The sequence below is a fragment of the Hyperoodon ampullatus genome (genome assembly GCF_949752795.1).
Source record: "Hyperoodon ampullatus genome assembly, chromosome: 13".
Taxonomy (NCBI): Eukaryota; Metazoa; Chordata; class Mammalia; order Artiodactyla; family Ziphiidae; genus Hyperoodon; species Hyperoodon ampullatus.
In genome coordinates, this window is record NC_136926.1 from 47,784,105 (window position 1) to 47,928,283 (window position 144,179).

Here is a 144,179-nt window from a genome sequence, read left to right on the forward strand (position 1 = left end):
CCAGATGATGAGATGGAAACTGTGTGAAAGTAGGTCAGTGGGAAGTGATGCCCAAGGATAAGGGTTGTCAAAGGACTTATACCTAGATGTCTGGTTTTCAGTTTTCACTTGCTATAGGGCTGGCTTCAAGATAACAACCCTCCAATGCCACAAACCTTCGAGCTTCTGTTACACATAGAGTTTGGGTTATTGGTCATTCAGAGAGTGAAACAACTGAGCATTGTGTGAGGAAATGGGACATGTTTTGCCCATGAGTGATGTAAAGTACTTCTTGAGAATCTCCGTGAGAACATGCCCCTCCCTCGTCAACAAGGGGAATTGATCCAAAAACATCGGTTAGAGGCAAAAAAACTAGATTATTATGAATCTAGTTAATGTGAAAACTACAGCAATTAACAGCAACAACTGGTAAATATTGATACTACGCTTTCCTTCAGGAGATAATTCTAAATTCTATCATTACACTCATACCAATGACAAATTCCTGAGGAAACCTAAAAAGTTAACTTTTTTGTTGTTAAATATGTAAATTCATGATTCCCTACTCACAGCTGCTTAATTAAAAGTTGGAAATTAACTTTTAAGTTATTTGTTTTTAGTTATTTCAATTTTTTTTTTTTTTTTTTTTGCGGTACGCGAGCCTCTCACTGTTGTGGCCTCTCCCGTTGCGGAGCACAGGCTCAGGACGCGCAGGCTCAGCGGCCATGGCTCACGGGCCCAGCCGCTCCGCGGCATGTGGGATCTTCCCGGACCGGGGCACGAACCCGTGTCCCCTGCATCGTCAGGCAGACTCTCAACCACTGCACCACCAGGGAAGCCCAGTTATTTCAATTTTTAAAATAAAGATATTTGCCTAGTTTGAAATATAAATGGCGACACAGAATATGGAGGGGAAAGCAAGTTTCCCTCCCACTCCTGTCCCACTATTATCAACCTTCCAGTCTAGAGGCAACCACCATGACTTGGTTCTTCTGTAACCTTCCATAAATATAATCTAAACATCACGCAGTTTTCAAAATCTGTATTTAAACAGTAGCCACAACCAACGCCTGTGGGCTTAGAAGTCATAAACCATTCAAATTTTAGAAAGCATATTGTAACCTAGTTTTTTTTAATAGGTAGTAACACTCATGATGCTTCAGGAAACCATATTTTTTCTTGACAAAATAAAATTGTTGGATTTTTTACTTGTTTTAAGGTAAAATACTATATTTCAATGCAAGAAACCACGAAATAAGAAAGCAGCATCAAACTGAGGCTAAGAGTAAATGCATGATGGCAGAATTAAGTCACATGCTCCTTGGTATATTACAACAAGGTTTAAACCTCTAATGAAAACAAAATGATTTTCTTTATAAGCAAAAACATACAAAGAGAGTCCTCAAATATCAAGAGATGACAGGATTTATACAGCATAACTATTACAGTACAAACAGTAGGTACCCATCATATTAACAAAAAAATTTTTAAGTGATGACTATTAGAGAAATGTTAATTAAAACCACGAAGAAATGCTAATTAAAACCACTAACCCTGGTGGTCCAGTGGTTAAGACTCTGCGCTTCCACTGCAGGGGGCACGGGTTTGATCCTTGGTCGGGGAACTAAAATCCCCACGAGCACACGACACAGCCAAAAAAAAAAAAAGCTAAGAATTACCATACCTATTAGAATGGCTAAAATTTAAAAATAAATAAATAAACTGACAATATTAATTGCTGGCAAGAATGCAGAGCATCAAGAACTCTCATTCATTGCTGGTGAGAATGCCAACTGGTAGAGCCACTTTAGAAAACAGTTTGGGAGTTTCTTAACAAGTTAAACATACACTACCTGCACAGTATGTGACACAGTACTCCCACTCCTAGGAATTCACTAAAAAAAAAAAAAAAAATCAAAACTATGTTCACATAAAACCATGAATGTGACTGTTAATAGCAAGCTTATCTGTGACCTCCAAAAACTGGTATTAATTCAACAATGTGTATGAATCTCAAATGCACTATACTAAGTGAAAGAAGCCAGAGACAAGAGTCTATACTGTATAATGCTACTTATATGACTTTCTGAAAAAGGAACAATTATGTACCTGAAAACAGGTCAGTGGCTGCCAGGGATGACGGTCGGGGTAGCGGTTGGCTACTGTTATGAGTTGAATTGTGTCCCCCCCTACCCCAGTTCATATGAAGTCGTAACTCCCCAGTACCTCAAAATGTGACTTATTTGGAAATGGGGTCACTGCAGATGTAATTAGCTAAGATGAAGTCGTACTGGAGTAGGGTGGGCCCTTCATTTGAAATGACTGGTGTCCTTATAAAAACGAGAAATTGGGCCATGGACATACACGCAGAGAGAACCCATGCGAAGATGAAGGCAGAGATAGGATGATGATTCTACACAGCAAAGAATACCAAATATTGCCAGCAAACTATCCCAAGGGAGGGGAGAGGCAAGGAACAGATTCTCACAGCTCTCAGAAGGAACCAACTCTGCCAAAACCTTGATCTTGGATTTCTGGCCTCCAAAACAATATGAAAATTAATTTCTATTGTGTGATTCAGCCAATTTGTGGTTCTTTATTACAGCAGCCCTAGGAAACTAAACTAAAGGGGTGGCACAAGGGAATTTTGGGGGTGATGAACTGTTCTGTCTCTGAATCATGATGGTAGTCACATGATTACCTGTGTTTGTCAAAACTCAGAAGTGTATACCGAAAGGAATGAATTTACAGTAAATAACGTGAACAAAAAATTTAAAGGTAGTAGCTTGAAAAATGTAATCAAAAGATTTCATTGCTTGGTCTAGTAAATTCACATAGCAAAACACTTTCCTGTAACTATCAAATATGAAATTCTGATTCTTCAAAAATGTACTATTCATATAGTTGTTGTCTGAAGGGTGCCACACTTAAGTTAAAAATTAATACTTTTTTTTTTTTTTGGGTCCCGCCATGCAGCATGCAGGATCTTAGTTCCCCGACCAGGGTTTGAAACCGTGCTCCCTGCAGTGGAAGCATGGAACCCTAACCACTGGACTCCAGGGAATTCCTCCCCACCTCAAATTCATATCTTTAAATTAACATTAGCTATTACTGCAGCCAATGCCCAGGATCATCTTTCTAGCATCTAGAACAGTGCCAAGGCAAAACCCTATCAATAACTGTTGAATGAATGACCCATTAGAACTTCTATACTTGAAATCACTTTTAGTGAAAATGTTAGCAAAAAGGCACAATACAGAAGCAAACCCAATGTTTCCACTTCCCTAAAACCCTTAAACTTTTTGTCATGAATAAAAGACTCAGTTATTCTTGCTGTTTTCTTCCATTCTTTTAACAGGAAAATGAATTCATATGAATGCAAGTATGTAAATTCAGTTTTAAAAGCTCATTTTTATCAAACTAAATGCCAGGATTATGAATATTTCTCATTTATAAAGCATTACACATATGTTATATTAAAGTCATTTAAGTCATTGGCATTGGCACTGCGAATCACAAGATTCATTGCACTTGTAATAGACAAAAGGTAATTTAATCAATTCTTATATTCAACTCAACAAGAATTTCTGGCATGTGTCCCGCACCGTTCTAAGTATTAAGGGATGATATGAAGGGAGCAGATCTCATAGTTGATGTGCATGAGGCCTAAGCCTGCAATCAAAATAAAGCCTATAATCTTGAACAAAATTGGAAACTTAAAATAGTGTGGTGGTTGCTATAGATAGAATTATGGGTTTATGGTTCATACAGCCATTTGAAATGGCATCTATTAGAGGAGCTTACAAAGAGCATTCTTAAATGGGATTTAAGTAAATCATGTTTAAAAATAACAGATTATTGAGTGTTCACTACCAGTCAGTCACTGAACTAAGAAATTCATGGAATTTAGTCATCTGATCACCACAATGACCTAGTCATATGGGAACTATTGTTGTCACACTATATGGATGAGAAAACTAAGGTAGTTAAGTTACCTTTACTTTCCCAAGGTCTCGCATTTGGTAAGGAGCAAAGCTGTGGATTCAAATCCATGTAGGCTTAGGAGCCATTGGTACTAGATCTTCCAAGGCAGTCTTGTCTGCAGAGATTATGGTCCATTATCCACAAGTAAATTCATATGCCCCGAACCATAGCCCCTTACTTTTTTGCTCAGAAAATATTACAACCTCCCTTTAAATATCTAAAATGCTTAAGTATTACACTTGATGTCTCTATCTTGGTATTGATTTTGAAATCAATGTTTTAGTTTATAATATTGTAACTTCTGTTACAAAATTTGAAAGATTATGCAAGCCAACTTCTTCTTAACAGCCCCAGATTGTGACTTTTGGGTAACTGTGGGATACTTTAAAAAACTGCCCAAATGACTGAATTAAGCTGGTAAGTTTTCCTGTTCTCCACAATGCGTGGGCGTTCTTCTGGTTTGAGTCATCTTGCCCTATAACGTCATATCCTGCTGGGAGGAATTCTCCAGGTACATTGGCAGCTCACCAACACATGATTTAGCCAGCATGCACTGGACACCAACCACGTTCTAGGAACTTTAAAACCCCTTATCTCACCATATACCGTACAAGAATCCTGTGATATAAGGAAAGAAAAAGGTTAAGAGGTGTGTCCATAGCCACCAAGCAGGGATGGAAGAATTCTTACCCACATATTTTATCAGAATTTTCATTGATTTAACAATGTTCCATTTTAACCTCCATTTTACATTGCACTATGACAAATTAAATGACTTTCTGATCAATAAAACTTCACAATGTCTGAAAAGATTAAGTTTCAGGAAAATCCATCTATCTTGATTCTCTGGATGAAGACTACTGAAAAGTCAGCAACAGTTTTGTTTTTTATTAAATAAATTTATTTATTTATGTACTTTTGGCTGCACTGGATCTTCGTTGCTGCATGCAGGCTTTTCTCTAGTTGTGGCGAGCGGGGGCTACTCTTTGTTGTGGTGCGCGGGCTTATTGCTGTGGCTTTTTTTTTTCAATAAATTTATTTATTTTATTTATTTATTTTTGGCTGTGTTGGGTCTTCGTTGCTGGGCGCGGGCTTTTTCCAGTTGCGGCGAACAGGGGCTACTCTCCGTTGCGATGTACGGGCTTCTCATTGCGGTGGCTTCTCTTGTTGCGGAGCACGGGCTCTAGGCACGTGGGCTTCAGTAGTTGTGGCTCACGGGCTTAGTTGCCCCGTGGCATGTGGGATCTTCCCGGACTAGGGCTCGAACCCGTGTCCCCTGCATTAGCAGGCGGATTCTTAAACACTGCGCCACCAAGGAAGCCCTGTGGCTTCTTTTGTTGCAGAGCATGGGCTCTAGGCGCACGGGCTTCAGTAGTTGTGGCACGCAGGCTTAGTTACTCCGCGGCATGTGGGATCTTCCTGGACCACGTCTCGAACCTGTTTCCTGAATTGGCAGGTGGATTCTTTTTTTTTTTTCTTTGACATCTTTATTGGAGTATAATTGTTTTACAATGGCGTGTTAGTTTCTGCTGTATAACAAAGTGAATCAGCTATACGTATACATATATTGCCATATCTCCTCCCTCTTGCGTCTCCCTCCCACCCTCCCTATCCCATCCCTCTAGGTGGTCACGCAGCACCAAGCTGATCTCCCTGTGCCATGCAGCTGCTTCCCACTAGCTAGCTATTTTACATTTGGTAGGGTATATATGTCCATGCCACTCTCTCACTTCGTCCCAGCTTACCCTTCCCCCTCCCCGTGTCCTCAAGTCCATTCTCTACATCTGGCAGGCAGATTCTTAACCACTGCGCCTCCAGGGAAGCCCAGCAGCAACAGTTCTAATTATGAGGTATTTCTTCAGTTAATATCGTAACTTTAGGTTGGTAGATTACCATTAACTTGCCTGATTCTAATTCTCTGTAGCAGAAGAAAAAAATGTTTAATGTGAAACCCAACCCCACTAAGTGTTACCTCATAAAATGCTAATTGCAATATTTTACAGGTAAATAGTAAGGATGGCACTGATGCAAAAATTGCTCTTCTGGTGCCCTCTAGTGGATACAGTTGGCTTCAAGACTCACTTGCTAGGTTTTAACAAGAAACCTGCCTTAGAAAGGAATGAGGCATCTCTTCTCCCTACAATCGGTCCTCTCTCCTTTCTCCTCTATTGTCTAGTCTTATCCAGGTTTCCAAGATATGCTGACAATGTCATTCAGTGCTAAAGCTAATATAACTTTATTTACAGAAATAGGTGTTTACAAAAATAGCCACACCCACATATTGTGTTTGGCGGCTTTTGTGCTACAGCTGGAAGAGTTAAGTAGCTTCAACAGAGACTGTATGACCCGTAAGGCCTAAACTACTATCTGCCACTTTGCAGAAGAAGTTTACCAAGCATGTCACCAGTGATGAAAGCATGTCACCAGTTATGAAAAATGCTTTGTCTGGGAAGAGCTGGCTGGTCCCTATCAATATGTTTGGGAAACCCCCCATGAATGCACATGAGCAATAAAGAAACCTCTTTAATTTCATTTAATTCCATATTTCCCTAATTTGTTTAGTCAGGGAACTTCTTTTTCACCTAATACCTATTAACATCCTATTCAGTGAAATAGGGAAATACTATTTTATAATATTGTGCTTAAATTTAAGATTCAAGTCATTATTACTACACTTCTTCTTGATATAAGAGGAAATTCTGTCTTGGAACATTGTGCCTTAGGAATCAAATGTTATACTGAGTATAATTTACTTTAAAATATTTCACCAAAAACAGTGTGATATATATGTAAGTTAAGTTAGTTTTAACCACCTAGGAGTAGTTAAAAAACATTTCCAGTACCTAACCCAAGAGTGGTTATTTAGCCTTTGAAAAACTCTGGTCAGTCCATAATCCAGAAGTGGCTACAAAAAGCCTTTCAAATATGATCTCAGCAAATATCAGCAATAACAAGTTTGCAAATCAACATAAAGGACATATAAGTGGTGTTCAAGATACGTGTACTGGCTAAAACTATTGTACAAGCTCCTTCACACTTGAATGAAAAGGGTTTAGGAATCTAGTTAGGCCAGTAGCCTATACTCATTGCAGTGGCATTCTTAGCCCAGGGCTAAAATTCAGTCCTGGTTCCATGCACTAGGTAACCAGAGGATTCTGCCACCAGATTCTAATCTGAAGGTCAGCTGAATCTTGCCACTCATCATCACATCTGAATTGAGTGAACATTTCTGCCAAAAAAACAGGGAATTAGGACTCCCCCAAGCATCTAAGGATAAGCCATACGACTTTCGTGAATATGCAGTATTTGTATGTGTAGCAGAATTCATTGTAACATACCAGTGAGCAGAGAGCCTGAGAGGAGAGCTGAGGCCAGTATGAACTCACACTCCAGCGTGTCTGGAACACACCGTAATTGTTAAAGTGCCCCCTTTCACTGTCAAAATGCCTCATTTTGGGTGAAAACTTCAGCAATTATCCTAACTACAGCTCTCATCTACCTGTACCTAGTAGAGACTACAAATATCTGTCCAAAAGAGCCTAACCATTGTGAATGGCAAAACGGACAACACCAAAAGCTAGTAAGTGGTAGCAGTTATGATCAATGGCCAAGAACTAAAACTGACAGGTAAGCTGGGATTGAGTGTCAATCCCAGCCTTTAGTGTGTTTAACTAATTGAGCAAATGAGTTATTGTAAACCCAATTTTTATTTCAACTGTCCTTAAGCAGAAAATTAATCTTTGAGCAATTTGCCATGTCTTAGGGGCATATATTCAAAACACTGGCCCAGCCAGCCACCCAGAACTTTTAAAGACTAGTAACATTTCCATGATATGCCTGAAAACTTGACAGAAATAAACTTTATAAAAGTCTGCTGCTGGGGCTTCCCTGGTGGCGCAGTGGTGGAGAGTCCGCCTGCCGATGCAGGGGACACGGGTTCGTGCCCCGGTCCGGGAAGATCCCACATGCCACGGAGCGGCTGGGCCCGTGAGCTATGGCCGCTGAGCCTGCGCGTCCGGAGCCTGTGCTCCGCAACGGGAGAGGCCACAACAGTGAAAGGCCCGTGTACCGCAAAAAAAAAAAAAAAAAAAAAGTCTGCTGCTGGACACAGTGCTTCTCAGGCTCCCCGGGGCAACGTTTCCCAAAGTGTGGTGTCCAGGTCTCCTCTTCAGAGTCAGGGCTTGTTAAAAACCCCACGATTTAAAAACAACAAATGAAACAAAACCCAACAACAAAAATAAGATTCCACACTCAAACCAGACCAACAAAACTAATCAAGGCAGGTAGACCAAATTGCTGGGGAGGTAGCCTCTGGAATTGCATTTCTGGTAGCTACCCCAATGATCATGCCCATACGTTTCGAGAACCACTGCTTTATGGGGTCCTAATGGCTGGAAGATTCAGCAAGAAACCTTACCTCTCGGCTAAGAGCAATGTGGATGTCAGGACACTAACTTTTTCATGGTCTATGCTCATACACTGAGGTGTGCTGATAAATGTTTATCAAATCCTCTCCAGGAAAAAAAAATTTTTTTAACTGATATAAAGTCTTTGTAGCACACAATTTACAAACAAAAATAAAATATGCAATACTCTTTACTGCAAATTCCATACAGCCTACTGATTCTCACAAAGGACTTTTGTTGAGTTTTGCCGAGCTCTTGGATAACCAACCTGGTTCCGATTCACAAATGAAAATAATTCCAGCATGATGCTGGTTGATATTTTTGTTTATGCTAAGGAGGAAGAGGAAAGTGAGAAGGCACATCTGCTCCTGTTCACCAATGACATGAGCAACTTTGTTGACCTGGGTAACAGTTTTTGGACACCAGAGGAATAGCTTCTCAATTATTTGTGCTATTCATAATGTGACAGCTACAGGCAGGCAACACTTTAAAGTTTAACCTGCATTAACGTTTTCTGCATGACTTTCTTAGTTTGAGAGTAAACGGCAAAAATCAATACAGCAAGCCCGGATGTTCAGCATTTGACTTTCCAGAGGCCAAAGTTCCCACTCTGGCCAATTTCAAGCTCCCAGAGCCAGATAACATGGAGTTGGGAAGAGATGAGATTGAATGCAGAGTTGGGAGGAGATGCACAGGGGCTCCCCATTAGGTATTCACCCCTGCACCCCTCCACACACACAATAGACACAAACAACAGTATAAGTAACAGCAAAATATTTAGCAAGTGAGGAATTTTCAGTTTTACCTTCATTTTGAATACACCATATTTAGCTGTAAATTTATATAATCTGATTTTTCAGTAGTGTCTGTGTTGAACAGTCGGTTCACAGAAGTCTTGAACATTAATTACTGGCCCTCCTGCGTGTTGTGAACATGCTTCTGAGACAAGAGGGAAGGGGGCAGGGCACAATACACAGCCCTTGAGAAAAACTGGATAGACAAAAACCGGTTAGAACTGATTAGGCCCAAGATGGTGGAAGAGTCAACCTCCACTGTACCTTGAGCCTCATTATGCGCTCACTGTAATACATTAGCATATGCTAAATGACACACCCACAGGCGCCAGGGCAGTTCCCAGGCTGACCATAAAAGGCCAAAAAGTGGGCAGTGGCCCTATTCCTGGAAATCCCCTTCCCCTCCCCAAAATAGTTGGAATAATCCTCCCGCTTGTTAGCCTATGAAATTACCCAGCCCATAAAAACTATCCACCCCATATTCTGGGGTCGCTCTTGCCTTCTGAGAGGGGCCGCATCCTGCCTGTGGAATGTGTATCTCTCAATAAGTTTACTTCTTACATATTACTCTACTGCTTGCTGAATTCCTTCTGAGCTGAGACATAAAGAACCTGAGCTTCATTAAGTCCTCAGACAAGTTGTGTGGATTCAGTTGGAAGATGGTGGGTTCCAGTCCCATCTGAGGTGTACGGTGTCACCTCAGCAGTGACTACACCTCCCTCGCACTCTCAAATTTGCTCTTTGCTGAACATTTTTTGCAAACCTTGGTCCTAAACTTCCAGGGAAGAAATACGTGCCCCCAAATGTGACCTTCCTCTCCACCTTGCCCTACACGCAGGGAAACGCAGGGCGGAAGGCGTGGAGCAGCAGAAGAGATGCCCACGTGAGACGTGGCAGGCGCAGACCAGCAACCCCTGCTCTCAACAAGAGTTGCTCTGCGCCCAGGCTTTGAATCGTCTTTTTGAACCTGGAAAATGGAGTTTATTGATCTCGCCTCACTTTCGTGCAGTTCCCCTGGAGGGCTGCTGGGATGCAGACTGGAACAGGCCTTGCAGTGGCACAGGGGTCGGGCTCCTGCAGCTACCCTCTCGCCCAGAGCCCTTCTCCTTCAAGGACAGGAGCCTCCCTTCCAAGCACTCTCCTCCCCTTCCTCTGCGCTTTGCATTAAAATTCCTTATCGTTCCCTCTTGCGGCCAAATGCCTCTTCTCTAGTGCAAAAAGTTATTTTTAGAGCAGACTTTCTAAGCAACAGATTACTAATAGTCTTCAAAAGATTTCACGTTTTTTTTTTTTTTTTTTATGCGGGCCTCTCACCGTTGTGGCCTCTCCCGTTGCGGAGCATAGGCTCCGGACGCGCAGGCTCAGCGGCCATGGCTCACTGGCCCAGCCGCTCCACGGCATGTGGGATCTTCCTGGACCGGGGCACGAACCCGTCTCCCCTGCATCGGCAGGCGGACTCTCAACCACTGCGCCACCAGGGAGGCCCTTCACGTTGTTTTATATACTACATCCTGGTGGAATGTTAACTCAACTAAGACATAGCATTCGTTCACATGTGAAAAAGAACACTCGTTTTTGCCTTTTCACAAACACCCCGTTACCAGACGCATCCTTTCCTGCCACCAAGTACAGCATAACTACTCAAGTAGGTGAGAAACTGAAAACTGTTCCAAATTTTAGGAAAGCTGACATCTATCACAGCTTAAAAATCAAAACAAAAACACAGGGAGTGGGACTTCCCTGGTGGCGCAGCAGTTAAGAAGCTGCTGCCTACGCAGGGGACACGGGTTTGAGCCCTGGTCCGGGAAGATCCCACATGCTGCGGAGCAACTAAGCCCGTGAGCCACAACTACTGAGCCTGTGCTCTAGAGCCCGTGCTCCCCAACAAGAGAAGCCACCGCAATGAGAAGCCCGTGCACCACAACAAAGAGTAGGCCCCGCTTGCCGCAACTAGAGAAAGCCCGCGCACAGCAACAAAGACCCAACGCAGCCGAAAATAAATTAGAAAAAAAAAACACATGGTGTGGGGACAGATGACACATGACATGCAAACTTTTCTCCCGAGGTGAAAAACTACAGCCCAATAATCCTGAGGAACAATGGAATACTACCAAATAGGGTTGACCCTAAGCAAGATTATGAAACGGGCCAAGTTTTCCTTCAGCATCCTATCCCTTCCTCCTTCCCCTCTCCCCATCTCCTGCTCCTCCCACCAGCTCCCCTCCCCTCCCTTCTAGACACTGTTGTGTGTCCCATTCCAAGTCTTGCCTCACTCTTATACGCTGCCTGACAAATCTTAACATTTTAAAGGTCAGTGAGGGTGAGTTATTAGGGTACCTACAGGCAGTTGCATTTTAATGCGAGTCTTCTGGAACTCAGGCCTAAGGGTATGAAGCTTTAATGGAACAATTTCACTTGATTCGGGGTGCACAAGCCTCAAAATACTCAACACTCTAAGTAGCCGACTTATAAGGTAATTCCTATTAGGAAGCATTTCCTTAGCTGTGTGATAAATGGACCCTGTTCCTTTCTGCTCCTACAAGACCCCACTGCAAAGCCTTAAGTGCCTTGCCTGTCACCAGGGCTCTGATCTACCAGATGTCTTGTACTTTTACAGTCAGGATGACTTTGTTTAGAGTGATTTCAACTCACCCTTAAGCCCTGTTCTATTTCCTTTCCATAGGGTCTTTCCGGATTCCAGTCTTCCCCACCTGCATCCACTCTGTACAAAGGCTTGACATAGATGCTTGAGACAGCCAGCTGGAATTTAAGGCTAAATTTTCCATGTGCAGATAATTTGAAGTTAATATTTTGCCTAGTTATGCTAAACACCCGAGCTAGGTGTGGTTTCACTTGCTCTTGTTGATTTGTATACTTATTTGGAGAATGAGTGGAAAGATTTAGATTTAGGCAGATTATCCTAGAGTCACCTGAAGTAAACTCTCTGGTTTTGTCTGAAAATGTCTTTGTTTCACTTTCATTCTGAAAGGTATCCTTGCCATTTAGAATTTGGGCTTAGCAGTTAGTAGGTATCTTCAAAGGGTTGAAAGAAACTATCTTCTGGCTTCCATTATTTTTGTTGAGAAGTCTGCCATCAGTTGAATTACTGCTACCACTCAAGTAAGTTTTGCCTTCTGTACTCAAGACTGTTTCTCCCTTTGTCTTTGATTTCTAGCAGTTCCGCTATGATGAATCTGTATATAGGTTCCTTTACATTTATTTTGTTTGGAATTTACTGAACTACTTGAATCTGTAACTTGTTGTCCATCTTGGAAAATTCTCAGATTCTATACTGCTTCTGCCCTATCCTCTCCCCTTTCTAGGACTCCAAATAAATACGTAAGACTTTCGCACTGAATCCAGGTTTCTTACCTTTTTTTGGCCTATTTTCCATCCTTTTCTTCTCTTTGCTTCAGTTTCAATTATTTCTCCTAACCTGCACTTCTTGTCTCAAAATAAGTCAAACATATGCTCTGCCTCTCAGCTGCTTCTTCCTAAGTGGGCAAAACTCCCAAGGCAAAGTAGGCCCAAGTATCCTCTCTCTATAGACTTTCTTCTACTGGATTTTGGTCCTCTAATAACGGACTATATTGATAACACTTTGTTTTTAGTAAAACATTTTCTTCTATTTTGTTCTTTTTACTTTTCTCCAGCAGGAGGGCTAAATTACCTAGTCTGTCATAACCAGCATAAGAATCTGCAATGTGGTTATTTACAGTAGGGTCAATAAGCATAGATCTTCCTTTCTTCCAGGATATAAAAAGGTTATCCAAAATTGTAACTGGGTATCAGACATGAAACATTTAAAGACAAAATTCATTTGTTCATGTACACGGCCACCAAGGACTACAGGAACAAAGACTGTCCTTCACTTTTAGACACAAAGATAATGCTTTCTCAGGAAATTGATCTGGCACCTGCTATAATAATATGGTTGGCATTCTTTCTTTTCTTTAAATATCCATCTACCCATCTATTTATTCGACTGCACTGGGTCCTAGTTGTGACGTGTGGGATCCTTAGCTGCAGTGTGTGGGATCCCCAGCTGCGGCATGCGGGACCTTCTAGTTGCGGCATGCGGGAACTTTAGTTGCGGCAGGTGAACTCCTAGTCGTCGCACGTGAGATTCAGCTTCCTGACCTGGGATCGAACCCAGGCCCCCTGCGCTGGGAGCACGGAGGCCCAGCCACTGGACCACCAGGGAAGTCTCGGCTGACATTCATTTTCAATAATATGTTAAGTTCTCAGAATTTTTTTAAAAGGGATCTAATAAATCTATACAGTGAATAGCATGTCTTTATTCTATTTACAGTACATTTGTTATAAATATAATACATTTTTGAAAAGCTTATTTTTAATTAACTTGAGTAATTTATATTTTAAACAGATCATCTCAATTGTTAAAGTTACATAATAAAGAATATGATAATTTAAATGACAAAAATCTCATATTGTGAAATAGTGCACTGTATGCTGAGATGAATGGGGGGGGAAAAGTCAAACTCTTTCCAAAACTATAATCAAAGCATCAGAAAAAAAAGTTTTTCTTTTTACAAACTTATGTATAAGCCATAGGAACAACCAGATACTGAAGTATGAAGACCCTATAACCAACGTTCAAAACTGATTTTAGAGAACTGTGTGAAGCAAGACAGGAAAATCTGTATTTAACACTCTATAGAACTTCACAGTAAAGCTGGAATTTATAGACTAATGGCTTAACAGGAATATTGCCAACAAGGCCTTTTCTTCCTCAAAATCATCTCCTAATGTTCATATACCATTGATAAGTTGTAACAGCAGACTTAGACACTGGTTTTAAGTGGGGCTTAATAAGGTGCATGGATATGCTGAAATTCTGTATTATGAGCATGTAAATTATTACCAGGGATTAAAGAAATACAAAAAAAGAATTTAAGTACTCTCAGTCCAACGTGCTTTGCATCATCAACAAATTGACAAATCAAAAGTATTTTACAGTGATCTAACACCAACCTCCCGAACAAGTTAGGTATTTCAAATACTGCTGTAAAAACCACTCAGTAAAATAAAACTGATTCCTGTGGATTTCAGTACAAATTTGTAAGTTGTCACACATTATTGATGATGATCAGGGCAGGCATGGAGCTCTGCTGACTTGTTTCAAACACTGTAACTTGGTCCGATAACTTGGCAAATACCCTAGGAGTTCCAAGGTTATAAACACCTGTATGGACAAAGCATGCTTTCAGCTGCAAACTGTGAAGCTCCTGGCTTTTAAGATGAAGTTTATATTGTGTTTGTCCAAGCCATGTAAATGATCCATGGATTTCCAATGCTTCTGGGCTAAGGGAGGAGGCAAGAAGTAAGTTGGAGAATTTTTTTCTTCACAAATTTTTTCCCAAAGTCCCAATAACACATCCCTTTCATCTAGCAATTCTATTTCTAGAAATTATTTTATGACACCAACTGTATTAATAACAATAACGGCAATAGCTAATATTACAATTTCTATAATAGCTAAAATTTATTAACACTTACTATGTTCCAGGCACAATGCTAAGAATGAATTATCTCACTTAACACTCGCAACAGCAGCTAGTAAATAATGGAACCTGATTTCAAACCTGAGCTTTTAACCACTTGGTTATCCATACATAAAAATAAACGTGCATATAAGAATGCTTATAATATTGAAATTGTTTATAATACTGAAAAATGGAAAGCAACCAAGGGTCTACCAATAAGGCATTAGCAAATTAATTTATGATACACATAATCATACACAAAATGTTTGGATTTCACAGAGCTAACCCAGATCCTGTTTGGAGTGTTATACAATAATAATCAGTATACGCTTCACACTGCTTTTCTAAAAACCCCCAAATTTCTGAATTCTGAAAAGCATCTAGCTCTTGGAGTGCCAGTATGGACCAGCATTTTTGTTGTTGTTGCTGTTAAGCATTATTTTATAAATCAGAAAACAAGACAAATTTCTATCCTGAACTTACTGATTTTCAATTTTAGAGTTCTTTATCACCAACAAACTTTTATAAAAATTGTTGTCTCTGGTCAAAATAATTTGCTGCTTTTGGAAATTGCTTTCCATTTGCCACTATTGAAATTCTAAGACAATCTTCATTAAGTCTTCTCTAACACTTCTTAATACCAAACAAAAAAATAAAGGCATGCCTGAGTAAACTTTCTCTATCTATGTTAGGTAATTATTTGCATAATTTCAAAATATTAAATTGCTTTCAAATCAATCTTTAACTGCAAAATAAACTTGCCCTTTATAAATCTTTACCTTGTTGTTTTATGCCTAAGATCAACTATTACATCGACGTCGGCCTTTGAACAATTGGAAAGTAAAAGGGTCACTGGTACTAAACAAAGGCTGTGGAAAAAAGATAAATAAAAAAGGTTAGCGGAATATTAAAAAACAACAACAACAACAAAAACACACTTTCTTGAAAATAAAACTTAAGAGTACCTAATAGCATAAGCTCCTCAAAAACAATTAGATTCAAGTAAGGAAAAAAACTGAATTCTAAAATCACTCAAGCCAAATTATTTGCATAAACAAGAAGTAAAACATATTAATACAATGCCTGAATACTAAATACCAGAATATATACATCCACAAGACCATTTTATTTATATTTATTAAAGCTAATCTTAAAAAATAACCAAAATGTATCTAGGTGGTTATTTCCCAAAATGCAAAACAGAAAAATCGCAACTAAGAAAGATCAATGGAGAAAAAAAAATCATGAAAATGCCAACAACTAATCCTTTTCTCTATGCTTCGTGAAAATTACTTAATTTTGAGAACTGACATTTGCTCTTCTATCAAATTTGCATAAAAGCCATCACGTTCGGGAGAATATGAGAATTATTTCTGTACAGCAAGCTATGAGGAGAGCCCTTTCAAGTAGACACATTTGCTCAGTTAACCTAATTTCTGATCTCACTTTATAATTAGTAAATCACTAAAGCATAGGAGAAAGGACATGCAGTGATAGAAGAGGACCTAATGAACAGACTGGTGCAGATTTAAAATCAAGAACATAATAAATTAACATATCTATGCACAAATGGTTACATACGATTATTGAAAATAGTTTACTCTATTAACACAAAGAACAAAGGGACAGTAAAAAAGAAAAAAGTAATCCTATAAGCTCCCACAAAATTAACTTTAAAATTCTGCTCAGATAATATATTTTATGCTTTCAGAAATTTTATATCCTCTTACTAAGAAATACTTTCTGAACCATACTGCAAATAACAGATTTCCCTAAACAAAAACTAAGATAATTTCAAAGACTTATTCTTAGATTGTACCGGTGCTATGCCCTTACCTCCTCCACAAACTTCTAACAAGGAAAAGAGGACAGCAAAGACTACCGAATAGGTTTCCAGTCTAGAGCACCTCATTAAGTTAAATTCCAATCGCATAATTTGTAACCCAAAGCAAAACCTCAGAAACTTTGCTACTCTGTTACCATTTGGGCCTCAAATTCTCCATGCTTTATCTAAATGCTTCTAGTAAAAGAAGAAATCAGAACATCTGGATGTTTCTTAGCCCCCAAATCATTACCTTCATTCCTCTTCTTCCTCCATTCACTGCTTCAGTGAATAGCACCCCCATCTCCCCAGCAAACCTTAGGCATCATAGTAAGTGTTAGTAAGTGGGAATGGGGGCTACTGCCTCACTAGCCCCCATTCCCAATTTTCTACTATTCTTCACAAATTCCTGTCAATTTATTTGATTCATATCTTTGTTATCTCTGGTCACCTGCTGTTTCTCATATTCTCATTCCTCTGCTGCCCTGTGTTCCACTGCCATGATCAAACCTCTTCCGTGTCCCATCCCTCCCACATTTCTATATCACATTAACAACACTCCTCTAGAGCCTCAATCTCCTCTCTTTATATGTCTATGTCTTACTTTAACTGAAATTTGGCTGAGTACACGGCTTGCTCTGCAGGCCTCTCAATAACACATGCTGTTCTTCTTCCAACATCTTCCATATCTCTAGCCAGAATGTCTCATTAACATAGTTAATACCATTTCTTGAGTTCTTCCTCCTACCTCTCCTATAAAAACACCTCATTTTTTTGGTCATAAACTACTCCAAGGTTTTTATTCTTTTTTTCTGTCCCTTTACTGACAAACTAAAACCAGTCAGTAACTCAGTACACCAGAGATTCTTTGGGGGAGGGGAACGGGATGAGTCTTTTGAAATATCTGCTTCACTCCCTTCCCCCCAGCCCAAATTCATCTACTACATCTGTCAAGCAGAGGCCTACCATCTAGACAGGAAACATTGCTCAAGATTTTTCTTCCATATCATCTTATTGGCTTCATTTATTAAAAGCTTCTGGATGAGTTTGCTTTCTTCTTTTCAATCCTGAATTTTGTCGTCTTTTTGGAGAACTTCACTGTCAAGGTAGACAACTCATTCAACTCCTTCTCAAACCCTTGATCTGTCACCTCCATAACCACCAATACTATTCAAAACTCAGCGATCTAACTTCCATGACCATACTGTGAATCTGTTTTAGTCACCTAAAATAACTGCCTCTGAAATACTACTGAGATTCTCCACTCTCTGACCACTATCTCCAGCTCTCTCACTCAATTACACTTCTGATCTTTAGTTTCACAAGGATGCCCAATCACTTGACCCTCTACTTCACTGATTCTCAATCCTGGTTACTGTGATAATGGTAATTATTGTTTAGCAGTTATTCATTCCCCTCACCTCCCACTGTGCAACGGTGGATCATCCTTGTTGATTGTGAAGGAGAGGCTATTTGGCAATGGAATATTAATGACTCTGAAGCAAACAGAAGCCTTAAACGTGCTACTGCAATGTGGCTCACTTTTGTACTCCAGAGATATGCCATGAGAAGAATATAACCCAGCTAGCAGCTGCCCATTTGGATTGACCCCAAATGTATGTGGCACAAACATGAACCCAACCAACCCACAGTCTGAAGCAGAGTTTCAGCCAAATTGTCATTGGCCTGCAGACCCATGAGCGTGGGAATAAATGTCTTGTAAACTACTGAATTCTGGAGTGGGTTCTTACGAGGCATTATTTAGCAACAGTAACTGATACAGATCCACTCTGGTATCATCTGAGGATTTATTTTAAATATATAGACACATAGGTCCTACTCCCAGGGATTGTGATTGAACTGGCCTAAGTATCAGAATTTTCAAAAATTCTTCAGGTGATTCTAATGTGCAGCCAAAGTTGGAAGAAACTGCCATATCTTATCCTTCTCAAATCTGCCTTGTTTTCACATACTTCCATGCACAGTTTTAATTCTATGATGCTTTATTTTAGCCCACTGCTCTCCTTTTAGTTTGATCAAACCTGTCCTGTTTCACATACTTCCCTGAACTGCCTAGAGTCTATGATGCTTTTTACCTTAATAGAAGCACATGGAGAAGTCCTACATATCCCAGCCTCTAAGGCATAGCCAGGGTTTCAACCACTAAGCAGCACCATGGCATCTAAGATATTCAGGAAGTACGTGAAGCAGGACAGGTTTGATAAACAGGGACAAAGTAGAACAGTGGGTTAAAATGAAGCATTATGGAATCAAAACTGTCTATGGAAGAGTGGGAAGACAGGTTCACTAGGGATAAAACAAGAAATTTTTTCTCAGCTTTGGCTGTACATTAGAATCACCTGGAGAACTTTAGGTAATCTAGATGTCCAGCCCCCAACCTTCAGCCAATCGAATCAGAATCTCTGGGAGGAGGACCAAAGTATGTGTATTTCTTAAACTTCCCCAGGTGACCCCAGTGTGCCTCTGTCAGTCAAAGGCATACAGAATGAGTACTGAGCAATTAAGAACTAGACAAAGATTTAAGACCAAAAGTATTTTAAAATAACTTAAACGGCTAAAATCTTTAAAAGTGTGACAACAGAAAGTGTTGGTGAAGGTTATGAGCAGAGGGAACTCCCACACACTACTAATGCGATATACGAATTAGTAAAACTACTTTGAAAAAATTCCTAGATAAATGTGGGAAAAAAAGAGGGGAGCAAACACACATGCACCAGGAGATATATACAAGAATATTCTAGAGCAGAAAGTTGAAATATGAAAATAATCCAAAAGTCCATCAACAATAGAGTAGATAAACTAATTCTAATATGTTCAAACATATTCATTTGGCAATGAAAATTCCACAGCTTCGTCAATGGCTGACGAATAACAATATTAAGTGAAAGAAACTGGACGTAACAAGAATATACTCTGTATAATTCCATTCATAAATAAAGTTCAAAAAACCCCACAGGACTTCCCTGGTGGTGCAGTTGTTGAGAATCCGCCTCCTAATGCAGGGGACACGGGTTCGAGCCCTGGTCCAGGAAGATCCCACATGCCACGGAGCAACTAAGCCCATGCGCCACAACTACCAAGCCTGCACTCTAGAGCCCGTGACCCACAACTACTGAAGCCCACGGGCCTAGAGCCCGTGCTCCACAACAAGAGAAGCCACCACAATGAGAAGCCCGCGCACCGCAACAGAGAGTAGCCCTCGCTCGTTGCAACTAGAGAAAGCCTGCGCAGAGCAACGAAGACCCAACGCAGCCAATAAATAAATAAATAAATAATATATATTTTAAAAAACCATGACAATCAAAATACAGATATGTAACACTCGGTCGGAAAATTATAAAGAGGAGCAAAGAAATGACTGCTAATACTGGGGATGGACGGGGGAGTGACTGGAAGGGAGTACACAGGGGGCCTCTGAGATTGCTAGCAATATTCTAATTTCTTCCCTAGACGTGATTATTTGGGTATTAGTTTTGTGAAAAATAATCACTATGGCCACACGTTTTCATTTTTGAGCACTTTTCTTTGTGTTATATCTCACAATAAAAGGGTTTTAAAATGGTTAGCACCATTTAAGCTACTTTTTAAATATTTCCGATGCTAAGTCAACATCTTAATTTTGCCCAGCACTCCTTCTGTGTGCCCTTGGCCAGCTCCTCATTCCTCTCAGTAGCTGTCCTCAAATTTCACTTTTAAAAATTCTCTACCCTTTATTCTCTTATTTCCTAGATTACTTTGAATACTTAACTGTGCTTCTATAAACTCCCGAAAAATGGAGGCATTCCAATAATGTGTAAACTTGTTAAAATTTCTCCCTACTTTCATCTTTCCCTGTTTCCATAGTAAGGAGGTCCGTTCTTCAGTCCAAAGCTAATCCTGCCACTCTTTGGTGTATCTTTCCATCTATTAAGGATTCTGTTGCCCTTCCTGTATCCCATCATTTCCTTCAAGACCATAAATACATCCATATCTTACCTAGTAAAACAATAATATTGCATGGCTATTCCTGATCCCCGTTCATAGCCCAGCTTCTTGAAAGGGTGGTCTACATGAGTATCTTTACTTACTTCCCTCCCATTTCTCCTCAACCTACTGTATCATGCTTCCACCCCCACTATATAATAACATTCTTCTCAAAAGCATGAGTAATTTCTTTACTGTCAGAGTCAATGAACGACTTTTCTGCAGCATTTAAAACTGTTAACCACTCTCCCTCCTTGAACTGTTCTCACTACACCGTTGTGATGCCACTTTCTCCTAACTGGTCTTTTCTTCCTAATTCTTTGATTGCTACTTTCCAACCAGTCTTCTTCGTGGACTTTTCCCTTAGCTCATCTCTCAAACACCACTGTTTTATAGGTCACCATTCTCTTTTGTTCTATCCCACCCCATCCCTACCTCTATCCAAGGTGACTTCACCAAAATTTATACCTTCAGTTATAATTCACAGACTGGCACTAACACACTTCTCTCCATCTTCTTTTATATCTGTAAACCAGCCACTTTTTGAAGTGTCATCTGACTTAGGACTTTTTATTTTAGAACCTTAAGTTTATATAATCAGGCTATTTACCAAAGTTATAAATACATCAGTCCCCCAAAAGTTTAATACTTAATAAATCTTAGGTAAATGATGCTGTCTAAATTTAAACTGTTTGATGAGTCTATACTATAGTCATGTCTTAGGTTTAATTTCTGTACTTAAAACAAAATGACGGTATTTTTTCCTTCTTTTTGACTTAATGATAAACCTGCTCATCAAAAGAAAACTTTTGACAACTAACTGGCTGAAGAAATATCCATCTTTTAATTACAGCAGCAACATATAGTAATCATAGTAAAGGGTAAATTACTTAAGGGCAATTTCTACAGACTCAATAGTATTCTAAATTGTTTCTTCAACATCTGGGTTAATGCTATTAATAAATGTGTGTATGTCTGTGTGTGCATGCACGCACAGGTGTGTATATTGTAGGAAAATGTTAACAAAAATACATCTCAAACCTTTTTTGATGAAAAGGATGACTAAATGATTCTGGATAGTGAAGACTCGTTTTAATGAGATTGGAAAGCTGCTCTACCGATGGTCTTGAGGAAACTGTAGTGTTTTCTGGCCTGAAAAATTTTAATAGTTCCATTTCTGGTGGCTCCTGAGAAAAGAAAAAATATATGACAATAAAAAGACTGCCTTGTTAAAATAAAGTATAGCACATACAAACTAAAGAAGTTCAAACCAGTAGAGATAAAGTAAAGCATGAACAATACTTTTTCTGCTGTAAAAACTAACAAACAGTTGAAATCATATGCAATACATACAACCTAGGATAAAAAAATTAGGTTCTGTAATCATTTATTCATTCTCTATTTATTATGTGCTGGGGTTAGACTTGAAATCCAGCAACCTATTAGCTCTGTGATCCTGGATAAGTTATTTAATACTTTAAGACAATTTCCTCATATGTAAAAAAGGGGTTCACAATAATAATAATTTCAAAAGTTGCTGTGGTTCTCATCTAATAAAATTGCTTAGTACTTAGGCTATAGATATTCAATTGTATAGCATCTGTTTTAATAGTTGAAAAACTAAAATTGCCTTAAAAAGTCATTTTTGAAAATAGCTTCCTGAGTTTTTACAGATTATAGTGCCTCAACTATATTAACTGAAGGTTAACATACATGTAAAAGTCTCAATATAGCTAGTGAGGCACACTGTAAAGATTTCAATAAATATTATTATCGTCTAAATGAAAATAGAGAATCATGTCCCACTTCTAGCATTATTATTTCTTTCTTGGTAATTTTTTTCTCCATTTTCCTTCACCGTCCAGAAAATTTTGATTTTTTAATTTCCTGCTAGTCTAGCTGGATTCTGATCTACAGCAAGGACTGGCAAACTACAGCCCATGGGCCAAATTCAACCTGCTTCCTCTTTATGTAAAGAAAGTTTTATGGAAACAGAGCCACATCTACTTGTTTATACACTGGCTATGGTTGCTTTTGGACTCCTAACAACACAGATGAGTAATTCTGACAAAGACTGAGCCAGCGAAGTCTAAAATATTTACCATCTGGCTTTTCTCAGAAAAAGTTTGCTGACCCTTGATTTATACAGCTGCAAAAACAAGAATTAAAACTGCTTTTGACTTATGAGTGAGAGAAAAGTGACTAGAGGTTTACTCTGGAGGAGGGAAGACTTGTGCCTGGAAGCGAGCAGGAGCAGAACTTCCGGGTGCGGGTCATGTTCTCTTTCTTGATCTGGGTCCTCCTTATATTGAAGTGTTCTTCAATTTGTGAAGAGTCAGTGACCTAGTCACTATTCTGTATTTATGTTACACTTTAATAAAAAGTTCAAAAAATGTACTATTGTTTATTATAATCTAATCATCTAAGAAAAACAAGCTGTTGAGACTTCTGAATTATATTAAATGAAATCTCTACATACCACTTACCAGGAGGAACACACATGAACAATGGCCAGAAAAGGATACCAAAAACCTGAAGCTAATTTACTGAGGGAATATTTAGAAGAGCTTCCCTCTCTTCTAGCTTAAAAGCAACAACAAGTATTTTCGCAATGAGTGCTGGACAATTTGTACAGTAGTTTTATAATAAGGGTTTGATTCAACCTGATGACAGTCCCATCACAAGAGAGGCAAGGTATAAAGGTACTATTACCCCTGTTTTACATGTAAGCTAAAAGTTTATCAAGTTATGCGAGTAACTTGCACTAGGTCATCAATCTGAAAGTCTCTGGGCTCCAAATATATTATTCTTAGTATGATGAACATGCTGCATCTCCCAACTCAGTTAATCATATAAAGAGAATATAAAGTATTTCAAAGGTGAAATACAGAGGAAAAAAAGGATATGCCCTACACAGTATTTTAGTAAAATGGGACTATAACTTGAGTGAATTTTATAGAATTTGTTTCATTTTCTAAGTGAAAAATCTTGCCTTGAGATGTTCAAAATTATCAAAATATGACAATTTGCAATTAAAACTTTGGACTTTTTTAACTAATCAAATCAGTTTGAGAAAAACAATTTTCTTAAAATAAGAAACAGATTTGGGTTTAAATAGTTACACATACTATGAAAACTTTTGGTAAGATTAAACGGTATTTTAGGAAAAGTAAGAAAATAAACAGTATTACCAGCTTCTGCACAACTCCAGAGGCCATCCTTTACACTGTATGATAGGCCCCATAGAGTTCTGCAATGGTATGGGCCTGTTCAACAACAAACAAGATAATATAGAGAATATGGTTCCCTTCCTCTCAAGCTAACTGTGAGTTCTAGATTCAATAAAGAATATATCTTAGGAAACCCCAAGATCACAAATGCATCTCAATACTCTTATGAAGTGCTAGTGAATTTTAAAATCAATTTATGTTCATTTCTAATTTTAATCAGCTTTCTGCCACCAAGCCACAACTCAAATTCCAATATAAAAGCTTACACAAACCAGACACCTTCAAAAACACAAAAAACAACCAAACAAAAAACCCCACAAGTTCACAGGAAGGCCCCAAAGCAAACTCTGTCATTACCTGTTTCTGAGGATAAGAAAAAGCTTCTTTTCCTATAGTGCGAAGAACAACATGGTGCTGACCTTCCAAAATAAGCTGCTTACTGTCTTCCACTACGTATGCCTAAGAAGTACAAAGCACAAAAATGTTAGCCTGCTTGGCAGTAACCTCAAAAGTAACCAATGCAGTATCTGATGGAAAGCAGAGGTATTATGGCTAATATCTATCAATTACCAACACTCATGACTGTGTCAGCATTTCTACTTTTGTTCATTCATTCAATCAATTAAGTATCTGTCAAAATCTGCTCTGCCTCAATATAAAACAGTTGGCCTGGATACGTGAGAGACACTTCTTGAAATCTTTTCCAATTTTCTCTAGAGCGCTTAAGAAACTAGTCCAAAAGAACAGTGCCATACCATAACACAAGTTTTTTTCTTTACTGGACTGCCAATATACAGGCAAAAGGCTTTTTCTTTTTTTTTTTTTAATTTATTTATTTATTTTTGGCTACGTTGGGTCTTCGTTGCTACGTGCAGGCTTTCTCTAGTTGTGGCGAGTGGGGCCTACTCTTCATTGTGGTGCATGGGCTTCTCATCGCAGTGGCTTCTCTTGTTGCGGAGCACAGGCTCTAGGCGCGTGGGCTTCAGTAGTTGTGGCTCACAGGCTTCAGTAGTTGTGGCTCGTGGGCTCTAGAGCGCAAACTCAGTAGTTGTGGTGCACGGGCTTAGTTGCTCCGCTGCATGTGGGATCTTCCTGGACCATGGCTCGAACCCATGTCCCCTACATTGGCAGGTGGATTCTCAACCACTGAGCCACCAGGGAAGTCCCAAGGCTTTTTCTTACAGTCTTGCTTCTGAAATGCACCAGGGTTTATCATATAGTGGAGCAAAATCAGTGAGTACAATCATAAATCCTAGAAGTGGAAATGCCATGTCCTTGGAGATCTTAAATTTAAGTATTGATACATATGCTTAAAAGAAAAAAAAAAGGCTTTTTTTCTTCATATACAATGAACTGATCTCATCTAAATTAAGACACTTACTCCAGCATGTAACTTTTCTTCTTGAACTTCTTCTGTGTTGGAGAAAATAAAATCTGTAAATGTCTCTGATATACTGGTACTGTCACATTATGCAAATACAGATGGTTTTTTTTTTTGATAAGCCCGATTTCTTTTAATATTAGATTCAACAGATTCAAAATTACTCAGTCAGAATGCTATAAACATTCCTAAATGTTTATTTTCAATTTCTATACTTATCATGAGTGACAATTTGCCATCCATGGATCACACTTGGAGAACTGCTGCACTAAGGCAGAGGCAGGCCCAGGACCTGCTCAGCACCCATCCACGCACAACCCAGAAATGCAGGAGGAGTTAAATACTTGATGGGGTGACCTTTAATCAAGAGAGGATGACAACTGATAGATAACAATCTGAGACAGGTCACACATCTTTTCCAATGGTCTCAGGGACCAAACAAAAGTCACCCATAGCCATGCATAACCCTATAATGCATTCTCTTTCTGGCACAAAGTCTTAGTTTTTCAAAACAAACCTTTATTTTTGGTTAAGATTGGTTATAAATTATACTATACCCCCTTACCAACTAATTTTTTTTACAAAAATGTTGTCCAAGGTCTTAGTTTTCTCCTGAATCGTATTTTTTTAGAGTACTATGTTCCCTATGCATCAACTCCACAACTTAAATGACTTGTCAAGTTTTCTTTCATCCAAGGGGGTCCTTTGTGCACTATCTAGAGCCTTCACTAAAGAAAATCTACTAGTCACTTCCTCAAACGAGTTGAATAATAAACTTATCATAGTAACTAGCCCCTACCAAACTTAATATCCCATCCTGTAATCTATTCAAACTTCCATTTTCTAACTAAGGAGTATTATAATCTTGGGCAGTTTTCTTCTTCTTCGTCAATGAAGATCAGCAATACTAGAAACTGGTTTTTATTCAGGGTGATTTTTTGAAAGATAACCCCTGGCCGCCCCGCCCCCACCAAGGTTACTGTGGGCTCAACGATGAGTACAGAATACAGCATACATAACTCAAAATCTTGTCTCACGAATATTACAAATTGTTACATGGCAGGAATCTGTGGAGTGACAGCTACAAATGTTAAAGGTCTACTATACATTTAATGGATGGTTGGTTTACAGTAAGGGGCAATGTTACTGAGCCTGAAAACAGGATTCTTTTGATTCTAAGCTTCAAGAACACTTGATTTCAAACTAATAACGTGTAACTTATCTTTTTAACATTAAACACCTTCACCTTCTATAGTCAACAGAAGTATCAATTTGCTTAAGCAGTTTTATTGGAATTCATGTAAAGCCAGCTTGGTTTCAAGAAAGTTTACTTAAAAGTGTGCAGTTTAGTAAAAAGAACACTTTAGAACATCTGAATCAATTTAAAATAACATGTTCTAATCATCTACTATGAGCATGTCTCCATGTTAGGCCTTATATCAGACAATACAAAATCAAACCTCCTCATATAGTTCAGGTGAATATCCCTGGGCAAGATCCTAAATTTCACTGTAGAATCATTTCTACAGTGGAAAAAAAAGATACATACTTAAGATACAAAAGGGTGTACTGTAAAAAATAAACCTCTTCTGCATTATGGTTAACTTTAGGGAAGACCAATGCCTAAACAACCTCATTCTGGTCTGCCATGTGTATGTGCAAATCTTAGTTGAATCTGACTTTTTTTTAAATTAAAATATTTTCAAATAATCTGAAAAATTTCAACACAGACCAACAATTAGATAATTGTAAAGAATTACTGTTAATTTGGGTGAGATAGTAATATGGTGGGGTTATATTAAACGAGAAAGTCCTCATCTGCTAGAAGTACACATAAAAGCAGATGAAATATGTCATTAAAAAACATATACTACAGCTAAAAAATAAAGGAAGGTAAAAAGAAAAGAAAACAAAGTAAGGAATAGGTGAAAATGAACAGCAGCAAATTAGTGGCTGTTGGAGCCTAAGTAATGGGTACTTAGAGGCTCATAGTGCTATTTTTCCTTTATCAGAGTTTGAAAATGCTCACAATAAAGAGTTTAATAACAGCATTTTTGCTTTCATGGAGCTTATCATGTCTACAATATTCTCAGTACCCCTTACAAGTAATAAGTAACACAGAATAAAGTCATCTAATTTGAATGAATTCTTCCCTTTAGGCAAAAAAAAAAAGTTATTTTGGAACTGTTGAAAAACTTATAAAACTACTTCAATATTCAAATTGGAAATTTTAAGCAGAGAAAATATAAAGAGCAGCTTACATTTACTCTTCACCTTAAGAGTCAAGTATAAGTGAGGCTTGCTGAAATAATTTAACAACACATACCTTCCACAATACAACAATATTCAAATCCACCTCATTGCACTTCTGAATTAATCTCATAGTGTCCTCTACTGACTGTTTTTCTGTATGCAGAGAAGACTGGGCTTGTGGCTTCTTCAATTCAGAGGATAAACTTCGATAAAAGAAGTCTGCACATGGGCTTGCTGAACTTATTATCTGTTAAAAGAAAATCGTTTGTCTGTATGTGTTTTCAATTAGATATACCCTGCCAAAATTTATATTTCTACAACTTACATATACCCAAAAGGCTTATTCGGTAATTTCTTATCAATTTGGTTGAATACAAGGAGGCCACCCTAAGCTTGAATACCTAAAATATTTGGCACAAATTACCCTGAATCTTAAAGTTCGAAGCTCAAATTCATAAATCTACACTTCCATGACATTGGCTTTAACCTTCTAAGTATCCAGGGAGGGCAAATGGGTATCTCTAAGAAAATGAATAAAAAGTGAATTGTTGAGAATCTGGCAAACAACATATATATGTATAACTGAATCATTTTACTGTACACTTGAAACCAATACAACATCGTAAATTAACTATACTTCAATTTTTTAAAAAGTAAATTGTTAAAAGCAAATTATGATTTTTTTAACTATTAAAAATAACAAATATTTCCCATTCAAATACTTGGAAGACTAAGTGATATCCAATGAAACACAACGAATGAAGCCACTGGCATTAACCTGGCTTTTATACTTGAAGGGAGAGAACAAGAGAAAAGATTTTTAAACAGACTCAGAACTACAGAATTTCCCTTAATTAATGACTACTGTATTTCATAGTAAAATCTCTACATTTAACAATTTCCTGCATTATAAACTATATTATATAGCTGTTAAGCTTCAAGTTAATTATTAAATATTAATAAATACATATATTTTCCCCCTTAGACATGAACTTCTTCTGGTAAACCATTGTCCACATAGTTATCTCATCAATGTGTAGTGCCTAGTAAGTTCTATTTACTCAGATTCATCAAAAGGGAAAATGTCTTTGTTTATGCCATCCACAGTGCTCCTATACAAAATTATTAACAATAAATACAATAAAAATTACAACCTTAATATAATTTAAGGGTCCTGATGATGTTTCTAGGGAATGTTTTTAAAAAGACACGAACAAAACAAACAACTGAAGTCCTAAAAGCTAAAATTCAACTATTCAGGAAGCAAGGAAGCACAGTGTCCAAAAGTCATACTCATTCTGGAATTACTGGACTTTTGGTGCTCTGGGATATTTCTAAATAGCTGCTTCCTCAAATGGCCAAAAGATAGTACAAAGAGTGGGTCAGATGGAGGCAAATGATAAGCACGATACAAAAGTCTAAGTATGTTTGGAATTATCAAGGAGAAGAACACAAAGAAATAATACTAGTAACAGCACAAAATGACAGGGAATTTGGTCCGTATTTTTCAAAGCAGGTCCCCAAATCACCTCTTCAGAGTATCTGCAGAGCTGGATGAAAATGTGTATTCCCAAACTCTACCCAAAGTATGAGCTGGAGCTTTAGAGGTGGGACGGCAAAGCTTCCATTTTTATAAAAATTCTCTAGATAAAAAATAGAGTGTGCAGGGCTTCCCTGGTGGGTCAGTGGTTAAGAATCCGCCTGCCAATGTAGGGGATATGGGTTGGAGCCCTGGTCCAGGAAGATCCCACCTGCTGCGGAGCAACTAAGCCTACGCGCCACAACTACTGAGCCTGCGCTCTAGAGCCCACGCACCTAGAGCCCATGCTCCGCAACAAGAGAAGCCACTGCAATGAGAAGCCCCACACACCACAACAAAGAGTAGCCCCCACTCGCCGCGACTAGAGAAAGCCCATGCACAGCAACAAAGACCCAACGCAGCCAAAAATAAAATTAATTAATTAAAAAAAATAGAGGGTGCAGACTGATAACCTCAAGATCACCTCAGAGCTTTAGCAATTCAGAACCCTAGGTCTCATCCAGTCCCACTGAGAATCTGCATTTTAACAAGATCCCCAGGTGACTCACATGACATTATTTCAAAGTTTGAAAACCACTCTCAAGGTGGTTCTAACATATAATTATTGGGAGTATCAGTGCCCTAGTCAATAATACATTTAAAATTACAAAACAGCTTATTATTTGGGTAACAGAACCATATGATATTCCCAAATCCAGAGGGTTATCATCTGTATGTTCCACTATGACCACGTTCCCAAATAAACAGGCTCCTTCATATAATCCTGTTTTTTTCTTTAATCCCAAGGACTAAACTTATTTCATGAGTATCTTACACTCTAAAAGAAAGTTAAATTTAAATAACTAATTAAAATGCTATATTCCATATAGCATTTTTGTTTGCTTTGGGGCATGAAGACAAGTTGCAAAACCCAACAAAGCTGACATGTTCATCCACCAAAGAATTTGGGGATTACTAAAGCAATAGTTTTACCAAAACAGTCAAGATACTCCAGACTGCGACTTTTAATATCAAACGTTATTGTGCTTATTCGCATACCTGTTCATTTCCAAAGATGATATCTGCAAAGGTATATTTTTCTGAGGACTGTGTAGCAACTAAAAAACAGGGGAGAACAAACTAATCATATCATTGGCATGAAATATAAAATAACCATTTAAGAAAGTGCGACAGTAAAATGAATTTACCTTCTTCCTCCTTACATCGTATTGCCTTGAAGCAAAACTTTCCCTTCTCCCTATTCGCAAGTCTGGCATCTAGGAAGAGAAAAGAGAAAATTTCAAATATCTTTCTCAGTTTATAACATGGTAAAACCTAATCCATTATTCAGACTTCTTGAGTCAAACTGGAAAATATTTCATAATTATAAATAGTGTTTAATGAAAAGCATCTTTGCTTTCCTCTCAATAAAGGAAATCTCATTCAGCTCTTTAAAAAGGTAAGATTAAATTTTCTTGAAATGCATGTTCATATGCACATATATATTCAGATATGTGTGACATTATAGATAAACAGAAAATTTGAAAAATTAGAACTTGGGAGCCAGGGAGTCCACAATTCCACCGCTCTATCATTTCTGCATTTCCTATCAATATTTTTTTCATATGGATGATTTATACCAATATTACTATATGCATATACTTTGCTATGATGCATTTTCCCACTATTGTGACACATTTTAAAAGCTTATATATTTTAATGACCACAAAATAATCTGAGTTGTAGCTTAATTCACATTAAAGCTCCATTTGATTTTTCCCTATTAAACATAATCTTACAATAAACTGCTCTGAATATATGGATCTTCTTATATTTTGAATTAATTCCTCTGTATAAATTCCAAAAATAAGAATTACTATGAGGCTAGGTAAGGGTTTAAACATTTTTTTTAATCTTTTAAAATACATTGTACAATTCTTTCCAGAAACAGTAAATATTTTGCCAACTTCAATCTACTCCTACAAGCACTAAGCACTTTCAAACTAGCAGGATGATAAAATGATGGAAATATTTTGGAAAACAATTTGACAGTATGTATCGCAGGTGTGCATATTCTTTTGTTTAAAGTTATATGGGTACGCAAATACACAGAAAAGCCAGTCAACACACAAGTTTGGTTACACACAGAAAAACCAGTTTTCCAATAGTAAAGGAAACAAAGAGAAACTTTCAATTCTAGTCTGTATATTTCTGTACTGTTTGAAATTTTGACAGCGACCATGTATTCAGGCACTGATTTTACAATTGAATTTTTAAAAAAAGAAAAAAAATATACAAATAGAAAAGATGTGGAATAAAAAGATGGGAAAGAATCGATTAACACAGTAATTTCACTTACCGTCATGTAAAGTAATGAAAGCACAATTTAATGCTTACAAAAGTTAATTATAAGAAAGTCATCAACCACCTAAACGAGCTCCGAAGATGGGCGCAAGCCGTGGCTATCAGTGCAGACCCCTGAGAGGGGCATGAAATGCTAAGGCTGCTACTGCAGCCACCAAGAAGCCTGTGTGCAAGCACAGGTCACTATCCACACCACCCCTGCTAGAAGCCTGTGCAGCTCGCCACTGCCAGGGTCCCATGATCCAGGGACAACTTCCCTGGGAGAACACATGGTGTGCCTCAGGCTGTTGCACGTCATGCCATCCTCTGCCGCTGCAGGCTCGCCCCACATTCCATACCCCTCTCTCCCCCCGGCCTGAGTGAGCCAGAGCCCCCTAATCAGCTGCTACTTTAACCCCATCCTGTCTGGCAAACAGACGCCCTCAGACGACGTACACACACAGGTGGAGCCAAATCCAAAGCTGAACCCCAGGACATGTGCGAACAAAGAAGAGAAAGGGAAATCTCTCCCAGCAGCCTCAGGAGCAGATTAAATCTCCACAATAACTTGATGTACCTGCATCTGTGGAATGTCTGAATAGACAACGAATTATCCCAAAATTGTGGCGATGGACTTTGGGAGCAACTGTGTTTGCTTTCTGTGTCTAATTTGTTTCTGGTTTTATGTTTATCGTAGTTTATTTTTTAGAGCTTATTATCATTGGTAGATTTATTTATTGATTTGGTTGCTCTCTTCCTTTTTTTATTATATATATATATATATATATATATATATATAATGGGTTTTTTTTTCCTTTTTCTCTTTTTGTGTGTGTTATGTGTATGCTTCTTTGTGTGATTTTGTCTGTATAGCTTTGCTTTTGCCATTTGTCCCAGGGTTCTGATTGTCCTTTTTTTTTGGGGGTATACTTTTTAGCACTTCTTATCAATGGGGGATTTGCATTTTTGTTTGGATGCTCTCTTCTTTCTTTCTCTCTCTCTCTTTTTAATTACTTTCTTGCTTTTTATTTTTAATAATTTTTTTCTATGTTAATAACTATTTTATTTATTCATTTTTTCTCTTTCTTTCTTTCTTTCTCTCCCTTTTCTTCTGAGCCGTGTGGATGAAAGGCTCTTGGTGCTCCAGCCAGGCGTCAGGACTGTGTCTCTGAGGTGGGAGAGCCAAGTTCAGGAAACTGGTCCACCAGAGACCTCCTGGCCCCACATAATATCAAACAGCGAAAGCTCTCGCATAGATCTCCATCTCAACGCTAAGACCCAGCTCCACTCAACGACCAGCAAGCTACAGTGTTGGACACTGTATGCCAAACAACTAGCAAGACAGGAACACAAATCCACCCATCAGCAGAGAGGCTGCCTAAAATCATAATAAGTTCACCGACACCCCAAAACACACCACCAGACATGATCCTGCCCACCAGAAAGACAACATCCAGCCTCATCCACAAGAACACAGGTACCAGTCCCCTCTACCAGGAAGCCTACACAACCCACTGAACGAACCTTACCCACTGGGAGCAGACACCAAAAACAACGGGAACTACAAACCTGCAGCCTGCAAAACGTATACCCCAAACACAGTAAGTTAAGCAAAATGAGAAGACAGAGAAGTACACAGAAGATGAAGAAGCAAGGTAACAACCCACAGACCAAACAAATGAAGAGGAAATAGGCAGTCTACCTGAAAAAGAATTCAGAGTATTCAAAGTAAAGATGATTCAAAATCTTGGAAATAGAATGGGGAAAATACAAGAAATGTTTAACAAGGACCTAGAAGAACTAAAGAGCAAACAGTGATGAGCAACACAATACATGAAATAAAAAATTCTCTAGAAAGAATCAACAGCAGAATAACATAGGCAGAAGAACAGAGAAGTGACCTGGAAAATAAAACAGTGGAAATAACAACCGCAGACCAGAATACAGAAAAAAAGAATGAAAAGAATTAAGGACAATCTCAGAGACCTCTGGGACAACATTAAACGCACCAACATTCAAATTATAGGGGTCCCAGAAGAAGAGGAGAATAAAAAAGGGACTGAGAAAATATTTGATGAGATTACAGTTGAAAACTTCCCTAATATGGGGAAGAAAACAGTCAATCAAGTCCAGGAAGCGCAGAGAGTCCCACACAGGATAAATCCAAGGAGAAACATGCCGAGACACATATTAATCAAACTATCAGAAGTTAAATACAAAGAAAAAATATTCAAAGCAGCAAGGGAAAAGCAACAATTAACATACAAGGGAATCCCCATAAGGTTAACAGCTGATCTTCCAGCAGAAACTCTACAAGCCAGAAGGAGTAGCAGGACATATTTAAAGTGATGAAAGGGAAAAACTTACAACAAAGATTACTCTACCCAGGAAGGATCTCATTCAGATTTGATGGAGAAATTAAAACCTTTACAGATAAGCAAAAGCTAAGAGAATTCAGCACCACCAAACCAGCTTTACAACAGATGCTAAAGGAACTTCTCTAGGCAGGAAACACAGAGAAGGAAAAGACAAACAAACGCAAAACACTTAAGAAAATGGTAAAAGGAACATACATATCGATAACTACCCTATATGTAGATGGATTAAATGCTCCAACCAAAAGACAAAGACTGGCTGAATGGATAAAAAACAAGACCCATATATATGCTGTCTACAAGAGACCCACTTCAGACCTAGAGACACATACAGACTGAAAGTAAGGGGATGGAAAAAGATATTCCATGCAAATGGAAACCAAAAGAAAGCTGGAGTAGCAATTCTCATATCAGACAAAACAGACTTTAAAATAAAGACTACTAGAAGAGACAAAGAAGGACACTACATAATGATCAAGGGATCAATCCAAGAAGAAGATATAACAATTGTAAATATTTATGCACCCAACATAGGAGCACCTCAATACATAAGGCAAATGCTAACAGCCATAAAAGGGGAATTTGACAGTAAAACAATCATAGTAGGGGACTTTAAAACCCCACTTTCACCAATGGACAGATCATCCAAAATGAAAATAAATAAGGAGGCAAAAGCTTTAAATGATACATTAAACAAGATGGACTTAATTGACATTTATAGGACATTCCATCCAAAAACAGCAGATTACACATTCCTCTCAAGTGCTCATGGAATATTCTCCAGGATAGATCATACCTTGGGTCACAAATCAAGCCTTGGTAAATTTAAGAAAACTGAAATTGTATCCAGTATCTTTTCCAACCACAACACTATGAGACCAGATATCAATTACAGGAAAAAAATCTGGAAAAAATACAAACACATAGAGGGTAAACAATACACTATTAAACAACCAAGGGAACACTGAAGAAATCAAAGAGGAAATCAAAAAATACCTAGAAACAAATGACAATGAAAACATGATGACCCAAAACCTATGGGATGCAGCAAAAGCAGTTCTAACAGGGAAGTTTATAGCAATACAATCCTACCTCCAGAAACACCTCAAATAAATAACTTAACCTTATACCTAAAGCAATTACAGAAAGAAGAACAAAAAAACCCCAAACTTAGCAGAAGGAAGGAAATCATTAAGCTCAGATCAGAAATAAATGAAAAAGAAATGAAGGAAACAATAGCAAAGATCAATAAAACTAAAAGCTGGTTCTTTGAGAAGATAAACAAAATTGATAAACCATTAGCCAGACTCATCAAGAAAAAAGAATTAGAAATGAAAAAGGAGAAGTAATAACTGACACTGCAGAAATACAAAGGATCATGAGAGATTACTACAAGCAACTCTATGCCAAAAATATGGACAACCTGGAAGAAATGGACAACTTCTTAGAAAAGCACAACCTTCCGAGACTGAACCAGGAAGAAATAAAAAATATAAACAGGCCAATCACAAGCACTGAAATTGAAACTGTGATTTAAAATCTTCCAACAAACAAAAGCCCAGGACCAGATGGCTTCACAGGTAAATTCTATCAAACATTTAGAGAAGAGCTAAAACCTATCCTTCTCAAACTCTCCAAAACTATAGCAGAGGGAGGAACACTCCCAAACTCATTCTACAAGTCCACCATCACTCTGATACCAAAACCAGGCAAAGATGTCACAAAAAAAGAATACTAGAGGCCAATATCACTGATGAACATAGATGCAAAAGTCCTCAACAAAATACTAGCAAACAGAATCCAACAGCACATTAAAAACATCATACACCATGATCAAGTGGGGTTTATCTCAGGAATGCAAGGATTCTTCAATATACACTAATCAATCAATGTGATAAACCATATTAACAGACTGAAGGAAGGAAAACATATGATCATTTCAACAGGTGCAAAACAAGCTTCTGACAAAATTCAACATCCATTTATGATAAAAACCCTCCAGAAAGTAAGCATAGAGAGAACTTACTTCAACATAATAAAGGCCATATATGACAAACCCACAGCCAAGATCGTTCTCAATGCTGAAAAAGTGAAACCATTTCCACTAAGATCAGGAACAAGACAAGGTTGCCCACTCTCACCACTCTTATTCAACTTAGTTTTGGAAGTTTTAGCCATAGCAATCAGAGAAGAAAAAGAAATAAAAGGAATCCAAATTGGAAAAGAAGTAAAACTGTCACTGTTTGCAGATGACACAATACTATACATACAGGATCCTAAAGATACTACCAGAAAACTACTAGAGCTAATCAATGAACTTGGTAAAGTAGCAGGATACAAAATTAATGCACAGAAATCTCTGGCATTCCTATACACTAATGATGAAAAATCTGAAAGAGAAATTAGGAAACACTCCCATTTACCATTGCAACAAAAAGAATAAAATACCTTGGAATAAATCTACCTAAGGAGACAAAAGACCTGTATGCAGAAAACTGTAAGACACTGATGAAAGAAATGAAAGATGATACAAACAGATGGAGAGATATACCATGTTCTTGGATTGGAAGAATCAACATTGTGAAAATGACTCTACTACCCAAAGCAATCTACAGATTCAATGCAATCCCTATCAAACTACCAATGGCATTTTTTACAGAACTAGAACAAAAAGTTTCGCAATTTGTATGGAAACACAAAAGACCCCCAATAGTCAAAGCAATCTTGAGAAAGAAAAACGGAGCTGGAGGAATCAGGCTCCTGGACTTCAGACTATACTACAAAGCTACAGTAATCAAGACAGTATGGTACTGGCACAAAAACAGAAATATAGATCAATGGAACAGGATAGAAAGCCCAGAGATAAACCCACGCACATATGGTCACATTGTCTTTGATAAAGGAGGCAAGAATATACAATGGAGAAAAGACAGCCTCTTCAATAAATGGTGCTGGGAAAACTGCACAGCTACATTTAAAAGAATGAAATTAGAGCACTCCCCAACACCATACACAAAAATAAACTGAAAATAGATTAAAGACCTATATGTAAGGCCAGACACTATAAAAGTCTTAGAAGAAAACAAAGGCAGAACACTCCATGAGATAAATCACAGCAAGATCCTTTTTGACCCACCTCCTAGAGAAATGGAAATAAAAACAAAAATAAACAAATGGGATCTAATGAAACTTAAAAGCTTTTGCACAGCAAAGGAAACCATAAACAAGATGAAAAGACAACCTTCAGAATGGGAGAAAATATTTGCAAACGAAGCCAACTGACAAAGGATTAGTCTCCAAAATATACATGCAGCTCATGTAGCTCAATATCAAAAAAAGAAACCACCCAATCCAAAAATGGCCAGAAGACCTAAATAGACATTTCTCCAAAGAAGATATACAGATTGCCAACAAACACATGAAAGGATGCTCAACATCACTAATCATTAGAGAAATGCAAATCAAAACTACAGTGAGGTATCACCTCACACCAGTCAGCATGGCCATCATCAAAATATCTAAAACACTAAATGCTGGAGAGGGCGTGGAGAAAAGGGAACCCTCTTGCACTGTTGGTGGGAATGTAAATTGATACAGCCACTATGGAGAACAGTATGGAGCTTCCTTAAAAAACTAAAAATAGAACTACCATATGATCCAGCAATCCCACTACTGGGCATATACCCTGAGAAAACCACAATTCAAAAAGAGCCATGTACCACAATGTTCACTGCAGCTCTATTTACAACAGCCAGGACATGGAATCAACCTAAGTGTCCATTGACAGATGAATGGATAAGGAAGGTGTGGCAATATATACAATGGAATATTACTCAGCCATAAAAAGAAACGAAATTGAGTTATTTGTAGTGAGGTAGATTGACCTAGAGACTGTCATACAGAGCGAAGTAAATCAGAAAAAGAAAAACAAATATCATATGTTAATACATATATATGGAATCTAAAAAATAAAATAAAATAAATGGTTGTGAAGAACCTAGGGGCAGGACAGAATTAAAGATGCAGACATAGAGAATGGACTTGAGGACACGGGGATGGGGAAGGGTAAGCTGGGATGAAGTTAGAGTGGCATGGACATATATACACTACCAAATGTAAAACAGATAGCTAGTGGGAAGCAGCCGCATAGCACAGGGAGATCAGCTCGGTGCTTTGTGACCACCTAGAGGGGTGGGATAAGGAGGGTGGCAGGGAGACGCAAGAGGGAGGTGATATGGCGATATATGTATACATATAGCTGATTCACTTTGTTATACAGCAGAAACTAACACACCGTTGTAAAGCAATTATACTCCAATAAAGATGTTAAAAAAGGACTTTGATATGATGTAATATATGATATAATTATAGCAAAGTATATACAGATATTTAAATGAGTAAAAAGAAAGGCACCAATAATCTTATGACATTCTGGTACTGTTCTGAAAAAAATAAAATCAACCAAGGAAGATAGCAGAATTTATTATGAAGAGGGAAAAAGGCACAAACCTTTGTTTTCAGAGAGATTTACAGATTTCTGTAACTTCCAGTGTTTGCTACTACTTGATACTTGTACTATATGGAATTCCTTAACACCTGCTTCACTCTAACAAAAAGAAATAAAAGAGTCATTCAGGATTTAGGAGCACTAACGTAGAATATTCTAATGAGAATGACACTGCTACCAAAGTCAGTATCAATTAACATAAGACGAAATTTTTATTTTGAAATAAATTAACAGTACATTTCAGAAATGTAAATTATTTAAATCCCTCTATAAACATTCTTAAAACACATAAGTCATCATCTTATTCACGAAATAGATTTAATTATAATATACTCCCAGTGGCAAATTTTTAAATATTGAAAGGCATTCAGTTATTAGAATCTATTATAATGAGTTATTTAATATATCAAAAATTATTTGCTGCCAATTTTTAATCAAAACCATAGCACTTTTATTTCTTCTGATCTTTCTCTCACATTCCTGTTAAGGCCAGAAGCAACAAAGAACAGAATCCCAATATACAGTCAATGTACATAAAATTATTTAAATTGCATATATTTTTTATTCTCCTGAATAGGAGCTAATTTGAAATTATTCAAAGGTTCTTACTCTTACAAATATTGATTTTTGGGGAAGATCACCGAAGTATCAGCACATTGACCTTAAATGTCCTAAAATGAAGTGACCATACAAATTTATGAAGCTAAAAGAAAAAAGACATTACAGAAATAATAAGTAACATTTCAAACAGGTATCTAAACTGAATCAATATGAAGCTACGATTCTACTTTAATAAGATCACACTTCCTTCTTCAAGAATATTCATTTTGATATTTAGAGTACATAAACAGGAATGATAAAATGTTTGAAATGCTTTATATAAAGGAAATGGTACTGCTGGAAATGTATAAGTAAGGGGTTATCAAGTTAATACTGAATGTGAAGTCCTAACAGAACTTTGTAAATTTAAGCACATCAAAACACACCCTCATCATTTTCCTACATTGGGCTGGTAGGCTTCTGTTATCATACAGGTGACTTCCCTTCATCCCATGTTTTTAATACTTTTACACCTGGAGATCTTCACCTTTCTCTAAGCTCTTCTACCTAGATTCTTAAGCCTGGACTTTCCCTACCATCTATCTAGCTCTTTGGTTTTCTCCCTCTCCTTCAATTCAACAACATGAGTGTGGACCCAGCTTGTCCCCAAAGCCTGCGTGGCCCCGAAGCATCCAATTCTAGGGAATCTTCACCAATGCCTGAGATTTATGGGCCTGAAGAAAATTATGTGTCCTTGCAAATGTCATCTGCTGAGACCCACGACATGGAGACTGTCTCTCCTCTTCCTTGCTTCTCCATGGATCTGCTTATTCAGGACAGTCCTGATTCTTCCACAAGCCCCAGAGTAAAACTACTGGCCACGGCTGCAGACAAGAGCACAGAGAAGAAGGAAGAGAAGGTCCTGGTCAAGAAGCAGAAGACCAGAACCGTGTTCTCTCAGACGCAGCTGTGTGTGCTCAATGACAGATTTCAGAGGCAGAAATACCTCAGCCTCCAGCAAATGCAAGGACTTCCCAACATCCTGAACCTTAGCTACAAACAGGTTAAGACCTGGTTCCAGAACCAGAGAATGAAATGTAAGAGCTGGCAGAAAAACAACTGGCTGAGGAATAGCAACATTGTGACTCAGGGCCCAGCAACTACAGAATACCTGAGCTTCTATTCCTACCATCAAGGATGCCTGGTGAACTCTTCCGGAAACCTGCCCATGTGGGGTAACCAGACCTGGAATAACCCAACTTGGAGCAACCAGAGCTGGAATAGTCAGTCCTGGAGCAACCAGAGCTGGAACAGTCAGACCTGGTGCCCCCAAGTCTGGAATAACCAGACCTGGAACAACCAATTCAACAACTATGTTGAGGAATTCATATAGCCCCAGATCCAGTTCCAGCAAAACTCTCCTGTTAGTGATTTGGAGGCCACCTTGGGAACTGCCGGGGAAAGCTATAACATAATACAGCAAACTGCTAAGTATTTCAATTCCCAACAGCAAATCATGGATTTATTCCCAAATTACTCTCTGAACATACAGCCTGAAGATCTGTAACAATGGCTGTATTATTCAATCTCAATTTGAGCCATGACTGTATTACTTCCCTAGAATTTTTCTTTTACAATTACGTATCTCTCTGCCTTGATAAGCTGCTTTTCACTGTGCCTTTTGTGTCAATTTGGGGGTGTATGATTGGTGTCTAATCAAAGAGGTTTCAGAAGCATTGGCTTCTACGGACAACATGATAAAAGATGACTGGCGGCTATAGATAACTAGGTTATAATACTATTTTTTGGATATCTTTAGGATCTAGAACCTAACCTCAAGAATAGGGAGCAAAAGTACAAAGATGTGTAATGAAGGATTATTCACATTTTCTGGGATGGGGAGGCTTTACTTGTTAAGAACCTCAGTTGTTAAGGTGAAGGGTTAAGCTACAATGTGCTTCACTGATTTCCTCTACCCCTTTTCGCTATTTTACTACAACCCGTAATTTTTTCCACCAGTCTAGTATTTGTAGAAAGATGTTTTGATTTGTCCACATCATAATACTACCAGTTGGCTGGTTCGTTTATAAGTACCAATAAATAAAAAAATTACCCATTAAAAAAAAAAAACAACACATCCTCAATGGTGAGACTAGAAAGCACTTTATGAGATCTTTTTTGGGTTGAATTACTGGTATATGGCCATACACCATATGATTATGTACCATATTAATACCACTAATACTACTAGATACCCCCCCCTTTTTTTTGCGTTACGCGGGCCTCTCACTGTTGTGGCCTCTCCCGTTGCGGAGGACAGGCTCTGGACACACAGGCTCAGTGGCCATGGCTCACGGGCCCAGGCGCACATGTGGGATCCTCCCAGACCGGGGCACAAACCCATCTCCCCTGCATCGGCAGGCGGACTCTCAACCACTGCGCCGCCAGGGAAGCCCAATACCACTAGATCCTTTTATTTGAAGTACTGAGGGATAAAATTACAAAGCAAGTTGAGAATTAACATGTTTTTACATTCTATTCTATATGAACATTCCTAAATTCCTAGTTTATGCTGTCTTGTGAAGGAAAAAAAAATCATTACGAAAAACAAAGGATACACTTAAAATATAATTAAAGACAAAATTTAGTTTTAAACCAGCTTACGGTATTGGTATTTTCCACATCCACAAAGACTAGCATACTGCCTCCTCTGCCCTCCTCATCTTCAAGAGAATTACTTCTGCAGACAGTGGCTCGCACATTCAAAGATCGACTGGTACAAATGACTGCCATGTGTCTTAATATTCTGTGACTAAAGAAGTAAAAATTACAAATTTAATCTAAGACCCTCTCCCAGTGTTATGATTCTCTAATTCCAAATAAAGCTTTTTAAAACCTATTCACCCTCAGGACAATTTATACTCTAAAAAAACCAAGACAGATAATACAATAAGGTAAAATTATCTAGTTAGCCTAACATTAGTTCAATTCTTTACTCTCAGTTTGGAAGAAAACTATTAGTCTCCCTTTTTCCCTGCTCATCAAACTCAGCTACAGTATAGTACATGAAAATAATCATCATATAGTCATGTCTTGATTATACCTCTTCTGATAGTAGTTCCAAAGTTAATGACTGAATGCCTACCAAGTAAATGCCGAACTTTCACCTGGCATTTAAGGTTCTCCACAATAGAGCTTTACAATTCAACCTTTATTCCCCCTTTATACATTTTATACTGTAGCCAAACTAACTATATGCAGTTCATATTTCCCAACTTGGAAATTTTCATTCATATATACAGTTACTTCCTGGAATACCGACTACTCTCTTGCCTATCCCCTTTGATCCAAATTCTGAAATCTTTACTTTCTTTGGAAGCTCATTTTACCACTACTACATTCTACAAAGCCTTAATGGATTGTTTTGGCCAGAGAACTCTCTATCATCTTCTTAAGGGGAATTAACATCTACCGAGGACCTAAAATGTACCTGTCCTTACAAATATTATATCTTTTTGTTCTCACAGTAAGCCTTACAAGATATTTTATTAAATTTTAAAATGTAGCACAATTATTCCCGGTTAATTTTGTAAAAATGACAATGGCATTATCATAAAATACTCTATTGCGCTACAGGCTACAGATCCTTGTATAAGTCAGTTAGGTTTGATATCTTCAGCGATGCCCATAACACCACCTAAATCATGTGCTCTACAAATACATACATTTTGGGAGACAGGGGAGGGCACTAGGGAAAAGGAAAAGTAAAACAGAATAATTTTCTTTAAAAAGGATGACTGTAGGCAAGTTGTCTTCATATACAAATGACACCCTGTTTTAATACATGATACCTGTGAATTTCATTATTATGTGAGAACTTTGGCCATAGTACTTAGCTGTATCAAAGAATCATGAAGTTTATAAAAAAGAAGCATGAAAAAGATTAATGTAGCTTATTTTTTTCCACTTTTGGCTGCTTAGAACTTACAGTTAGATTAGGGACAACCTCAGATATAAACTTCATGCATAATTTGGAAGGGAGTAATTTCTTAGTAAACTATGACATATGTTAACAAATATCAAAATGTTTATTTGAATGGGTGTATATATATCTATATATATTAGATGCAGCGGTTAAACCTAAAAAGTTTTATAATACTCACCGTATTTTAGGCTGCTTTTTAACACTTTCATAGTAAAACAAAAAGTTAATTTCATGGACACCTTCTTCATCTGGCCCACGTAACCACATTGGTAGCTGAACTGAAGCTCCAGGTAGAAGAACAGTGTCAGGAAGGGGAACAGGAATCACCTCTGGCTGACTTCCTATGCCAATGCCAAAGTCTACAGAAGAAGCTGATGATATGAGTGCTGTACACACAGAGGTAGAATCTGTCACAACAGTCTTGTAAGCACTACAGTTCTCAGAAGCTGAGGGACTTAGTGGTGTTAGAACAGCTGTGTTACCACCAAAAGTAAAGAACTCTGGACGTTTAGAAACAACCTTCAATCCAGTAAGAGGACATTTGCTGACATTGACAAATTCTACATATGCTTTTCGGATTTCTCCACAGAGAAGCCCTGTAGGAAAATGTATAAAGAACACCTGCATTGGAGGGAAAAAATATTATTATATTGTCTGTTAAAAATTCTGAACTTCTAATTAATAACACTTTAAGATGCTGTATTTCTTTACTACAGGTTTACAAGTATTTTATTAATTCTCTTTGATATCTCCCTGGGTATGTGGTATTAAGAACTCCATTTTAAAAAAGAGGATGAGACAGAGACCAGTGTTACTCAGTAGCAGATTTCAGAGTTATGAATTAAAGGTACAGTGTCAATAACTAGAGGGCCACCGGCAAAACTTTCACAACTGTGTAGATTATGGACAAGAGAAGCTGTAAGTAATTTAGCATGGTTACATGAACAATTATCAGCTGAAAAACCCTTAACATTGTCAACTTAAAAAGTAGCTCAACTATCTATTTATACATCATTAAAATGAAAAGATGCACAACAGGTCTTAAAAGGGAAAAGCATACAGATGCATGATTCCATATGTATAATTTAAAAAGCCGTTATCTTCGAACATCCTCAGGCTTTCAGTAACCTGTGTGGAAGCAAAACCTGATCTGACAAATGGAGGCTCTTTATAGCCTTTTCCATTTAGTGTGATATTCATGTGGTTCACTCAAGCCACGTTAATGTGCTTGATTACCAGGTGCTGCCACAAACCCAACAGGGGTCACATAACACTTTAGATAAAAACACACATGTACATGCACAATTTCTAAAAATTAAAAAAAAAATTTGACTTCCAACACATGCCTGGCCTCAGGATTTCAGATAAGAGATGGAAATACGGGCTAACAAAATCATCCAGTAAGTCATCTGCATTTAAAAGATCCAGAAGAATAAATGTCAGAAGTACTCTGACAGCATCTAAGAAAGGAAGAATATAAAGGTAACAGTATGAGGAATAAAGTTACAACTGGCTGTCCCAAAGGAGTTATGAGAGGCCAGTGGAGGCTTCCCTGGTGGCGCAGTGGTTGAGAGTCCGCCTGCCGATGCAGGGGACATGGGTTCGTGCCCCGGTCCGGGAAGATCCCACATGCCGCGGAGTAGCTAGGCCCATGAGCCATGGCTGCTGAGCCCGTGCGTCCGGAGCCTGTGCTCCGCGATGGAAGAGGCCACAACAGTGAGAGGCCTGCGTACCGCAAAAAAAAAGAAAGTCCAGTGGAAATATCTGTGTCTTTTAATCTAAGTTTGAATAGGACTTCATTATGGCCATATTCTTAAGGAATCAGATAAAATTTGGGGAAATCAGAAACTTTAAAAATTGACATGAGAAAATAAGGGATTAAGGCAGAAATCCAAAACACAGATTAAGAAGATGGGAAAAAATAAACCAAGTATAGCATTATACTGAAGACACTGATGATGTACTAATTAGCTAGTATCAAATAAGCTAAAATTTGTGAGGGAATATCAACTTTGAGGTGTTATATCAAAAACAACTGCATGAGTAAGTAACAAGTGAAATACAGTACTGTAAAGACACACTAAAACACACACCGATACCCAGATACCATCAATAAGGCTACAGCACTGGTAGAATGGGAAGGGTGATAGAATAAGACCAGTGATACACCACTTGTAGGATACTGTGTAATATACCTTTAGAATAAAGGTTTTACTAAATACACTATGTTGACTCTAAGGAGAACCAGTGTATCTAGCCTTTACTTCAAATGCACTGTTGCTGAAAGTCCTTTATTTATTTTTTGGGCGGGGGCAGCTACATTGGGTCTTAATTGTGGCACACAGGATCTTTTCATTGCAGCATGTGGGCTCTTGGCTGCAGCGCACAGGCTCAGTAGTTGGGGTGCGTGGGCTTAGCTGCCCCATGGCGTGTGGGATCTTAGTTCCCCAACCAGGGATTGAACCTGCGTCCCCTGCACTGGAAGGTGGATTCTTAACCACTGCACCACCAGGGAAGTCCTTAAAAGTCCTTTTAAACAGGTGGTGTTTTGGACAGCTTCAAATTTTAATGGAAAATAAGACCAAGAACCAGGAATGTGACTTCTACTAATTTATCCTAAAGATATATGTGTGATATGCATATACATAATATATAAACTGATATGCATAAGGTTATTCATTGTGGTTTTATCTGTAACAGCAAGTGATTGGACACAAGTGACAGACAAGTCTGGTTGAATAAACTACATATACACAACTTATTGCCTATGCAGTGAGAACCTGAAGGGGCCTGCTCTTCTTTCTGCTATTCTATGTTAAAATTTATCCTAACAAAATGTTAAAAATTAGTAAGTGAAGAAAAAGTTTTGGAATGACACCATTTTTTCTCCAACAGAACTTAAATACAAAATATTTCTAAGTAGATACAGCTCATAGCTCACTGTTTGCTTTCAGTATGCTATACACATTAGAGTTAACACATGACACTTTATCTTTTCTCAATGAGTTCCCCTAATTTTCATCCTCAATCTTGTTTTGATAAATATATACTGTTAGAGACTATTTCATCAGATGTTGTAGATTGATTACGTCTTTCACTACTTCCTTAAACACTTCAAACTCTATAAAGTATTTCTGACATAAGATATTAGGAATGGGAATATTCTATGATTTTTTTTTACTAATATTAATGTATACTACTGTTCATCCAAGTATAATATAAGGTCTCTTAACTAACCTCCATCATACCATGTCTGTTGGATTAACCAAGTTCTCTAGCATTTCAGTAGAAAATACTAAGTGATGTTTATGGAACTGAACATTAGTAGCTTTTGGCTTTCTACTAAACCGACCCTCTTTTATACCTTAAAGTACAACTTTTATCTGTAGATAAAATCTAGACATATACTGTACTTAGATTACTTGACAATTTCCTTTAGCTTCTCACTCTGAAGAAACCAAAACTGGAAACTTAAAATGTCAACTTATGGATGTGGAAGAATGCATGAAAGATGAAATGAAACTCATATTAGGAAACCCATACCAACACAAAGAACTCATAGAAAAGGCCTCTAACCTAAACCCACACCCCCAAAATAGTAAATAAATGGATATTCGTATGTTTTCAATTAAGGTAAAATGTTTAGGGTATGGATCTATTATGGTTTTTTTGATTATTCACTTTACAAGCTTTTTTGTTTAATCAACCAAACACCAGTTGCTGTATTATGTAGAACAAGAGGTCCTCTGCTCTAGAACACCCTCTTCAGGGAGAACTGCATCTATAACAATAAAATTAAAAAAACAAAACAGGGCTTCCCTGGTGGTGCAGTGGTTGAGAGTCCGCCTGCCGATGCAGGGGACACGGGTTCGTGCCCCGGTCTGGGAAGATCCCACATGCCGCGGAGCGGCTGGGTCCGTGAGCCATGGCCGCTGAGCCTGCGTGTCCGGAGCCTGTGCTCCGCAACGGGAGAGGCCACAACAGTGAGAGGCCCGCGTACCACAAAAACAAAACAAAACAAACAAAACACTATGGTATGCAAGAGGCCAAGTTAAGTACAGAACCAGCAATATCGAAAACAAGATGAATGTAAATTTAAAGACTGTTGAGTTAAACAGAACTTAAAGTCAAACATCAACTAGTTCAACTTCCCTCATTTTATAAGTGAAGAAACTTTCCAAGATCATAAAGAGATGGGCTTAGACAGAAGCTGAAAAGCTAAGCTCTATCCTTAACAATGTGTGCCTGAGAAGCATTGTACTTAAAAACCACTGGCACATTTAACAGTCTTAATAACTGAAGAACATTTAACTGATATGGTATAATAAAAACCATAAGCTAGGAGAATCTATAAAAACTGAGTATTTTGGTATTCTCTACTGATTTATCTCAAAACTTTAACCAGAGAGGTCAGAATCTCCCCTTTTGCAAGTAATATCTAGCAAATTCTTACATATACAATCTTAAGCAAAATGTTTGTTAGTGACTTCTAAACTACAGTGGTATTGAATAGCCCTAAAATAACATTTGGATCCCAACTCATTTCATCTTCAGTCTCAAAACTCCTAGCTATAGCAATGCAATTGTAATAAAAATGCCAATTTTCATTATTGTATTATTGTGGGAACTTGACAAACTTGGACAAAAGTGGCACAAGTGTAAGAAAAAAATTATTATGAGCAGGCCTCGGCTTGCCAAATTAAAAAAAGATGATAAAGCAAGAGTACGGAACTGACACAAAAACAGAAGAAGAAATGTCACGGAGAATAGGTATCATCTGCATAATATACTTTCAGGATATTAGTATATTAGAAAGATGCCATAATAAGTTGCCAATATTCAATTAATGGTAATTGGGACTAAAAACAAAGTTTGATCCCTACCCCCTGACATTCACAGAGTATATTCCCTTGGATTTCAAAGCAAAGATACTAAACAATAAAACTATAAAAGTTTTGACTAGGGAAGTCTCTGTAAGTAAATATAAAACTTAGAAGCAACCAAGTAAAGGACTATCAGTTAAGAATGATTTAATATAAGTTAAAAATCTTTAAGTGGTGAAAGACACCAAATCAAAGTTAAAGTATGTGCAAATATTTATCAACCAGAAACTGGCACTGCCATCAGTCTTTAATGAGTCTTTTATTTGCCCTACACAACTCTTTAAATGCAACATAATTAAGCAAGTGTAAAATCTGGGCAGAATACATGCAGCTCAACAATACCTTTCCTTTAACACACACACACATCACCATTTTCATGAGCATGTTACCTACCCCACCACTATAGGATTAGTACCCATAAAATCATCCAATGAGAAAAAGGAAGTAACCCAATTAAAGGGTATCATATGGACTTACAGAAGAAAAAAATCATACGGACGAAAAAAATGAAGATTGACTAACCTATCAGTTATCAAAGAAATGCCATTTTGATTTGCAGAAGTTAAAAAAAAAAAACCTGATAGTATCCATTATGGCACAGATATGAAGCAATGGGCACTCTCATTCTGAAGGAAAAGTGTCAATTCCTACAGCCTTGCTGAAAGTAATTTTATAGTATATTGCATGATTGACCCAACAATTCCATTTCTAAAAGCCTAGTCTAAACTAGAACATGAACAAAATATGTAAATAATGTTTACTGCAGAACTGTCAGTAATGATGAAAAACTAGAACCACACCCATCAATACGTAAATGATTAAAATACATTATAATGTATCTGAATAAAGGAACACCTTATCTAGCTGTTAAAAAAGAATTTTACTGATTGAAAACAAAAACCAAGTTTTGTTGTTAAAGACAAAAAGCAAGTCACAGGATAAAATGTGCAGTATGATTATTAAAAATATATATAAGTGTACAATGAAAGGTCTGTAAAGAGAAACATCAGTTTGGAATCACTGGCGCTTTCTGAAGGTGAATGACTAAGCTTCCAACTCCCCTACTAGGGAAACATGAGGATGCAGGAGGAAGACCCTCCTTCCAGTGTTCACACTTATACTTCATGGCTGTGCCACTGGCCTGCCTCTCAGGTAAACACCTGATTCAAGGTGGGCCATAGTTCTTTCCTAGATTTGTAATGAAGTGGCACAAACACCAGAAGTTGTAAGACTGAAGTCATATCAAAAGTAATGCTTTCTAAAGGCTTTACGAATTCCCTGGAGCTGTTGAGTCCTTATTCTTCCTTGAGACCTACTGTTCTGTGATACTTTAGTTTCCATGAGATATTCCAAAATCCTTCAAACTAAATAATATTGGTGGGGGGAGGCGGGTTATGCTACCCAGCATCAGTTTCTATCTTTTGCAACTAAAAGATGGCATGAAAGTATGACAGGGTGGGATACAAAGAAAGTGAAGGGAATATTGGTTTTATTCATATAAAAATTATCTATATTGCTTAAATTTTTTACAAGAATTAACTCCTGTTATTTTTATATCCTACCCAGAAAGAGCCATTGATTTTAATAACAGCCAAAGTGTTCTTTCAGAAGGTTTTTCTCAACTTCCATTAGTATTTTGAGGATTATATCTCACAACCCGACTGTGACTTAATGCTAATTTGCATGATTATCTTATCTTTGTGAATTACATCTGTTCAGCATCAGCTTTTTTTTTTGGCCGCACCACACAGCACATGGGATCCCAGCTCCCCGACCAAGGACCGAACCCGCATCCCCCACAACCCCACAGTGGAAGTGCGGAGTCTCAACCACTGGACCACCAGGGAAGTCCCCAAGAATTTAAAAGTGCATTTCAATCTATCAATAATACCAAAGTCTAAAATTAATCTACCCAAAATATCATCCTTACAGATAAATTATTAAGTGCATGAAATTTTAAAAAGTGAAATACCTCCAACAGTGGCATTTCCTCAGTGATTATGGGATCTAGACGTCGATCAGGACCATATTTAATAGATGTTTTCTCTTCTTTTGTGTTGTTAAGTCGAGGACCTTGAATTTCTAAATCCTGTCTCCCTCGGACTGACATACTCAAGGAATGCTTTCCTGAAATAAAAAACAATCAATGCCCTAAAATAATTTGGTATGTTAACTGACATCAATTTAGCTTGAATATATGAATACTGTATGTTTCAGATTATTTCTAGAAAAATTCTAGACAATTACTATTTAGCATTGTTAATCAAAGAATTAAGCATATTTTATTTCCATGCTTAACAACACATATTGTATGCTGCTTAATTTCTCATTTTGTTAGGATTTACTTACTTTGCAGAAGGACTACTAAATAGGAAGCTTTTGAAACCTATATTTAACCATAATGGCTATTAACCAAAAAGATCTATCTGAGAGAACAGCTACTCATATTCAATATATATACTAATTTGAATTATTTCTGGATTTTTAAATAACTACATCTTCTTAATAGACTGCACAAAGAAAATTAAAGATAGTATAGGTAGCTTTCTCAAAATTAAACTCACTTAATAATCATGTGAGATTTTCCTCAAAAGCTTCCACACATTGCATGTAGGTGTGAAAAAAGCCAGGGTGTACAACTGTATTTCCTACAGGAATACTTAGAGCCTTTAATGTGCTGAAGATCACCGTGATACTCCCAGACCAGACACACAATGTAGCATTTCCCATACCTCATCTGACCCAGATCCCTATTAGCATTTTACATAGTAAATAGAACTACACTAAAACTTCATAAAAATTCTGCTATAAGATGCAATTTAATAGTTAATTCAGGTTCTCCTCCCACTAATGTCATAAAATATTTATTAATGCATATATTTGGTACCTTAAATGAAGCAATTAGCTGTAATTTATTGACAACCGTAACTTTGTGGTACTCGATTAAAATCCTAGGTAGGTACAGTGGGAAAGGAAAGAAGCTTCAAAAAGTTTTTAACGCTCAGTTTACTCACTTAAAATATTCAAAAATTAGCAAGATTATTTATAAAAGAATCTTGTCTGGTGCTTTTCAACCAAGAATTACACATATAGTACTAAAATGCATAAACACCATTCTCAACTTTAGTGTCAATTACACATATAGTACTAAAATGCAGAAACACCATACTCAATTTTAGTAACAATTTTTTGTTTATAATTTTTGAATTCTTATGGATTCATTCCACTTCTGTATACTTTTTAAAAAATGTTTTATTGAATTATCCTAGATGTGCAGGAAAGTAGAAATACCCAACTGAAGGTTAAAAGGACCAACAAATTTTCCAAGTGTTCCCAAAAGATTTCCCAATATAATCAGCTTTTGTAAATGCTAAATTCAAGTCTGCCAATGACCACAATTTGTTAAAAAAAAAAAAATAATAAGACTTAGCTACTAAAATTAAGAGATAGAAGTGATGGATTTTATAGTAAACTCTCTCTCTAGCATCTTGTCAACTTAAACTCAAATAACAATTACAAGGTAATATTAGAAGGGTTCCCTGAAATTAAAGGGCAAAAAAAAGGCAAACCATGTTAAACATGTATCTGGTAGTTTTACTCTTCAAAACTTTGTAAAACTTATCATCTGGGGCACCAAGAATATCAGCTTAACTCTAAATCCTACTCTTTTTACAAAACAGATGACAGAATTTAAGGTGTTTCACATCCAATGATATGAAAACACTGGTCTTTAGTTTTCATATTCAAAAAATAGAATATATTAAGACAATTTTTGTACTGGCAGCAGACATCTCAACCAATGGTTAGAATATATTTAGTTAGAATTTACTAAATTTGGATCAATAACAAAAAAGAAAAATACATAGGGTAGAACCAAAGAATCATCAAAAATACATCAGAAGGGAATAAAGTTGTTTTATTTTTGAAGCAATGGCAAAGTTAAAAATAATCCAAATTATTCATTCTTTCATTTGATTAAATGCCTTACTAAATGTACATTAAACTTATTTTTAAAATACCTCATTTTTCATTTTATTCTATGGAGATTTAATTATTAGTTTCTATAGCTTTACCTGTGTGACATCCAGGAAGAGCACCAATGCCATCTACTGCCATGGAGCCCTGAATAGTGCCAAGATTATAAACAACTCCCAGAATATGCAGCTCCCCTATGTGATGGGGAAAGAGCTTTAGCCTTGCCTGTGGAGATATTTAAGTCACTCTTATTATCTGTTTTCATAGTCTCTTAAATAGTGCAATACCTAAATTCTGTAATACTGTAGAATTTATATTTAATATCAATATAATTTAATATCAATAATTTAATATCAATATAAACTCACGACCTAAACCTAACTATCAATTGATTTCTCTTACTAGAAAGCATTTTCTTCAAAAGAAATTTTCTAAATTCAAAAGTTATAGGCTTGGATCCTCATCAATACTTTTAATAAAAACCAAAATATTCTGGTCAACCAAATATCATATGAAATTACAACACTCATCCCAAGAAGAAAGCAAAAACTTTTTTCACCAGGCTTCTTAGGAAATTAACAAACTAAAGACCACTGCAAACCTACTTTCCCAATCAATCTCCCCCCGTGCAATTCCACTTTCCTAATATTCCAAATTTTAGCTTTTTTTAAGAAAACTGGAATATAAAACAAACTGAATAAATGGATTTTTAAATTTTGTTTTCATCTTACTTTTAAAGACTTGACAGAAAAATAATGAAACAATTACCACTTTAGATTCTTCACTATTAATTAAGAATTCTGAAACAACTTCAGTTCCAATCATTTCAGGTTCACCTTTTACCTGAAAAGTAAATTATGTAAAATATACATTCTAATGAATAAAGTATCAGATTATTAACATTTCTATGTATCAATATTTAAGAACAATAACAATAGTTATAGTTAGCATTTATTAGCTTTTCACCATGTGCTAAGCAATATGCAAAGTGCTTTGATTTCACACCGGCAGTAAAGTCATGCAGTAGTAGGTACTTGGATTTATTTTATTTTCATTTCATTCAGTCCAATTCAACTGCAGAAGATAAGTGATCTACTCAAAGTCACAGCCACCAAGAAGATAAAACCTCAAGAGATACAAGTTCAGTTGCTCATCGTAAAAAAATGGCCAAAATGGCCATTTAATTTAATCTTGCAATAAGAGCAAATTTTTTCTTCTTTTACTCCGACCAGCCTCTTTTTCCAAATTGGCTAATTACACATGGAAAAAGTAATAACAGCTTAAGTAGGATACATAAGATTGGTGGACAATAACGGCAGTGCGGGAGAGCAAAAAAGTCCTGTCTCTTCCAAAAGCAGAGCTAAAGTTGGCTCACACTGGGGTAAACTTAATCCTCATAAACCCTGTTTAACTTTTACCATGAATTAGTTAACTGACACAAGAAATAAAAATTTCATTTCCCTAAATTCCAGTTCAGCATCTTAGTCCATCACCAGTAGAAGCTCATGAAGAAACCCAAAGAGTGTGAAATTTGCAGAAAAAAGTGCAACTTCATTATACACAATGACAATTTTCACTTAACTTTAATAAACCTCCTTTAAAACCTAACATCTTGAACAGACTAACATACATCAAAAATTAATAGAACTTTGAAAAAACTTTTCCAAGAGTGAACAATTTATACTCTTCTAATTTGTATTCCAGGCATCCAAAAAACATTAGAAAAATTACTGAGGTTGCTAAAATTCAAGTCAGAATAGAGCCTGGGAAACCTCAATCTTTCAAAACTATTTAAGTATAAATAATCACAAAATGTCTTCAATGAATTTAAGCAGCAAGACTTAAGACTTAATAAGGCAATCTTTAAAAAAATGAAAATGCTTCAAGAGAAATAGTTTAAATAGTTTAAAGTTAGTATAACAGACATCTTCTTTCAAGTTCTCCCTTCATAAATCAGCACCAAAATATTGGGATATTCCCCAATTTAAAAATAAATTTTACCACTTTATTAAAGCATATAGCAAGGTAGTATAAAGAAGTATAAGTAACATAATAGATATTGGTGAATAAACTAATAAATAACTAAGTAAAAAAATGTATTTGCCCAAGGTATTTCTATTACAATCAGCTGTGTAACAAAATTTCCTGCCTCAAAAATAACTATCTTAAATATGTAAAGAAATTATTACAGACATACATAAGAAAAAAGATAAATATAAGTGAAAGTTATGACAACTCACAAAAGAAGAAATATAAAAACAAGAACTTCAACTTCACTAGAAATCAATGAAATGGAAAATAAAATAGTAAGACAGCATTTTTCTTAACCTATAAAATCGAGACTTTTTTAAATAAATAAGAATACTTAATCTTGCAAAGATGAGATACCCAACCCCATATACTGCTGGTGCAAAGCTTGTTGGTATGACCTTTTGGGAAACCAAGAGTATTAAAATATTTATTCCCTAAAATATTCTAACTTCATGGCTAGGAATTTTTCCTACAGAAGTAATCAGGATATGAAACTATGTACCCAAATTTTCACCAATGAATTATTATAATAGTAAACAAATGAAAACTTCCAAAACTAGTAGAACAGTTTACAGACCATTCATGTTATGGAATATTATACAAAAATGAAATATTAATATTAATACCAAAATATGCATATAAATACAGAATGAAAAAAGCAACATACATAATGAGAATCCCACATATGAGGAAAAAACATACAAATGCAAATGATTAGAAAGGCATACAGAAGTGTTGAAGTAGTTATTTCTAAATACTGAGAAGACCGTGAAATCTAAGAAGCAAAACAAATGAACAAACATAACAAAACAGAAACAGTCATAGATACAGAGAACAGGTAATTGCCAGGGGGCAGGGTGGGAGGAAATAGGTGAGGGAGATTAAGAGGTACAAACTTCCAGTTGCAAAGTCAATGAGTCACAAGAAATGTACAATGTGGGGAATATGGGCAATAACCCTGTAACATCTTTGTATGGTGACAGATGACAACTAGACTTATTATGGTGATCATTTTAAAACGTACAGAAATAGCAAATCACTATGTTGTGTATCAGGAACTAACATAGCATTGTAGGTCAATTATACCTCAAAAACAAAATAAACAAATGAACAAACTCATAGAAAAAGAGATCTGATTTGTGGTTATCAGAGGCAGGGAGTGGGGAGACGGGGAACTGGATGAAAGAAGTCAAAAGATACAAAATTCCAGTTGTAAGATAAGATCCCAGAAACATAATGTACAGCATAATAAGTACAATTAACACTGTTGTACGTTATATAAGAAAGTTAAGAGAAAATGCTAAGCATTCTCATCACAAGGAAAAATATTTTCTTCTATTTCTTTAATTTTGTATCTATATAAGATGATGGATGCTAGTAAACTTACTATGATAACCATTTCTTGAGGTATGTTAAGTCAAATCATTATGCTGTACACCTTAAACTTATACAACGCTGTATGTCAGTTATATCTCAATAAAACTGGAAGAAATAAATGCTGAGAAGACAAAACAGTTTTACTTCTATCCTCATCTTCTTCTGTACTCTCAATTTTCAATAAGCATATCTCATACTTTTTGTAACTAGAGAAAATAAGCATAAAAAAAGAGTAACTTCAGCTCACTGAACAGAAGAAGTTGAAATGCTATTACAGCATCTGTTAGACTGTTACTGAAACATGCTTATTACAAATACCTTTTAACAACTTACTAGTTCTTTAACTTCTTCATTTTCCTTTCCACTGACATCTTTAGGTTGAAACTTCCAGAGCAATGACAAATCAGTCAACAAAAGTGGAACTTTCAAAGGGTTTCTAAAAGCCACTTCCACTGTTACTGGCTCTATAAAAGAAAGGCCTAAATTAATAACTTGAATAAACCCCATACATCACCCTATGCTTCAATTCTCTGAACACACCTTGCTTTCACAGCTCTGCATTTCTGCCTATCACCTTGTAAACATCCATTTATTCAGGATCCAGTTTAAATTACCTTCTCAAGATTTCCCCAATTTCTCTGTACCAAAGAATGTCATTCTGTCTTCTATATTTCAAAAGCACATTGCATATTCCTGTATTAAAGCCCCCACTGCATGGTTTTATAAATGCAGCTCACTATATTATGAGTACTCAATTTACTTTTGCATCCCCAACTTCTAGTCATATTTGGCATGCAGAACATTATCTTGAGGGCTTCCCTGGTGGTGCAGTGGTTAAGAATCTGCCTGCCAATGCAGGTGACACGGGTTCGAGCCCTGGTCCGGGAAGATCCCACATGCCACGGAGCAACTAAGCCCGAGCGCCACAACTACTGAGCCTGCACTCTAGAGCCCGCGACCCACAACTACTGAGCCCACGTGCCACAGCTACTGAAGCCCATGTGCCTAGAGCCCGTGCTCCGCAACAAGAGAAGCCACCGCAATGAGAAGCCCGCACACCGCAATGAGAAGCTTGCGCACGGCAATGAAGAGTAGCTCCTGCTCGCCACAATTAGAGAAAGCCCACGCGCGGCAACGAAGACCCGACGCAGCCCAAATAAATGAATTAATTAATTAAATTAAAAGAAAAAACAAAAAACCCCACATTATCCTGAATACACTGTAAACAAAACAAATAAAAGCTGATTCACGTTGTTGTACAGCAGAGACTAACACAACATTGTAAAGCATTTATACTCCAATAAAGATGTGGGAAAAAACAAAAAACAAAAAAAACCATGAATAGAAATTCAAGGGACTTCCCTCGCTGTCCAGTGGGTAAGACTCCACGCTCCCAATGCAGGGGGTCTAGGTTGGATCCCTGGTCGGGGAACTAGATCCCGCATGCGTGCCACAACTAAGAAGTCCGCATGCTACAACTAAGAAGATCCCACATGCTGCAACTAAAGATCCTGTGTGCCACAACTAGGACCCAGCACAGCCAAAATAAATAAATATAAATAAATAATTAAATAAATAAATCTTTTTTTGAAAAGAAATTCAAGTATATCACCTTCTACAACTGCAAGCGGAAATCTTGAGTTATCTGAGTAACTGTTCAAACAGTACTCTGTGGGATGGAAGTTGGATGGAAGTACTCCTCTGTTGACCACAGCCACAACGTGTTCCTCAAGTTCTCGCCACTGCTGAGAGGATTCAGAATCATATTCTTGATCAAGACTTACATGAGTAGCTGCCTGCTTTTCACCTTAAAAAAAAAAGAAAAATGTCACTATTAAATACACATATTTATTAACACCTGCCCTCAAATGAAATATATTTAAAATAAAGGTCTAAGGTATCCAAATAAACACATATACCATTCTTGCCTATTTCCAATTATCTGAGAGAAAAATATCCTCTTACTAATTCTAGCCTGATTGGAACTTAACTTATACTATTGATGCTTTTTTCCTTCTGACTCTGAAAGAATACATCTTCCTAGTCGTCTACAATTTTATATGAAATATTTCAAACATACGCACAAAGCATGGAGAATAATATAGCAAATACTTGTATATCAAAATTTAACAAATGTCAACTTTGTTATATGATCCCAAATTTTATTTAAAAATAAAATAAATGTTACAGATAGAGTTGATGTCCTCTATGTCACCCTCCCCAATCCTGTCACTCTCCTTCATCTCCTCCACTGGTACCACTTCTTCCCAGAGCTACTCTGAAGCTGAAGTATAGCATTCACACTCATATTTTTTATTTGTTTTACCTTACCAAATGAGTGTATACATAAACAGTTCATAGAGTTGGTTTATACTTTTGAAATTTATATACATGGAATTACATTTCAGCCATCATTCTGCAACTTTTCCACTCAGCTTTATGTTGTGGCTATTGTCCATGAAACCATTATGTGAATGTACCAAAATTTATCAATTCATTCCCTGCTGTTTTACTTTTCTTGCTACTAAAAACAATGCTGCTATAAGCATCCTGATAAATATTTTTAAATAAATTACTAAATTAGCTCTTAAAAAGAAACATATTAAGCTCCAATTAAGAAGGCTTAAAATTACAAAGTTTACTTCAACATGCATGAAGACCCTTGATGTGTTTATACTTTTGGCCCAGGACTGCCATTCTATGGCTCAATGCTAAGGAAATAATCCTATGGTTTTTTTTGTTTTTTTGCAGTACGCGGGCCTCTCACTGTTATGGCCTCTCCCGTTGCGGAGCACAGGCTCCGGACGTGCAGGCCCAGCAGCCATGGCTCACGGGCCCAGCCGCTCCGCGGCATGTGGGATCTTCCAGGACTGGGGCACGAACCCGCGTCCCCTGCATCAGCAGGCGGACTCTCAACCACTGTGCCACCAGGGAAGCCCAATCCTATGTTTTAAAGAAGTCTTACAACAAGAACAGCATAATATTGGCAACTGTTCACTGCATCTGTATACATTTGAAATTTTCCATAATAAAATGTTAAGGCAAGTTTTATCCACAAAAATGTCTATTATAACTTAGATTTTATATAAGCAAAAAGATGGAATATAACAAGCAAATGTTACAATACTTTATATGCACTGAATGGAATATTTTACAGCCATTAAAAATGTTTATCAAGATTATGTAAAAACATGAGAATTCTTTATATTATATAAGAAAAGTCATTATGAGTACGGCTATTTTGTTGTTATTGTTTTTAGTTTTTAAAGCTGGAAGGAAAACCCCGAAGTAGTAGCTCAGGTAGCAGGATAATAGATGATATGGTATTGCTGTTTATTTTCAAATATTCTTTAACAACTACACATTATTTTTTAAATGGAAAAAGATGAAAAAACTTAAAAAAAAAAAAAGTCAAGAGGTAACAAAGCCAAATTAAACTTTACTAACCATCTGCTGGTCGTCTGTCGTGGCCAAAGAAAACCCGTGTTGCTGAACTGTTAATATATGGTAAAGGAAGCTGCGGTAAAGGACCATCTGGTGATAGCTGACTTACATTCTAGGAAAAATACCAAAGAAAAGAACAATTTTTGAGAAAACTTAGTTATCTTCAAAATGTACTTCCTCATTTTTTAATACACAAGATATTAAAAACATGTTAAACAAGAATATTAATTACTAGTTTTACTTAATATTTGAGTCATAAAATTTTATAACTGGGAAGAACTCTAGATATCATTGATTGTGGTCCAGGAGAATCTCCCTAAGGTTACTCCGCTAGTTAGTTCCCTCTAGATGTTATACCTCCAAATATTATTATTATTATTATTATTATTTTTAATCACACCACCACCCCGCCGCTTTCCCCCCTTGATGTCCATACATTTGTTCTCTACATCTGTGTCTCTATTTCTGCCCTGCAAACTGGTTCATCTGTACCATTTTTCTAGGTTCCACATATATGCATTAATATACAGTATTTTTCTCTTTCTGACTTAACTTCACTCTGTATGACAGTCTCTAGATCCACCCACGTCTCTACAAATGCCCCAATTTCATTCCTTTTTATGGATGAGTAATATTCCATTGTATATATGTACCACATCTTTATTTTTGTATGTGTTTTACCTGGACTCATTACGGCATCCTATCTGCCAAAATTCTTACCCATACGATTTCAAATTAATAAAGTATAAAAGGGTAATTATATTTTGCAGGACAGATAAAATATTTACTATTCATGGACCCTGAGGAAAAAATTACAACTTTCCATTCCTCCACAAAACAATGCTTTAAAGTTACTATCCTCCTGTCTCAGTGAAATATTTTTTCTTCCTATTAATTCTTCTGCATTACATCAAATTAATCTATCTACCTCCCACAGATCCGTATCTCCTTATCTTTCATAGGAAAAAGAGAGGAATGTACTTTCCAAATGGGGAGATAACCCAATATACTGTAAAACCAGTTATAATTCAAAAATACGTAATGAAGAAACAGTCCAGAAAGCTCATGGAATCTTTTCTTTTTTTAAGATTCCAAGTACAGATACAAATGTTTACTGGAATATTAAAATTCTCTTTTATGAGAACTGTGGAAAGGCAGCACAACTCAGATCTATGACCAAAAAGCCTAGCCTGCCATATTAAGACAGATAATTGCATATATTCTAATAAAAACACTTATAAGACTCCTACTAGCTAGTACTGAATGTGCTTTTTGCTGAAAATAATGACAAATATAATTTTAATATCCACTCCTGAAAATAAGTGTTCACCTTGTAAACATAAAGATATTCTCTGAGGAAAGCCCCTTGTTGAGCAGCAGATTGTTTACTTTCATTGATTAAAATATGCCTAAAAGCAGACACAGCATTGTCCAGTTGCCTAAGAGTACAGGACTGACGTCCAATGGTGAAGTTAATGTGATCCTCTGCAAGAGACCAGCCTTTGCCTTTGTAAACTTGCATGGCTTGACAATAGCAGCGTAAAGCATGTTTCTTCTGTAAGAAAATATACAAAGTATTACAATCCAAATTTCTCTTGGACTGGAAAAAATACACACACACACACACACACACACACACACACACACACACACACACACGAAATCAAGTAACTGGTAATTAGTTCTTCCTCTAACAGACACTGGGATGATGAGGAAAATGAAACTAACATTTATGAAAACCCCTTTGCAAATACTGCTAAAAACCAAGAGGTCCTGAAGCAAACAAGTAGCTGCTCTGTCCAAGGGCAAGAAGTCTAAGAAGTCAGGGCTAATAATGACTTCATGAAAAACCATCTGGGAGTTTCCAGAGCAGTAGCACATGGAGTCATGGATCAGTTAGAGACTTGCCATTAGCTTGTAGCTGAGAGCTATCTTGTAAAGTCTAAATTTTGTTATGGTTAGCTCTCTATACCACCACACTGGGCTGAACAGTAATGTGCACGCTAATACTGCATATATGAGTATATGGTGTAAGTATGTACATATATTTATTGGTCTTGTTTGTTTGGCAGTGTAGTGATAAAGTTTGGCATCCGTTTCTTCTGCCCACCGCTGCATCCTGCCACACCCATGAGCAGATATTTGGCTTTAATTACATATCACTGCCACCCTCTGAACTCGGACAACTTCCATTCTAAAAATGGGATTTGGTACCAAGAAAAAGGCTTCTCTTCATCTAACCTTTTGCTTCAGACTAAATTCTTGTAACCACTCCCCTCTCCAGGGCAGATTTACAAATTCTGTACCATGTTTAACCAGAATTGTTCATTTTTTTAGGAAATGTTTTCTTGAAAAGAGATAAAGAAAGCAAATCAAAATCATCTGCCACTTGAGAGCATGTAATAAGAACAGTCTCTCTTTTGTGATATTCTTACAAAGATACCCGATTTGAATCTCAGGATGAGGAAACATCAGATAAGCCTAAACTGAGGGACATTCTATAAAATAATTGGCCTATAATCGTCAAAAGTGTCAATATCATAAAAGTCAAAGTATCCTTCTGAACAGGATCCTTCACTATAAAGGACATTTAGGGGGCAACTATCAACACCTGAATGGCGTCTAAGGATTAATACTAAGTTCTTGATTTTCACTGTTGTTTTATGGTAATACAGGAGAAAAAATTTTGTTTCTAAGAAACAAGAAATATGTCCTAAAGTACTGGGGGTACTGGGGCACCAGGTACACAACTCTCAAATGGCTCAAGTAAACAAAAGCTTCTGAACTGTGCCTGCAACTTTTTTATAAGTTTGAGATTATTTCAAAATAATTTTTAAGTGATGTTTCTTTAAAAAACAAAAAACCCAATCTTCGTACTTCATTTAGTAAAGGAACACAGTTACTGAATCTTAAAAACTGAGAGATACAGAGAAACAAACGTGTCTAGAAGTGTCGCGTTCAAGTGCATTTTTTAGGATCTCTTGAAAAAGCGTCTAAAGAGATTTAAGAGGTAACAAGGATTTAAAGTCCGCCTTTTGAAATAAAAAATAGAAAGACTGTCCAGGGTATTCTGGGCACAAACACCTTCTCCAGCACTTTCTTAATTTTTTTTTTAACTGTAAAAGTCTCTTATAATGTCGGTTCTCTAACTTTAAATACCTTATATGTGTTCATATTCTTAATGAAAAAATTGAATTATAAAAAATTTCTGGGGACAAGTAATTCAACATGAACTCACAGAGAGGACTGAGAAATGACATTACTATATATATAATCTCCTCTATGCTCCTCACTCATCCCTCCCAATACACACACCTGTTTTTAATGGAAATGTTATAAAAAGTTGGTGCTTCTCAGAAACAACCTGGCCTCAGTCAGAATTACGTGCCCTATGCGTGCCCTATCTTCCAAGGAAGATACTGTTCTTGACAAACTTCAATGGGACATATATTTGCTTTTCCAATAGGTCTTCATTACCAGTTATATTTTCAAGTTTCTACTACTTGAGAAAGCGATTCCCTGGGTTCAAGGTATACAGAGTGGTCACAAAACAGCAACCTACCTTGGAATCATTAACTCCATGAGATAACTACAGTTAAAGATAATTATTAGGCCAGATAGCAAATGTATGTCAACCTACCACAATGTAGCCATTTTTAACTTGCTATGCATTTCCTAGAAACAATATGCCCTGTACTTTTAGAAGGTAAATACAAGATCTAATGACATCATAACCACAAATGAAACCATTCACAAAAGTGGACAAAGATGTGGAAAAAGGATAACTTATTTTTAATAAGAGACACAATCATTCCTAATGGGGCATATAATTATTCTTCCAAGGAAAGGAAACCACATGCTTAACACATTTTGTAGATTTCTGAATAACACTTTTTAAGCAAAGATAAACAATGGAATAGTATGTTTCAGATGCATTTTATACTTACTATGGAAAAAGAGCTGTGAAAAATCAGAGCCTTTTTATTTTTTTCCCCCACTTCAGAGCCTGAGAAATTCTAATACATAAAGTACATCAAATTATTATAAAGACTTTTAATTTTATAAATATTTTTACAGTTTTGTATTTAATATAAAGCAAGGTCACATATTTTCTAACTTGCCAGTTTCCAAAAATAGAGGGAAGAACCCAAATCTTGAAAAGTTGGTTTTTAAAAATCATGGCATTCTTACATGAAATTGAGAATAATTTTAGAACACCTTTATTTCTTTGTATCTTTGAAATAACATATAATTTACAACACTGGCATGTTCTGGTTATCGCAGACTTTGAAAAATGTATGTTCATAAAAATTCTTATTAACCAAATTCAAAAAAATCCTCACACTCCCTGACTAGATTAAAAAATTCCTTAAGAGACAAGACATGTTAGTTTTACGGGTGTAAGCTCAGCTCCTAGGCAAAGTCCCTGGAATATAGAGATGATTACTCAACCCACACTTCTATCTATATTTACAGTAAACCACCATATCTCAACTGCTGTTACCACTCTAGAAAGTGGTAACTGCCTCTAGAAAGGTCCCTCCAGCTAACGCTTAAAAGGACAACTGGGGCCAGAGAATCTCTCTAAATTAATAAAGATCTTTTCCAACCCAACTGCTCCCAGGGACAAGAGACAGAAGATTTCTACCCATTAAATATTTAGTAAATACTATTAAGAGACATTCTGAGAGATAACAGAAGACCAGAGTTGAAGTAGGGAGGGTTTAATCGCCTTTAAGAAGAATTAAAATTACTTCAGTGCAGTATATCTGGCCTTCACATATATGATTTAGTTTAACCTCACAAAAATTGGGGCAAAATTCCGAATTTTATAAATAAAAAAAAAAACAGAGGCTCAAAGACATAACTTTAAATAGTCAAGTTGTGAGTAGATCAAGATTTAAACTCAGATTTGTCTAAATCCAAATCTCATGTCCTTACCAATATAACACATTACCTCAGAACAAAATTTAATTCCATCTTTAGAACTTTAAATCAAAAATTGACAAATAACATACATCTATAAACTAAACAAATTATAACAAATAAAAATTAAAATAAATAAATTATTTTCTTTTTAAAGCAAATGCACTCACTTGCCCTGCTTTACTAAACCGGTGGCCTGCCAGTATCATATGAAACGCATATTTTCTAACCATGGGACTCTTCATGTTTATAAAGCAATGTGCCGCCTGCTCCAAAAGAAGTGCACTTCGAAGATCAGAATCCTATTGAATGTTAAAGAAAAAGAAGGTTAACTTCACAAAATTAAAAGTAAAGAGGTAATTAGTGAAAAATACATTTACCTTCTTAAAATCATATATAGCATACACAATATTTAACTTAGGAGTATCTGAGGGCAGAGATCAAGAGACAATCCAGTCTTGATGATTCTTTCTTCCAATAAGCCAAATTTTAAAAAAGTTCAAAAAAGTCTCTATCATGAAATATTTTCTTTTGCTTTTCATAGAGCCAAATGTCTGGTTATGATATGCCCCATGTAATAAATCTGTGAAGAAATGCAATCCCTTTTCAAATGGCAAAAAAAGAATATAAACTGGGAATTTAATACAGGTATACTGATTTAAAGATAAACCAGAAAATGGAGTACAGAAAAAAATATATTCACACCAATCTAATTTCTTCTGGAAACTGATCTGTGACATACAATAGCATACTTCCATCCATCCAAGAAAAAAGGAAAGACAGAATGTGTGTAGATCATGATATAATCTAATCTACTACTCTGTCCTCTATCAAGTTTTACTGTACTTAAAAGGAATTATCAGTTTTTGCTCTAGTTCAAGAGGGTCAAAATGACTGATTTGCATTAAAAAGTTCAGAAGGCTTCCCCTTCAAAGATTATCACCTCCTGTTAGCATATTAGTTAGTAAATGGTATAACTCAAATTAGTTTCCACTTCAACTGACTTACAACAGAGTCTACAAAAACCACATACTACATTTATAGCCTCACCCGTAAGGACAACCTTTCAAATGACAGAGCCACCATCACTTTACAAATAACTGAGAAAGTACTGAAGGTTGCTGATGAAGCATCAACAACATTTTCACCAAACTTTCTCTAGTTTTTCAGCTATTCTCAAGCTGAACTTACCATGCCCTTCCATGTGTTCTGCTGCCATTATTTTCCCCAGGGAAAGTTGAAAACAGAAAACATTGACTTTAAACGCAATAATTTCAACAAATTATAGTTACATCAAAAAGTGTTCACAGACCGTTGATTACTGTAACTATCTCTGTAGCAATCATAAAATTATATTAGAGCGGAAAAAGATCTGAGGAGACACTCCAGAAAGCATTCAGTAAATGGTAGATATTGTTAATCTATTTCAACCCCCTCATAACAAAAACTAAATGATCAGATGATTTTCTCAGTTAACTAAATCCAAAAGCTAATGAGTGGGAAAAATAGGAATATACAATTAACAAGCAGTTCTAAACCAAGGGTTTACATCGGAATTACCTGGGGAAGCTAGGGAGCTTACTTCTTTATTTTTTTAGGAAAATGTTTTCTTCTTAAAAAATTATTAAATACAGCCTCTTTTTTTCCTTAAAGAATAAATGTTTGAAGAAAAAAAGTGAGTATCTTTCTTTCCCACCTCATTCCTCATCCAATTTGCCAGAGGTAACTACTATTACCAACATGGTGCTGGTTTGTGTCATTTCTCTCTCTCCCTCCCTGTACTTACTTATATGTTAAATACAACAGTTTTTTTAATACTCATACTTCCTTATACATAAATGGTATTATACAGAGTATTATTATCTTGCGTTTTAACTTAATATCATGGACTTCTTTCCAAAACATCTACATCTCTCATTTCTTTTAAAGCCACATTGTATTCCATTATATAAATGTACCACAATTTATTAATAGTCTCCAATTGATTGATTGAATACTGCCACATTAATTACTACAAAAAATGCTTCAATAAACATCTTTACAAAAAGATTTTTGAGTAACTATACAAATATTTTTATTAAACAAGTTTTTGGACGTAGAAGTGCTGAGTTAATGAAAGCTATGCATATACTTTAAAAAAAAAGCCATACCAGTAAAAATTCCCATAAGAGAATAAGAGTTCATTTTCCACTCAGCCAAAAATCATTTTTTAAAATTTTATCACTTTCATAAAAGAAAAATAACACTTTGTTCCTCAACATACATTTCTTTAATAGTAAGGCTGTTCATCTTCCATATGTTTAAGTGTCTTTGTACTTTTTCTGTGAATTGCCTGTTTATGCCCATTTGTGAATGGGTTTTTGTGATTATCTGGTTTGTAAGAGCCCTTTGTACACTTAATTAATATTAGGCCTCTCATACATTTGCAAATAGTATTTCGCAGTTTTGACATGAAAGAGACTATTCTTTAGTAGTCAAACATACTATATCTTTGCTTCTATGGCTTCAAAATACTGTATCAAACTAAGAAAGAATGTTATCTAAAATGTTAGATTTTAAAAAATGTTCTCCCATATATTCTTCCAGGTTGTTCATTTTTTCATATTATAACTTAATCAAGCTATAATTATATTATCATGTAATGAATAAGATAAGAATCAGCTAGTTTGATGTCACAATACCATTCAGTGAATAACCTAACATTTCCCACTGATATGACAAAATGACAGCTAATTATATGTAGTATTTAAATTCTCATTCTATTCCATTACTCTGTCTATTCTTATCATTGTAAACAGTTTTAACTTCTAAAGCCTTATAATACATTTTAATATCTAGAACAGGTAGATTCCCTCTAATTACTTCTTCTATTTTGGAATTTTATTTAGGTTTCTCAATAGTCAGTTTAAGTCCTACAAATTTCTTAAGTTTATTCTTAGCATGCACATGCACCCACGCACACACACATACATGCACACACACAGCACAAAAACATTTTTTTAATTGCCTACAAAGCTTCATTAACCTGCAAAACCCGGATGGGCTGCAATCCTGGACATCCTGAATAAAATAAGGAATATACCCTAGATATCTTTGACGGTGTGTAAATGATTCTAATGTACAATTCAATTGAGAACCAGCACAGTAAACCCTCAGCATTCTGAACTTTAATTTGACTGACCAATTCAAGAGAGACCTGGAAGTCCACAGCATATATTAATTTAGCTGAAGCAAAATTTGCCTCGTGCATCCAGTAAAACTGTTTGCTGAGAAAGAATAGATTTGCAGAGCTAAACACCCTGCACTCATATCTCACTGCAGTCTTTGTTCTTCGTTTAGGTCCTGTGTTACAGTGACACCTAAAGTAGAAAAAAAACACTGCTTTGAAACCAAAAAATGGCCCTGAAAAGAATGGCAACTGCCATCTGTGTTGATGGAAGAAAAATGGAAGAATTTCACAAAGTGATCGTTTTATCCAGAAAGCAGAGGCTTTTTTTGAATGAGCTGAAGAATAAAATTTTATTTTAGTGTTAGTTCACATCCACGCTATGACAAGTCTATCATATACAGTCTATAAAGAACTAAGGAAAAAACCCCATGATACCACTTCAACAAGAACTCCAGCCTGTGAACTTTGCCCACAGCCAAGATATAATTTTAACAAAAGCTGAAAAGGCAACACTAACTTAAAATATGAAGATAAATATAAGGGAAAAAATCATTTGAGGTAGAGGTTTCCATAAACACTTCCATTACAAAAAGGCACCCGCTGCACAAACTTAACTGAATCAAATCTCAAGGATGGCATGGCACTAAGATTTTTTTTCTTTACATAATTGTGAATTTAACAGGAAAGGTGCTAGCAGCTGAACAACTTACCACAGGAACAGTTCCTCCCAAACTGGAGAAACTTATAAAAAACTGGTGCTATACTATATCCTTGATAAGGTGATTTATTGTATTTAAATGGAGTAACAGACAAAAAGGGTTATATGACCAGAATAAATGTTCAACACAGAAACACAGACACAAGGAGGGGGAAAGCACCATGTTTTAAGCACCAAATTTAGACACAATACCTATGTGCTACTAAATGTGACATGTTTCATCATTAAACTGGGTTTGCTCTGCCATACTGAAAATCCCAGGGCATAACACAAGAATAAGACCCACTTGCCCATCAACTTACAGTGCAAAAAATAAAGTCAAAGCACAACTCTTTTCATCACAGCTATCTTTTGCTATAATGGTATTAACAAAAATCTAGGAAAAACAATTCATGAATGTCAAGACTATGTAACTCAGTTCCCTACCCTCAGAATGAGTACATTTTTCATTTTATACAGCCTTTCTAGTTAACAAAATTACAATAAATACAAATTATTAGTTAAAATTTAATAATCTTAGACATATTATGCCTAGCAGTCTTTACTTTCAAGTTATCTCAAAGAAATATCTGACAAGTATAGTAGAAAAGGCCATTGAAAATCACAATTTCTGGGGAAATATATCGCATTCACCCCCCTCTGTCACCCCAAAGCAGTAAATGACAATGATAAATTTCCTAGAATTTCATGACAAAATTAATCATCCAGGTTTGAAAAAGAAAGGTAAAAACAAAGAGTTGGAAAGAAAAAGAATAATGAAAGAAAATAATAACGTTACAATGCAGACGGAAGAATTTGCTCTAAAGAAATTTTACTCCAAGCTCCTAAACCATAAATTCCTTTTACATTCACTGATAACCCCTAGGCTGAAAAACTCAGCAACATTTTCAAACCCAAGTTAAGATTATTTATTATAATACAGAACATCAACACACTCAAGAACCTATATTCAGCTCTAACAAATAGTTTCTGACAACTGTTCATACTGGTCAGTGTCCATGCAGTATCAATTATTAAATATTTTTAAAATTCATCCCTTAGCCTACTTAGTTATAACTGACAGAAACCTTTTTAGAATTAATGGTTCAGTTCAACAAACACCTGTAAATCATATACCATGTGTCAAGCCCAGTGTTAGGCACTAGGGATAAAAATGTAGAAAGCAACCCAGTTCCCTATCCTCAAGAAGTTAACAGCTTAAATATAATTCCCAATATAATATGACAAGTCAGGTCTCACAGCATATATGAGAGGACAGGACAGAGACACTAAGAACAACCTGGGTACTACATACAAATATCTGAAGGATATGACTGATATCAGGACTACTAAATTAAGGTGAAGAAAGAGGAAAAGGGCCGAAGTCCAAGAGAAGGACATTAAGGACATGAACCAGGACAGTAATAGGAGGGATTTTAAAAAGAGAAAGAGAGATAAGTAAAATATGTGAAGATATAAAAACATGTTTAAGAAGTTTTTAAAAAAAAAATCCCCTGGGACTTCCCTGGTGGTCCAGTGGTTAAGAATCTGCCTTCCAATGCAGGGGACATGGGTTCGATCCCTGGTCAGGGAACTAAGATCTCACATGCCGTGGGGCAACTAAGCCCACGTGCCCCAACTACTGAGCCTGTGCACTCTAGAGCCCGTACACCACAACGAGAGAAGCTTGCACACCGCAACAAAAGATCCACATGCCACAACAAAGATCCTGCATGCCACAAATAAGACCCGATGCAGCCTAATTAATTAACTGATTAAAAATCCCCTAATTGTGTCACTGACAATATAGAAGAATATAGGAACATCTCAAGTAGTTTCTGCCTTGAGCAAATAAGGAGCTGGCTGGTTATAATTTAAGATCAAGATCTATAAGGTAAGAAAGTAGAAGTTTAGTTATTGCTATGTTGACTCAAAGGTGCACTGGGAACACTCAAATAGGTTAAGTCTAAAAGGCAGTTGGCCATTCAAATCTAAAGCTCAAGGAGACGTCAGGGCTGGAGACAGATTTGAGAGTGAAAATCATAAATGTAAATAGATTACCTAAAACATGTATGAAGTAAAAAAGTACAATGGTCCAAGGATTAAAACCCTAGGGAACATTAATATAAACACAAAGGTGTTTGATTTTGTTTTTTCTGTTCTTGAGCATTCATCTAAAAAACATGTCTTCAACCATACTTACAAAGAATTACTCCATTCTTTACAAGCCTATAGTCAATGCAACTTAATGTCTGTTGGAAACCTTCAACAGCAACTATTTAAGTGAATTTCTTTTTCTCCCTTTTGAAATATTCATAATATAGATTTAAAAAATGCATAAGATGATTTTTTAACAAGTTCATATGAATGAAAACAAAATTAAAAATTCCTGAGTAATTACTTTTTAAAGTATCAATTTTATATTAGGAAACATGTATATGCATGTTGCCTTAAATATTGTTATCCATAAGTCAAAACCTAATTCATAGAAGAAATACAGTGCATGTTTGTGGTTAATAATCATGCAGGCTTAAAATGTGTAAATAAAATAAATTCAGTTTACAAAATACTGCACTTAAAATTAATTCAACAAATTACTAAAGTAGCCAGGTTATAAATTCCCAAAGAGAGATACCCCTCTAATTTTGTTTTGCATACCCTCTCAAGAAAAAAGAAACACTTTAAAAAAAATATGAAACAATACTAATTAGAACAAATACTACACAGTTTTAGTACCTCACTGGTCAACCGTATTAGGAGAGCTGCAGCCTCTGAATATTTGCTTTGGCTTTTTAAGATTTCAGCACTAAGCAATACACATCTTTCAGCCAATACCATATTCCTAGAGAAAAAAAGACAAGAAAAATATAATTAGCACTACAATAATATTTTAGTACATCATAGTAACCATGTGTTCAACAAAAGTTTCCAATCCTAGTTTTTAAGTAAAAAGAAATCCATGTCCTTGTTCTCTACTTACCAAAAAAGGTTAAAAAAAAAACTTCAAAGAATTCTCATAACTCATCAAAACTTTTTAGCATTGTATAATTTTGTAGTAAGACTACAATACAAAGTCACATTTCCTGTATGAAAAAAGCTAGAACCCAACTTGTATCTCTGAATCAGCAGTTAGTTAACAAAACTTGCTTTCAGACATAAAGGAATAAAAACATTTCACTCAGATTTCTTTTTCCTTCCTTACTGCAAACTCTGGTTATGTGTGTTTCATTTTACTGACTACTTTTAGGAATAGTTAGGCATTTTCTCTCTGGTTAGTACTATTGAAATGTTTCACTTGGAGATAGCATGGAGCCAGTGTTGCCTGTTACTGAGCAAAATCTTCTTTGTAAAAACACAAAATCAGTTGATTTTTCTTGTGGACAACTACCATCAAAAATCTAGAGTTAGATTATTTATTCTTGAAAATAATAAAAATAAATGAAAATACTTTTTACTGTGAAATTACAAGATGGAATCCTTCTGTTGAGAAATACAGTTGACCACTGAACAGTGCAGTCAAAAATATGGAGCTGGCCCTTAGTATCCACAGTTCCACATCCATGGATTCAACCAACCGTGGATTGTGTAGTACTGTAGTATATATTTCTTGAAAAAAATTCATGTATTAAGTGGACCCACAGGACTTCCCTGGCGGTCCGTCCAGTGGTTACGACTCCACGTTTCCACTGCAGGGGGAACAGGTTCAATTCCTGGTTGGGGAACTAAGATCCCACATGCCGCACATCATGGCCAAAAAAAAAAATGGACCCACACAGTTCAAACCTATCCTGTTCAAGGGTCAACTGTAGCAGCAAAGTTTTTCTCATTTTACTTTCTAATTCTTATACAAAAATATACCACTTGACCTTAAAATTACAACCAAAGACTACTAACTTGAAGGTCATTCTGAACAGTGATATTTTAAAAATACAATTCACTACTTTCAAAATTACTGTAGTGATCTGCCATAAACTTTCTACAAATCATGATATTTTTAGAGAGTTGGTATTTATGAATATCTGAGAATGTTTTAATGAACACAAAAGACTAACTCCTCCTTGCCAGTACCTACTCACGTACTACAATATGCTCAGTTCTTAAATCTTCTTCTTAAGTAAACTTTACAAATCTTTTTTTTTTTTTTTTTTTTTTTCAGTACGCGGGCCTCTCACTGCTGTGTCCTCTCCCGTTGCAGAGCACAGGCTCCATACGTGCAGGCTCGGCAGCCATGGCTCACGGGCCCAGCCGCTCCGCGGCATGTGGGATCTTCCTGGACCGGGGCATGAACCCGCGTCCCCTGCATCGGCAGGCGGACTCTCAACCACTGCGCCACCAGGGAAGCCCAACTTTACAAATCTTAACACAACTGTTTTATTTTTATCCTCAGCTATTTCCCCTTGTGATCAGCTATGAAGTCACAAGGCTACCAAGTTCAGGACTTTATATTAATTTGTTTATTAAAGCAAGATTTTAAAAAGTCATTTGTGTCAGGCAGTGGAATTACTAAAGATTCAAGTGTTTCTATGACACAATCCCTATCTAAAAGCAGAAACTGACATAAAACAGATAATGAACAGGGTACCATTGATTTTTATTATGATTTGGGGAGATAAAGGAGGGAAGTGAAAGCTTGAAAAAAGAAATGTATAAAGCTAAATAGGATTGCATCAGTTAAAAAGTGGAGCCTGGCAGGGGGCTTCCCTGGTGGCACAGTGATTGAGAGTCCGCCTGCCAATGCAGGGGACACGGCTTAATGCCCCAGTCCGGGAAGATCCCACATGCCGCAGAGCGGCTGGGCCCGTGAGCCATGGCCATTGAGCCTGCGCGTCCGGAGCCTGTGCTCCGCAACGGGAGAGGCCACAACAGTGAGAGGCCCGCGTACAGCAAAAAAAAAAAAAAAAAAAAAAAAGTGGAGCCTGGCATTATAAGGGCATTGCAAAAGTAATATTGTATTTCCTGTACTTAAGAAAATTTACTTACATTTTAATATTTCTGAGACCAGGGAGCTTCTTAAAATTGATATGTATAACTAATGTAGTGTTTTCTAATTTATCCCAAAATATCTATTAAATTATTGATAAACCTTACCAATTATGGTAACTTAGAAAAAAGATTATAAGGTAAACGCATGTCAGTTAAGTATGTATTTAGAAAAAGCATATAGTCTGCTATGAACAGGAGGACAAAACTGGATTGCCATGGCTTATTTGGCTATCTGGGTCAATTGGTATTTTCACTTTTCTTTCGCACCACTCCACGTGCATCTCTCCAAAGGCTCTGTGCTTCATGAAGACAAGGAAAATCTTTTCAGAGAAAGGACTTTACTGCTCTGGCTTCCTTAATGCCTCATTCTCATAGTTCTTCTACCTTTTGAATCTCACTTTTTCGGAATCCTTCAAAGGTTCCTCTTTCACAGAAAGCTGTTTCTCCTGCCAGAAGCTCCAAATATATTCTCAAACAGATTATACAAAGTATTCTATACAAAGGGCAGGATTTGATACTGGCTCCACCATTTATTAACTGCATACCCTTGGGCAAGTTAAACTCTTTAAGTTTCAATCTCCTTGTCTATCAAATGGAAGAATAATAGTATCCACCATTTCATAGGCTTGTTGTAAAGATTAAATGAGCATGTAAATTACCTTGGCATAGTGGTAAATGCTGAGCACTAGATAAATGTTAATCATTATTACTAGTGTTGTGTTATAAACACATTGCTATGACTACTACTTCTACTTCAACATTATAGGACACAAAACTGCCTTTGTGTCTCTGACTCTAACCCATCCATTCTACATAGAAAAGTCATATTAATCTTTCTGAAAAATAACTTTTATTATATCAAGGCTCTACTCAAATATTCAGTAACTCCCCCATTTACTACTACATAAATCTTAACTACAGCTTAAAAATAATAATAAATGAGAGTTAATGCTTCCCCACGCTGATTTCTCTCTAAACACCTTTCCATATATACAAACCCTCTAACCTAGCCAGGGCTCTATTCCTTTTCAGCAGTTATGCTGTAACCAAAACATTGCTCCTGGCAATCACAATTACTAAAATGTCTTTATGGCTATCAACTACCAACCAACCTTTCTTTCAAGGTCTACTCCTCAAACATACCATGACACCTTCTCTGGACCAGCATAGTCTCCTTTACAGGTGATGAGTTCTAACTCCCATAGAGTTTCAACAGAACTCACTATGTGTACAAAACATTTCTCATTTTCTTCCCTGGACCATTATTTAACTCTGTGTTTGCCTATTTAACAAGGAAAGTTCAAACTAGCTAACTCCTGGCTTAACAGTAGCTAAAGTTAGAGATGTCCCCAAAATATAAATCACCCTCAATAGAACAAATAACCTCAACATTACATATAACAAATTCCTAACCACATATCCAAACAAAATTGGAAAGGAAAGGAAAATGTAGTAAAACCCTAGTTTTAAAAGATCATCTCATCTATGACTATATTAACTTGATTTGGGAGCTTATTTAAGTTTAAAGCATAAAAAACAAAGAACCATTTATATCTAATAACCATATAAATGTCAAATTTACCTCTAAATGGATAGAACATAAATATTCTAGTCACCTACTTGCAGATATCCCTGTATGTCTGGATTGCAGTATCCATATAATGTGCAGGGTATGGCCTGGGTGCTCCTGGCTGAAGGAACGCTGACACTGCTGCCATTTCCTAGAGAAAAAGACATTATTTATAGTATTTCAAAAGGAGAATATTCTTGTAGTTTAGCATTCAGGCAGTCTAAAAATTGGAATGAAGTTTGCTGAGTTTTTTTATGTATCCACATACATAAATCTGAGAGCCTAATGCAGACTTGGAAAATATATTTATATGCTTTTAGTTTCAAAATTCTCTAGTCAAATTCCAAAGTCTGTCATTCAGTATTTAAATGAGTTTTTTCAAGAAGACCTAGTAAACAATTTCAGTCATGGTATATATATAACTACACTTTCAGTCATGGTATATATAACTACCAAGTGAGCCTAGCTTAAGATTTCTGCTACCACCTCCTCCTCGTTATTCCCTCTTCCTTAATGACTAAAGAACAGACCAATGACAGAACCATATAGAGAGAAACAAAATAAACTGCGTCTCTTTCCAATGCACTGGCTTCAAAATTTGAAAACAGAGCTCACAACAGCTTGCAGTATGTATCTTTTCAGCTACTTACACACTCTATAGTTTATATCCTATATCATACAGAAGGCACAGACACCATTTCTGAGACCTATACTACTGTCAATTTTCCAGGACTTCTTATTTCATTTTAAAAACCCATTCCATTGTTAATAATTCAAATAATATACAATAGTGCTGAAGAATTTTGAAATGAAGATGAGAATGAAGGTTTTGGCTTCTTAGTAAAATATTCTATTATGTCCATACTCGTGGTCTCATATAGACCAAGTTTTAATAAAAATTTAATTAGAAATAAATGAAACTTTCATACACTGGGGAAAAACTTGTTAATGCCAATCCACTTTTAGGATGAATAAACATTTTTCTGCAACAGTTTTTAAAATAGAAAAAAAATACAGAAATAATTTAATTATCTAAAAAAAAGGAATTATCTAAAAAATGAGATATGATTAAAGCTTTTAACCTGACAGACTATGTAAGTTTCATGACATTATGAAACATGTTTCAGAATACCTCTGTATCTTCAGCACCCAGCAGCGTCTGCTCAAAAATTTACTGAAGAAACTGAATGAAAATACATGATTTTCACGTGAAAAAATTTTCTACAGCTCTGAAACATCATGTTTTCTTAACTAGTTTAAATTTTAACTAATATACATAATGATAGGGGGCGGGCTTCCCTGGTGGCGCAGTGGTTGAGAGTTCGCCTGCCGATGCAGGAGACACAGGTTTGTGCCCCGGTTTGGGAAGGTCCCACATGCCGCGGAGCGGCTGGGCCCGTGAGCCATGGCCGCTGAGCCTGCGCGTCCGGAGCCTGTGCTCTGCAATGGGAGAGGCCGCAACAGTGAGAGGCCCGTGTACCGCAAAAAAAAAAAAGAAAAAAGAAAAAAAATATATACATAATGATACACATAGGGGTCTATATTATACAAAAAAATCTAATATATATTATATATGGTATATTATATTAAAATACATTATATTTGCCATATATGAACTATATATACTGCATATATATACATCAATAAAAGTGTACTAAGAAAAAATCCTGTAAGAAAAATAGGCCCCAATTCTAAGTTATTTTCTAATTTCATTCTACAAGAAATTACAAATCAATATACACACAAACTGACAATTTCTAAGGATACAGTGAGAACATTCAGAATGATCACCCCAAGTTACTGCACAATCTTCAATAATCAACCATTAAATCATTTCTTGTAGTCTACAGTAATGGATTAATACATTTCACGAAGACTTTCATCAAGAACTGGAGTGATCTACTTAACCTTCAGCTAGTTATGACTAATTTAACTACAGAAAAACCATATTTCTCCAAGAATTCCTATTATTGGTTTCACTGTGATATATCTTTTAACTTTATAGTTAAAATAACTAAGTATCTTCTTAACTATCATCGAAAAAGCCGGGCAATATAGTCTGTTATCAATTAGCTACTATGTGACTGGTAAATAGGAAAGAGATATCAGTTCAAATGAAATTTTTATTCATTCAAAAATAGTTTTTCTTAGGCAACGGGATCAAATATAGCAAATACAGAATTATAACCTTCAGCAGGAAAGGAAAAAGCTCTGAGCTTAGCTGTTGCTCAAGCAGGAGCTTTTTAAATCTGTATTTTAAGAAAATATAAAATGAATGCCTACACTTCGTATCTGTGTGTGGCTGCGGGGCTGGAGGGGGCCTCTCTAGAGACTTATGCTCCCAGCCTTGCACAGTTCTTGTTTTAAGGCAGGCTGCGCTTCCTTCCATGCTCACCTTCATGGCAATTACACTGATTACAAGTTCCTCTTCCCCACCCCGATGTTCACGTATTGTTTTTGCGTACTTTTTTATTCCTTGAGATAACCTCCTGCCATGCTAACCTGCCTCACACAAACACTTTATGCTCTGGTTACAAACATACATAGGTTTTATGAGACTCTCCCAGCCCTATTTTTCTCTAAGGCCTATTATTTTTAGAGCAGCTATTCTAGACTACAAAGATTTTTAGGTATGCATATATTATGCTACAGCAGCTATGCCTTTATTTTCCAGTGTTAAACTACTTTCTCTCATATAGCTGCTACTAATATGCCTCCATCTAAATGATTTAAATACAGTATTTATCAGACTGCAGATAGAAATGAAAAAGCTTAAGTACCATAAAATCATAGAAAGTTTTTGTCATACTTTTCCAAGATTTTACCAAACTTTCAATTTGCAGATGCATTGTGTACAATTTTGAAATTATAAACGTATAAATGGTGAAATAACATTTAAGTGTTTGTGATTTTATATTAGCTCATATTAGATGACTACAAGACCAGAGACTGTCTAGCCAAGGACAATTCACATAATTTTTCAAACACTCTTATTCATAAAGGTAACATATTTTCAGTTCCTGAAGGTTTTTTAAAAGTTAGCTGACTTTTTAAAATTAAAAATACTAAAAAATAAAAAAGAATAGTAATTTTGCTATTTTAGTTTTACATTTTAAAATCACCTATTTTATTTTTATAGACATAGTATTAAAATAAATGCAAAAGAGATAGCAGTTATTAAACAAGTATCTACACGATAATTATCAATGAAGTAGAGTTCTTATGAATTTTTATTCTTTCCACTTTTGTTTATAGCTTGTGTGTCTTTAAAAAGATTACGTAGGGGGGCTTCCCTGGTGGCGCAGTGGTTGAGAGTCCGCCTACCAATGCAGGAGACACGGGTTCGTGCCCTGGTCCGGGAGGATCCCACATGCCGCGGAGTGGCTAGGCCTGTGAGCCATGGCCGCTGAGCCTGCATGTCCGGAGCCTGTGCTCCGCAATGGGAGAGGCCACAACAGTGAGAGGCCCGCGTACCGCAAAAAAAAAAAAAATTACGTAGGCACGCAGGGTGTGGGGGAGGAAGCTCATGAGGGGCGCAGGCCCTCTCCCTCCTCCAGGGCTGCCGCTCCTCCTTCTGCGCTGCTTGTGTGCCCGTAAGGGGCAGACCTCGTTTGTGAAAAGTCAGCTGAGGAGACTCTAGCGCCCGCCATGGCCAACGAAAGCGGAAGGAAGGAGTCAAGACTAAGAACAACGATCATATAAATTTGAGGGTGGTGGGGCAGGATGGTTCTAAGGTGCAGTTTAAGAGGCATACACCACTTAGTAAACTAATGAAAGCCTATTATGAACAACAGGGGTTGTCAATGAGGCAGATCAGATTCTGATTTGATGGGCAGCCAATCAATGAAACAGACACACCTGAACAGTTGGAAATGGAGGCTGAAGATACAATTGATGTGTTTCAGCAGCAGACAGGAGGTATCTACTAAAAAGGGAACCTGCTACTTTACTTCAGAATTCTGTTCCTCCAGACGAAGAAGACTTTCTCAATTAGAAAACTGCAACTTGGTTCCACCACATCCTGACTACTACAATACAGTTTCTCTACTCTTTCATTTTCCCCTTCCCCATTCCTTTACTGTACATAAAGTAACTGGTGTATGTGCAAAAGCATATTGCATTTTTTTAACTAAATGGCCAATGGTATGTTTTGATCGACATCAGATGGATATGGGATAGTATACTCAGCAAGTTATTTTGCTCTCACTGTTGAACAACAACAAAAAAAACTTAAAAATCCTTGCATACCTTGTTGCAAGGAGAATTTTAATGTTTTTCATTTATCATTGTAAAACCAAGGACAATTTTATACCTTTTTTGTACATAGCTATTATATGTAGGGGAATCTGTCTTTAAATAGGGATAAATTACTCTAAAAGAAATGAATCCTATAGTTTTTCCTTCAACTTAAGCGTCTTGTTTAAGTAAACTTCTTGTTTAAATAAATTTAGAGTATGTAGAAAGTAACAGTGCTAGTTTACTCTTTTCTAAGCACAGAAAGCAGATTATAAATATATTTATGACAACTTTTCAATTACATTAAAAGGTTATAAGGCAACAAACATAGAAAATTCTTTCTGAAACACCCAGGTTTTATACTGATTACAAAAACTAACATAGCCAATGCTTACTGACAGCTTATTATATATATAAGATAGTGTGCTAGGCACCTTACAAACCTTATACCTTATCTAACCCTATGCCATTAGGATTCCCATTATACAGATGAGAAAACTAAGGCTTAGAGATGTTCAATAACTTGCCTAAGATGAATTTTATTTGTACTGATATCTCTTTCCTATTTACCAGTCACATAGTAGCTAACTGATAACAGACTATATTGCCTGGGTTTTTCGATGATAGTTAAGAAGATACTTAGTTATTTTAACTATAAAGTTAAAAGATATATCACAGTGAAACCAATAATAGGAATTCTTGGAGAAATATGGTTTTTCTGTAGTTAAATTAGTCATAACTAGCTGAAGGTTAAGTAGATCACTCCAGTTCTTGATGAAAGTCTTCGTGAAATGTATTAATCCATTACTGTAGACTATAAGAAATGATTTAATGGTTGATTATTGAAGATTGTGCAGTAACTTGGGGTGATCATTCTGAATGTTCTCACTGTATCCTTAGAAATTGTCAGTTTGTGTGTATATTGATTTGTAATTTCTTGTAGAATGAAATTAGAAAATAACTTAGAATTGGGGCCTATTTTTCTTACAGGATTTTTTCTTAGTACACTTTTACTGATGTATATATATGCAGTATATATAGTTCATATATAGCAAATATAATGTATTTTTATATAATATATCATATATAATATATATTAGATTTTTTTGTATAATATAGACCCCTATGTATATCATTATGTATATTAGTTAAAATATAAACTAGTTAAGAAAACATGACGTTTCAGAGCTGTAGAAATTATTTTCACATGAAAATCACATATTTTCATTCAGTTTCTTCAATAAATTTTTGAGCAGACACTGCTGGATGCTGAGGATACAGAGGTATTCTGAAACAGATATGGTTCATACTGTCATGGAACTTTATATATATAGTCTGTCAGGTTAAAGGCTTTAATCTTATCTCAGTTTTTAGATAATTAATTCTTTTTTTTTTAGATAATTAAATTATTTCTGTATTTTATTTTCTATTTTAAAAACTGTTGCAGAAAAATGTTTAGTCATCCTAAAAGTGGATTTAACAAGTTTTCCCCCAATGTATGAAAGTCTATCTCACACCAAAGTACATGTTCTTAACCAATATATAGTCTTAGATCAGAAAAATACATTTCAAACAATTTTAAATCATTTTAAGAGATCAAAAAGCATCTTCTAAAAAAAAAGTTTTTATACTGTGAATACAGTGAAAACTGTAATTCAAATTAAATAGGAAGTACTAATCAAATCTAAGAAACCAACCCTCACATATGACCATGTTTCAATGCACTAGTTTAAGAAAAATTCATCAAGATATCATAAATGAATTCAAAACCTATAAAGCATTGTATGCTATTTGAGTACAACTTATCCCTAGGTATTTTGCTTGCCATTTCATAAATAAAATTTCTAAGTCATTTATGGTAGCAGAAGCAAGAAATTACAATACTACAGAATACCAACCAAGGCACCAGCTGCATAAAGCATTGCTTGATCATTAAGAAAATCTTTCTTTGCAGTATGATAGCAACTGTAAGCCAAATCATAATGCTGCACCAAAAAACATAAGTCAGCCATTTTCCTGATTTGAAGCTCTGGAGCTTCTGGTGGATACCTGTAAATACAAATTAAGTTAAGAAAGGAATTTATAATTTAAACCATTAAATATTATAAAATGTCTAAAAAGATGCCCAACTGTCCAAAACATAAGAAAAACTGATCCTGTTTGAAAAGAATTCTACCTCCAAGGAGAGAGTGTCGTTTCTCAAAGATATTCAGAAACAGAATGTTACATCCTTATTTATATAATTTATATCCCTATACTGAGAACTTCTCAACAGGAGGCAAGCATTTTCTCTATCGTCAAATTATGAAGTAAATAAATGATCAGTTCCATGTGACTCACCTTTATGTACAGCAGAAAAAAAAAGAAAATCTAAAAACAGATTTTATATTAAACAAAATTTCTAAATATATGCCATGTCTTAGAATTATTAGACGTCAATACTTTAATATAGTTATTAATGAATACTTAATCTAACTCCATCTTTTTACAAATAGGGAAACCGACCTAAAATAAAGTGACCCTCCTTATTGTTTATTTTTAGATATCCAATTATAGTTTTTTAATTTAATATAATTTACTTATGGTCACTATTCTTATCTACCCCAGCTTTGACCAATATGAAACTAAGAAACTAAAGAGACAGTCAATTTTTTGCAGAACATCATACAGTCAAACACTAATCAGAGTCAAATACAGGAAAACTAAAAACAATAATATTTTACTCACAGCAATCCAGATGTATTTTTTAGCTCATTAATGCTCTTTTCTGGAACTTTACTGCCACTAAACCATTTTTTAGTTGCAGAAAATAGAGATCGACTCAAACCTTTTCTTGATATTAGCTAAGAAAAAAGATTAAACATATTGACAAATATAAGAATTTAATATTTTTCTCTTACATACAAAAGAAAAAATTCTAAATAACTAAAGTTTTAAGAGTGAGCAAATGTGCATTTTAACAACATTGATTTAAAGAAAACTGTCCAAAATGCTGACAAAATCCCTAGTGAAAATAAATAAGCCTCTTCTAGGATTTAACAGAATTTCATCACTGATAGTAATGTTAATAAACCTTAATATTGGTCTATTTTTAAAACAAAAACTTAAATTCTTTAAATAACTTATACTACTATATTCTCAAGTTTACTATTTACTGAAATTTTTTAAAATACTAGTGCAAATAATTAAATCTTACCTGATCATTTAATTGCCGAATTGTTTTCTCTATATGTGGCAAGAGGCCCCGAAATGTGAACTCTTGTATAAACTGTCGAATTCTATCATGATCAGTAAGGGTTAAACATGCACCATGAATAATTCCAGCATTTGCTTTCTTTGTTTCATGTAATGATGAAGCAGATTTTACATGATCTGGGCCATCAATGCTGTTAGAAGAGTCACCAGATGGGTCCAATTGAAGCGGGTGAGTTCTAAAGTTGTTTGGTAAGCCATCTACTGAAAAACAAATCTTTCTTTTACTCTCAGAAAACAACAGAAAATTGTGATATTACTACCATAATACTAAAGAAAAGAAAGAATGTTGGAACCGTTTATCTTTCTGTATGTCCTAAGAAATCTAAAACAATAACATTAAAGTTTTCCCCCTAAAATTTTAGGACTTGGGTTAATACCTATTACATGTAATATAAATTTTTTAATTCATGTAAGGAAATGAAGAAATATAATGTTAAAATATAAAGAATTACTTTTAAATAGCACAACTAACCAATAAGAAAAATTATAACGAAAAATTTTTAAAGCTATCACTGTCTAAACTGTAATTTAAAATACAAAAATAAAGCTCTCAAGATCATGTGAATTGGGGGCATAATTAATGCTACACATAATATCTTCCCTTGCTTTCTACCAAAAAAAATTTTCATGAAGCCTGATATATTACTCTTAAAAAACAAATTTTTAAATGTCAAAAAACATCAAACTCAAATAACTCAATAAAATCTTCAGAGGAAAAGCTAACCTGTCCATTATCTTTTTTCATCATGAAAATTCCCCCATCTTTTACGTATAAAGATTTAACAACAGTGCATATTTTCAATCAAAAGAGAAACTTAGAGAAAGTATATCAAGACCTTTGACTTCGTTATCTAATCCATCCAATGAAAGCAAGTTACTATCAGAATTCTTATTTGAAGTTATAGTACAAGGGCCATCTTCATATGATTCCTATCAAAATAAAATTTAAACAACATTAATGGTTATATTTAATCATGTTTAAGATACCATCAAATTCATCAACAACTATGGTAAATCTCTTTTCTTTTTGCTACAGCAACTCTTTTCTTCCAATCCTCCAAATTCTTAACTTCTTCCATGTATCATACTCTACCACTTCAATCCACACCTACTATACTCTTAAATTCTGTTTCACATGCAACCTACTATCCTCATTCTTCTGAATTCAAGTTACTTCTATCTCAGTTTTTCTGTTTATATGTGATATGCACATGCTTATATGAATACCTGTATATGTATCTATGTAAGGAATAATGGCAAGACAGATGGACTACTAGAGTCAAGCAGGGGTAAAAAAATAAGGATGGTATGGAATCTGCTGGATCACAGATGCAGCGTTAATAGGTTGGAGTGCATTCTGAATACACAGAAGTGTTTTGGAAAAATATCCAATGCAACGTTTACTTGTAAAAAGGGCACTGATTTCAGCCAACAAAAAAAAACTTTAAAAATATGGGGCTTCCCTGGTGGTGCAGCGGTTGAGAGTCCGCCTGCCGATGCAGGGGACACGGGTTCATGCCCCAGTCCGGGAAGATCCCACATGCCGCGGAGCAGCTGGGCCCGTGAGCCATGGCCGCTGAGCCGGCACGTCCGGAGCCTATGCTCCGTAACGGGAGAGGCCACAACAGTGAGAGGCCTGTGTACAGAAAAAAATAAATAAATAAATAAAAATTAAAAAAATAAAAATAAAAATACCCAGACTACTCCATGAGACCACTAATACTGTGAGGTATTATTCTGAGTGCCAGACTTTGAGAAAAATATATAAACTAGAACTTAATAAGAGGAACGTGGTCAGAACAAGAAACAGTCTAAAAACAACATTTAAGAAAGAGTTGAAAAAACAGTATATTTAGCCTAGAAGAATATTTTAAAAGACATGAGAGCTATCTTTTATAATTTGAAAGTTGTCTTAATGGAAAACTGATATGGTCCCTATAAGATTGAGTACAAGCAAAGGGAGAAAAATTCTGGTTGATCCTCAAGCTGCTCAGACATGGAACAGGTCACCTGAGAAGACAATGAGTACTTTTACTAGATGAGGTCATTTATAGGTTTAAAGGAAATTAAAGCATTAGAACAGGGGTTGGATTTGACAGCCTTTAAACTATCCTTCAATCCTGGGCTTCTAGGATTCTAAGCTGTAGAATTTCTATAGCTCTGTCTTCTATTAAAAGTTCTCCAACCAGACAATCTGACTTATTATGTTCCCTTTCCCAACCTAAGATGGCTGGATTCTAAATTGAATATTTCAACACTATTCCTATTCAGAGTGTGGCCCTGAAACACCATTTAGAGTTCCTCCACATCCAACTGGTTCTTTTCTCTCAGACACCTTTCCTCAGCGTTATCTTAAAGAAGGTCAACAATCATCTCAATATTAAAGTGAGTAAAACTGGATTAAAAATTCCATATATAAGAAAGAAAAGTAAGGCAAATAAACAGATTATTAAACAATATTTATATTAGAACATCAAAAACTACATGAACTTTCTAATTCATATTTCTTAAAATAATATCACATCAAGCACATAATGTAGTTTAACTGTACAAAATATAAATATATTTTCCATTTACTTAAGAAATCCTCTTTCTAAACAAAAAACAGTCAACTCTTGATTATCTGAACTAAGCATAGGAACTTGGCATTTGACCACTACCAAGTGGCATAAAATTCTACCTTAAAAGTTGGACAGGATGTGAAACCTTACACCCACACGCATTAGCCAACAGACAACAATTAACATTAGTCTAGAACTCTATATTAGAAGAGTTGATTAGGAAGAAACAAAACTTCCTGGAAATTCAAAAGAAAAGAAAATCAGAGGAAAGTTAGGGAAAAAAGCCCACCCACCTAAAAAGTATGAGCTCCAAAAGGTGGCCATAAGAACAGCATGTTGAAAATGAAGGAAGGCAACCCCAGAGCATGTGGATAATAAAGAATTGACTGTAAGCATTCATAATGAATTAAATGTACAAGCCAAAAATTCTATTCTCTACATGTTTAGTCAATCTAATTCAATTCTTAATGTATAATTCACTTTTCATCATTTTTTTTCTTTTGGCTGCGTTGCACGTCATGCAGGATGGGATCTTAGTTCCCGGAGCAGGGATCAAACCCACGCCCCCTGCAGTGGAAGCGTGGAGTTTTAACCACTGGACTGCCAGAGAAGTCCCCACTTTTCATCTTTTAAGAAAACAATCAATTAACACTGATATTATATATCTGAAAGGTATACACCTAAGGGATTACTGCAGTTAGTTAAAAACAGCTTCCGAACTACTGACTTAAGAGCTCACATACTGAGGGATCAAAACTAGCCAGATTCCACAAAATAACTATTAGTAATTCTACAAATTCTACAGTGATACCATTAGCCATAAAACTGAAATACAGCTTCTGTAGTTTGCTTCATTGTTGTTTTTTACATATACCTGGTTTTGAATACTATTTTTCTGGAGATACTGACTCCAAGGATCTGGTATCTGTTCATCTGATGCTCGATTAGGTGTTCGAGAATTAATTTTAAGTAAATAGCAACCCTGAGTTCCATATTTCTGTTTCATTTCTTCATAAATTGATTCAGCTCTAAAATAAAAAATGGAAAAGTTTGTAGCCAATGGGGAGCAGACCTTAGGCAATAATAAATATTAAAATAATACAAAAACCATGAAAAAATAGTCCCCAAAAAAGACAGAACAAAACGTTAGAGGTAGAATAATTTAAAAAACGAAAAGTTCATGATCCTAACTGAAATTCAGCTAGCTTGGTCATCACCTTAAAGCACAGTTACCGAAGTATGCGTCATGGAATAAAATTTTGCAAGATACTCTTATGTTAGTCAAACAGAAAGTTTTGGTGGTCAAACTAGTTTGGGGAACTACAGTAAGCAAGCCAACCAGTTTCTTTTGCAGCAGACCACCTCAGAGCCTTCCATTTGCTAACATGTACTGTGATTTTCCAAAGAGTGGCTTCAAACTTATAGATCAGAAACTCTTTCAACTATGGGAACTAGTCTTCAGGAAATACAACTTTGCGAAAGTCTGTCTTAGAGAACAGACACTTATCAAAAAATGTAAGTGCTAAATAACAAAACAGAGCAGAGCATCCCCCAAAAAATCAGCTTTCACTGCCAGAGCTTCCAAAGGGACACAGTGCAGAGGAAGGAAAAAGGGAAAACGCAAGAAAAGCGGCCAAAATATTTATTATATAAAAATCCACCCTTTCTCTTGCAAAATTTCTAATAGCTGGATCCATGAGCTAATCTCAGATACAACAAAAAGCAGTTGATTTCCTTACTTTTAGTTAACTAGACTTGCTAGTTAGTGGGAGACAAGATAAGTCAAATGATAAGTCAGCCTAAGAATCAAAGAGTACATTCTGATGGAAAATGGAATTTTGGTACAGAGAGCTAACCTGATTTAAATAGCTTTTTTTTTTTTTTTAACCAATCAGCCATCTGGTGCCAAAAAGCACATGGATGATCCTGTATCACATTCAAATGCAGAAGCTAATACTATACAAATAACAAGCCTAACAAATAATTAAATCATATTACACACTATAAAATGAAGGCTGGATAAATAAAATAGTTATAAATTTGTATAAACACAGATATAAGTATACGTGTATGTATATACACTCAAGTACAATAAACTAAACGTCTACTTGCTTTACCAATGACACTGCTAAGCATAAGAACCACTGATCTAATACTGCAATTATCACTTAAATATCCAAGTTATAAACATCCAATATGGAAGATATTTACCATATTCAAATGATAGAAACTAATTTTAATAGCCAGTTCAAATTATTTCTATTTATATAGTACACTTTATCCAATAGGCTACAGATTGTTTATGATGTCAAAAAGATCCTAAAGATTAGTAACCCTCAGAACAATTCTGTGGTCTTACAGAGGAAAATTTATTTTAAAATGATGGATTGTGCTCATAACAAGGGCAAGAAATAATTATTTAATTGCATATCCTAAACAGCACTGAGATATCAGAATAACAGTTTGAAACAACAGATTAATTTGATCCACATCCTGAACCAAAATTCAAAATAAACTGCAAAGCCACAAAAGTAAAATTGTTTTAATATTATCTTATTTTTCAAGAACTCATCTTTAAAGATGTTTATTCTCTTATCCCAAAGATAAAAGGACTATGGCAAATCACTAATAATGAACATTAAAGGGAACATAAGAAAGAAGTGCTTGGATGTTTCTCAGACTGTGAAAAACATCAAGGCTAAAAATATAAAGTGATGAGAAAGTGAAGAGTGAAAAAAGCAGTGCCTATAAGCCAGGAAGTGAAAAATCAGAGAAAAACTGGGAAAGAGAAAAGAGAAAAAAATGAGAAATAATATTATACAAAGTGAGAAATAACAGTGAAGATCTATAGGTATAAAATGGCAAGCACTTGTGAACAAAGATTACAATAGAGATATACATTGAAAGAAAATTTTGGGTAAGCATATGAAATATAACATAAAATGATGTAGCTGTTGAATATAACTCCAAATAAAAGATATAGTTAAATGTTTTATTAATGAATTTTTACTTTCTTGGATGAAAAATATATCAAAAACTTAAGGCATGTCCAAATTAACATTAACTCATTTAACAGGAAATTATTTAAAATTTAAAAAATAAAAAAGCTTACCTCTGTTCATCTCCTGCACTTACATCATGTAAAAGTACATAATATTTAAGTGTATTTGGTATAAACCACTTGGGGTAGGAATAATCATTGTTGTGCTGAATTCGATGCTGTTCATGTGACAACTTTGAAAACTGTTCCATAGGTTCAGCTTCACTAGACGACGTCACCAACATACCTTGTAAATCATATTAAGGTAATTATCACTTATCACTTAATAATAAATATTATCCTATTAATATAAACTTTAGGGAGATATTTTTTGAGCTAAAAAAATCTGATTTTACAGGTTTTCCTGCAAGCATAAAACATTGATAATTTCTTCAATATTTCTAAGTAATTCAAGGTTCTAAATAATAAAGCTATTTTGTTGGTAGTTTTTTAGATCATTTATATATGAAATAAGGAAATCCATGAAAATGAAAATGGACAATATGAAAATTGTGCAACTATCAACATAATGAAAAATTCTGCTGAATCTTGCATCTCTCCGTTCCATCTCACTGTGATCTCATATTCTATCCCATCTCAACTTTTCACTGTAACTGCATTAAGAAAATGAAAGTCATAACTGTCAAAGTAGGTTAATAGCTATAAAACAGATTACTAAAAAAATGGATAACTGTTTTTAAATATGAGCTTTTGCATAAGCAATTAATTTTGAAGCAATCAGCAAAAGCAGTTAACACCGACAGTTTACATTTTTTCTTTCTAAAATAGCTTAAAAACATATTAAGCATGAAATAATCAAGTTGGGTGATAAAGAAAAATAAGCAAGTCCTTAGTATTCTTATTTTTTAATCAAAAATTAGTTACACCAGTCTTGTATCTAGGATGCCATTTAACAAAGACAGCAATAAAACTTGTAGCATCATCAATAATTTCTCCATCTCTATATCCTCTCAACAATTTTGCCTTCATATAACTCTTTCTGAGATTAATAACTTCCAAAACATTTGATTTTAAAAGAACATAAAAGTCAAAGGATACATGCTAAATAGTGGTTCAGAAATTCATGATCTGATGCTGGCATCGATTGAAGAAAGGTCTCTCTGTAAGACTCAAACCATGGAGTAGTAGCTAAAGTTAACAATAAATAAACCAGTTAAAATTCCTCAGTAGAATCCGTTTACAACAGACAAAATTTCAAGTCCATTTTCCTAAAAGGTATGAAACATCATTTCTAGCAATACACAAGCATTTTTCACTTTTGCTTTAAGATACATATGTAATGTATGCGTATAAGCCATACACACAAATATATTCATAAATGGCAGTATATATATTTGCAAAAATAAAACTGACCTATTCCTAAACCTACCCAATGATCCCACAGCTTACTTATTAATGCTTTCAATGTTAGCTACATGAATAATCAGATTTTAGAACTAAAGTTTTATATCCCTGCCACTAGTCATGTTGTCGTAAGTAGCTCCTTTATATAAATGGTATTATTTCCGAACAGTGGTTCTCAACCAAGAGTGATCGTGACCCCCAGCAAACATTTGGCAATGTCAGGAGATACTCTGAGCTGTCACAACCAGGGATAGGGAGGGGGTGCTACTGGCATCTAGGGAAATAGGTCAGGAATGATGGAATGATGCAGTACAGCCTACAATGAGGAGAACAAGACAGCACCCCCCGACCCCAGCAAAGAACTATTTGTTCAAAATGTCAACAGTGGTGAGGCTGACAAACCCTACTTTATAATTTGATTACTTGAGTATGATAGCAACTAAACCTCTTCAAATGGAATTTCAAAGCATACTTACCTTATAATCAAACACAAAGACGTGTGTTTTCACTTTTTGTATACATGTATATGATGTGATTCTTAAAATTTCAAATCTCTCTTGCTCCATGCTAAGCATTTTACATTAAAACTATTCTAGGGCTGCCCTGGTGGCGCAGTGGTTGAGAGTCTGCCTGTCAATGCAGGGGACACGGGTTCGTGCCCCAATCCGGGAAGGTCCCGCATGCCGCGGAGCAGCTGGGCCCGTGAGCCATGGCCGCTGAGCCTGCGCGTCCGGAGCCTGTGCTCCGCAACGGGAGAGGCCACAACAGTGAGAGGCCCGAGTACCACAAAAAAAAAAAAAAAAAAAAAACTATTCTAATGTTAAAAATTTAAATTTAGTTAAACTTAGTCATTTCATTAGGTTTAAGCAGATTATCTAAATCAGTTTTACTAAAAGGATACACCATTCCTATTTACTTATGCTGACTATAAAACCTTGTGTACTTTTTTGTCTTATTCTTAGAATCACTGAAAACACAGCAAGTATATTTTCTGTTTACATTATAATACTACATTAAACGACTGGGAAGGTTGAAGAAAAAAAGCTATTCATTTTGACCGAATAGCATATCCAACCTGGTGCCATATATACAGAAAAACTTTAATTGCAAGAAATGCCTATGAGAATAACCCACATATTGTTTAGGAGGGCTATTACAAAAATCTCATGTTCATTGCTATAAAAGAGGGGGAAAAACATTCCCAGAAACAGTACAATATATATGAAAAGTGGCAAAAATTGGAGAATGAATGACAAGGATTAGTCTGTTAAAACAGGAAAGCAATTTTCTTACCAACCAGTAAATATATCTTCCCCCCCCAAATGAATCAAAATTAGTCTCTATCTTGAAAATTAGTATTAATTTTCATTTAATACCAATGCCAAGAAAATATAAAGATTAGATAATGAAAATTTTAAAGAAGAAGCAATCTCCACAGATGGGAGAAATGACTTTATCAGCTTTGATTATTTTTCTGTTTGTTGCTTCAATGATGCAACATTAACAAATTATTAACAAATTAACAAATAACAGTAAGTTGTAGACATATGTAGACACATGAAGACATACGTAGACATATAAAATGTAGACATATGAAAAGGGGTTTGTTTCACGGTGGGCTGGGGAGTTCTGAATAAACAAATTAGGTCTTCCAAATCCATTGCAACACTATCTGGAATAAAAGACTAGAAAACCTACATGTCCATCGGGGGGCACATTAAATGGAGGCACTATGCAGCTTTAAGAGAAAGGGGAAAATCTATATATATTACTATGAAGTGCTCCCAGGATACATTAAGTGAAAAAAGGCAACAGCAGAAAAGTATACATTTTTGTGAAAGGGAAGAAGATACAGAAAGCCACACATGTATTAGCTTATATTGTCAAAGAGAAATAACAGAAGGATAAATGCCACCAACAAATGCCATCATGTGTAAGAGAAAGAAGAAAGAACAGATGAGAAAGGGTAAGGGACTGAACAGAAGCTAGACCTCTGTAAATGTACCTTGTTTCACAGTTTTGACTTTGGAACAATATAAATGTCTACATAACTAAAATTAAAAAGAAAAAAAGCAAGTACACACATGTAGGAGTTCTTAAACGGAAATAATACTTTCTAAATACTGGTGCAAGAAAACACTCGGTACTCAACAAAGAATATAAGGAGCACAGGAAAATCTTCTAAATGTATATGGCAGAAGTGGGTTTTATCCTTCAGGTGGGTCACATTCAGGTTGATAAGGTAAGTTTTTCCCTCGGCCACATGTTTCCTTGAAGGGCTAGAAGTCTCCCTTTATTTTTCTTACATGTCAATAAGTCTAGGGCATCTTTCTTTTTTGCTGTTTCTAGTGACATTTTTGAAGAAAGTAGAAAAAAATAAGTTTATTATTTTTTTTATTAACAAAAGACTAACATTTAGTGACAATTCTCTTCCCTTAAAAATTCTCTTGTACTTATTTTGGGATGAAATCAGTATTTTGCTCATACTCCTTTCCATCTCTACATGTTCTTTGGTTGGAATTGAAACAGCAACCATGTTATCCTACCAGTTCAAGTTTCCCTATGCAGAAGGTACTTTTCCCTTGGTAAGACGGGTAAGGAAGGCAGCTTAAGAGCTGAAAAACAACATAATGCTCTACATCCTCCACTCACACTCACAAAATGCAGCCCTCTCTCTCTCCCCATTTCTTCTTTGTTCCCTTCTTAGTGCCAGTAGCTTCGGACACAGAGTTACTAGTGTTCCAATACATATCTAACAAGGGCTGCCGGCAGTGAGCAAGACCTAGAGCAACTCTGGTCCTCCTTCCACTGAAACCAAATACTATCATTAGAAATCCCAAATCTGCCAGTAAAAAAGACTGACTACCCTAAACATAAATGTCACCTGTAAATCACATATTTTCCCTTTCTAATCATTCACAAAAGTTGAAAGTACCTGAAAACCACCATTAACACTAAACAAAAAAGCACTAAGAAATATTACAAATTCCACACAATGTTGTCACTTGATTATAACTTTAGATAAACAGTAGTACCAAAGCTTAGTATATTTCAGAATGAAAATATTCAAGTAAGGAAAAGAAATCAGATAATTAGATGCTGTATAATTATTTAATTCTTTAAAATACAGTTTCAAGGTCAAAAATACTTGACAACACAGTGATTATCAGAATATATGGTTTAATTCAGAGTATCTTAGACTACAAAAGCACCAACAAACTAAAACCAGAACTCATATAAAATTTATGAGCATTTTGCAAATCAAATCTTAAATAATATGAAGAGCTAAGGAATACTAACCTTGTATTTTAACAACAACCTTGAGAACTATCCTTGAAGAGAATATTTCTAATCAAGTGTTTTCAGAAAAATCAGCAAAAATCAAAGTATTCTAAAGAGATGAGAGTCATGATTACTTATGCCCAATTATTAAATTTCTCACATACCACAGGAGAAGGCTTTTTAAAACAGGTTGTCCTTTATTGAAACTATATTCCTTTTAACCCTCAGTATATCAGGAAAAATAGTCACTGCATTTACTATCTGGATCTAACTGACCCTTGATACTTCATTGTATTTTTAATTCATTTTACAAATTATTTACAGAATTAAGACTAAAACCATAACAAACTTTTTAATAAATTTTAGTAAAACAAACTCCAATTGTATTCCATATATTCCCCGTTTTAAAGATACATGCCTCAGTTGGGCAATGTTTTTTGAATGCAACTAACTGTTCATCAACTATCACGCACAAACCTAGAACACATCCATCATGTAAATACCAATTCCAGATTCAAACACATCTCTAACAACTTCTAGTTTATCATTACTTCTGGTTCTTCTTGCACTTGCATAGTCAAGGTGCAATATTTTGGAAAAATGTGATGGCTCATATTCGCTGAAAAGAAAAAGTTCACTCCATTTGCTCCATCACTGCAAAACGTTTTCATTCTTTAGACTTCTAAACAGCAAACAGAACGATCAAGCTAATAAATTTTTTACTCTACATCATCTAATTCTTTCAGATTACCTTCATACACATACCTGCTTTCAGCATTTGTCCACTTACAAACTGTATCAAGTAAATTTTGTTACACAAACATCATAAAAGATGAAAGAATACAGTCACATGTCCTTTAACAAAATGGGATGGTCTAGGTTATCATCTCAAAATATTGTGTGAAGTCTTTCCTGCTAAATTAGTGATTAGCTGGATGAAAATACTGTATTTTCTTTTTGTTCTTAGAAATACATTGTTCACTCATCAGTTCTTGAGCTCGAGAAAAATTGTCCTGGATACTGTCATCTGAAGACTCACAGACTGGGATTTCTGTATATGATAAATTTCACCATTGTCATCAGAGTCTAATAAAGTAGGTAGCCACTAGCCACATGTGGCTAGTGGGCACCTGAAATGTAGCTTGTCTGACTGAGGTGTGCTATAGGCGTAAAATACACGTAAGATTTCTAAGACAATACAAAAAAAGAATAAAATTTTCCATTTATTACATTTGAAATGATAATATTTTTTTGTGTATATATATATATATATATATATATAAACTGGAATTAAATTAAATATATTATTAAAATTAATTTCACCAGTTTCTTTTTACATTGTGGGTTTTTTTTTTGGCCACAATGCACAGCTTGTGGGATCTAGTTCGCCTACAGGGATTGAACCTGGGTGCTCAGCAGTGAAAGCGCAGAGTCCTAACCACTGGACCACTAGGGAATGCCCTATTTTTACATTCTTTATTGTAGCTACAGAACACTGAAAATAATGTAAATGGCTTACATATTTCTATTAGACAGTGTTAGTCTAAAATGCTATATGTCTGGCTTCCCTGATGGCACAGTGGTTAAGAATCCACCTGACAATGCAGGGGACATGGGTTCGAACCTGGTCCGGGAAGATCCCACATGCTGCGGAGCAACTAAGTCCGTGCGCCACAACTACTAAGCCTGCACTCTACAGCCTGTGAACCACAACTACTGAGCCAGCGCACCACAACTACTGAAGCCCGCGCACCTAGAGCCCATGCTCCGCAACAAGAGAAGCCACCGCAATAAGAAGCCCACACACCACAACGAAGAGTAACCCCCACTCGCCGCAACTAGAGAAAGCCCGAACGCAGCAACGAAGACTCAACACAGCCAAATATAAATAAATAAATAAGCAAATTTATATTAAAAACAAAAGAAGAGTAAACACAATAGGGACTTCCCTGGTGGTCCAGTGGATAAGAATCCGCCTTCCAATGTAGGGGATGCGGGTTCCATCCCTGGTTGTGGAACTAAGATACCACGTGTCGCAGGGCAACTAAGCCCACACAGCGCAACTACTGAGCCTGCATACCACAACAAAAGATCCCGCATGCTGCAACAAAGATCTCATGTGCTGCAACTAAGACCCAACGCAGCCAAATAATAAAATTTGAAAAAAAATTTTTAATTGCCTTAAATAAAAAAGTAAACACAATAAGACAGTAGATGATAGGATAGATAAAAGTTAACTCCGTTTTAGAAAAATTAGACAGAAATGCTAATAATAGTAGTAGCTAAATGGAAAAAAAGACAATAGGCAAGGAGTGGAGTGTAAACAATCTGGAACAGACCACCACAGGAAATAACTGTATATAATGAAGATTCTTTCAATTCCATCATTGTGTCTTTCCAATTACTGTACTAAGGAACACTAGCTTTTTTTTTTTTTTTTAATTTATTTATTTATTATTATTATTATTTTGCGGTACGCGGGCCTCTCACTGTTGTGCCCTCTCCTGTTGCGGAGCACAGGCTCCGGACGCGCAGGCTCAGCGGCCATGGCTCACGGGCCTAGCCACTCCGCGGCATGTGGGATCTTCCCAGACTGGGGCACGAACCCGCGTCCCCTGCATCGGCAGGCGGACTCTCAACCACTGCGCCACCAGGGAAGCCCCAGGAACACTAGCTTTAATTGACCAATCTGATGAAGAAAACATGGCACTGTTAAGCCAAGCTTATGAGGTAAATATCTAACATGTATTTCATAAATAGAATGCATGAAAAGCATGATGACTCACATTAATTGTAAAAACTAGAAGCGTATTTCTAGACAAGCAGAGAATTAATCTTATTTACAATGGATAAAACCACTCTCATATCTCCAAAGAGAAGTATTCTGTTATAACAGAATCTTATTAAAATGAATTCAGTCCTTCATATCACATTCCCAGTCTTCAAGACCAACATAAAAATAAAGCTAAAGGGAGGTGCCTTAAGGAGCAGGGAAAGAACCTGAAGAAATTGTTTTCTTCTGTAATTTGTCCTAACCACTTGGAATTCTTTTTTAAAATCTGCCTAAGGAGTTCAGCTATAGTAATGCCTCCACCCACTTTTATTTATTTATTTATTTATTTTTATTTTTTTTTTTTTTTGCGGTACGCGGGCCTCTCACTGTTGTGGCCTCTCCCATTGCGGAGCACAGGCTCCGGACGCGCAGGCTCAGCGGCCATGGCTCACGGGCCTAGCCGCTCCGCGGCATGTGGGATCCTCCCGGACCGGGGCACGAACCCATGTCCCCTGCATCGGCAGGCGGACTCTCAACCACAGCGCCACCAGGGAAGCCCTCCACCCACTTTTAAAAGCAAATGGCACTGAATCTTTCCTTATGTGGAGATGTTGGCAGGGACCTGAGAATGTAAGTAATATAATTAGATAAAATTTCTCACAACCAAATCATGACCACATTGTTCCTATAAACTATCTATACCAAACCACTTTAACAGACTATCAAAAAATAAATACGCCAATCCCTAATATACAGGCAACCAGACACTGGATTTGAGAATCTTTCTCTAAAGATAATTAAATGGCCCCAAATAATTCATAGTGAGAAGGGACTTCCTTGGTGGTCCAGTGGTTAAGACTTCGAGCTTCCAATGCAGGGGGAGCGGGTTCAATCCCTGTTCGCGGAACTGGGATCCCGCAGGCTGCGCAGTGCGGCCAAAAAAAAAAAAGGAACTGTGAGTAATAAAAACTGGGCAACTCTCACGCCTATTCACAGCCTTACCACCCAATAAAGAAGTCCACAAGATGACAAACTTTTTTATGCCCGATCAGGGTTATAATACCTCAATTTGAAATAGAAAATAATGCCAAAGGCTCACCAGACATTTAAGGAAAGTTTCCAACATGAAAAAGAGAACAAAACAAACTCAAAAATAATACAAATGAAAGAAAAAGCATAGGATAGAAGAAAACTTAAAGACTTAAAAGAAGCCAACAACAATTTACTAATATCCTTTTCAGACATTCATTCCTCAAAAATTTTACCTTCCCAAAAAAAAAAATTTTTTTTACCTTCCACACAACTTTTCTCAGGAAGCTGCTGGAGATGTCCTACACCAAATCAACAAAATACACCAAAAAAGATATGAATGAGAGGCTACAGAAAAGGGAAAGAAATCTCCAGAAAGGCAGCAGTGGAGCAGGCCTTGGAAAGCAACTAGACCACGACTGAGTAGGACAGTGTTTTGAAACTTTTATTTCATTATCTCCCCCCATGAGCCTTTTTAGACATTTTTCTGATTGATCATTCTCCCCAAAGAATACTTAAAAATATTCTTACATACTTAGATATATATACTGTGTATCCATTTACAGACTGTGGTCCTTTGGAGAGCCACAAACCATTATAATATCTAATATTTTTGCTCCCCAGGTACCAAATTTTCACCCCATTGACGGATGGTATCATTCCCCATTGAGAATGCCTGGAGTAGAAAGAGAGAAGACTTCAGGAAGGAGATCTTAATAAATGGATTATCTCATAAATTAATCTGTCAAGGGGAAAATCTTACTGAGTGAGAAGCTATTAGAAGTTTGAGGGACTAGTAAAAAATACAAAGAACTCTGGGCAAGTTGTTTTTAAAAAGGCAATTACTAAATACTGAAAAAAACAAAAAAAAACAAGAGCTGTATAAGAATGAATGAAAGCCCAACATTCGGCTCAGCAATGAAGAAGTGAATACTCAGTCACAGTACTGTAAACAGTGAGTATTAATCAAAAATTATAAAGAGTGCATTAGGGAGATGGGGGAAGGGGAGTAATTAAGCTAAATCTTCATCAATTATAATGAGAAATCAATAAATAAAAATTTTAATTAGGCCATAAATAGTCATATAAAAATATTACTTAGAAACACGAAATGAATACCAGAGAAAAGAGTTGGTGGGGCAGGGGTGCAGAGAGCAGATCAACTGTTGCTTGTTCCTCTCAAGTCTTTTTAGCATTATGTCTCTGTGTATATATCATTCTGATAAATTAAAATTTTTTTTTAAGTAAAAGGTATATAAGCTTTGGAGGTTAGGAAAATATTTTCAGTATAGAAAAAGATAATTTTTTTTAAAGTTAATCCTTCTCTCTGTGCCCCTCAGCACTTTGGCATATTGGATATACCATATCTCTATTACAATGTATTGTCATTTTAAGATACTATAAATTCGAATGTATTATAATTATTGACCAGATATATGACTAATATATGAAGTTATATATAGCATCTCATTCATCTCTGATCTCAATGCAAAGCATACAGTAGGAAATCAATAAATATTTGTTGCATGTATAATAAAAATGTTAAAGTCCCTATAAAATAGAATCACAAGATTAACGGTCTAGAAGAGGCCTTAAGACGTAATCCAGCCAATTCCTCTTGTTTTCAGAGAACAAAACTGATTCTGAATAAGTGACTTATTCAAGTTATCCAATTAACTACTGGATAACTCTGGCCCTTGATTCATTGCCCTTCACATCTCAACATGAATTTTCCATTGATGACAGAAATAGTTCAAATTCCACCGCTTTCTCCCAGAAATCTGCAAATTTTGCCTCATGTTGAAAACATGTTATGCCAGGAACTGCTTAAAATATGTATCCTGAAAATGGATTCTTTTCATTTACAAAGATAACCATAATCTTCTAAACTTAGTCTTAGTTAACTTGCCTTGCTGGAATTAAAATGTCAAAGAAAGAAGAAAAATTATAAACATTTAAACAAAATAAATCTACAAATATTTCTAACCATACAAGTGCAACCAACTAACTTCAGCATTTAAAACATGTCACTTAATTTCTCTTTGTATGTTTGGGAAAATCTTTAAATATGCAATTAGGAGGTGTTAAAGTAATAGATTATGAGCTATACTGATCTAAGAAGATTATTTTATTAGGCTGCTAAAATATCCTAATTAGATGATGTACTTCTTTTTTTTTTTGGCCGCACTACGCAGCATGCAGGATCTTAGATCGAACCCGTGCTCCCCCGCAGTGGAAGCGCACTGCCCTAACCACTGGACTGCCAGGGAACTCCCAGATGATGTACTTCCAATCTTTCCCCTCTAAAAATCTATCCCATGTCTCCCCATTAAGTACTTTTCATACTGGAAAAGAGTCACACCAACCACTGCTAACTCACTTTACATAGTATTACATAATTTTACCTACCTATCCTATTATGAAAACATTTACCATTCAAATCAGATTAAGATCAAATATTTATTTATATATTATAAACATTTCCTCCACTTAGCGCTAAGATAAAAAATATAATAAACTTAATGCTTTTTATGTAATCATAGTATTACTTAATGTCACAAAAGAATAGTTTTATCTACCGTTAGTTCTTTCATTCAAGAAATATTTATTATGCTTATGATCTAGGCATTACTTTAGATACTAGGAATAAAATAAAGAGCCAAAGTTCCTGCCCTCAAGGAGCTTGTACTAACTTTACAATTAGAACTACAAAAAATTTTTTTCATTATGAAAAAGTAAAGTGAAATCACATAATTCATAGTTATTTGAATGGCTGCCTGCTTACTTGACTGTAACCTCCTTAAAAGCAAGGACTTTTTTTTTCAACATTGTATTTCCAGGCTCTAGCACTCAGCAATCACTTAAGTGTTGAATGATTTCCAAGTTATAGAATTACCTTTTCTAATAAAAAAACATCATTTTAAAAATAATAATAAACCTTATTACATACCACTGATGTTGAGGTCGTAATCTCCTGCCGTAATCACATTAGCTACTAATCCTTCTGCAGGCTGACTGCCAGAAACAACATCATTCAAAAGCTTCCGAATGGCTCCAGGCTGAGGTGGTTGGGTGATAATGTTGCTTACTGCTATCTTCAAGTTTTTGATTACGTGAAGCTGATTATTGGGATCTCTCATATGAACTTAAAAAGAAAAAAGAAAAAAACTTGAAATTATTTCTATACAAAGCGTAACAGGCCAACTATTACAACAATAAAAAAATGGGTTAATGGTTTATAGAGGATGCTCAATTTGGAAACCAGAAATTCCAAGTGGAACAGTCTTCGAGAATACAACTGACTTACAACATTCCATTATACACCAAAAGGGCTAGCTAAACAGTCTAACCTTCCTCTCCCGCAATGCTACTGCTCACAACTACTCTACTCTAGGTCCTTTCCTTCCTCTTATGTTGGAGTTGCCAGGGACCAACTACGATCCGTACCAAATGTCTAATTCTCACCTCACCCTAAGGCTGGTCCATGGCAGCGTGAGGTCTATGGTATCAACACTGAAAATAGTAAAAGGGAAGAAAGGGAATTAAATACTGCATGCAGGCTTTCTCTGCTCCTCCGATAGCGATGCTTGCATTCTCAGCCCCTATTCTAGTATCATAAAAATCAATGCCGCTCTGGTGCGGGATGTTGACAGTGGGGGGAGGCTGTGCGTGTGTTGGAAAAGGAGGTATATGAGAACTCTCTGTATTTTCTGTTCAGTCTTGCTATGAACCTAAAACTGCTCTAACAAATAAAGTCTATGAAAAAGAAAGAAAGAAAAAAATAATGCCCAGATCCCTTCTCCTAACCCAATACCTCCTGCCTCCTCTCTGCCTTGGCTCAGTCTATGGGATTTATAACCACTGGTTCAGGGCTTCAAGGCCAAGGAACAGGTTCTCAGGCGACGGTAGCAAGACAGTGTCCACGGTGCACAGAAGGAAATGTGAGCATTTTTTTTCTCATAAATATAATAAGACAAGATGATTAGTTGCCATGGTACTATAAGAAGCAGTCCACTGTATTGGGCTTCCCTGGTGGCGCAGTGGTTGAGAGTCCGCCTGCCCGTGCAGGGGACGCGGGTTCGTGCCCCGGTCCGGGAAGATCCCACATGCTGCAAAGAGGCTAGGCCCGTAAGCCATGGCCGCTGAGCCTGCGCGTCCGGAGCCTGTGCTCCGCAACGGGAGAGACCACAACAGTGAGAGGCCTGCGTACCACAAAAAAAAAAAAAAAAAAAAAAACTGTCTTCCTAAATTTCCTGTGTGTTCTGTTGACTTCTAAATCTTTAATTAAAAAACATAAGACAAAAATCTTTTTAAAATACACGTGGCATGAATATGTGTACTTGTATTGCAAAACTAAATATATGTACAGAAAGTATACACGCAAATTCCATTATAATGATTACCTATGATGAAAGAAGGAAAGAAATGGAACTGAGGAAGGGTAAAAAGGTGAATTCAACTCTATCTATAATGTTTCCTTTTAAAGGAAAGGAAAAGATACAAAGCAAATATGACAAGATTCATTGGCTCTAGGTAATGAGGACCTGGATGTTTCTTGTATTCTCTGCATCCATCTGTAATTGTTTGTTTTCTAAATTATTTAAATAAACATATGCAGGCCTCTCTCCCTAATGAAACTTCTCAGCTGGTCTAACTATGAAACAGAGACCAAAAAACACAAAAATACTATGGTACATTTCTGATATTTTTAGTACGTACTATACAAGTAGTTTCCTTGAAGGGTTGATCCGTAATTGTCAAACAACATAAGTAGCCATGTGTGTATTAAACCTCTTTTGAAATTTTAAATTGACTCTAGTATCCGTAAGTGTTAACACAAAAAGGTTATCCTAGTTGAGCCCTATATTCAGAACGGGTTAACCAGTTATTACGTTATTAGTTATTGGGTAATCTTACTAATAATCCAGAAATGAGTTATTATGTGTGGCAGCCAGACTCTGAAATGGCACCCAATGATCCCGGTTATTTCCTGGTATATACTCTGGTGGAGTCCCCTCCCACATCCCAGGACTGGTATGTGTGACCAATGGAACACAGCAAAAACAATGGTATACTACTTCTGAGATAAGGTTGTAAGAGTTCAGGGCTTCCCTGGTGGCACGGTGGTTAAGAATCCGCCTACCAGTGCAGGGGACACGGGTTCGAACCTTGGCCCGGGAGGATCCCACATGCCACAGAGCAACTAAGCCCATGCGCCACAACTACAGAGCCTGCGCTCTAGAGCCTGCAAGCCACAACTACTGAGCCCACGTGCCACAACTACTGAAGACCACATGCCTAGAGCCCGTGCTCCACAATAAGAGAAGCCACCGCAATGAGAAGCCCGTGCACCGCAACGAAGAGTAGCCCCCCTCGACCCAACTAAAGAAAGCCCGGGGCTTCCCTGGTGGCGCAGTGGTTGAGAGTCCGCCTGCCGATGCAGGGGACACGGGTTCGTGCCCCGGTCTGGGAAGATCCCACATGCCGCGGAGCGGCTAGGCCCGTGAGCCATGGCTGCTGGGCCTGCGCGTCCAGAGCCTGTGCTCCGCAACGGGAGAGGCCACAGCAGTGAGAAGCCCATGTAATGCAAAAAAAAAAAAAAAAAAAAAAAAAAAAAAAAAAAAAAAGAAAGCCCGCATGCAGCAACAAAGACCCAACGCAGCCATAAATAAATAAATAAATAAATAAATAAAATTTTTTTTTTTAAAAAGGGTTCAGCCTCCATCTTGGGTTCTGATCATTCCCTCCGGGATAAGCTAACTGCTATGTCATGGGGACACTCAGGGAACCTATGGAGAAGCCCACATGGCAGAGAATTGAGGTCTCAGGCCAGCATCCAGTGAGGAAGTGTGACTTGCCAACAACCATATGAGTGAGCTTGGAAACGGATCCTCCAGCCCTAGATGACCACAGCTCCTGCTAACAGCTCCACTGTAACCTCAAGAGAGAACTGTCCAGCTAAACCACTCCCAGATTCCTGAGAAACTGAGAGATAATAAATGCTTTTGTTTTAAGGTGCTAAGTTTTGGAATAATTTGTTACACAACAATAGTTAAGTAATACACTGGAGTAGCACAAAACCAACTTAATAAAGAGAAAGGCAAAAGCTAAGAATGACTCAGAAATGCTCTTAAATCACACACAAAAAATCCAAAGGTTCAGAATTAAATAATTATATTAAGGCTTCATTAAGATTATAATGTCACAAAAGGTGATGTTATGTATCATATAACATCTCAATTTCGGGGTGAAATTCAGCTCTACCATTACCTTACTTTTATAGACTACCATATAAATATAGTTTCTTGAATACTGTACTATGAAGCAACATTCCCCAGTATGTGCTGCCCATGGAGTACTGGTTGCTCAAGATAGTTATCTGAAAAATCAACTCCATGTTCAAATAAATTTGGGAAATACTGGATTAAGTTTTTAAAAGGTCTCTTTACAGCAGGTGTTCCCAGAACTCTCCATATGCTGAAGGACACTAATTCTCCCAAACACGTGCTATATTAAGCAAACTTCTTTGACCACAAAATTTTTCCAGGAAACATACAACTGGTGTACTACAGAAAATATTTTGAAAAATAAAATAATGATATCTTTTGTTTTTACGTAGCACACAAAACTTTATTAAAAAAAAAAACTCAATTGCCTATAAACCACACCAACTCCCCCAAAACTCCATACCCTTGCTTAAGAAATCTGTGAGTGCCACATATTTACCATTAGATATGAAATCAAAAATTCCTTTCCTAGAATTCAAGATCCTTCCTTATCTAGGCATTTTCCCTTACTATCCTGTACTCAATAGGGACTTTTCCCACTGTTCCCCCCCAACCACTCAATCATAATTTATACCTTTGCCCATACCATTCTAACCTCATCCCTGTCCTCGACAGGGAATGCCCACCCTCTTCTTTTCCACCAACTGTCTACCTATTAAAGTCCAACTCATTATACCCCTTCCCTAAATCTTTTGCAGTCTACACAAGGAAAGCAGAGTACTGATTTCAGCCTCTATTCACTGCACTGTCCAATACAGGAGGCACCATCTACATGTGTCTACTGAGTACTTGAAACATATCTAGTCCAAACTGAGATGTAATATAAGTGTAAAATGCACACCAAGTTTCAAAGACTTAGCAATAAAAAAATGAAAAATATCTCATTAAGATTTTTGTATATTTACATGTTGAAATGGCAACATTTTGGAAATACTGCGTTAAAAAAGATATTACTTAAACTGCTTTCACCCATTTCTCTTCACCTTTTTAAATGTGACTACTAAATAAAAGTTATACATGTGATTCACATTATGTTACTACTGGACAGCACTGCTCCCTTGTGTGAATAGGTGATTCTAAATATTACCAGCAGATAAGATGACTGGATTAAGGACACCTTGTCTTGAATCAAATTGCCTGTTTTTAAATCTTTCCCACCTGTAAGACTGGACAAGTTAACATCTCTGGGACTCAACGTCCTCAAATTTAAAATGGTATTAACGGTATCTACCTCCTAGGACTCAAGGAGAACTCAAAGACAAATGCTACGTAAGTAGGTATAGGTGTTAGCATTATTATTCTTTATTAACAAAGCAGGAAAGAGCACACAGCTCAAAATCAAACGCACTGCTTTGTCTTTTAAGAATTTAAGAATGTAGCACGCTTTGTTGTTTTTATTGACTTAGGACAATACTGGAGGAGATGAGATGGATGGCTAAAGTACATTCTGAAGAAAATCCAAGAGTTCCCAATCTTTGCTTTTTTGGATAGCTCGCTCGCTCGCGCGCTCCTCTCTCTCTCTCTCTCTCTCTCTCTCCTTTAAATACAAAAGTGAGGGCTTCCCTGGTGGCGCAGTGGTTAAGAATCCGCCTGCCAATGCAAGGGACACGGGTTCAAGCCCTGGCTCGGGAAGATCCCATATGCCGCGGAACAACTAAGTGCGTGGGCCACAACCACTGAGCCTGCGCTCTAGAGCCCGTGAGCCACAACTACTGAACCCACGAGACACAACTACTGAAGCCCGCACGCCTAGAGCCCATGCTCTACAAGAGAAGCCACCGCAATGAGAAGCCCGCGCACCGCAACAAAGAGTAGGCCCTGCTCGCCGCAACTAGAGAAAGCCCGCGCACAGCAACGAAGACCCAACACAGCCAAAAATAAATAAATAAATTTATTTTTAAAAAATAATAAATACAAAAGCAAACTTATAATGGAGATATTCTCCCCAAGAATACACACGTGTGGCATGTAAATAAATAAATTTATGGCGCAGTATTTTTTTGTGTGAAGTCATAATCAAATAAACATGGTCGTTGGCTTGACACAGCTTTATTATAGAACCTTTTTATTTTTAAGTTCTTAACACAGAACTTTACCTATACTTTGCTATGTTCTGTTTGCAAAGTACAGGTAAAGATACTGGTTAAACCACACTTGACTATTATTACACTTACTTTTCCCTAATAAAGAATCTAAAGCTGGAGAAAACAGGCAGGTCTTCTATAAAAGATATTTCTCCCGTTGATTAAACTTTTAACTGAAAAAAAAATTCAGGACTTTTCCATCCCTATAAATCATAACTCCAACTATCTCGATTAAATTAACTACAACTTGTCCTTACTTCCTCGTCTATTAGGCAAAAAAAGGCTGCTGCAAGTTTCATTAATTTTATAATTCTTTTTATTTTCTTGAGAGATTAAGTAAAATACTGGATACCTAAGGAAATGTTTGGATTCTCAAAAGAAAAAAGTAAAATAACTGAACAGAACTCTTGAAGGGGATGCACCTCACTGCATAGAATATAATACTCAAGACAACTTTGAAAGCCCGGTTTAACTCCCAGGGAAAAATGATTCGTCGTCTTCCCCTAAGACCTAATCGGTCTAACAGGGAGCATCTTCTTACCCTGCTCTGCTTTGCAACTTCCTAATTCCCTCCCTGTGGCAGCTGAGAACAGTCTCAATGCCCTTCTCTGGGGCTCACATTTTTAATTACCTAACAGTCTGGCTTGTCGGGGAAGTGCCTAGAAAAACTGGAGGTTAGGACCATGATGTCCTGACCACCTCACGGCCCCTCCTCCTGCGGCCACCGGAGACACCGCGGGGCCCCAGCCCAACGCCACTCTACCGGCTCCGGAATGTAAACACCGCCCTTCTCTTCCCTGCCCGCCCCCAACTTCCCTCTCCCGGCTCCAGATTTGCGGGAGCTCAGTGAAAAGGGGAGACCACATACCCTCAGAAGTGAGGCGAGAGAAGGGCTTAAGCAACTCCGCGAAGCTAAGGTGATTGAGACGAGTGAGCCGCTCGGCTTCGTCGCTACACAGCGCGGCGACACAGGGGACGAAGGAGTCCGGGATGAGCTCCTGCACTGATTGTACACACTGGGCCATCACCGCGGCAGAGGCAGCAGCGGCGCCCGCCCTCCTGCCCACTCTCAGAGGCTGATCCTGCGGCTGCAGCAGCTACTGCCGCCGCCCGCCGGCCTGGCCCGGCCCGGCTCGGCCGGGCGGGGCCCGACACTGAAGTCTTGAGACCAACAGAACAGACGCCGCCGCCTCGGCTCCCGGGGCACCCGCCACCGACCCCTCTCCGTCACCGCCGCTCCTCAGCGCTCGCCCCGGCGTCCTTGCATTCCACCCTGATAGGTGGAGACGCCAACAATCGCCAGTTAATCCTCCCGACGGCAAAGCGTTGATCGCCGCCCGACAGGAACCGCCATGTTGAGGCCGAACCCTGACCCACCGGCGTACTTATCCCAGCAGCCCCCGCGCTCGCCCCTCACGTGACAGTGTTAAAGAATATGGGGGCGGGGGAAGAAAGCCTGAGAGAGGGAAGTAAAAAGCGACCGAGGCCGGTCCGGAGGTTGACGCCGGAAGTGCGACGGGTGGGCCCCCCTACTGGGCGGGGCGGGGGCGGGGCTACGAGCGCGGTGGGCGGAGCCAGGCGCGGAGGCACGCGGGGTTTGGCCTGGTTCTCGCGCACGTCCTTGGCGAAGCCCAGCAAGGTGTGACGTAGGGGTCGGTAGGCCGACGCTCGTGGTCGGTGCTGTCACAGTGGTGGAGGCACCCGTTCGTCTTCCACGCCCACTCGGCCCTCCTGGGAAACGGTAGGCAAACCATGTGGCTGTTCGAGCTGCTTGCTGCCCGCTCGCCCCGCCCTTCCCACGCTCCTGGTGGAGCGACTGGGGGCACCCGCTCAGCGGAGAGAGCGTGCTGCCCGCCGGGTGTTTGGATGTTTCGCTGGAGCCGGCCTAAACAGGCCACGTATCATTTAAACCCAACCATGCTTTTTTTTTTTGTTTTTTTTTTTTGTTTTTTTGTGGTACGCGGGCCTCTCACTGTTGTGGCCTCTCCCGTTGCGGAGCACAGGCTCCGGATGCGCAGGCTCAGCAGCCATGGCTCACGGGCCCAGCCGCTCCGCGGCATATGGGATCCTCCCAGACCGGGGCACGAACCCGTATCCCCTGCATCGGCAGGCGGACTCTGAACCACTGCGCCACCAGGGAGGCCCCCCAACCATGCTTTTAGAAAGGACTGCCAGGCTTGTGGACTCAACCAGTGAGCAGAAATGTGTGCCGTTGTGGGCGCTGCAGTTAGCCCGAGTGTAAGAGAAACTACTGCGTTTTTGTTGGTCTCAGGGAAAGGATGTGCCCTCCAACCTCCGACCCGTTCATCCGCTGCCGCCTTCTTTTTACACTCTGCTAGAGTATCTACTTTATAGTGATGGAGGTGTGGGAATCCAGCAATTATGTGCCGAATAGAGGCCTGAACTTCTATTCCTAGCTTTCATTTTTATAGATTTTTCCTCTAAGTATGTAGAAGTGAATGAAAGGAATTTTACTATAATCTTATTCAGCTGATTGGACTCCTTCTGAATTAAATGCCAAAAATATAAGACAAGGAAAAATGCAACACCCATAAAGCCAACATCATGGCTTTATGGTCCTTGATTTAAAGGAGGCTTCCCCAAACAAGAGTATCTCAAATTGTCAGGTTGGCACCCTGAAGTTTCTACCCTGGTAAGAATTTATTACAGGTTGAGTATGCCTTTCTCTTATAAATTGGAAAATGGGAGGTGGGAAAGGACAATAGGACATAATGACATGACAACTTAGCCACAGATCAGTCTAGAAAAGATAACACGTGGGAGTTGAGGACCTGGAAATTCATTTCCTTAAAACTATCTGTGCCTGAGGACCTCTTGGAAAGTCTCCTTTTATCCCCAGGGGTATACATATTCCCTTTTGAATACCTTTAATATATCCCTTACCCTTTATAATGTAAGAATCTCACACAACAGAGTGTGACTCAAGTTATAAGATACATTTTTTGGTAACAGGTTTCCTTAATGCAAGCATACTACTTTAGTACTCAACTCAAAGTTAAAAAGGCAATTTATTTTTTACATTGAAGGTAAAACTAGCTGTATTAGGCTCTGTGAGAAGGACTTTCAAGGGTAATTTAGCCTAAATGGATTTTTGGAGATATAATTCACATACCATAAAATTCACTCCTTTAAAGTGTACAGTTCAGTGGGTTTTACTGCTTTCAGAAAGTTGCACAATCATTACTGCTAATTCCAGAACATTTTCATCACCCCAAAAAGAAGCCTGGTGCCCCCTAGCAGTCACTCTGCACCACAACACCCCCTCTAGCCCCTGGCAATCACTAATCTACCTTCTGTCTCTATGGATTTACTAATTCTGGACATTTCATGTAAATGGAATCATACAATATATGGCCTTCTGTGTCTGATTTCTTTCACTTAGCATAACTTTCAAGGTTCCTCTATATCGTAGCATGAATCAGTACATCCTTCCTTTTTATGACTATGCCTAAATGGATTTTCGTCTTATGCATTGCCTTTACAATCTAACACCACGTGCACGCACTGTTTCCAGTGAGTGACAGCACTGTAAAAAACTATTTCTCTCCTAGTTTATCCTAAACTATCTAACATGTTCAACTTCTAAGGTATTGTCTTCCCCTAAAGATTAAAACTGAGTCACATTTGCTTTTCAGCCTACATGAATGGGGAAAAGAGAATGGAAACGTACATGACTGATGGTTTCAGATCAAATTGTAGACTGGCCCCAGTGTGTCCAAAGGAGACTGGAAAATGTAGGCTTGAGGGTTCTGTTGCTAGATGAAGAGGAGAATGAATATGGGATGACAGTCAGGGATGACAGTCAACGGTCTCCACCCCGCTTTATTAGGAATGAGGTACCTTGCAGGATGTATCAATATTTGCCTGAGGTCTAAGATATCACGTCTCTCATTTCTCTGACTCCTCTGGACAATGACCTTTTTGCATCACTTGTCCTCTGAACCATTTACTCTGTCCAGGAAACATGAAGTGTTATGGTTGGCCAGGCCTTGGCCATGTGCCCACCCTCAAGGCCAAGCAGACAGGGTCTATCACTAAAAGAGAGGAAGCTTGCTGGACAAAATAGTAATAACACAAGCAACTAAGGACCTCTTTTCCAAGTATTGAAGATGAGACCCAGCTTCCTACTCTCCCCCAAATCAAAGAATCCCATAAAATGTATGCTATGCCAATTTTGAAATACTGTGTTATCAAACATTCATGGATTATTTTATTTTGCATGTGTGATACTGCTAGTCTCTTCTGATGTCTGGTGTGGTCAAGAATACGGACGCTGAAGTCAAAGAAGTCTAATTCAAAACCACTCCACCACTTGTGAATAAAAATAATATCACCATTATTGTTCACCATATATCAAGCATGGCACCTTACATATATGTCTACTACATATATATTCTGCTTCTCACACAAACCCTGAGAAGCACATGTGTTGCCGGTTTTCAGATGTAGCGCCTGAAGCACAGAGCGATTAATTAATTTGGCCAAAGATAGCACTGGAGCAGCACCAGCTCGTTTCTTAATCCTAGAGACTTGATCACTAGGATAAGTTGTTTTTCCATGTGTTTCCTCGCTTTGAAAGCATCTACAGAAATTTTAGCTTGCAATACAGTTTTAGCAAGAAATCTGTGACTTTTAACAAGTTACTTGTCTTGTGAACCTCACATTCTTTATCTGTAAGCTTATGAAGTTGGGACTAGAAGATTTCTTGTATTCATTCCAGTATGAAGATATGAGAATCTATTATTCTTTCCACTATTATTAAATTTCACTGTGTTAACAGTAGATGGTACTATTGAGTATTAGCTTCAAAAGCCAATAAAAAACCGGTTCTGATTCCTGAGTACATGGATCTCACATAGAAGATACCTACCTGTACATCAGAGCATTGGAGGTCAGGGGATGCTGAGAAAATTTGTACATGAAAAGTTTCTTAAGCTTCTGTGGAATCTAAAAAATGTGAATGTATATACAAAACAGAAACAGACTCACAGACATAGAAAACAAAGTTACGGCTATCAGAGAGAGGGCAGGACAAATTAGGGTATGGGACTAACAGGTACAAACTACTATGCGTAAAACAGATAAGCAACAAGGATTTACTGTATAGCATAGGAAGTTATACCCAATATCTTGTAACAACCGATAATGGAATATAATCTGCAAAAATCCTGAACTGGTATGCTGTACACCTGAAACTAATACATTATCATAAATCAACTATACTTCACTTTTTAAAAAAGTTTTGTAAGCTCAAAGATTTTTATGCTATGCTACTTTAAAACACTAAAAAAAGAATGGTTTAAATATATAATACACATATTGGCCCACACTTTTTATTCTACTTACTGTACTGGATTTTTTTTTCTTTCTTTTTTTTCTTGTTTTGGCTGCGTTGGGTCTTCATTGCTGCTGCAGGAAGTCTTTCTCTAATTGCAGTGAGCAGGGGCTACTCTTCCTTGTGGTGCGCAGGCTTCTCATTGCAGTGGCTTCTCTTGTTGCAGAGCACGGGCTCTAGGCACTCAGGCTTCAGTAGTTGTGGCACGTGGGCTCAGTAGTTGTGGCTCGCAGGCTCAGTAGTTGTGGTGCATGGGCTTAATTGCTCCGCGGCATGTGGGATCTTCCCGGACCAGGGCTCGAACGTGTGTCCCCTGCAGTGGCAGGAGGATTCTTAACCACTACGCCACCAGGGAAGCCCCTGTACTGGATGTTTTTTTGTTTTTTTTTTTTTTATTAGTTTCTGCTTTATAACAAAGTGAATCAGTCATACATATACATCTGTTCCCACATCCCTTCCCTCATGCATCTCCCTCCCTCCCACCCTCCCCATCCCACCCCTCCAGGCGGTCACAAAGCACCGAGCTGATCTCCCTGTGCTCTGCGGCTGCTTCCCACTATCTATCTACCTTACGTTTGGTAGTGTATATATGTCCATGCCTCTCTTTCCCTTTGTCTCAGCTTACCCTTCCCCTTCCCCGTATCCTCAAGTCCATTCTCAAGTAGATCTGTGTCTTTATTCCCGTTTTACCCCTAGGTTCTTCATGACATTTTTTTTTTTTAAATTCCATATATATGTGTTAGCATACGGTATTTGTCTTTCTCTTTCTGACTTACTTCACTCTGTATGACAGACTCTAGGTCTATCCACCTCATTACAAACAGCTCAGTTTCGTTTCTTTTTATGGCTGAGTAATATTCCATTGTATATATGTGCCACATCTTCTTTATCCATTCATCCGATGATGGACACTTAGGTTGTTTCCAGCTCCGGGCTATTGTGAATAGAGCTGCAATGAACATTTTGGTACATGTCTCTTTTTGAATTATGGTTTTCTCAGGGTATATGCCTAGTAGTGGGATTGCTGGGTCATATGGTAGTTCTATTTTTAGTTTTTTAAGGAACCTCCATACTGTTCTCCATAGTGGCTGTACCAATTCACATTCCCACCAGCAGTGCAAGAGTGTTCCCTTTTCTCCACACCCTCTCCAGCATTTATTGTTTCTAGATTCCTTGATGATGGCCATTCTGACTGGTGTGAGATGATATCTCATTGTAGTTTTGATTTGCATTTCTCTAATGATTAATGATGTTGAGCATTCTTTCATGTGTTTGTTGGCAGTCTGTATATCTTCTTTGGAGAAATGCCTATTTAAGTCTTCTGCCCATTTTTGGATTGGGTTGTTTGTTTTTTTGCTATTGAGCTGCATGAGCTGTTTATAAATTTTGGAGATTAATCCTTTGTCAGTTGCTTCATTTGCAAATATTTTCTCCCATTCTGAGGGTTGTCTTTTGGTCTTGTTTATGGTTTCCTTTGCTGTGCAAAAGCTTTGAAGTTTCATTAGGTCCCATTTGTTTATCTTTGTTTTTATTTCCATTTCTCTAGGAGGTGGGTCCAAAAGGATCTTGCTGTGATTTATGTCATAGAGTGTTCTACCTATGTTTTCCTCTAAGAGTTTGATAGTTTCTGGCCTTACATTTAGGTCTTTAATCCATTTTGAGCTTATTTTTGTGTATGGTGTTAGGGAATGATCTAATCTCATACTTTTACATGTCCCTGTCCAGTTTTCCCAGCACCACCTATTGAAGAGGCTGTCCTTTCTCCACTGTACATTCCTGCCTCCTTTATCAAAGATAAGTTGGCCATATGTGCGTGGGTTTATCTCTGGGCTTTCTATCCTGATCCACTGATCTATCTTTCTGTTTTTATGCCAGTACCACACTGTCTTAATTACTGTAGCTTTGTAGTATAGTCTGAAGTCAGGCAGCCTGATTCCTCCAGCTCCGTTTTTCGTTCTCAAGATTGCTTTGGCTATTCGGGGTCTTTTGTTTTTCCAAACAAATTTTGAAATTTTTTGTTCTACTTCTGTGAAAAATGCCAGTGGTAGTTTGATAGGGATTGCATTGAATCTGTAGATTGCTTTGGGTAGTAGAGTCATTTTCACAATATTGATTCTTCCAATCCAGGAGCATGGTATATCACTCCATCTATTTATATCATCTTTAATTTCTTTCATCAGTGTCTTATAATTTTCTGCATACAGGTCTTTTGTCTCCTTAGGTAGGTTTATTCCTAGATATTTTATTCTTTTTGTTGCAATGGTAAATGGGAGTGTTTTCTTGATTTCATTTTCAGATTTTTCATCATTAGTGTACAGGAATGCCAGAGATTTCTGTGCATTAATTTTGTATCCTGCTACTTTACCAAATTCATTGATTAGCTCTAGTAGTTTTTCGGTAGCATCTTTAGGATTCTCTATGTATAGTATCATGTCATCTGCAAACAGTGACAGCTTTACTTCTTCTTTTCCAATTTGGATTCCTTTTATTTCCTTTTCTTCTCTGATTGCTGTGGCTAAAACTTCCAAAACTATGTTGAATAAGAGTGGTGAGAGTGGGCAGCCTTGTCTTGTTCCTGATCTTAGTGGAAATGGTTTTAGTTTTTCACCATTGAGGACAATGTTGGCTGTGGGTTTGTCATATATGGCCTTTATTATGTTGAGGAAAGTTCCCTCTATGCCTACTTTCTGCAGGGTTTTTATCATAAATGGGTGTTGAATTTTGTCGAAAGCTTTCTCTGCATCTATTGAGATGATCATATGGTTTTTCTCCTTCAACTTGTTAATATGGTGTATCACATTGATTGATTTGCGTATATTGAAGAATCCTTGCATTCCTGGAATAAACCCCACTTGATCATGGTGTATGATCCTTTTAATGTGCTGTTGGATTCTGTTTGCTAGTATTTTGTTGAGGATTTTTGCATCTATGTTCATCAGTGATATTGGCCTGTAGTTTTCTTTCTTTGTGACATCCTTGCCTGGTTTTGGTATCAAGGTGATGGTGGCCTCGTAGAATGAGTTTGGGAGTGTTCCTTCCTCTGATATTGTTTGGAAGAGTTTGAGAAGGATGGGTGTTAGCTCTTCTCTAAATGTTTGATAGAATTCGCCTGTGAAGCCATCTGGTCCTGGGCTTTTGTTTGATGGAAGATTTTTAATCACAGTTTCAATTTCAGTGCTTGTGATTGGTCTATTCATATTTTCTATTTCTTCCTGAGTCAGTCTTGGTAGGTTGTGCATTTCTAAGAATTTGTCCATTTCTTCCAGGTTGTCCATTTTATTGGCATAGAGTTGCTTATAGTAATCTCTCATGATCTTTTGTATTTCTGCAGTGTCAGTTGTTACTTCTCCTTTTTCATTTCTAATTCTACTGATTTGAGTCTTCTCCCTTCTTTTCTTGATGAGTCTGGCTAATGGTTTGTCAATTTTGTTTATCTTCTCAAAGAACCAGCTTTTAGTTTGGTTGATCTTTGCTATCATTTCCTTCATTTCTTTTTCATTTATTTCTGATCTGATCTTTATGATTTCTTTCCTTCTGCTAACTTTGGGGGTTTTTTGTTCTTCTTTCTCTAATTGCTTTAGGTGCAGGGTCAGGTTGTTTACTCGAAATGTTTCCTGTTTCTTAAGGTGGGATTGTATTGCTATAAACTTCCCCCTTAGAACTGCTTTTGCTGCGTCCCATAGGTTTTGGGTCGTCGTGTCTCCATTGTCATTTGTTTCTAGGTATTTCTTAATTTCCTCTTTGATTTCTTCAGTGATCACTTCGTTATTGAGTAGTGTATTGTTTAGCCTCCATGTGTTTGTATTTTTTACAGATCTTTTCCTGTAGTTGATGTCTAGTCTCATAGCATTGTGGTCGGAAAAGATACTTGATACAATTTCAATTTTCTTAAATTTACCAAGGCTTGATTTGTGACCCAAGATATGATCTATCCTGGAGAATGTTCCATGAGCACTTGAGAAAAATGTGTATTCTGTTGTTTTTGGGTGGAATGTCCTATAAATATCAATTAAGTCCATCTTGTTTAATGTATCATTTAAAGCTTGTGTTTCCTTATTTATTTTCATTTTGGATGATCTGTCCATTGGTGAAAGTGGGGTGTTAAAGTCCCCTACTATGATTGTGTTACTGTCGATTTCCCCTTTTATGGCTGTTAGTATTTGCCTTATGTATTGAGGTGCTCCTATGTTGGGTGCATAAATATTTACAATTGTTATATCTTCTTCTTGGATCGATCCCTTTATCGTTATGTAGTGTCCTTCTTTGTCTCTTCTAATAGTCTTTATTTTAAAGTCTATTTTGTCTGATATAAGAATTGCTACTCCAGCTTTCTTTTGATTTCCATTTGCATGGAATATCTTTTTCCATCCCCTTACTTTCAATCTGTATGTGTCTCTAGGTCTGAAGTGGGTCTCTTGTAGACAGCATATATATGGGTCTTGTTTTTGTATCCATTCAGCCACTCTGTGTCTTTTGGTGGGAGCATTTAGTCCATTTACATTTAAGGTAATTATTGATATGTATGTTCCTATTCCCATTTCCTTAATGGCTTTGGGTTCGTTATTGTAGGTATAGTCCTTCTGTTGTGTTTCTTGCCTAGAGAAGTTCCTTTAGCATTTGTTGTAAAGCTGGTTTGGTGGTGCTGAACTCTCTCAACTTTTGCTTGTCTGTAAACGTTTTAATTTCTCCATCAAATCTGAATGAGATCCTTGCTGGGTAGAGTAATCTTGGTTGCAGGTTTCTCTCCTTCATCACTTTAATTATGTCCTGCCACTCCCTTCTGGCTTGTAGAGTTTCTGCTGAGAGATCAGCTGTTAACCTGATGGGGATTCCCTTGTGTGTTATTTGTTGTTTTTCCCTTGCTGCTTTTAATATGATTTCTTTGTGTTTAATTTTTGACAGTTTGATTAATATGTGTCTTGGCGTATTTCTTCTTGGATTTATTCTGTATGGGACTCTCTGTGCCTCCTGGACTTGATTAACTATTTCCTTTCCCATATTAGGGAAGTTTTCAACTATAATCTCTTCAAATATTTTCTCAGTCCCTTTCTTTTTCTCTTCTTCTTCTGGAACCCCTATAATTCGAATGTTGGTGCGTTTAATGTTGTCCCAGAGGTCTCTGAGACTGTCCTCTGTTCTTTTCATTCTTTTTTCTTTATTTTTCTCTGCATCAGTTATTTCCACTATTTTATCTTCCACCTCACTTATCCGTTCTTCTGCCTCAGTTATTCTGCTATTGATCCCATCTAGAGTATTTTTCATTTCATTTATTGTGTTTTTAATCGATGCTTGATTCATCTTTAGTTCTTCTAGGTCCTTGTTAACTGTTTCTTGCATATTGTCTATTCTATTTCCAAGATTTTGGATCTGGGAAATAGAATCTTGGATCAGCTTTACTATCATTATTCTGAATTCTTTTTCAGGTAGACTGCCTATTACCTCTTCATTTGTTAGGTCTGGTAGGTTTTTATCTTGCTCCTTCACCTGCTGTGTGTTTTTCTGCTTTCTCATTTTGCTTATGTTACTGTGTTTGGGGTCTCCTTTTTGCAGGCTGCAGATTCGTAGTTCCCGTTGTTTTTGGTGTCTGTCCCCCGTGGCTAAGGTTGTTTCAGTAGGTTGTGTAGGCTTCCTGGTGGGGGGGACTAATGCCTGTGTTCTGGTGGTTGAAGCTCGATCTTGTCTTTCTGGTGGACAGGTCCACGTCTGGTGGTGTGTTTTGGGGTGCCTGTGGCCTTATTATGTTTTTAGGTATCCTCTCTGCTAATGGGTGGGGTTGTGTTCCTGCCTTGCTAGTTGCTTGGCATAGGGTGACCAGCACTGTAGCTTGCTGGTCGTTGACTGAAGCTGGGTGCTGGTGTTGAGATGGAGATCCCTGGGAGATTTTCGCTGCTTGATATTATGTGGAGCTGGGAGGTCTCTTGTGGACCCGTTTCCTGAAGTTGGCTCTCCCACTTCAGAGGCACAGCACTAACTCCTGGCTGCAGCACCAAGAGCCTTTCATCCACCCGGCTCAGAATAACAGTGAGAAAAAGTAGAGAGAAATAATTAGTAGAAGAAAGAAAGAGAGATGGAAAGAAAGGAAGAAGGGAAGAAAGGAAGGAAGGAAGGAAGAAAGAAAGGAGGGAGGGAGGAAGGATGGAAAGAAAGAAGGAAAGAAAGGAGAGAGGGTGGGAGGAATGAAAGCAAAAGGAAGAGTGAATGGAAGAAGAGAGGGAGGGAGGGAGGAAGGAAAGAAAGAAAGAAAGACAGGAGGGAGGGAGGGAGGGAGGAAGGAAAGAAAAAGAAAGTGGAAAGAAGAAGGGTGGGAGGGAGGGAGGGATGGAGGAAAGAAAAAGAAAGAAGGAAAGGAGGAGCGGAGGGAGGGAGGGAGGAAGGGAAGGGAGGAAAAAAAGAAAGAGCAGGTAAAGTAAAATAGAATAAAGTATGAAATATAGTAGCGTTATTAAAATTAAAAAGTAATTATTGAAAAAAAAACATGGACCGATAGCACCCTGGGACATATGGTGGAAGCAAAGCTATACAGAGAGAATCTTACACAGAAGATTACACATACACCTTCACAAAAAGAGAGCAGGGGGAAAAATCAAAAATCTTGCTCTCCAAGTCCACCTCCTCGATTTGGGATAATTCGTTGTAAAAAGAGGAAAAGGGCGAAAAGTCTGAAATCTTGCTAAGTCCACCTCCTTAATTTGAGATAATTCGTTGTAAAAAGAGGAAAAAAAAAAGGGGGGGGAAAGTCTTAAATCTTGTCCTCAAGGTCCACTTCCTCAATTTGGGATGATTCGCTGTCCATTCATGCACTCCACAGACGCAGGGCACATCAAATGGACCGTGGAGCTTTAATCCGCTGCCTCGGAGGCTGCACAGAGAGATTTCCCTGTCTCTGCTCTCACAGCTCCCGGGTCTCAGCCTTGGACCTGGCCCCGCCTCTGCGCGTAGGTCGCCGGAGGGCGTCCGTTCTTCGCTCAGACAGGACGGGTTTAAAGGAGCCGCTGATTCGGGGGCTCTGGCTCACTCAGGCAGAGGGGAGGGAGGGGAATGCCCTCTCCTCGCGCACCAGGCAACAAAAGGGAAAAAAGTCTCTTGCCTCTCCGGTAGCTCCAGACCCTTTCCCCGGACTCCCTCCGGGCTAGCACTAACCCCTTCAGGGTCTCTTCCTGCGGCCAGCCCCAGACCTCTCCCTGCGCTCCGACTGAAAGCCGATACCCGAGCCTCAGCTCCCAGCCCCGCCCGCCCTGGCGGCCGAGCAGACAAGTCTCTCGGGCTGGTGTGTGCCTGAGGGCACCGATCCTCTGTGCCAAAACCTCTCTGCTTTGCCCTCCGCACCCCTGTTGCTGTGCTCTCCTCCGCTACTCCGAAGCTTTCCCCCTCCGCCACCTGCAGTCTCCGCCCGCGAAGGGGCTTGTAGTGTGTAGAAACCTTCCCTCCTTCACGGCTCCCTCCCACTGGTGCAGGTCCCGTCCATATCCTATTGTCTCTGTTTATTCTTTTTTTCTTTTGACCTACCCAGGTATGTGGGGAGTTTCTTGCCTTTTGGGGGGTCTGAGGTCTTCTGTCAGCGTTCAGTAGGTGTTCTGTTGGAGTTGTTCCACGTGTAGATGAATTTCTGATGTATCTGTGGGGAGGAAGGTGATCTCCGCGTCTTACTCTTCCGCCATCTTCCTCCGGCCCCCTCTGTACTGGATGTTTTGAGTGTACTTATTATCATTAAAATTCTGACTAAAACAGATGGCATCCATTTCCTGGTTATTTTAAGGATGAATCATAGCCACAATTTTGCTCATAATTCTATTTTATACTTATTATAGGTATTTAAGCCCCATATAAATCCTCCTCTAATTTAATCTGCAGCAAGTAAAAATATTTTATACATATCTTCTCCTTTATGCTTCTAAGATAGGGAATAATATTAGTGCTTGGTTTAAAATCATATGTAAATACTTCCAAAAACAACTGGATTTGGATAAGAAAAATGTAGATGGGGGAACGGTGGGTGAGAATGTTGAAGATCTAAACTCTAAACAATTCTCTAAACATTAATCCTCAAGATTTAGGCTAAAAATAAATACACATTTGCATGCCATATTTAGATTGGTTGCATAAACCCATGACTTTCCATTTAGGAAAAATTACAATATCATTTTAAATGTGAGGAACAGTCCTAGAGAGATAAAGTAATTTCCCCAAGGTTATATACCTAGTTAGGTGCAGAGCTAGAAAACGCTTCCCAGTTTCCTGACTTTTAGTTTCAAGCACTTTTCATTATACTTCCTCAGTTTATATATTAACTGAAATGTTTTTACTTATTTGTCCCCCCTTATTTCAGAAATTATTTAATGCAATGGATATTGTTTTAATACATACTTCTTTATAAATGCTTTTAATGTCAACACATTAATAATGATTTTATCTCTACAAAAATAAAAGGAATAGTTACAGCTGCCAAGCAGTCCCCAAAAGTCATGTACTTTTTTAGCTAACTTGCTATGCAACTTAAAAAAATATTTGCAGTTTGAAAGAAATTAAAGACCTGAACACATGAAATGACATCTCATGTTCATGGATTGGAAGACTTAATAAGATGTCAACACTCCCCAAATTGTTCTACAGATTGATATCAAATTACCAACTGGCTTCTTTGTAGAAATTGGCAAGCTGATAGTAAAGTATATGTCAAAATTCAAGGGATCCAGAATAGCCAAAACAATCTTTAAAAAAATCAAAAACAAAAAAACACAAAAAACAAAGTTGGAGGACTCAAACCAGCTAATTACAAACTTACTACAAAGCTACAGTAACCAAAACAGTGTGATACAGGCAGAATAAACCCTCGCATTTAAGGGCAATTGAATTTTTTAAAGGGTACCAAGACAATTAGAGGAAAATAAAATAGTCTTTTCAACAAACGGTGCTAGGTCAACTGGTTATCTACACGCAAACGAGTGAAGTTGGACCCCTACCTCACACCATATACACAAAAATTAACTCACATTTAAAGACCTAAATGTAAGATCTAAAACTATAAAACTCTTAGAGAAAAACATAGGCATGCATATTGATAACCTGGAATTAGGCAATGGTTTCTTAGATACAACAGCAAAAGCAGAAGCAACAGCAACAACAACAAGAGAAACTGAACACCACCAAATTTTAAAACCTGTGCTTTAAAAGACACTGTTAAGAAAGTGAAAAGACAGCCCACAGAATGGGAGATATTTTTTTGCAAATCACATATCTAATGTGATTTGATGAAAATCTGATAAATATAAATACTGCCAAAAACTGGTTTTGGATACCAAAAGTGCAGAAGTACAAGGAAAAAAATCTAGTATATGTAAAGAACTACTATAACTCAATAATCAGAAAGATAAATTATCCAATCAAAAATGTGCAACATCTAGTTAACATCCATCACCATAAATAGTTACAAAAATTGTTTTTTCTTGTGATGAGAACTTTTCAGACCTACTCTCTTAGCAACTTTTTGGTGACCATTTCACAATATATACAAGTACTGAATCATTACCTTATATACCTGGAAGTAGTATACTATTATGTCAATTATAGCTTAATAAAAATGAAAGGAAACTCCCAAACAGATAAAGGTTATGTAGCAAAGATTCATAATATTATACCTAATGGTTAAATGTAAGAAAGAATTATTTCCTTTAAAATCAGAATGAGGGACTTCCCTGGTGGCACAGTGGTTAAGAATCTGCCTTCCAATGCAGGGGGCACAGGTTCGCGGAAGGTCCCACATGCCTCGGAGCAACTAAGCCCGTGCACCACAACTACTGAGCCTGCGCTCTAGAGCCCACGAGCCACAACTACTGAAGCCCAAGTGCCTAGAGCCTGTGCTCTGCAAGAAAGAGAAGCCACCGCAATGAGAAGCCCACGTGCCACAGGGAAGAGTAGCCCCCACCCGCCCGCAACTAGAGAAAGCCCACGTGCAGCAAAGAAGACCCAACGCAGCCAAAAATAAATAAACAAGTAATAAATTTATTTTAAAAAGAAATTATATAGTGGAATAAATATATAGCACACCTTCATCATATTTATGTAGCTGTCCATCTCCTCTCCTCCCAAAAGTAGGAGGCAGGACTCATATTTTCAGCTTCTCTTATAGCTAAGACATCATCATTTGACTTGAGTTTTGTCAGCTAGACATATATGTGCAAGAATCCTGTCTGAAAGTGAATTATATGAGGAAACATATTTTTGGAGAGCTTTCATTTATGTTCTCATTGGTAATGAGAGACACCATAAAGCTGTCAGTTCCACTAAAATTAATCCAGAGGTTCAGTGCAATTCCAATCAAAATACCCACAGAGATTTTATGGAATTTGACAAAGTAATCCTAAAATTCATACTTAAGAGCAAAGATCTAAGAATAGTTAAGATAATTTGGGGGACTTCCCTGGTGGTCCAGTGGTTAAGGCTCCACACTCCCAATGCAGGGGGCCTGGGTTCGATCCCTGGTTAGGGAACTGGGTCCCACATGCCTCAACTAAAGATCCCACATGCCCCAACTAAAGATCCCACATGCCGCAATTAATACCCAGTGCAGCCAAATAAATAAATAAAATAAATAATTTTTTTTAAAAAGATAATTTTGAAGTTAAATAAAAAGGTAGAGGAATTTGCCCGACCAGCAAGCAAGGTATATTAAAGTTATAATATGGTTATCAAGAGACAGGAGTAGACAAATAGGCCAATGGAAGAGTAGAGAGCTTTGGGACAGACCAACTTGAAACCTAAACAAAGCGATGTAGAACAGATTATTCAATAAACAGTGCTTCAATAATTGGTTATCTCTATGGAACAAAAACCCGATTAGTTTTCTATGTCACAGCATACAAAAAAAATCAGGTCAGGTAGAATAAAGATGCAAACAGTAATAACACTTACTTGTTGCTTCTTTTGTGCCCAGTACAGTTTTAAGCATTTTATATATCCCGATTCATTTAGTCCTCATAACAACCCTGTGAGTAGGTACTATTAATATCATTCCCATTTTATAGATGAGGAAACTGAGGCAAAAGAGATTAACTAAATTGTCCCAGGCCACAGTACCACAAAGTAAAACAGCTGTGATTTGTACTCAGGTAATCTGCCTCTTGAGTACCCATTTTAAACCACTACACTAACACTGCCTCCCTTTCATGAAGGAAACGGACAGATTTCTTAAACAAGATTCAAAAAGTGCAAACCATAACAGAAAAGATTGATAATCGAACTACATTAAATTTAAGATCTTTTTATCAGAAGATCACAAAGTAGTGAAAATTCAAGCTACAAATGTGCAAAGATAGATATCTACCATAAAGAACTCCTATAATTAATAAGAAAAAAGGCAATCTATATACAATTGATACTGTATAAGTACCAGAACACAACACAATATGATACAAGTGACAGAAAGTCACAAAAGAGGAAATCTGAATGACCAATATATATTTAAGTATTCTCAAAGTTTTAAAAAATGAGCAAAGGATATAGACAGTTCTCCGAAAAAAGATATACAAATAGGCAATACACACATGAAAAGGAGTTCACCATAATTAACCATCATGGAAATGAAAACCAAAACCATAATAAAATACCACTTCACACCCACAGGATCGCTATAATCCAAAAGACAATAACAAGTGTGACAAAAATGTGGAGAAGTTTGAACCTTCATATACTGCTGGTGGGAAAGTAAAGTGGTGCAGCTGGTTTGGAAGACAAGCTGTTTTCCAAACTGTTACACATAGAGTTAGCATATGATCCAGCAGTTTGCCTCCTAAGAGAAATAAAAACATATGTCAACACAAAAACTTGTACCTGAATGTTCATAACAGTATATTAGTAACAGCCAAAAAGTAGAAACAATCCAAATGTTCATTAACTGATAAATGTATAAGTAAAATGTGTTATAGCCATGCAATAGAATATTATTTAGCAATAATAATAAATGAAGTACTGAGACTTCCCTCGTGGTCCAGCAGCTAAAACTGTGCACTCCCAATGCAGGGAGCCCGGGTTCAATCCCTGGTCAGGGAACTAGATCCCACATGCCACAACTAAGAGTTCACGTGCTGCAACTAAAGATTCTGCATGCCACAGCTAAAGGATCCCACGTGCCGCAACGAAGATCCCACACGTGGCAACGGAGATCCCGCGTGCTGCAACTAAGACCTGGCATAGCCAAATAAATATTTAAAAAAGAAATGAAGTACTGATACATGCTACAACATGGATGAACCTTGTAAACAGGCTAAGTGAAACAAGCCAGTCACAAAGGACCACATATGAATCCATTTATACAAAACATTTAGAATATGTACATCTATAGAGATAGAAAATAGATTAGTGCTTGCCTAAGCCTGGTGGTAAAGATGGAGATGGGAAGAGTAGGAGAGTTTGGAGGTTATGGCTAAGGGGTGCCAGGTTTCTTTTTGAAGTAGTGAAAATATTCTAGTAATGATTGTGATGACGATGCATAACTCAGTGTATGTGCTAAAAGCCATTGAACTGTATCATTTAAATGGGTGAATTATATGGTATGAGAGTTATATCTCAATAAAGCTGTTACCAAAAAAGGTACAAATGCAGTATTTTGCAATTTTTTAAAAATCAGAGATGAGGAAAACTATTACAATTTTTGTTGTAAGTTTTGGTAACAACAAAACCATAAATGAAAAGAAATTCTAGTCATGGTTCTTCCATTGCCCACTTTTAAGACCTTGGAACTAGTCACTTAACCTTTCTGATCTCAAGAATCATCACCTGTAGACTAAAGATTGTATGATTGCTAATGACTCATGATTCTAAGCAATGGTTCTTTTTTTTTTTTTTTTTTTTTTTGCAGTATGCGGGCCTCTCACTGTTGTGGCCTCTCCCGTTGCGGAGCACAGGCTCCGGACGTGCAGGCTCAGCGACCATGGCTCACGGGCCCAGCCGCTCCACGGCATGTGGGATCTTCCCGAACCGGGGCACGAACCCGTGTCCCCTGCATCGGCAGGCGGACTCTCAACCACTGTGCCACCAGGGAAGCCCTAAGCAATGGTTCTTTATGTTTAGAATCACAGATCTCTTTGAGAAGTTGATAAACATCAGAAGCATTCTGGTGAAAATCAGAAACAAGGCAGTATTAATTGCTATTAGTATTTAATATTGTTCTGAAAATTTGGGTTAATGAAATAAAAATAACTATAAATATTGGAAAAGAAAAGCAAATTATTATATACTCAGCTCAGATAAATTTGCTGAAAAAAATCGTGAGAATTAATAAAAGTACTCAATAAAGAATTCTAAATTCATAAAGTCAATAGCAATGAATAAGAATAATTCAATTAGAAAAAAATTTTTTAAAAATGATACCACATTCAGGGCTTCCCTGGTGGCGCAGTGGTTGAGAGTCCGCCTACCGATGCAGGGGACACGGGTTCGTGCCCCAGTCTGGGAGGATCCCACATGCCGCGGAGCAGCTGGGCCCGTGAGCCATGGCCGCTGAGCCTGCGCGTCCAGAGCCTGTGCTCCGCAACGGGAGAGGCCACAACAGTGAGAGGCCTGCGTAATGGAAAAAAAAAAAAAAAAAGATACCACATTCAAATCCATACTCCTAAATTAGAATGTTATCTCAACCAATGAATATTTCAACACCATATATGACAAAAACAAAACAAAACAAACAAAACTTAAATGTTCCTGTAAAAATGCTACAGTAACAGATAAGATCACAGTTAATGGTCAGTTAAATTACAAATAAGCGCTACTTTAGATGCATTCCACAAAATTTGATATGTTTGTTTTTCATTTTCGTTTGGTTCAAAATACTTTCCAAATTCCCTTTGCTATTTATTTTTGTACCCATGGATTATTTAAGAGTGTGTTATTTATTTCTCAAATATTTGGGATTTTTCAAATGTTTCTATTATTGATTTATAATTTAATTCCATTGTTATCAGAAGGTACTTGGTATGATTGAATTATTTTAAATTTATTGAGAGTTCGTTTAAGGTTCAGAATATGGTCTATCTTGATAAATGTTCTTTGCACATTTGAAAAAAAAGATGGATTCTATAATTGTTAGAAGGATGTTCTCTAAATGTTAATTATGTAATATTGTGTTCTTCAAGTCTTCTATATCTTTGTCTTGTATTTTTATGTTTATCTGTACTAGTTTCTTAGGGCTGCTCTAACAAATTGCCGCAGACTGAGAAGCCTAAAACAAGAGAAATTTCTTTTCTCATAGTTTTGAATTCTAGAAGCCCAAAATCAAAATGTCAGCAGGGCCATGCTCCCTTAGAAGGCTCTAAGGAAGAATCCTCTTCCCTCTTAGAGCCTGTGATGGATACTGACAATTCTTGGCATTCCGTGGCTTGTGGCAGCTCCAGTCTCTGCTTGCTGTCACTTGGCCTGCTTCCCTATGTCTCTGTATCTTCAAACCTCTCTCTCCTTATAAGGGCCAATCCTTGAACTTAGGGCCCACTATAATCCAGTATGACCTCATCTTAACTTGATTACATCTGCAAAGACCCTATTTTCAAATAAGGTCACATTCATAGGCATAGGGATTAGGAATTCAACATATCTTTTTGAGGGATGCAATTCAACCTACAATACTATTCTTTTTTTTTTTTTTTTGTCTGTGTCTCGTGGCTTGCAGGATCTCAGTTCTCTGACCAGGGATTGAACCCGGGCCACAGCAGTGAAAGCCCAGAATCCTAACCATTAAGCCACCAGGGAACTCCCCTACAATACTATTCTTGCATCTAGTCTTATATCCTTGTATTTATCCTCATAGAAGGATATATCCTTCTATATCTTTAGACTAAAATTTTGACTAAGAGTTTTGGTGTACTACTATTATTGAGAGAGAAGTATAGAAATATCTGGTTATAATTGTGGATTTGTCTTATTTCTCATTTCAGTTCTTATCAGTTTTTGCTTCATGTAATTTGAGGTTCTTTATTATGTACATTAACATTTAGTAGTGCTAACTTCTCTTCATGAATTAACTCCCTTACTTAACAATGTCTATTACTACTCCTATTCAGCATCATACTGGAGGCCCTAGCTAGCATAATAAGGCAAAAAAAAAGAAATATATGGTTTATGGATCAGAAAGAAAAGTAAACAAATCTCTCATTATTTGGCAGAATAATATGTTCTATATAGAAAATTTATTTTAGTATTATAGAAAAATTATTTATAACAGAAAAAGAATTCTGCAAGTTTGCTAGATAAAAGATCAATATACAAAAAAATCAATTGTGCTATTACATATCAACACAATTAGAAATTTGAAAATAGATGTTTTAAGAGGTACATTTTTCAATAACAAATATTTGAGACTACTGACAAAATATTTATACATAGTAATACATATAATTATTTTTTAAACTTGGAGGTATTTTGTGAAGAAAACTACAAAACTTTATTGAAAAACTCAGGAATTTAAAAGAATGCTTAAATAGATAGAGATATACTTTGTTCATGAGCTCAGTACAATAAAGATGGCAGATCTTCCCCAATTAATATATGACTTCAATTCTAAGGTTAAGAATATTAAAATCACAATAGAAGAAATGGGTATTAAAACTAGGGCTTCCCTGGTGGCGCAGTGGTTGAGAGTCCGCCTGCTGATGCAGGGGACATGGGTTCATGCCCCGGTCTGGGAAGATCCCACATGCCATGGAGCGGCTGGGCCCGTGAGCCATGGCCACTAATCCTGCACGTCCGGAGCCTGTGCTCCGCAACGGGAGAGGCCACAACAGTGAGAGGCCCGTGCACTGCAAAAAAAAAAAACAAACTTAAAACTATTTTTTTTTTTTTGGCCATGCTGCATGGCATGTGGGATCTTAGTTCCCTAGCCAGGGATAGAACCTGTGCCCCCCTGCAGTGGAAGCGTGGAGTCTTAGCCACTGGACCACCAGGGAAGTCCCTAAAACTATTATTTGATCAAAAAAAGTAATAAAATTTGGGAAAACAAAAACACAGGAGGAAAAATTTATCATACATGTAACAAAAAGCAAATATGTTTTTCATATAAAGGGTTTCTAATAAAGCCTTTTTATGAGAAACGTTTTCTTTTTGTTATATTTATGATAAATCTTTCCTTCTATGTTTTTGTTCTTATACATCTCTCAAATCAGTCCCATTTCTTCTTTCCATCCTCAGTTATTGTCTCACTTTAGCGCTTCATTATACCTCACCTCAATTTTTCAATGGCCAATTAATTGCTCTTTCAATTTCCAGTCTTGCCCAGTTCCAGTTTTATTCACCAAAGTGAACTCTCCAAAAATGCATATGTAAACATGTTACTCACTTCCATAAAAATTTTCAGTGACTCCCCATAGCCCAAATCCCTGGCATATATTAGGATATATCTTGACACGGTCCTTGTCCTCCCCCCAGTCTTTTGCTCCTCAAATGCAAAATTTTAACAATATTTGAAACACTTGATGGGACTTTCCTGGTGGTCCAGTGGTTAAGACTGTATTTCCACTGCAGGGGTCATGGGTTCAATCCCTGGTCGGGAACTAAGATCCCGCATGCTGTGAGGCCAAAAGAAAACAAACAAAAAAACCCTTAAATTTTCTTAAATCTATCAACTCTCTTTAATTGTAATAGAATTTTAATAGAAGTTCCCTAAGCCTTTAATTACAGAAAAACTGAGACTCACTCAAAATAACTCACATACAATGCAAAGTAAAGTAAATTGTTACAATATAGACTTTTCATCAAATCCAAAGGCAAGAACTGAAATATAACAGGGCTTGATGCAACAGAAATAGAAATTCTAGAGCTAAAGCTCCTTCCTCAGTCAGAGTTCTTAATGTTCTTTTCATCTCAGCCTCTTTTCTCGTATGGAGTCTATGCTTTTTCTAAGCCCCTCTCTTTCCTCTTCTTCTTTCTCTTCTTCCTTTTCTTCTTTCCCTCCTCCTCTTTCTCATCCTCTTCCTCCCCCTTGTTCTCCTCCACCACCCTCTTCCTCTTCCTCCCCTTTTCATTTCATTCCTCCTCCTCCTCCTGCTCCTCCTCCTTTTCCTCTTCCCTCTATCTCTTACACACACACACACAAACACACACACACAGAGAAACACACCTTTTTCTCTTTACTCATTTTACACGATACTTAATATAGTTGTCCAAATCCCACTTCTATATGATGTAATAAAGTATTCCCTCTGCTTCCCTGTTCAGTTTATTAAAACAGATAAAATGGTTAGTTGTTTTTAGGTGTTCATCCTTGCTTTAATTAGCCATGGTCAGTGACAAGCAGTCATGTATTATAAAAAGTGTTATGAGAAGGGCAGACAATGAAAACTTCCCTTTAATCCTACTACCACTTCTTCATCATTCTCTTTTAATGTGATTAATTCTTATTCTTTCAACATTAAGCTCAAATTTCACCTTCTCATGAGATAGAATTCTCTGACCTTCAGATATAACCATAAGCTGTCCCTCTATGTGTCTCATAGCATACCTTAATATAGACTGTATCTTGTAAAATAACCATTTGTTTTCTCATCTGTTCTCTTATTTAAATTTTGAGCTTTTAGCAAGCAAGTACACATTAGGCACTCATTTCATCACCCACATAAGATAAATGAGTGAAAGTTATAAAGAGAGAAATCTTAGAAGTTTTACTTGGTGGCTTTGTAAATTGACATCCCACTTTTGAAAAGCAATTTGAAGAGTATCAAGAGCTATGAAACTGTTTATAGTCCTGCACAAATTTGATTTCACTATGGAGAATTCATTTCATTTCATTCAATAAATACTTATTGACTACTTTTTATAGATTACACACTGCTGTAAACTATGATTTAGAACAAGGCCAACAAAGACCTGCCATAATCATATCATGACCATTAGAAGTTTGAACCATGAACACTGCTCTCCATGGTTCTGAACAGTACTTGCCATTCAGGACACAAGTCTAGTTCACTAATATCTCCTGTGTAATCTTACACCAGAGTTGTGAAGCAGAGTGGGGAAGAGAGAATAATAAGAGAAAAATATAGAAGACAGAGGAAGAGAGATCATTACAAAGGCATAGCCACTTAGAGAGTCTTGATCAACCACTAGGATAAATAAGTGAATTTAGTAAAGTCACTGGATATAAAATAAGTATATTTAGTTGGGGAGATTAGCTCAAGATAGCAGAGTAGAGGACGTGCGCTCACCCCTTCTTGTGAGAGCACAGGAATTACAACTAACTGCTGAGCAGCCATCAATGGAAAAAAGCTGGAACCTACCAAAAAGGATACCCTACACAAAAAGACAAAAGAGAGGCCACAGGGAGACAGTAGGAGGGGTGCAATCACGATAGAATCAAATCCCATACCCGCCAGGGGGGTGACCCACAAATTGGAAAACAGTTATACCACAGAAGTTCTCCGGCTGGATTGAAGGTTCTGAGTGCCACGTCATGCTTCCCAGCCTGGGGGTCTGGCAACAGGAGGAGTACCCAGAGAGTCTGGCTTTGAAGGCCAGTGGGATTTGATTGCAGGACTTCCACAGGACCGGGGGAAGCAGAGACTCCACTCTTGGAGGGCACATGCAAAGCCTTGGGTACAAAAGGACCCAGGGGAACAACTCAGTGACACCATAAGAGACTGGGCCAGACCTACCTGCTAGAATTGGAGGGTTTCCTGCAGAGGTGGGGGAAGCTGTGGCTCACTACAGGGACAGAGACACTGGCAGCAGCAGTTCGGGGAAGTACTCATTGGCATGAGCCCTCCCAGAGGCCACCATTAGCCCCACCAAAGAGCCTGTAGGCTCCAGGACTGGGTTGCCTCAGGTGACCAAACAACAGGGAGGGAACAGAGCCTCACCCATCAGCAGACAAGTGGATTAAAGTTTTGTTGAGCATGGCCCTGACCACCAGAGGGACAAGAACCAGCTCTACCCACCACCAGTCTCTCCCATCAGGAAGCTTGCACAAGCCTCTTAGATAGCCTCATCCACCAGAGGACAGACAGCAGAAGCAAGAACTACTATCCTGCAGCCTGTGGGATGAAAACCACAATCACAGAAAGTTAGACAAAATAAAACAGCAGAGGATTATGTCCCAGATGAAGGAACAAGATAAAACCCCAGAAAAACAACTGAGCGAAGTGGAGATAGTCCAGAAAAAGAATTCAGAATGATAATAATGAAGATGATCCAGGATATTGGAGAAAGAATGGAGGCAAGGATTGGGATGATGCAAGAAATGTTCAACAAAGACCTAGAAGAACTAAAAAACAAACAGATGAACAAAACAATAACTAAAATGAAAAATACACTAGAAGGAATAAATAGCAGAATAACTGAGGCAGAAGAACGGTTAAGTGACCTGGAAGGCAGAATGGTGGAAATCACTGCCATGGAACAGAATAAAGAAAAAAGAATGAAAAGAAATGAAGACAGTCTAAGAGACCTCTGGGACAACATTAAATAAACCAACATTCACTGTATAGGGGCCCCAGAAGGAGAAGAGATAGAGAAAGGACCTGAGAAAATATTTGAAGAGATAACAGTTGAAACTTCCCTAACATGGGAGAGGAAACAGTCACCCAAGACCAAGAAGCACAGATAGTCCCAGGCAGGGTAAACCCAAGGAGGAGCATGCCAAGACACATACTAATCAAACTGAAAAAAATTGAAGACAAAGAAAAAATATAAAAAGCAACAAGGGAAAAATGACAAATAACATACAATGGAACCCACATAAGGTTATCAGCTGATTTCTTAGCAGAAACTCTGCAGGCCAGAAGGGAGTGACATGTTATATTTAAAGTGATAGAAGGGAAGAACCTACAACCAAGAATACTCTACCCAACAAGGCTGTCATTCAGATTTGACAGAGAAATGAAAAGCTTTACAGACAAGTGAAAGCTAAGAGAATTCAGCACCACCAGATCAGCTTTTCAACAAATGCTAAAGGAACTCCTCTAGAAGAGGAAGAGACAAGCAACTTAAAACAACCTTGTACATATATAGACTGCTATATCAAAACCTCATGGAAACAAGAAACCCAAAAACTACAGTAGATACACACAAAAAAAAGAAAAAGCAACCCAAACACAACACTAAAGATGGTCATCAAACCACAAGAGAAGCGAACAGAGAGGAAGAGAAGAAAAAAGACCTACAAAAACAAACCCAAACGAAAGGGTAATAGGAACATACATATTGATAATTACCTTAAATGTAAGCAGCTTAAAATCTCCAACGAAAAGACATAGACCAGCTGAATGGATACAAAAACAACACCCATATATATGCCGTCTACAAGGAACCCACATTAGACCTAGGGACACATACAGACTGAAAGTGAGGGGATGGAAGAAAGTGTTCCATGCAAATGGAAAACAGAGGAAAGCTGGAGTAGCAGTACTCATATCAGACAAAATAGACTTTAAAATAAAGACTGTTGTAAGAGACAAAGAAAGACACTACATAATGATCAAGGGATCAAACCAAGAAGAATATATATCAATTGTAAATATATATACATCCAACACAGGAGCACCTCAACATATAAGGCAAATACTAACAGCCATAAAGAGAGAAATCAACAGTAACACAATAATAGTGGAGTACTTTAACACCCCTCATTCATCAATGGACAGATGATCCAGAAAGAAAATCAATAAGGAAACACAGGCCTTAAATGACAAATTAGCTCAGATGGATTTAATTGATATTTACAGAGCATTCCATCCAAAAGCAGCAGAATACACATTCTTCTCAAGTGCACATGGAACATTCTCCAGGATTGACCACATGCTGGGCCACAAAGCAAGCCTCAGTAAATTTAAGAAAACTGAAATCATATCAAACATCTTTTCTGACCACAATGCTATGAGATTAGAAATAAACTACAGGAAAAAAAAACTGTAAAACACACAAACACATGGAGGCTAAACAGTATGCTATGAAACAACAAATGGATCACTGAAGAAATCAAAGAGGAAATCAAAAAATACCTAGAGACAAATGAAAATGAAAACACAACAATCCAAAACCTATGGGATGCAGCAAAAGCAGTTCTAAGAGGGACGTATATAGCAATACAACCTTACCTCAGGAAACAAGAAAAGTTTCAAATAAACAACGTAACCTTACACCTAAAGCAACTAGAGAAGGAAGAACAAATAAAACCTAAAGTTAACAGAAGGACAGAAATCATAAAGACCAGAGCAGAAACAAATGAAATAGAGACTAAGAAAACAATAGCAAAGATCAATGGAACTAAGATCTGGTTCTTTGAAAAGATAAACAAAATTGATAAACCTTTAGCCAGACTCATCAAGAAAGAAAGGGAGAGGACTCAAATCAATAAAATTGGAAGTGAAAAAGGAGAAGTTACAACTGAAACCACAGACATACAAAGGCTCATAAGAGACTACTACAAACAACTGTATGCCAATAAAATGGACAACCTGGAAGAAGTGGACAAATTCTTAGGAAGGCACAATTTCCCAAGACTGAACCAGGAAGAAATAGAAAATATGAACAGACCAATCACAAGCACTGAAATTAAAACTGTGATTAAAAACCTTCCAACCAAAAAGTCCAGGACCTGATGGCTTCACAGGCAAATTCTATCAAACGTTTAGAGAAGAGCTAACACCTGTCCTCCTGAAACTGTTCCAAAAAATAGCAGAGGAAGGAAAACACCCAAACTCATTCTATGAGGCCACCATCACCCTGATACCAAAACCAGACAAAGATACCACAAAAATAAAATATTACAGGCCAATATCACTAATGAACATAGGTGCAAAAATCCTCAACAACATACTAGCAATCCAAATCCAACAACACACTAAAAGGATCATACACCTTGATCAAGTGGGATTTATCCCAGGGTTGCAAGGATTTTTCAATATCCACAAATCAAACAGTGTGATACACCACACCAACAAATTGAAGAATAAGAGCCATATGATCATCTCAATAGATGTAGAAAAAGCTTTTGACAAAATTCAACACCCATTTATGATAAAAACTGTCCAGGGCTTCCCTGGTGGCGCAGTGGTTGAGAGTCCGCCTGCCGATGCAGGGAACACGGGTTCGTGCCCCGGTCTGGGAAGATCCCACATGCTGCGGAGCGGCTGGGCCCGTGAGCCATGGCCGCTGAGCCTGCATGTCCAGAGCCTGTGCTCCGCAACGGGAGAGGCCACAACAGTGAGAGGCCCGCGTACCACAAAAAAAAAAAAAAACTGTCCAGAAAGTGAGCATAGAGGGAACATACCTCAACATAATAAAGGCCATATACAACAAACTTACAGCTAACATCATACTCAATGGTGAAAAGCTGAAAGCATTTCCTCTAAGATCGGGAACAAGACAAGGATGTCCACTCTCACCACTTTTATTCAACATAGTTTTGGAAGTCATAGCTATGGCAATCAGACAAGGAAAAGAAATAAAAGGAATACAAATTGGAAGAGAAGAAGTAAAACAGTCACTGCTTGCAAATGACATGATACACATAGAAAATCCTAAAGACACTACCATAAAACTACTAGAGCTCATCAATGAATTTGGTAAAGTTGCAGGTTACATAATCAATACACAGAAATCTGTTGCATTTCTAACAATGAAAGATCAGAAAGAGAAATTCAAGAAACAACCCCATTTACCATCATATCAAAAAGAATAAAATACTTTGGAACAAACCTACCTAAGGAGACAAAAACCTGTATTCCAAAAACTATAAGATGCTGATGAAAGTAATTGAAGATGACACAAACAGATGGAAAGACATACCATGTTTTTGGATTGGAAGAATCAATATTGTCAAAATGACTATACTACCCAAGACAGTCTACAGATTCAATGCAATCCCTACCAAATTACCAATGGCATTTTTCACAGAACTAGAACAAAAAAACTTAAAATTTGTATGGAGACAGAAAAGACCCCAAATAGCCAAAGCAATCTTGAGAAAGAAAAACGAAGCTGGGGGAATCAGGCTCCCTGACTTTAGACTATACTACAAAGCTACAGTCATCAAAACAATATGGTGCTGGCACAAAAACAGACATATAAATCAATAGAACAGGATAAAAAAACCCAGAAATAAACCCATGCACCTATGGTCAATTAGTCTATGACAAAGGAGGCAAGACTATATAATGGTGGAAAGACAGTGTCTCCAACAAGTGGTGCTGGGAAAACTGGACAGCTATGTGTAAAAAAATGAAATTAGAACATTCTCTAACACTTTACACAAAAATAAGCTCAAAATGGATTAAAGACCCAAATGTGAGATGGGACACTATAAGACTCTTAGAGGAAAACATAGGCAGAACACTTTCTGACATAAATCGCAGCAATATATTTTTTTAATCTGTCTCCCAGAGTAATAGAAAGAAAAACAAAGATAAACAAATGGGACCTAATTAAACTCAAAATCTTTTGTACAGAAAAGGAAACCATAAGCAAAATGAAAAGACAACCCCCAGACTGGGAGAAAATATTTGCAAATGATGTGACCGACAAGTGATTAGTCTCCAAATTTTACAAACAGTCCATGAGGCTTAATATCATCAAAACAAACAACCCAATCAAAACATGGGCAGAAGACCTAAATAGACATTTCTCCAAAGAAGACATACAGATGGCCAAGAGGCACATGAAAAGATGCTCAGCATCACTAATTATTAGAGAAATGCAAATCAAAACTACAATGAGGTATCACCTAACACCAGTCAAAATGGCTATCATCAAAAAAATCCACAAACAATAAATGCTGGAGAGGGTGTAGAGAGAAGGGAATCCTCCTACCCTGTTGGTGGTAATGTAAATTGGTACAGCCACTATGTAGAACAGTATGGAGGTTCCTTAAACTAAAAATAGGGCTACCATATGACCCTGAAATCCCACTCCTGGGCATATATCTGGAGAAAAACATGGTCCTAAAGGGTACATACACCCCAATATTCATTGCAGCACTGTTTACAACAGCCAAGACATGGAAGCAACCAAAATATCCATCGACAGAAGAATGAATAAAGAAGATGTGGCACATATATACAATGGAATATTACTCAGCCATTAAAAAGAATGAAATAATACCCTTTGCAGCAACATGGATGGACCTAAAGATTGTCATACTGAGTGAAGTAAGTCAGAGAGAGAAGGATAAATATTGTATGATATTGCTTATAAGCAGAATCTAAAAAGAAATGATACAAATGAACTCACAAAACAGAAACAGACTCACAGACTTAGAGAACAAACTTATGATTACCAGGGGGGAAGGAGGGAGGGAAGGGGTAGTTAGGGAGTTTGGGATTCACATGTACACACTGCTATATTTAAAATGGACAACCAAAAAGGACCTACTGTTAAGCGCAGGGAATTCTGCTCAATATTATGTAACAACCTACATGGGAAAAGAATTTGAAAAAGAATAGATACATGTATATCAATAACTGAATCACTTTGCAGTATACCTGAAACTATCACAACATTGTTAATCAACTCTACCCCAATATAAAATAAAAGGTTAAAAAAAATAATCAAAAAATAAAATAAAATCAGTATATTGAAAATCACTTGTGTTTCCATATACTAGAAAAAATAGATAATAAAATGTTAAAACAATAGAACTTTTAAAAGACATCTAATACCTAAGGAAAAAATTAATGAAAGATATGCAAGACCTATATTCAGAAAGCAAAAATACGTAATTGAAAATAATTAGAGAAGACCCAAGTAAATCAAGGTGTATGCCATCTTCATGGATTTGAGGATTCAGTGTTTTAAAGATGATGATTCTTCCCATATTGAAGAAACTTTTTGTGGAAATTGAGAATTTAGTGAAACTGATTCTAAAATTTATGTCAAAATGTAAAGGAATAAAAATAAATTCAATATTGAAGAAAAAGGACAAATTTACACTATCAGGTTCCAAAACATTTCTAAATAAGGTATAAAAAGTGTATTATTGTTTCAAGTGCAGACAAATGGATCAGTGGAACAGAATACAAATTTCAAAAACAGACACCAAAATTCTATGCCAGGTGTCATAGACTTCAGTGTGAAATAAAAAAAAACAACTTTAAAAATATAACATAGGAGAATATGCCCAAGACTTTAGGATATGCAAAGATTTTCTAAACATAACACAAGACACATAAGGAAAGAGACTGCTGAATTGGATTTGATTAAAGTTTAAATTTCTGTTTAACAAATGGAAAAGCAAGTCACAGAATCGGAGATATTTGCAATATACATATATGACCAAAAAATTGTATCCAGAATATATTTGTAACTTCTACAAATCAATAAGAAAAAGACAGACTGCAATTTTTAAATAGGCAAATGATGTGTATTCCTACTTCACAAAAGGGGACGTCCAAATGCCCAATAAGCATATGAAAGCATGCTCCACATCGTTTGTCCCCCACCATAATGGCTAAATTTATGCCATTGCTGATACTCAGTGTTGGCAAAAATGTGGAGCAATTGGAACTGTCATATTCTGCTGGTGGGAGTTTAAGTTGATTCAGTCCCATTGGCTTCAGCTGCTCTTCACACTTAGAATCCTGGGAACTAAATAAATCCGTTACTGGCTTGCTTACCTACACCAGGACCCTCTCAGAAACACAAATAAGTCACATCTCAGTTATATAATGAAGCCAAACATACTTTTATGGACCCAGCAATTCCACTCAAATACATATTTAACACATATGCATAAATATGCCCCAAAAGATTTGTACAAGAAAGTTCATAGCAGTTTATTGACAATAGCTCTAAACTGGAAAAACTCAAAATATCTCTTGACAATAGAATGGATAAATTAGGGTGTATTTGTATAATAGAAACTATGCAAAAAGAATAAACAAATGCTACATGTGCAAAGATATACTATACGATTCCATGTAACAAAATAAAACAAGCAAAACTAAGCTATAATGACGTGTCAGAATAATGGTTAACTTTGGTGGAGGAATATTGACTGGAAAGGAGCACGAGATAGGCTTCTGTGGTGTTGGTAATGCTCTAGATCTTGGGAGTGGTTGCATAGATGTATTCATTTATAAAAGTTCAGTGATCTGTAAATTCAAATTTGTACTCTTTCCTTGATATTTTATACTTTAATAGGTTAAATTTGCCTCCCAAAAGAACCTCAAGGTGACATAGACTTTTTCCCTATGTTTTTCTCTAGAAGTTTTATAGTTTTAGCTTTAATATTTAGACTTATGATCCATTTGAAGTTAATTTTGTAAGTGGTTTGAGACAGAGTGACATTAATTTTTTTCATACAGATATCAAGTTATTATAGCATCATTTGTTAAAAGGACTTTCATTCCCATTGAATTGCCTTGGCACCTTTGTAGAAAATCTATCTACCATATACCTGAAGGTCTATTTCTGAATTCTTTACTCTGTTCCATTGATCTATGTCTATCCTTGTGCCAGTACCATACCATCTTGATTACTATAGCTTTATAGTAAGTCTTGAAATCAGGTCAAATCCTCCAAGTTTGTTTTTCTTGTTTTAAAATTACTTTGTCTTATATCACCTACCAATAAATACTTCTTGAGTGAACAACTTTTTAAAAATTGGTTGGCTGGGCTTCCCTGGTGGCACAGTGGTTAAGAATCTGCCTGCCAATGCAGGGGACACGGGTTCAAGCCCTGCTCCAGGAAGACCCCACATGTCGTGGAGCAACTAAGCCCGTGTGCTACAACTACTGAAGCCCTCATGCCTAGTGCCCATGCTGCACAACAAGGGAAGCCACCGCAATGAGAAACCCATGCACTGCAAGGAAGAGTAGTCCCCGCTCGCCACAACCAGAGAAAGCCCACATGCAGCAACGAAGACCCAATGCAGCCAAAAATAAATAAATAAATAAATTTATTTTAAAAATATTGCTTAGCTAATCTAGGTCACATTTTAAAATAAACTTTAGAATCAGCTCATCAACTTCTACAAAAATAACCCCACTAGAATGATGATTGGGATTATGTTGCATCTATAGATCAATTAGAGGAGAATTGAGATATTAATAATATTGAATGTTCTAATTCATGAACACAGTTTATTTCACCATTTATTTAGGCCTTTCATTTCTCTCAGAAATGTTCTGCACTTTTCAGAAAAGAGGTCTGTATATATTTTGTTAAATTTATTCCTAGGTATTTCACATTTTGTAGTAATATTGTAAATGGAATCATTTTTTTTTGATTTCCAACTGTTTGCTACCAGCACATAAAAATATAATTGACTTTTGTATATTGACCTTGCACCTCTTGATCATGCTAAATTCATTATTTCTAGGAGTTGTTTTCTAGCATTTTATAATCATTTCTAGCATTTTTATACATCATCTGCAAATAGAGATGCATTACTCCTTTCTGACTTTTATGCTTTGCATTTATTTCTCTTTTTTTATTGCAATGACCAAGACCTCCATTTCAAGGTTGAATAGGGTGTCCTTACACAACAAGGACCTACTGTATAGCACAGGGAACTATATTCAATATCTTCTAGTAACTTATTGTGGAAAAGAACCTGAAAAAAATATATATATATATGTATAACTGAATCACTGCTGTACTCCTGAAAATAACACAACATTGTAAATCAACTATACTTCAAAAAGTTTTTGAAAGGTATATTTTACTTGATCCTGAACTTTAGAAGGAAAACATTTAACATTTCACATCGATTATGTTCATGATTCAGATGTTAACTGAATCATGAATTGGTATTTAGATTTGTCTAACACTTTTTCTGCATCTATTAAAATGACATGTTATTTTTATTTTCTATTCCATTACTATGGTGAATACTGATTGATTTTCAAATGTTACATCAACTTTGCATTCCAGGGTAAAACCCTACTTTATCATGATATATTATCCTTTTTACATATTGTTGGATTTGATTTACTAATATTTTATTAAGAATTTTTGAGTCTATGCTCATGAAGTATACTAGTCTATACTTTTATTTATTTTTTATAATACATTTTTCTGGTTTGTGGTTATGTTGGTCACATAAAACAAACTGGTAATTTCCTTTTCTCCTCTATTTCTGAAAGAATTTATGCAAGATTGGCATTATTTCTTCCTAAAATATTTGATAATTTACCATTGAAACTGGGGTTTTCTTCATCAAAATGTTTCTGATTTAAAAATCAATTTCTTTAATAGATACAGGGCTATTCAGATATTGTCTCATCTTTGCCAATTTTAGTGTTATATTTTTCCAGGAACTTTTTTCCATTTCATATAATTTATCGAATTTACTGGCAAAATGTTTTAATAATATCTTTTATTATTATTTTAATGTTCATAGGATCTGTGGTGGTAACTCCTGTATCATTTTTGTTATTGGTAATAACGTTATTTCTTTCCATTGATTAGTCCTTCTAAGGTTTGACTAATTGTCCTAATCTTTTCAGCATGATTAGTAAATAATGTAAAAATCAGCTTTTACATTTATTAATTTTCTCTAGTGTTTGGTGTTTTCTATTACATTGATTTCTGCTCTTAGCTTTATTTCCTGGCATCTACACTTTGGAGGTTTACTTTGCTCTTTTTTAAAGCTTATTAAGGTAGAATCTCAGATAATTGATCTTAAAACTTTCTTCTATTTAATATAAGAATTTAAAGCTATAAATTTTTTATCTGAACACTACCATAGTTGCATCCATCCTAAAATGGATATCTTGTATTTTCATTGTCATTCAGTTTGAAATATTTTCCAATTTCTTACTTAATCCATAGTAAGACCTATGGATTACTTAGAAGTTTTTTGTTTAACTTCTAAATATTTGAGGTTTTCCAAGTGTTATGAACTGAACGTTTGTATCCCCCCAAAATTCATATGATGAAGACCTAACATGCCAGTGTAGTTGTATTTGAAGCTGGAGCCTCTAAGGTAGTAATTAAGGTTAAATAAGATCATAAGGGTCTTATGGGGATTAGTGTCCTTATAACAGGAAGCATCAGAGTTCTCTCTCTCTCTCTCTCTCTTTCTCTCCCTCTCCCTCTCTCTTCCCCTACTCATACACCCACCAAGGAAAGACCATGTGAAAGCATAGCAAGAAAGGAAGAAATCACTCACCAGAAACCAAATTTGGGTGCCTTGATCTTAGACATCCAGACTCCAGAACTGTGAGAAAATTAACTTATGTTCTTCAGGCTACCTATGCTGTGGTGTTTTTTTTTTTAACTTACAATAATGCTCATTTTTATGATTGTTCTTATACTTTCCTTTACCAAATATCTTTATTTCTTCACACAGCTTTAAGTTACTGTTTAGTTTCCTTTCATTTCAACTTGAAAGATTTCTTGCATGACAGGTACAGTGGTAATTAACTCCCTTAGCTTTTGGTTTTCTAAGACTATATCAATTTTTCCTTCATTTTTGAAGGACAGTTTTGCCAGATATAGGATTTTAGATTGATAGTTATTTTCCCCTTCAGCACTTTGAATATATAGGCTGTGGTATTTTGTTGTAGCAGCCTGAGCAGCCTAATATATCAAGATGCCTGTTTCGTGGCTCCTAATTTAATCCTGTTGTAGTCAAATAACATATTCTACGTGATTATCATTTTTCATTAGATTTTTAAAAAAATTAGTCAACATTTTTGAGTCACTATTCATTAACCAACATGAATTTGAAAAGAAATTTGAAAATTTTTAAAGTACAATCGAAGAGAACAAATCTATTAGGTGTCATGTTCTGTCAATATCAGTTAAGATAGTTGATGGTTTAGTTCACATCAACTATGGTGACAAATGCTTTTAAGAAGTTTCTAATATTTTAGATAGTGACAAAAAATAATTGATTTTGCTCTAGTTATTTCATGTGTATGTATAAGAACTCAGTTTCATATTGACTGCCGATTCTTAGGTTGACATTTTAGACTGAATCCAAGTTGTGCGTTGGAAAATTGAGTCCTCTCGCATCTCATGTCTGAGCACTTTTTCTCTTCCTCAACAAGCATTTAGAAATCAATGTGGATTGGAACCAAGATGGCGGAGTAGAAGGACGTGCTCTCACTCCCTCTTGTGAGAACACCAGAATCACAACTAGCTGCTGGACAGTCATCGACAGGAAGACACTGGAACTCACCAAAAAAGACACCCCACATCCAAAGACAAAGGAGAAGCCACAAAGAGACGGTAGGAGGGGTGCAATCACAGTAAAATCAAATCCCATAACTGCTGGGTGCATGACTCACAGACTGGAGAACACTTATACCACAAAAGTCCACCCACTGGAGTGAAGGTTCTCAGCCCATGTCACACTTCCCAACCTGGGGGTCTGGCAACTGGAGGAGGAATTCCTAGAGAATCAGACTTTGAAGCCTAGTGGGATTTGATTGCAGGACTTCGACAGGACTGGGGGAAACAGAGACTCCACTCTTGGAGGGCACTCACAAAGTAGTGTGAGTGTTGGGACCCAGGGGAAGGAGCAGTGACCCCATAGGAGACTGAACCAGACCTACCTGCTAGTGTTGGAGGGTCTCCTGCAGAGGCGGGGGGTGGCTGTGGCTCACCGTGGGGATGGGAACATAGCAATGGAAGTTCTGGGAGGTACTCCTCGACGTGAGCCCTCCCAGAGTCTGCCATGAGCCCCACCAAAGAGCCGAGGTAGGCTCCAGTGTTGGGTTGCCTCAGGCCAAACAACCAACAGGGAGGGAACCCAGCCCCACCCATCAGCAGTCAAGCAGACTAAAGTTTTACTGAGCTCTGCCCACCAGAGCAACACCCAGCTCTACCCACCACCAGTCCCATCAGGAAACCTGCACAAGCCTCTTAGATAGCCTCATCCACCAGAGGGCAGACAGCAGAAGCAAGAAGAACTACAGTCCTGAAGCCTGTGGAACAAAAACCACATTCACAGAAAGATAGACAAGATCAAAAGGCAGAGGGCTTTGTACCAGATGAAGGAACAAGATAAAACCCCAAAAAAATAACTAAATGAGGTGGAGATAGGCAACCTTCCAGAAAAAGAATTCAGAATAACGAGAGTGAAGATGATCCAGGACCTTGGAAAAACAATTGAGGCAAAGATCAAGAAGATGCAAGAAATGTTTAACAAAGACCTAGAAGAATTAAAGAACAAACAAACAGAGATGAGCAATACAATAACTGAAATGAAAACTACACTAGAAGGAATCAATAGCAGAATAACTGAGGCAGAAGAATGGATAAGTGACCTGGAAGACAGAAAGGTGGAATTCACTGCTGCAGAACAGAATAAAGAAAAGAGAATGAAAAGAAATGAAGACAGCCTAAGAGACCTCTGGGACAACATTAAACGCAACAACATTCACTTTACAGGGGTCCCAGAAGGAGAAGAGAGAGAGAAAGGACCCGAGAAAATATTTGAAGAGATTATAATCAAAAACTTCCCTAACATGGGAAAGGAAATAGCCACCCAAGTCCAGGAAGCGCAGAGAGTCCCATACAGGATAAACCCAAGGAGAAACACACCGAGACACATAGTAATCAAATTGGCAAAAATTAAAGACAAAGAAAAATTATTGAAAGCAGCAAGGGAAAAACGACAAATAACATACAAGGGAATTCCCATAAGGCTAACAGCTGATTTCTCAGCAGAAACTCTAAAAGCCAGAAGGGAGTTGCATGATATACTTAAAGTGATAAAAGGGAGGCACCTACAACAAAGATTACTGTACCCAGCAAGGATCTCATTCAGATTCAATGGAGAAATCAAAAGCTTTACAGACAAGCAAAAGCTAAGATAATTCACCACCAAACCAGCTCTACAACAAATGCTAAAGGAACTTCTCTAAGTGGGAGACACAAGAGAAGAAAAGGACCTACAAAAACAAACCCAAAGAAATTAAGAAAATGTCATAGGAACATACATATCGATAATTACCTTAAACGTGAATGGATTAAATGCTCCAACCAAAAGACACAGGCTTGCTGAATGGATACAAAAACAAGACCCATATATATGCTGTCTTCAAGAGACCCACTTCAGACCTAGGGACACATACAGACTGAAAGTGAGGGGATGGAAAAAGACATTCCATGCAAATGGAAATCAAAAGAAAGCTGGAGTAGCAATACTCATACCAGATAAAATAGACTTTAAAAAGAAGAAAGTTACAAGAGACAAGGAAGGACACTGCATAATGATCAAGGGATCAATCCAAGAAGAAGATATAACAATTATAAATATATATGCACCCAACAAAGGAGAACCTCAATACATAAGGCAACTGCTAACAGATGTAAAAGAGGAAGTCAACAGTAAGACAATAATAGTGGGGGACTTTTAACACCTCTCTTACACCAATGGACAGATCATCCAAAATGAAAATAAATAAGGAAACAGAAGCTTTAAATGACACAATAGACCAGATAGATTTCATTGATATTTATAGGACATTCCATCCAAAAACAGCAGATTACACTTTCTTCTCAAGTGCGCACAGAACATTCTCCAGGATAGATCACATCTTGGGTCACAAATCAAGCCTCAGTAAATTTAAGAAAATTGAAATCATATCAAGCATCTTTTCTGACCACAACACTATGAGATTAGAAATGAATTACAGGGGAAAAAACGTATAAAACACAAACACGTGGAGCCTAAATACTACATTACTAACTAACCAAGAGATCACTGAAGAAATGAAAGAGGAAATCAAAAAATACCTAGAGACAAATAACAATGAAAACATGACAATCCAAAACCTATGGGATGCAGCAAAAGCAGTTCTGAGAAGGAAGTTTATAGCTATACAAGACTACCTCAAGAAATAAGAAAAATCTCAAATAAATAATCTAACCTTACACCTAAAGGAACTAGAGAAAGAAGAACAAACAAAACCCAAAGTTAGCAGAAGGAAAGAAATCATAAAGATCAGAGCAGAAATAAATGAAATAGAAACAAAGAAAACAATTGCAAAGATCAATGAAACTAAAAGCTGGTTCATTGAGAAGATAAGCAAAATTGATAAACCATTAGCCAGAGTCATCAAGAAAAAGAGGGAGAGGACTCAAATCAATAAAATTAGAAATGAAAAAGGAGAAGTTAAAACAGACACTACAGAAATACAAAGCATCCTAAGAGGCTACTACAAGCAACTCTATGCCAATAAATTAGACAACCTGGAAGAAACTGACAAATTCTTAGAAAGGTATAACCTTCCAAGACTGATCCAGGAAGAAATAGAAAATATGAACAGACCAATCACAAGCACTGAAATTGAAACTGTGATTTAAAATCTTCAAACAAACAAAAGTTCAGAACCAGATGGCTTCACAGGTGAATTCTATCAAACATTTAGAGAAGAGCTAACATCCATCCTTCTCAAACTCTTCCAAAAAATTGCAGAGGAAGGAACACTCCCAGACTCATTGTATGAGACCACCATCACTGTGATACCAAAACCAGACAAATATACTACAAAAAAAGAAAATTACAGACCAATATCACTGATGAATATAGATGCAAAAATCCTCAACAAAATACTAGCAGACAGAATCCAACAACACATTAAAAGGATCATACACCATGATCAAGTGGGATTTATCCCAGGGATGCAAGGATTCTTCAATATATGGAAATCAATCAATGTGATACACCATATTAACAAACTGAAGAATAAAAACCATATGATCATCCTAATAGATGCAGAAAAAGCTTTTGACAAAATTCAACACCCATTTATGATAAAAACTCTCCAGAAAGTGGGCATAGAGGGAAACTACCTCAACATAATAAAGGCCATATACGACAAACCCACAGCAAACATCCTTCTCAATGGTGAAAAACTGAAACCATTTCTTCTAAGATCAGGAACAAGAAAAGGATGTCCACTCTCACCACTAGTATTCAACATAGTTTTGGAAGTCCTAGCCTCAGCAATCAGAGAAGAAAAAGAAATAAAAGGAATACAAATTGGAAAAGAAGAAGTAAAACTGTCACTGTTTGCAGATGACATGATACTATACATAGAGAATCCTAAAGATGCCACCAGAAAACTACTAGAGCTAATCAATGAATTTGGTAAAGTTGCAGGATACAAAATTAATGCACAGAAATCTCTTGCATTCCTATACACTAATGATGAAAAATCTGAAATGGAAATTAAGGAAACACTCCCATTTACCATTGCAACAAAAAAAATAAAATACCTAGGAATAAACCTACCTAGGAAGACAAAAGACCTGTATGCAGAAAACTATAAGACACTGATAAAAGAAATTAAAGATGATACCAACAGACAGAGACATATACCATGTTCTTGGATTGGAAGAATCAACATTGTGAAAATGACTGTACTACCCAAAGCAATCTACAGATTCAATGCAATCCCTATCAAATTACCAATGGCATTTTTTACAGAACTAGAACAAAAAATCTTAAAATTTGTATGGAGACCCAAAAGACCCCGAATACACAAAGCAGTCTTGAGGGGAAAAAAAAAGGAGCTGGGGCTTCCCTGGTGGCGCAGTGGTTGAGAGTCTGCCTGATGATGCAGGGGACACGGGTTCGTGTCCCGGTCCGGGAGGATCCCACATGCCGTGGAGCGGCTGGGCCTGTGAGCCGTGGCCGCTGAGCCTGCGCGTCCGGAGCCTGTGCTCTGCAACGGGAGAGGCCACAACAGTGAGAGGCCCGCATACCACAAAAAAAAAAAAAGAAAAGAAAAACGGAGCTGGAGGAGTGAGACTCCCTGACTTCAGACTATACTACAAAGCTACAGTAATCAAGACAATGTGGTACTGGCACAAAAACAGGAACATAGATCTATGGAACAACATAGAAAGCCCAGAGGTAAACCCACGCACCTATGGTCAACTAATCTATGACAAAGGAGGCAAGGATATACAGTGGAGAAAAGACAGCCTCTTCAATAAGTGGTGCTGGGAAAACTGGACAGCTACATGTAAAAGAATGAAATTAGTATACTCCCTAACACCATACACAAAAATAAACTCAAAATGGATTAGAGACCTAAATGTAAGACGAGACACTATAAAAGTCTTAGAGGAAAACATAGGAAGAACACCCTTTGACATAAATCACAGCAAGATCCTTTTTGATCCATCTCTTAGAGTAATGGAAATAAAAACAAAAATAAACAAATGGGACATAATGAAACTTAAAAGCTTTTGCACTGCAAAGGAAACCATAAACAAGATGAAAAGACAATCCTCAGAATGGGAGAAAATACTTGCAAATGAATCAACAGACAAAGGATTAATCTCCAAAATATATAAACAGCTCATACCGCTCAA

At 37.0% G+C, this 144,179-nt stretch overlaps 2 protein-coding genes and 1 pseudogene across 4 annotated transcripts; 2 read left to right on the top strand and 1 right to left on the bottom strand.

Annotated features, from left to right (window-relative positions):
* Positions 1-14,253: 14,253 nt before the first annotated feature.
* On the bottom strand, positions 14,254-104,601 carry TRAPPC8 (trafficking protein particle complex subunit 8; the record flags this gene model as incomplete). 2 transcript variants are annotated; one of them, XM_079717447.1, is made up of 29 exons in its annotated part: positions 14,254-14,488; positions 15,450-15,539; positions 21,518-21,663; positions 24,064-24,165; positions 27,414-27,587; positions 29,919-29,977; positions 30,068-30,136; positions 38,087-38,183; positions 41,289-41,436; positions 42,788-43,230; positions 49,465-49,619; positions 51,566-51,692; positions 52,236-52,310; positions 55,209-55,339; positions 56,488-56,682; positions 58,323-58,431; positions 59,650-59,874; positions 63,416-63,547; positions 69,848-69,953; positions 73,715-73,815; positions 79,799-79,949; positions 80,628-80,743; positions 81,097-81,353; positions 81,992-82,085; positions 84,591-84,744; positions 86,829-87,003; positions 87,816-87,905; positions 98,156-98,350; positions 104,445-104,601. In XM_079717447.1, the coding sequence occupies 29 exons, from the start codon at positions 104,599-104,601 to the stop codon at positions 14,254-14,256; spliced, it is 4,308 nt and encodes a 1,435-aa protein (XP_079573573.1). The 2 variants fall into 2 exon arrangements, with proteins under 2 accessions (XP_079573573.1, XP_079573572.1); XM_079717446.1 differs by having other exon boundaries at positions 81,097-81,356.
* Positions 39,268-40,191, top strand: LOC307061891 (homeobox protein NANOG-like; the record flags this gene model as incomplete). The annotated part of the gene is given in 2 exon segments (XM_079717264.1): positions 39,268-40,014; positions 40,018-40,191. Coding segments are annotated over 2 exon segments (921 nt in total).
* LOC307061892 (small ubiquitin-related modifier 2-like) lies at positions 74,729-77,593 on the top strand (annotated as a pseudogene). The gene is made up of 2 exons: positions 74,729-74,758; positions 77,327-77,593. The product of its transcript is annotated as a small ubiquitin-related modifier 2-like (transcript).
* Positions 104,602-144,179: the final 39,578 nt, after the last annotated feature.